This window comes from Podarcis erhardii, assembly GCF_964252035.2.
Source record: "Podarcis erhardii genome assembly, chromosome: 9".
Lineage (NCBI taxonomy): Eukaryota > Metazoa > Chordata > Lepidosauria > Squamata > Lacertidae > Podarcis > Podarcis erhardii.
The window spans coordinates 25,931,491-26,075,669 of record NC_138512.1 but is presented as its reverse complement, the minus strand read 5'-3'; the positions used below and the strand labels follow the sequence as shown (position 1 = coordinate 26,075,669).

The window sequence follows — 144,179 nt, the reverse complement described above, 5'->3', positions numbered from 1 at the left end:
AGAAAATTAATATTGCAGCTGTTCTTCTGATTAATGAGAGATAATTGCTCTTGAAAAGTCACCCCTGTGGCATTTTGTTGTCTCCTGGATCTTTGTTCTTTTCCCCACTATTATTGAGGACTTTCTTGAAGACTAAGCGGTTCTTTTCAATTTTTGGTATTCAGAAAGTGTTGCTTGGTTACGGAGAATGGAGAGATCTGGGGCTATATTGGGTAAGATGTGCCACAGGCAGGAATATCACAATGCCACGCTCGGGAGAAAAAGGATGGATACAAGTTAACGATGCGCTTTCAATAAAACATTCATAGGCTTGTTCACGCTTTTAGAATGGCCTCATTAAGGGGAGCTGGGGCAAGCCCCGGCTTCTGTTTGCCTTTGCTTACACACACACACACACACACACACACACACACACACACACACACACACACACCCCAGCGCTTGCTTTGGGAACTTTTCGAGGAAAGCGAAAGATAACGTGAAAAGGAAAGCTTAGATTCTTTTGGCGCTCACGCGATGGTCCTCTTTGCCGTTCCAAACCAGCGAGCCACGGTGGGTAGGGCGCATCAGGTTTTGCCTAGAGAGCAGCTTGGGTTTCCGGGACTGAGATGAGCGCACACTTTGCATTTGGAAACTGGAGAGTTTCGCGAAGTCACTGACTGAAATCCTCGCCAACTCTAAAAGGGAGACACCCACCCAGAGAGTCTTAAGTGCACATAGTGGGAAGTTAAGTCCTATTCTGCATTCTGTGGTTTTCTCAAATGCAGAGTTAGATGCGCCTCTAAGGCGATGGAGAGCCTAACAGGTTGGGTTCAACGGGACCACAAGGGAACTTCTATAGCGAGGATCGATCCCACAAGTAGGACTTGGAAACTAAACAGAGGAAGAAGGGTATTTTGAGTGTCAATGATTTGAAAAGATTGGCAGCGGGGTGGGGTATCCAAACCTTACAAACAGCCCTCTTACTCGGAAGTAAATTGCAACTGCGATCAAGGGGGGAGCTATTAATCTATGCTCGCTCGAAACCCCATTGAATATTTTCGCACAATACTGCCATCCTCTACAAATTCACCAGGGAAAGGCCTGTTGGATCTCAGAGTATTTTACTTCTGAACAGGCATGATTCGGACCTCCAGCGTGGGGAAGGGAGACACGGTCGCTCCAGCTTAATCCCATGGGTTTCGGGAATTCTTCTGGAAGACTAAACCCAGGATCATGTTGCTTGCCACTTAGACTCGTCAGCCCATGGACAGGAATCTCCTACGTATGTTTATTCATTCAGAAGTAAGCACCATTGAGTTCAATGGTCCTTAATCCTGTCCACTACGTGCGTTTAGGACTGTATACTTGCTTCGAGAAAAGCCTTGTTTCATTCAAGTGAGCTACTAGCCCAGAGTTATGTTGTTGCTCCGATCGCTTTGAGAAGCGCCGTGATAAGCAAACACACTTGTAAACTGGGTTTCAGATTTCTTTATTTATGTATTAGAGGCGGTGTATTTTGGATACTTAAAAATAAAATAAAACGCAAACCCAAACCCAAACCAAGCTTCCATTGTTTGATAGCAAAACACGACTAGGAATACACACATTTCCAATCCTAAAAGTTGCAGGGAAGAAAGGCAGAGGGATGGGTGTGTGTGTGTGTGTGTGTGTGTGTGTGTGTGTGTGTGTGTGTGTTGTCGTCTCTGATGTTCTTTTTGAACAGCACTGGCTTAAAAAAAAGTTTTTTAAAAGGGGGGCAATTTTGTTACATTCCCATTTGTTACACTGTCTTGAACTAAAAGCAGACAAAGCTATACTCTGTCACCCCGAGCAGAATGAAGGGAATCAAAGGATTTTCCCTTAAAAGGACTAATTTTCTCCTTGAATTATGAAAGTAATGGCAAGGTAACAGCCCGCGCTCTGTACCCAACCGCTTAATACCTTCTAAATCCTTCCACGTGGCTCGACTAGTCGTGGCAATTAGAGCTCATTATAGGCTCATAAGAGCTCTCATTTCGGGGATTACTTAATGGACAATGAAATTTTATCGGACAGAATTATTGAAAAATAAAATTGTAACGAGGTCGATGTGATGCGGGCGCACGCCTTGCATTCATTCCGCCTGGGTTGGGATATCTTTGCTTTTGAAATCGCTGTGTTTTTATTTGCTCTCTCGTCTCCCCTTCTCGCTGCACTCGGTTTGTTAGAACAATTACAGGTTCAAATGCTGATCGGGATTCTTGCTGCCTCCAAGCTGGAGGGCATTTCCAGGCTGCCCAAGGCCAGCAGCTTGATCACACACCCTCGAATTCGCTTCTTACACGGACGTAGTTCCCATATGCAAGTTCCTCTCTAAAGGCTGCCCCCAAGGCGTCTGTTTCGAAGTGAGGTCCAGGGTAGAAGTAGGGTTGTCAGCTCCTTAGCTGGAGCTGCTCTTGTGCAGAAACGGAACAGTCCAACCCGTCTCTCTACGTCGAGTTTTTGAGACTGAGGGCGTCGAAAGCGCAGGAGCTCAGCTAGGAGAGGGGCAAAGTTGGCTGCTGTATCTGGAATCCATGGGACCTGCTTTCATCTAAAACCAGAGCTGCAGGAAACCTGGTCCCCACGTGCATACTTTCAAATAATGTTCTCAATAATACTAAGTTTCTAGTCAACTCTTAGTCGTGGCTAATGGAGTCACTGAATCGGGTCGTACGCTGAAACGCGCAAGCAGTATTTCCACCCAGGAGTTCACAAGCTCCAGTTTTCTGGCCAATGAAGGAGGTTGTGCAAAAATGGCTTGCAGTCGTTCATTCACGCAGGCATGCCCTAATTGGATACAGTTTTGAGAAGGTTACCTGAAAGAACTGGAGTTTCCTAAAAAAACCTTCTAAATGCAGGTGTGTGTGCCTACTAAAAACAAGTTTACCTGTCTTGTACTATCCAGCCCCCTTATAGCTACTCTTAACCCCCACTGGTTTCAAGGGAACTTGAGTGCGCCTGTGCTAGTTTCACGGTCCAACAATAAATTCTTTCACACAAGCCCCATTGAAACACCGCTGCCTTCTTTACCACATTGGAAGACAGTGAAGTGGCAAATCACATCCTCCGCTTCCCCTGTTAATGAGCAAAACATTGGAGAGACTTCACCTCTTCTCGGCTTATATATCAGACCGCCCAAGTTCCCTAAATATAATTAGTCGAGACTAATCCACAACATACTTTTAAAGCACTCTCATGCCATGGTCATGGAGAATTCTGGGAATTGTAGTTTGTTCAGGGTGCTGACCTCACAGAGCTGCAATTCCCAGCACCCTCAGCTACAGTTCCCCGGGATTCTCCACAACTGTCTGAGAGGTATAATGGTGCTTTACATGTACCGTATGGATGTGACATAAGACTGGGGGCACAGCACATTTAAAGTACATCATTACTCACAAAGAATTCTGAGATGAAGGGTGCTGGAAAATGTAGTTCTGTGTGGGGGTTGTGAACTACAGTTCCCAGGATTTTGGGGGGGGGGGTGAAGTCATGTGTATTAAATGTAAGACGTGTCTGTAGCCTAACACCCATTCAACTGGTTGGATTTCAGCTTCTGGTTGGAACGCCCTCCCATCAGATGTCAAGGAGATAAAGAACTACGCAACTTTTAAAAGACATCTGAAGGCAGCCCTGTATTCGGAAGTTTTAAATGTTTTAAGTTTTATTATGTTTTTGTATTTTGATGGAGGTCCTCAGAGTGGCTGGGGAGGCCCAGCCAGATGGGTGGGGTAACAACAACAACAATAACCAACCAACCAAGGCTATCCTTGTCCTGTTTTCTGAAAGGTAAACCCCACTCCCCTCAAATGAGTTGATTCCACGGAATGCACTTCGCAGTCCAGACCTACATTTCTGAAAGGACACCATTCTTTGCATGTTTACTCTGACGTTTACTGTGTTCAGTGGGGCTTGCTCACTACTAGGAAGGATACTTAGGATTGCATTGCAGCCTTCCTCCCTACAGAAAATGTGTCTGAGATTAGACGTAATTTTAGCGATTTCCAAGCACAAATGTGCTTATGCAGAGGTCTGGACAGAGGGTGGTGAGCAACCTCGAGTTGTCGAGGTTAGTTAGCGTGTTGGACTAGGACCCTGTGGACCCGAGTTCGAATCCCAACTTGACCTCGAAGCTCACCGGGTGACCTTGGGCCAGCCACCAACTCTCCCCCTCCCAGGGTTGTTGTGGGGGCATTCTTGAGAAGGGGGAGTCGCCTGCAGGCACATCCTTGGTAGAAAGGCTGGCTAGAAATGCAAACACGCATAAATGACTCCAAAGAGTCCAGCAGCATCCGGACAGCCGCAAGCATCCCTCCCGGAACAATCCACTGCAAAGGGTCCTTTAAAGGAGGACCAGGAACCTTGACCAAGGACTAAAATCAGGTGGCAATCCGCTGTGCGCTGCTGGGAACAGAGTCCCCTTTTACCCAATGGACTTTCCTCCCAAGGATCGGACGACAGCTCGAAAGAAACTTTGTCTGAGGCTTATCTCTCTTGCCCTCTTTGGAAATGCCACGTTCTTGTCCAGTAAACTCGTTTTCTTTTGCTCTTTCCACCACCACCGCCACCGCCAGCAGCAGCAGCAGCAGCAGCAGCAGGAAGGCCTCGGCAGCGCTGACCTGCCTCTCCCTTGGTTGCCTAATTGTTGTCACAAGACCTTGGATTAGCACATTTCTGGAATAGCTGCCTGTTTACCCTCCAGAGACCCCACCGTCCAGTAAACACTTTCTAATTGAATCCTAATCGCATTCGAATAGCGGCATCGCGGGTCTCAGCTGCAATTCATAAAACTTTAATTGCCACCCATAAATCCTCCTCAGACGAGGAAGTAGACTCCCGACGACCCGGCGATCCTTCCCTTGAGACGACGCGACGGCAAGCAAGCAAGGCACGCCGACGGCCGCAGAGGTGGCCATCGTACCTTCCAGACAGGGACGAGCCTAATCCATAGAGCTGCCGCCCCCAACGTGGCGCCCTCGGGATCTTTCGGGATACAACTCCCATAATCCCTGATCCATCGGCCAGGCTGGCTGGGGCTGGGGCTCCAAAAAGATCTGGCGGGCGCCACGTTGGGGAAGGGGGTAACCGGAGGGCCTTTCGTTAGCCCTTGAGGTTGGGATGGTGTTAAAATCCAGATAGCCCATATATCATTTGATCCCATTCACAGTAGCCAGACAGTAACGTGGTTTTAACAAAAATGGCGCACCTGAAAGATGAACCACAGCGTTATGGTGGCATAAACTTTCGTAAACTGCAGATGTATGGACTGTTATTCTGAGCTACAGCTCTCTCTCTCTCTCTCTCTCTCTCTCTCTCTCTCTCTCTCTCTCTGTGTGTGTGTGTGTGTGTGTGTACTCACACACATAATGGGACTGGAGGGACAGAATAACATTTGCATGCTACTGATAAAAGTGGACTACTGTATAGTCTATAATCCACGAAATCCTACACCATAATACATTGGTTCGTTCCTAAACTGCCACAAGATTCTTCGCTGATTTTGCTGCAAATTTAAGAGATGGGTATAAAGAGAAATTTGAGAAGAGCTGAAGAAATCGACCTGCAGAAATGCCAGCTTTTTCCTCACCCAGTAAGCGCATCGTGTCTTCTCTTTAAGTCTTTCTGTCAAAGCAACTGGTCCCTTCATTGTACACGTCAATGTCATCGACGGACCTCATAGGTTTACCTCTTACCTTTCTGTCCACTACTATACCTTCCAAGAGAGGCTACAATTCCATGTACCTGAAGATGCGGACTCTAGTTCACGAAAACTCAATATGAATATGTGAGTGCCACAAGAATCTTTGCTGAGGGTTTTCGCTGCTTGGGTTGCTATCCCACGCCTTGGATGCAAACCCTGTTGCATAGGATTGCACTGCCCATTGCATGTTGTACCGGTGGCTGCGAGTCGACGTTCTCTTCTCTTTCTTAGGCTTGAATACAACCGAAGAATCCGTTATTGTCTGGAGTGGGAGGAAAGGTTGAGCATGGAAGATCCGTGGACCCACCTCGCAAGGGAGGAGGAATCGGCTGGTATGGATGCTGAGCTGCCATCGAACTTAATGGATCCACCACCAGTCCAGAACAACGACCCGGGTGGAAAAAAGACGGACCCTAAGTTAGGTTAATTACGTTTTTGTCAACCCCTCTGAAAAGCTCTTTGAGTCCCTGACAGTGGCGTAGCGTGGGGGGGTGCAGGGGGGGGGGCGGCCGCACCAGGCGAAACATCTGGGGGTTAGGGTTAGGGGGCGCAAATCCACGGGTTAGGGGCCGCAAATTACTTGCCTTGCCCCGGGTGCTGACAACCCACGCTATGCCACTGGTCCCTGAGGCTGTAGTCCTTATAATACTTACTTGGGAGGTAAGTCCCATTGTATATAGGTATGTACTGTATAGGATTGCGCTACTGAGTGAAATCCATACCAATTTTTAAGCGGTGGGGTGGGAGAAAGGAATCACGTCTCCTTAAATTAGGAGACAGGTTGAGATTATACCTGTCTTTTCAACCCGTGTTAGTTTAAGCGTCTTGTGATTCACATTTTAAAGATTCCGGTTGTCTCCAAAACACACACAGCTGATTTCGTCTTTCTCTCTCGTAATATCCTTTCCTCTATGTACTCGGATAAATGGCCACCGAATTCAGTGGAAGTGACTCCTGAGTAAGTGTGCACAGGATTGCAGCCCGATAGTTTCTCCTCCACTCCACTTCGGGTTGTGGGGGGGTTACATATTCATGGTTTTATTAGTGCTTTCAATGGCAATTTGTCGACTTCTGCCGGCCCCAAGTTGAGTGGAAATGGATGGGCAGCTCTCGCCTCAAGAAGGCTGCAGCAATCTCCCCTCCATTAACTCTATAAGCCGCTTCTTAAACTCCCATAAAACAGGTCATTGGGAAATCGCGTAATATGCTGCGAAGTGTCTCTGGCTGTCCTCTAATGAAATCTGAAAAGCTCAGGAATCAGCGAGCGCGCCTTTTCGCCATTTAGCCAATTTCCCTCGGCCTGATCGCCTCGGCGAACTTGGAGGAGATCAAAGCATCCTTCCGGCCGGCGTTTTCTCTTTGCATTAGGGCTTCGGAGTGAAGCCCCGCAACCATCGCCAAAGTTTGACTTGAAAGTCTTCCGTTTTGGCCCAGAAGCATCCAGAGGAGTTTTAAGCCTTTGTGCCTTGAACTAATTGCCAATTTGACAAAATCCACTGCTTGCTTGCTTTTAAAAGAAAAGCTCCTAGAACCAACTTTGCGGTTTACTTTGAAGGAAGGCTGAAATCCTAAATGACTGGGGGAATAAGGCGTCCCACTGAATTCACTGAGGATCCTTAGGCTACAGTCTTAGGCACACCTCCCTGGGAATTACTACCAAAGGAAACTCGCATAGGATTGGACAGTTAGGATTGCGCTGCAGGAAGCTTCAGTTTCAATAGGACTCTCCTCCAGACAAGTAGGCTTGGTTTGCAATCATAGGCGCATTTGACCGGAACTGAATTTCACAGGATCGTGCCGCAAGTCTGCCTCACTCTTCCAACCAAAATCACTTCTGCACAATGTTGACCAATTCCTACTGAGTTCAATGACACTTGTGCGCACTGAGTTAAGTGTGCGTTGGATTGCATCCTGACTTGGCTCTCGGGTTCCCAGTATCGCTTTACAGAGGATTTAAAGCAAAGCAATGTGGGGGTAGTCTTCATGTGGAATGTCACCAAATGAATAGAATCAGCTCCCCCCTCCCTTTTTTAAATGCACCTAAAATAGGAAACAGACGGAAGTGGCTGGGGTGTAAGTCGTAAGAAGAGCAGGTGGGGTCTGCAGCAAGAGTTGCGCCCCTTTTTAAAAGAAAGCTCTCTATTCCCCTGTAATCTTCCTCCTCCCATTCACGCTACAAACTCGCTTCTCAAACTACTATTAATACATTATACGACCATGCTATGCAAGCTTATTCGGAGTCGTAGGGTTGCTCAGTGAGACTTATTCCGCAGTAAAAGTGTTTATGGTTGCAGAGAAGGATATTGCTATACACGTTTACTCGAAAGTAAATCGCACGGAATTTTATGGGACAATGTGTATAGGACTGCAGTCAGAGGTACTCAGGCATCAATAGCACAGAATGGCAGGTGGAGTACTGGCATTTTGGACCACCGAGAAGTAAATTCAATTCAGACTCATAGTAGGAGGGGATAAATATACAAACAAGCACACACAGAGAGCGAGCGCAAGTGCGAAAGTGACCTCGTTTAAAAATTAGAAAGCAAGGGTTTAAAATACTAAAACCAGCTTCATATTATGCAGGGAAGAGCTGCTGCAAGGCGGCATTTTGAAGTTACATAGTTGGGGTTATGGCAACAAAAAGTTATCGCTACATTTACACAGTATTCTGTGATCAGTGGAAACGCGAGAGCCGCTAACTGAGCAAGCAAACCCGATCCTATGCGGTTTAATAGCGAAGCAAATCCCTCGGAGCTCAGACGAGCTTTCTTCCATGTTAAGTATGGATCGTAAGACCAGAGCTTTCTACGTATGTATGGATCGTTAAGGCACGGTTCTCAAAACTATGAAGCGAAGAACATGAAGCAACAGTTAGAAGCGCCTTCCATTAGGGTCCATGGGAGCCAATGCTCAGAGCAGAGCGCAGGAGAGGAGAGCTGCGCAGGAGCTGGGCTCTATGTTGAAACCCTAGAAAAGGGGAGCTCGTTGCTTCCAGTAGCCCAGCCGGGGCAGAAGCCCAGAGCCCCACTCAGCAGAAGGAGCAGAACGGGCCCCAAACCAAGCAGGGCTCCTGGCTAACATCTTTTGAACTAATAAAACATAAATCTCAAGGCAGGGTGGTCATGGTGGTAGGCTGTACCACTAAGCCTGGCGTCTAACATTTCCTAACTGCTCCCCTGGAAACAGAGACTCTTCTGGAAAAACAGTCCCGTTGCACCTGACAGTCGCAGCGGCAGGACCTCTTGCCTTGGACACCTGCGAGGGCTTACAGGGGCTCAAAGAGAACAAAACGCGAATGGAAGATGAAGGACGAGTGAAAATGGGAACCAAATAGATATAACGCTGGGTCCTATAAGGGAGATAACGGTTGTTGTGTTGAAACAAAGTTGGCCCACCAAGACGCAGAGGTAATCGGACTTTTTTTTTTTAGGGCTGCGAACTGGAAACTTGTAACTTGCGCCCAAGCACTTGCTGTTTTTGCCTGCCGACTGAATCTGGTGATGGAGGAGGACGAAGAAGAAGAATAGCCGACAGCCCTGGAGTCCCTATGAAATGAAGGAAACGCACACGCGCTTCTTGCCAAGCAAGCTCCCCTCCTTTCTCTGCCTTCTTTTTTCCCCCAGGCGGTGGGGGGGGGGGAAGAGCTTCTCCCCTGAAAGGGCTCCCAAATAGGAAGCCCAAGGAGCCTCAGATGCGCATCGATTTCCAGGCATCACGTGTTAAATAGTTGCTATAAATCCCCACACCCGCAGTAGAGGGGGCGGGGGAGAGATCCAGGGGAGGTCTAGAGAGAAGGAAAGGGGGGTTGGTTGATGGTGTTTTTTTTTTTAAGACCAGCCCTCTCCAGAGCCCCCCTTTGTTCAGCTCTCAGACTTAAGCACCTTCCGGGCTCGCCCAGGGGCTTTTGCAGAGGCGACTCGGCCCCAGGAGGACCGGCTCCGCAGAGCGCACGGTGAGAGCGCACAGAGCCAGAGAGCGCCACCGAGAGTCACTGCCAGCCAGCCAGCCAGCCCGCTCGCCTCCGATCCTCAACCATGTCTCGCTCGTTCTATGTGGATTCGCTCATCATCAAGGACCCGGCTCGGCCGGCTCCCTCGTTGCCGGATCACCACCACCCGCCCCCCGGGCAGGACTTCCTCATCCCGCTGGGCGTGCCGTCGCCGCTGGTCATGTCGGTGGCAGGCGGGCCGGCGTGCCCGTCGCGCAAGAGCGGCGCTTTCTGCGTGTGCCCGCTGTGTGTCAGCTCGCACCTGCACGCCTCTTCCCGGGCGGGCGCGGCAGGAGGAGCCGGAGGAGGAGGAGGAGGAGGAGGAGGAGCGGGCGCCGCTGCCGCCATCCCGCTCCTCAAGGGCCACTTCCCTCCCGCTGCGGCCGGCGAGGGCCAGTATTGCCCCCGCCTGAGCCATGCCCAGCAGCAGCCAGCCCCGCAGCAGCAGCAGCAAGCCGGCTCGGTGGCCTCCGCGGCGGCGGCGGCAGTGGCGGCAGCGCACGCCCTGGGCCACCCACCTGTCTGCGCAGCGGCCGCCTACAGCATGAGCGACCCCCGGCGATTCCACTGCCTCGGCATGGGTAGGAGCTTCCTCCGCCTCGTCCCGCCTTTGGGGGACAGGGAGGTGGGGTTGGGGATCCAGGGGGCAGCGGGGTGGTTGAAAGGAAAGCTGGGACAGGTCCACTAACAGGTCGGCTCTCCAGGTAAGGCGGAGTCCAAAGGCGATCCTTCTGCAGCCCTTCGTTTCCGGAGTGGCTCCGGATCGTGTTCGCACCGGTTGGTGCCGAAAGAGTTAAGCGGGGAGAAGAGACCTCCTCTGTGGGTTGCACCTGTGTGAGCCCCCAACCTGAAGGAGCTGTAATCAGTTCAGCCGGCAGAGCATGAGATCTTTGCTCTCAAGGTCGTAGGTTCGAGCCCCACGTTGGGCAAAAGATTTCTGCATTGCAGGGGGTTCGGCTAGATGACCCTCGGGGTCTCTTCCAACTCTACAATTCTATGATCCTCTGGAGTCTTTCCGTTTGCTCCGACGGGGTTGTGCCATAAGCCAGCTCCACCACCGTCCGTCGTCCTGTCACTTGCCTACTCCGACAAGGGACATTTGATTCCGCTCCCCGCCGGTGTTGGCAGCTCACGCGTTTCCAAGAGTGAGCCCCACTGACTTCCCAAAGCATCCTCAAATCCTTCCAAGGCAACCCTCGCCCCCTCCGACTCCCAAGGAGAGCAAGGACCTCCTTAAACGCCCCTCTGACTTCGTGAGGATCAGCCCATCATCAAGAGCCCTAGGCTCTTAAACTCACTCAACCTCTTCTACTCCGGGGGGCCTTCAGTGGGGAAATTCAGAAGCTAAGAAGTGCGAGGACTGGCGCGTTAGTTTAGCGGGCTTCTTTTTTCATCTTCCCTAGACACGAAGGTGAGAAGTTGTTAAAGTGAGATCTGGATACTGTAGGTAATGTTGTGAGGCGGCGGTGCGGGTGGGCACTAAAGTATTTCCGCACCCTATAGACTGCAGTCCTCCCTTTCCTCCTGGCCAGATTTGACGTGAGTGTGATTATCTCGCAGAAAGCAATTTGAGGATTGGTATTCCACTTAATTGAGGATAAGTGGTCAGAAAGATGCGAGGATGGAGCTGCATGGCTCCCAGAGAACAGGTGCAGAGGCCGGGCTGGCTCCGACTCAGAGCAACCCGAAGAGAGCCAGATGCGTGTCTTTGATTCTGAATGGAGCAGAGCGCGTGTATGTCACAGGCTGAACCAGAATCAAGCTACGGGGTGCGCCTCTTCTTATGAGAATAGCGGCAAACCCCAAGCCATTCTCTCGCGAGTAGTCCCATTGGCTTGAGAATCCCAGTCTGAGCCTACACCTTCAGACCGGATCAACGATAAGTTCTGTGAAATGTGCTTTTTTCGGAGCAATAGGCTTGACGGATACGAGTTGCACATTCAGTCTTAGAATGGACCGTTTTCTCAGAGACACGGATGTGAAGGATGGATCTGACCCACGTTGCGATCCTTAGCAACCTCAGCCAATCAAGGCTTGCAGCCAGTCAATGAAAAGAGGCAATAGCTCGAGGAAGATCCTATTCTGATCTTAGCTGCGCACCAGAGTCCAACAAGACGGCTCTGAGATTCTTAGTCTACACTTGCAATCCAGGATCAGGACAAAGGGTTACTTTGAGTAGATTTTAGGTGCATGCAGCTCATTGGGACTGGCTTCTGCAATCCGCATAGATGATCCGGATCAATGCAGGCATAAACTGGAACCTCTGAACGGTTCCTTCTAACTGGAGTTAATAATACCGAAGTTAGAATGAAGAGTTTGAAAGGTATCCTTCTGCGCGCGCCTTTCCTTCGAGCAGACACTTTGACTTTGCTTCTCGTGTGCTTGTCAAAGGTGTAAAAAATAATAATACTGTAAAGGTCTGCTGCCAAGAAGGGCATAAAAGAGTTCTTCCCTCTCGGATAAAACGAAGCAAAGATTGACGAGGTGTAGAACTGTAACCTCTCATTTCCAACTAGAGAGACTTGAAAAGAAGTAGGCTCTTCTCTCTGAAAGCTTCGAGCGAGCCAGAGGAAGTCTAACAGTTGAAAGTAGGGCTCAGCTATGGCCAATGCAGCAATTTGATTTTCATTTAAGAACAGTTGGAGCAGATGGTTACCACTTACCATTGAGTAACTACTACTTTCAGAAGAAGAAATTAGGATAGGAGGACTTCCAGTCCAGAGGCGTGGCTTGCAGGCAGTCTTCCTGACACTTCCTTAGAGTAAAATAATAACGTGATATCAGTCAACCGCGGAGTGTGCAAGCTTCTGGAGTTTCGGTTTCACCTGGCAAAGGTGAAGAGGAAAGGCTACATTGGCTTCCACCTGGTTTAGCTGCTTGGGCAGAAATAAATTGCCACACATAGTGCTAGAATTCTGAGCCTTCCAGCAGAGTGGATGGACTGTCGTTCCATCACAGGGTCATTCTGCACAGGTGCCTGATAAATTTGTGGAATTTGCTGCCACGTGGTGATGACCTTTGGTTAAGATGGCTTGAAAAGGGGGATGAGACTGAGTCACGGAAGACAGCTCTGTCGGTGGCTACTGGGCATCATGGCTGCCTATCCCACTTCAAGGAACAGAGGCTCCATGTCTGTGAACAGCAGTCGCTATGGAACAAAAAAGGGGGTGGGGTATTTTCCTCATGCACTGCCGCAGTTTGCAGGCTTCCCATAGTCAACTGTGCTGGTCTTGATGGTCTTTTGGTATGATCCAGAGGGGCTCTAACAGTATTATGTTCTGATGTCTCCTGTTTTTTTGGGATCAAACTAGTCAATGTTCGGTGCTCCAGCGCTTCTAGTTAAAGACCTCGTGTTTCATTTTCCTAAAACGAGTGACTCCAAATTCTCAGCGGATTGCTGGGGGAGCCACCCTACTTGTAGCTATTCCAGGCCAAGCGAAAGGCTCCCTCTGTGTTGCACTTGGTTCTTTATTCCAGGACTCAGCCCGGGTTTTGGAAACATATTCCAGGGCTCAGGCCCAGCATTTTAGCATTTCCTTTCTGTCGGTTGCTAACTGGGTCTTTTTGTGTGTGTGTGTGTGTTCTCCACCTCCCCCCCCCCCCGCAGGAGGCTCGGATGCCAGCCAGTTGCAAAACGGCAAGCGGATGCGCACGGCCTTCACCAGCACGCAGCTGTTGGAGCTGGAGAGGGAGTTTTCGTCCAACATGTACCTGTCCCGGCTGCGTAGGATCGAGATCGCCACGTACCTCAACCTGTCCGAGAAGCAGGTGAAGATCTGGTTCCAGAACCGGAGGGTGAAGCACAAGAAGGAAGGCAAAGGCACCCAGAGGAATCCGCACGGCGGCTGCAGCTGCACCGGCAACCCGGGACGTTACTCCAGGTCCGAGGACGAAGAGTCGCTCTCGCCGGCCTCGGCTAACGAAGACAAGGTCTCCCCTTTATGAAAAGGCTCCCCTTGGACTTCTTGACGGGCGATCGCAGGCAGAGGCAGCTAAGTTGAGCCGGCGGAGCCTTCTGCAAAGAAGAACAGACTCCTAAGGGCTCTGTCCACGGGCCTAGTGCTAGATTTTGTTGAATGTAAATGAACGTTCAGTTGAAACGGTATTTATAATGTAACACAAACAGCTGCAAGGCTGTTCCCCGCCCTCCACTCCCAGTTAACACACAGTTCTGCCTTCCCCTCTGAAGGGGGTGGGAGAGGAGAAACTCTTTTTCTCTTTCTTCCTCCCCCAAAATATCAGTTCCTTCTTCCTTCCAGGGTTTGTGGGGAAAAGTTTAGAAACTGGAATTGGGGAAAAAATACTGTCTGAGACTCTCTTTCTTTTTTTGGTACAGATCTTTATATGAAATGGAAAATAATAATAATAATAATAATCCGAATTAGAGTTGTTCGGTGCTCTCCTTTGTATGTGAATAGTTTTATATTAAATTTATATTTATATTTATTTAAATAAAGGAGTTCAGACAAGAAGTGTGGTGGCTTTCACTTTTTAAAGGATTTATTCCCCTCCCCACCCTCTTGCCAGCATTGAACCTGAAGCTCTTTGTTTCTATAGAAAGGTAAAGGGACCCCTGACTGTTAGGTCCAGTCACGGACGACTCTGGGGTTGCAGCGCTCATCTCGCTCTACAGGCCGAGGGGGAATTGTTTCTGGAGAGTGAAAAAGGGACCATTCAAGCCACCTTAGTCTGTCGCAGCAAAAGCAAGGAAGAGTCGTGTGCCACCTTAAAGAGTATCCATTGCATAATGGCATACGCTCCTGTGGGTTACTTCATCAGATGTGCAAAGCTTTGGCCCAAGTGAGGAAACTACATGCAAAATGTTGTGTATGTTTGTGAGGGTTGTGAACAGTGTCAGAGGGAGATGCAAAATGCCAGGAAAATGCCATATAGTATTTCTAAACTCATGGTACATGCCTTTCTAATCAGAGTCCCTATCCAGGATTGGGGATGGACAGTGCATGTGTTTCTGAAGAGGAAAATGTATCCTTCTCACTTTACTCTCACTCAATTCCTTTCTGTATAATGTGGGAAGGATTTTTTTATTTAAAAAAAATTCAAAAAAGTGCAATTTTACTCCTCTAGTTTTGAGATGGTTACTACATTCTCACACACTTGATTTTATGTGCTGTGTGGAAGCTCGGAATACACAGATCTGTGGGGGGTTGGGGCACCAATTACCACTGCAGGGTTGTGTTGTTGCTTTAAAGAACTGCTGTTTCCCGTTGCTCTTGATGGAGAATGAAGCAAGCAGCCTCACCAAAGTTTTTCTTCAGTTTGCATGAAGCAGCTTGAGGAATGACAGCCAACCAAACAAGCTGTCTCCTCTTGCCTTTCTCCCTGTGTCCATTAAGGTGAGCAGTCAGAACCATATGGGAGCTGCTTTTCTATAGCCTGATCACACATGGCTAAGGGTATGCATCGGAAAGAGACAACCTACATAAGAATTTCCCTATTTCTCTATACCTGAAGTCTATAGTTGTGCAGCAGACACAGGCAGTACCATCTAGGGAAACTATTATTGCCCCCATTATACATTTTGCAGTATTCTACTTAGAATTCAAGCTTTCTACTCATCCTAGTTATCTTGGTATTTGAAGAGAGTTGAACTTCATCCCTTTTCTACTTCCCCCACCTTCCCCCCTACTTCTAGGCTACTTCCAGGATAAGCAGGTCAATTCCCTCTCCTGAACTCTGTTTCCCTTTTCTCATCATTGCATTGCTCACTTACTCTTCCCCATTTTGAAGGTCCTGGAAGCTCACAGTTCCTAGCTAGAACATTGTGTACGTGTGTTTGAATTTCCTTTCCTTTTCGAATTACAAACTACTGGGTGGTATTCAACCAAGTGTTACTCAGAGTAGACTCATTGAAATTAACAACTGTACATTAGTCATCCGGGTTTACTCCGAGTAGGGACTAGCACTGAATACTATCTAACATCTTCTGGCCACTTACAGAATCCACCAGCTATAGAGAAAACCCTGGCTTTATTTAGGGTTTTGCTCCCAGATTGATAGGGATGGAACCACTCAGGTTTGGTATCGGGGTGGGGACCTGCAACAATACATTGCCTTTATTGTCCTTAACAATAATGTTCCTGTTCAGGACTCCAACCAACCTGGAACAAAAGCTTTGAAGCCAATGGTGTTTGGAACTCATGGAGAAGAAGGAAAGCCTCATAAGTAAGGGAGAGAAGAAAGGTCATTCCTTTCCTTTCCACCACCCTTGTGAGACTTTGTCATATAGCAACAGGACACAGGTTGCATTCCCTGCCCCAACCCTAATCTCCACCTTCATTCTAGGCTGTTGGGAGCTTAAGCAGACCAATTCTGCCTCACCCCACCACCTTTCCAGCTGACTCTCTAAGCATTGTGTGGAATTATAAGCATTTTCAAATGCGTTGTAAATGAGAGGTGTCATGGTAGCTCTGCAGTGCCCAGTGTGTATATTGCGTATTGTGGCCTAAGGCTGGTTTGGGTTTCCATCCGGAAATCACCTGTGCAAGGTGCTCCTGGGGTTTCCACAAAAATCAAGTTGCTTAAATTCCTCCTCAGGATGGCAACCCAACCCCCAATCAAAATCAATTGCTTGGTTCCAGTAGAACATACCTTGTCAATAGCATGAGGTCATGTTGCATTATTAAAGCTATACAATCTATCTAATTTCCTTTTTCTTTTGTACTCTTTTACAAATTCTGACCAAATTGAATGGGTTGAGAAGGAGGAGAACTAAAGTGCTTCATATACAATGACACTACAGGGTTTCATCAATGCCCATGGGTTTGGGTTGAAAACTGTCTCTGCCCGAAACTGTACTGGCTCGCACTGCTGAGACATTAGGTTCCTTGCTTTTAGTCTTTATATTGCATGTGATTGCCACACATTTGCTTCCAACCAGGCTCACAGCTGGCCCAAGTCAAGGAAATAGGCCTCACCTTCTCCCAACATCTCATTCCCTACATTATATCTATCACCAGGGACACTAATTGAGAAGACTTCACTGTCTCACCAGACCTGCTTCTGGAGCTTTAGTCAAAGACTGGGATAGGATACTAGCCAACTAGTTTTTGTAAATTGCCAGTTTGAGTAGCACAGACTCTTCTCCCCGCTCTGCCTATATTTTGTCTTTGGGCTGCCAATTCAAAAGCCACTTGGAATTCCACAGAAAGCCAGGCTTTTGTTAGGGGGGTCAGAACCTCAGATTTGTATTGATTTGTATTCATTTTTACTTATGGGGGGAGCTGTCCCCCTGCCCCTCAGCTACATCCATGGTGGGGCCACAGGAAGGGAACAAGGTTGAAAGAGGGCTATGGTCAGAAAAAGGTGTGGGAATGTTCAGGGAGGCAGGAGATGATATATTGTTTAATTATATCCTTCCCAACTTGTGTTAACAAGTTCTACAATTTAGCAGAGTAACATTCCCCTTTTTTAAATTTTCACAGTGGATAACATCTTTGCCAGGCTTTCATAAGCCTGTAAAATAAGTTTCCTGGTAAATCTCCTTTAGCCCCTCTTAAAAATAATAGACACAACACAGTCTTATTTAAAGTATAAAATAGTATACTTACACACATTCTGTTCACAGATGGATCCCAGAATGCAGACAAAATATATACACCTGGAATCTATCCCATAAGGAGATAGCTCTTTTGTCCTCTCTTGGTTGGGCATATCAGGCTAAGGAGATGTTGCTTCTTCGAGGAATGGAGTCAGAGAGCGAGATGGCTGCCTCCCCTGTGCTGTTTTGTTACCTGCGCAGGTGAGGTTGCGCCCACCTCTGGTCACATGTAGAGGAAGTTTGTCCCAGCCCAGGAGGAAACAGGAAGTTCCGACTGGCTGGTCCAGACATTCCCTTTTTATGTCCACTCTAGGAATGTTGTATTTGACTGCTCTGTGTTTTACACCCCACAAAAGGTTGGAAAACACTGATTTAACTTGTGCTGACCTTCCCTCAAGTGTTAGACTGCTACTCCTAGGGTTGTTCCTCCTTCTTTCATCTGTACCATGGGAGAAAACACATATTTGTGTGCTTCTCCTGCTGAGAACAAAGAGCAAGTATGGCTCTTTGTGTCTCCACCTTAGGTAGATAGGTCTTTCCTATCAAGTATTAAATAAACTTAGCTTTCTTATTTTCCAAATAAGTCTTGGTGTGATTATACCCAGGGTAAAGTGTGCTTCTCCAGCAGGGATACAGTATTCAGTTCAACTTGTGTGTGTGTGCGTATTGACACCAAAGACCATCATGTATAAGGACAAACTTTATGAAGTTTCCTCCTGGAAACAAAAATACAACTAAAGAGCTCATTCTTTGAGGTTACCTTTGATGCAAACACCTCTCTTGTGAAGATAATTTATTCTGGTACAAAATCTTTGTACCTCACCCCTTCTGCACTTGAATACCCTCAAGTTTAAAGACAATAGAATTTGCTTGGAAGTAAATGAGATTAAGGGACGCGGGTGGCGCTGTGATCCAAACCAGAGCCTAGGGCTTGCCGATCAGAAGATCAGCAGTTCGAATCCCCGCAACGGGGTGAGCTCCCATTGCTCGGTCCCTGCTCCTGCCAACCTAGCAGTTTGAAAACACGTCAAAGTGCAAGTAGATAAGTAGGTACTGCTCCGGTGGGAAGGTAAACAACATTTCCGTGCGCTGCTCTGGTTTTGCCAGAAGCGGCTTAGTCATGCTGGCCACATGACCCGGAAGCTGTATACTGGCTCCCTCGGCCAGTAAAGCGAGATGAGCACCGCAACCTCAGAGTCATCCACAACTGGGCTTAATGGTCAGGGGTCCCTTTACCTTTTTAAATGAGATTAAAATTCTGGTCCCCCCCTCCAAAAAGCTATTGGATTTGATGACCCATAGTTTTATATTCAAATAACAATTGGCACCAGGCAGCCACAACCAAACACTTTTTAGCCCCCACATTTTTATAATGGAAGACATTTAAGAACGTAATTAACTCCCACTTTGGCATCAGTAGGACTTGGAAGTATCCCTTTGGCTTGCTCATGAGCATCTTGCTCATAGGTTTTCCACAGGCAGTTTATATTATGAACTGCACATGAAAACAAGCTGGTAATAGAAGACAGTTTTGAAGTTCAAGCTGAATGTAATCATGAGTTGCAAAATGCCTGGTTAAAAGATAGGAATGAAGATCTGCAAATGGTAAACTTTGCTGCAAGCATTTCTACGCAGGCTTAGGAGGAAGTAGGTCTCATTCAACTCATTGGGCTTGAATCCAGAGTAAATATGGTTAGGAAGACTGGGCTGGAAAAGCCCAATCCACTAAAACTCCAAAGATGGTGCCTCAATACCTTCATTCCACCGATTTTAGCCAATTTTCTGACTTCACTGGGAATAAATGGGTTTAAATCCAAGTATGTTAACTGGTTTGGGATTGACCTGAAATGAAACATTTTTACATTGGCTAGAGTTTGCCCATAGATTTTGGATTATTATTGTTGTTTTAAAGAGGAGCTTGCTCGACTAAAAAAATATAGGCTATTTTATTTGTAGATCTTCAAAAATTGCCGGAACAGAACCAAACATGATTTCAATGGGTAATATTTACTGCCAGGTTTTATGTACATTTCTCAGAAACAAGCCTCTTTGAGTTAAAGTTGTGTTACCTTGAAGTAAAGATACACACAGGATCGCATCCTTAAACCCTACAATCACCACTGAAATAACTGAGGGTGCAGGGATGTCCTAAGCACTGTTACTTGGAAATGACTCCCTAAGCCATGTGTTTAGGAATTTGCCATTTGCCATGGCGATTTTATGAGTTTGTCCTCATACTAAAAACAACCTCCTTGGGCATCCAGCTGCCAAAAGACTGGATATACATAATATGAAAGAGGTTCCAGGAGGCATTAAGGCATCCCTTAAGGTTATCTCTGTGTTACTTAACCTGATTGCAAGAATATATCCAAAGAGGAGCAGCAAATAAATATCTAAACAGGCACCCCATCCCCCACCACACACTTCCCCATGTGGAACATAACTAGTTCCAGATTAATTAAGGAGTGACAATTTCAATCTGCTGTGAGGCCGCAGTTGGCACTGCCCAAGGCTGAGAGTGGGGAGCTTGCCAGGCTTTGCTTTTTATTGTCCGCCTTCTTCTCTGAAGAACAGACAAAGATGGATAGAGGGACCCTGAAAAACAGGAGGCGTATTTCAAGCAGCCCAATAAAGGAGGCCTGTCACTTCAAGACAAGAACCAGAGGGCTTTGATGACTTTGTACTGAGCATCACCGTTTCCAATAAGTAACTCCCGACTCCCTTGAGACTGGAGGCTGAAAGGAAATTTAAGGGGATGACACTTCAAGTGAAGCTACTTTAGCCAGGGCACTCCAAGGCGAAAATCCGCTTAAGGGAAAAGAAAGATACTGGATGGACGACTTGACCCGGGGTGTGTGTGTGCTGTTTTGTTTTGCTTGCCAAAGTCAAACAAAATGTAGGGATTCAGAGTTGCAGAAAAGTGGGATGCAGATTCTTAAGCTGCAAATAACTGTAGGGACTGCTCTGGAGAAAAGGGAGCAAAGCTGTCTGGGATCAGTTAGAGGAAGGAATCCTTAATTCCTCATTTGAGGAGAATCATTTGGCTGAGTGGAGCACATGTTTTAAAGGAGTCTTAATGAAGGTTTGGGACTACTATTGGTGCTTGGATTCTCCTGAATTCTCTTTTGTTTCTGACTCTTCGTACCTCTTAGAGAAAGACCAAGCTAGACTCAACCCCTCAGAAACATTGGCAGCATTATAACCCCATATGCATATATGGGTCAGCGTTTTAAGTCAAAACACTTGAAAAATCTTGACAAAGTTAAACTGCTCGCGTATTCTCACACACAAAAGCCCTGTTGCCTTTCCTTTCTACACTAGGCCATGTTCACAAAACACATTCTACTCTGTACAAACTGCTTTGGACCCACTTCTTTACACGGCTTTCCCCATTCCCACATGCCTGGGCCGACTTTGGAGTCCCACCCTGTGAAGGGAAGTGGCCTTTTCCTGGCCACCTCGCCACCGACGCGTGGTCAGTCCTGAGGGCCAAACGGAGCCGAGGGACGAGAGGGAGGGTTTGGGATGGCGGCCGAGGAGAGCCGGCGAGGAGATTAACCCTCGCTTAATTTAACGCGGGGTTATTGTTGTTGTTTTCTTCTGCTCGCATTTTCGCCACCTTCCGAGGCAGGTGAAAGCGGAGCCCTCATGCGGGCCCATTCACGGCCGGGAATCAATGGCTCTTTTTTCAACTCCCACGTCCACTCACACAATATGTCCCCGGGGGGAAAAGGCAGGCCATGAATATGTTGGTTTGAATCTCTCTCTCTCTCTCTCTCTCTCTCTCTCTCTCTCTCTCTCTCTCTCTCTCTCTCTGAATAAATCAGATGAACGTGTCAGGAGGATGGATTCAAAGCACCAAAAAAATGAGGAACAGGGAGATTATTAGATCCCCGACAGAAGCTCCAGAAAGCAGAGGGGCTCGCTAATTAATAATTAGATAAACATGATAATTAACAGCAATTATCAAGCAAAACCGGAGGAATTACTCCCGAGTAAACGTGTCTACTATGACTGGGCTGCGAGGCAAGGAGCATCTCGCTTGGAGCCAGTCGTTGCCCTAATAGAGGGTTTCGATTTTATTAAAGTACTGAAGGAGTGGCTTCCTTGAATCATCATCATCATCATCATCATCATTCATGCATTGCAGGGGGTTGGACTAGATCACTCCTGGGGGTCCCTTCCATAGAACCTACAGTTCTGTGATTCTGTGATCATCATCATTTTTGAAAACCTTCCTGGCCGCAAGGGATCCAAGGCACAAAAGGCATAGAATTGTAAGAGTTGGAAGGGTTCCCAAGGGTCATCTAGTAGTCCAACCCCCTGCAATGCAGGAATCTTTCACCCAAGGTGGGACTCGAACCCATGACGTTGAGATCATGAGTCTCATGATGGACCGACTGATTCATTCATTCATTCATTCATTCATTGCATTTATATGCCATCTTTTCTCCAGAGAGCTCAAGGTGGCATATACATCCTCGTTTAACCTGCGGGGTAGGTTAGGGCTGAGAGATTTGTGACTGGCCCAAGGTCACCCAGTGAGCTTCGTAACTGAGTCTCCCAGCTCCTAAGCCAACACTCAAAAGCAAGTTGTTGGGTTTTGTGTGTGTGGTTTTTTTAAACAACAACAACAACGAGGGATCCTTAATAAAATGGGATTTAATATAATGGAAGCGGAATGGAGTCGTTGATGGTATTTTCTTTTTATAAAAAAAATAAGTACTGTAAGGAAGCAGAAAGCGTGTGACATCGTGTGACATCTCGGGGTGGGGGTGGGGCGCTACCTGGGTCTGGCAGGCGAAGAGGTGACCCATGCAAATGAGCTCGTGCTAGCCGAGAAAGAAATACACTCCAAATCTTCCAAAAGCTGTTTCTCTTTTCTCCCCCTTCCCCTTCGCAGCGTTCCCCCACCCTATAGAAAAGGGAGGTATTCTGCATGACAAAACACAATTAAGCTTGCTATTCAGGAGTTTTGCAGCTGGTAGCCCATTGGGAAAGTGGGAGGAAACGCGAATATATTAATTGTTGTGTGCAAAAAGTTTCTCTTTTTTGTTTTTGCAGGAGGAGGAGGAGGGGGGGAGAAAACGCTCCGACACTTTGGAGCCCTGCCCCCTGAACAATGTCGCCTCTTCCCACGTTAAAAGGCACGCTTGTCACGGATCAAGGACCTTTCGGAGTGAACCCTGCGACCTTCTTCTGCTACAAAGGCTAAACGCAGGAGGGAGATCCCTCCGGGGGGTGGGGCAGAAAAGGGCACACGTGTAGCATCAGTTGCAGATTCAGAGGTTGGGTGCGTAAAAAGATCCATGTAGGTGAGAGCGCGTGCGCGCACGCACACAATTATGCCCCAAGAAGCAACAGATCACTCGACGCCTGCTTGTAAAAAATATTCAGCTTCAGGGATGTGAGCCATTAAACAGAAGGCGAAGAAGCGCAGCTTTGCACACGGGGTCGGTGCTGCAAAGAGCCCTGGAAACACGGGGCAAGGGGAGGGCTGCAGCTGGGCAGCTGATTTATGGTCTGCAGATTGCTGTACCCTTGAAAAAAACAACGACCAAAGTCTACGACTGCTTTGGAATGAATCTTGTTCTGATCAGGGAGAGGGAGGTTTCCTGTGTTGTCACCTAGCTACTTTCAGGCCTTGGAATAATCAAAATAGCCAAAGGCGCTTTTCACAGTTTCCCTTTCTTCTCGCTTCTTTTTCAAACGGTTGAAAAACAACAACAATCAACTTTCCTAGATACCATGATGAACAGCATCACGGTTCTAGACCTCATGATAAATGTTCGGTAATCCGTCTGGTACCATAAAGGCTGTGGAAGGGACTTCACAGCAATCCAAGGTATTGGTGGAAATGGTTTGAAAGCTGAGAAGAGCCTTATACTTACTTAAAAACACAAAAAGTAGATAATTATGCAGTGAAGGCCTCTGTGCCTGTTTGCTGCTGAATCTAACCCTGTGCTATTAGCACTACTGAAGAAGTGGGTGAATCACTAGTTAACAGCCCTTCTAACTAAGCAACATAATAAAATTAAGAAATTTTACAATATAAAACTGTAAAACAGTTGGTTTACTATAAAGAGCAAATAGTTCAATAGCAAGTAACTTCGTATTTACTCTTTTCTGTAGAAATATAATTGGAGATCCCTTTCTGGTCGTTTATTGTGGACATCAATAACTAGAAATGGTGGTGCTAATCTCACAAGTACCTACCTACATGCTAGCCCCAAATTTTCATAATTTCTATCTGTCATCATTCTGATTATTATTTTTCTAAACTGAAACACACATTTTTGCAGAGGGAGCTATCATTGTGTTATATTTTTGTATAATAAAGTCATTCCACACAGTGAAATAGTATTCTGGTTTCACTTTCCCTGTCATCACACTACGATCTGCTAACTTCCAAAAAATTACGCAAATCTAATGTGCTTTCGAATCTACTGAGCACCTCAATTTTCAAAACCTTGAAACCAAAAAAGTATTTTCTGCTGCCATCAAATCTAATGCACACCCTAATTTTCATGATGTAATTTGGCCAAAAAGGGTGTGTGTTATAATTGAGTAAATATGGTAAATACAGCTGTGCATAACCTTTCCAGTTTTGTGTAATAGCAAGTCTGGTCATAACCAATATAAAATGTACAAACACTTTTGGTTTCAAATGTGTGCTGACTTCTTCAAAAGCAGAAAGCAATATTAGTTTTGGAGTTTTCACTGTCATGAGCCCTGCAGTGCTATCAGTATCTGGATTGGGTTTGAAGTTGCTGATGCATGAGGAAGAAATTGGGGGGTGGTCCTGAATGATGGGAACCTAGGTTAGAGGAAGGGGGCTCTCCCATTTCTGCCCTGATTTGGAAGGGGGAGCAGGGATGTTGGTTCTCCCCCTTGAGTTTCCTGTGGAGTGCAGAATCTTAGCTGAGGTTGGGGAGGCCTTGGAACAGCCTTGGGGGGGGGGAGGCAGAACTGGAGGCTGCAATGACTGAACAGGAGTAAGAACAGAAGGGTGCAGTTTGGCACCTAAAACCAGACACTGCTTTTGCAGATGGGAGCAGACTTACCCACCCCAAGGAAATACAAGTTTGCAATCCCAACATTCCTTGTGTCTGCTGCTGAGCTTGTACAGTTATATGGCTGAATAAATATCTCTTTCTTACTTACAAGTAAGAGACTCTTCTTGTGTGTTTTGTGGCAAGAACTAGGACATTCACAATCATTTGTCCTATAATTCTAGACAGCACTCTATTCCAGATAATATCTACCTGTAGACATTGCCATCAAAGATGTGTATAAGTTCCCTTTCCCCCACATCCTTTCCAACAGTTTGGGAGGAACTTTCACTGCCTTTGTCTGAACCACACAGTTTTAAACAGTTTTTAACTGTCTTTAATTGCCTTCAGACTGTTGTTTAGAAGGCAATTAATAAATCAATGATAATAATATTTATTTATTTATTATTTATACCCAACCCATCTGGCTGGGTTTCCCCAGCCACTCTGGGTTGCTCCCAACAGATTAAAAACAGAATACAACATCAAGCATTAAAAACTTCCCTAAACAGGGCTGCCTTCAGATGTTGTCTAAAAGTCAGATAGTTGTTTATTTCCTTGATATCTGATGGAAGAGAGTTCCACAGGGGTGTGTGCCACCACCGAGAAGGCCTTCTGCCTGGTTCCCTGTAACCTCACATCTTGCAGTGAGGGAACCACCAGAGGGCCCTCAGAGCTGGTCCTCAGTGTCTGGGCTGACTGATGGGGGTGGAGACACTCCTTCATGAATACAAGAATAAGATCAGTGGTGACACATTTTCATTCTGAGGAAAAAACCCTCATTAAAATAAACTAGATTTACTTTGAAGTAAGATGGTTAGCAGTGGAATAAGGCCTTATAGCTTGATGCTGTTGAATGTAAGGTCTATGTGTGGACGTATATCCCACTGATTTGAGTGGGACTAGCTCTTAAGCTAAGTGTGCATATATGATTTCAGCTTTAGAAAGATACTAGCCTTATAGTAAAAGGCAACTCATCCCAATAAGATAATGTCTAACAACTTTATTCCCTCCTTTGTGGATTCAGCAAGAAATGTGTTAATCTATGTGACATTGATATGCTTTAAACATTAATAATAATTAAGGAGGCACATTTTAGCAGATTGATAAGTTAGATCAATCAGTTAAAAACCTTTTAATGAACTAAAAATGTGTTTGACTAAGTTGGCAACATATTTTTGAAAAATAAAAATTATTAATGCTAATACTTTCTTAAAAAGAGCCATTTCCCATTTCACCATCTCACACAGGATCTTGTTAGATGATGCCTGCTGTTACACACAGTTTAAATCAATGGATGCAAATGTATATACAAATGTAATTGCATAATTAACTACAATGGCAAACTCTGGGATATCTCGTTTTTAAAAAGATCAAGGAGTGGGTGATATGACAGACTAGACTAGTAGACAGAGCTACTGCCTGTTATAGTTGCCAGTTCTAGACTAGATGAACAAATCCTGTGACCCTCCGCATTGTGTCAGATCAGATTCTTGTGAATTGATGGAGGTTCTGGGCAGTGACAGCCTGGTCATGGTTTTCTAGGCTCTCATTAAGATTAGACTGCTGCATACCTGGGACTGCCTTTGTTGCCTTCAAAGAAACTACATTTATATGGAATGTAAGTTAATAACTGGGATCAGTGATAGGGTACACTTCTCACCAGTTCTTAGACTACTATACTGACTACCAGTCCGTTTCTGGTAGCACCAATTTAAAGTGCCGTGCAAACATTTAGAGATCTAAACTGCTTGGTAGCAGCTTATGGACCTGTCCAAATAATAAGTTAATCATTGGTGTGTGTTTTGAAGGCTGTGTTTTAAACTGTCGGCTGTGTTTGCTTGTGTTTTTCTTGCTGCTGCATTTTTCTGTTGTTCCTTTATCTTACTATTTATTGTAAAGCGTCTTAACCAATGCATGTGTATTGGAAGGAAGGGCTATAAATCTTTATAACCAGTGGATTACTCAATCTTCTTTCGCCGAACTGAGTCAAGTGGTAACTGGAATGTGGCTCTTTTTTTACCAACCCACATGTAGAATGCCCTCCCTAGGGAGGCTTCGTTTTCTGGCAGCAGTTTGATGTCCTTCAGGAGCTGGGAGAAGATCTTTTTGTTTACCTGGCCTTTCCAGAATACTAGCTGGTTTTTATCACTCGACTCTGTTTTTGCTTGTTCTGCCATAGTTGTTGTTGTTTTCATATCACTTATGACTGTTGCGAGCAACAGGCTGAAAGGTGGTAGAGAAACAATTATAAAAATAGTGACAGTGCTACTAGCAATAGATCAATCTTTTTTGGTGGGGGGAGAGCCTATATGTTGCAGGGACCCTGAGGGGGTACAAGGGATGCTCTTTGTGGAGCTGTATTGCAGCCATGGGGTCTGTTGCATGGAAGCTGGGCCACCCAGTGGCAGGGGTCATGGTTTGTCCCAGTAGCAACCCCAAGTAACTTACATTGGCTTTCCCCATAAGATGGAATAATACCATATTTTTCCATCTATAAGATGCCCCCTATTTGGGGGGACTCAGATTTAAGAAAATGGAGGGAGATAGCCCCATGTATGACGCCCCCTAATTTTTGACATTATTTTTTAGGGGGGAAAACCTAGTCTTACACACAGAAAAATATGGTAACTGTTCTTTTATGCAGACAAAGTAACACCATTAGAGTGGAGGTTTCACACATGTGGGGGTCAAAGCCTGTCTCTGATTATCTCAGTTTCTTAGAGGGAACAAGATTTGTTCCCTTCCCATCTGCCTTGCTGGCCACAGTCATCCTGGTGAACTCAGTAGGACCCACTGGGAACCAAACTTGAACCTGTCTATGAAGTGCACAGATGTTGTGTTTGATTATATTGAAGTTCATCCCCTCCAGCATTGTACTTCCAAACATGTCCACTCAGGGCATGAAGATGATGGTCATTCATTTTTGCTTTCCCCTAACAGTTGGCAATCAGAAATAGGCTGCCTCTGAACATGAAGGGTCCATTAGCTGTTACGGCTAAGAATAATGAATTCATTTACCGTATTTACTCGAGTCTAATGTGCCATTGAATCTAATGCACACCTCAGTTTTCAGAACCTTGAAACAAAAAAAAAAAGTATGTGCGAATGTAAATGTGCCATCAAATCTAATGCACACCTTAATTTTCTCAATGTAATTTGGCCAAAAAAGGTGAGCATTAGATTCAAGTAAATATGGTGATCCTTTTATAAAGTCATCTAAGCTTGTGGCCATCTTTCTGTCACATCTTTCAGTCCTTAGCTTAGTAAGTTAATAATGCATTGTGGGGGAAAGTGCTTTCATTTGCTTTTATCAACCGAGCCTGCTGCAATCAATTCCATTACTTTGCACCAAATTAGATCGAATCAAAGAGCTGTGTTTATATTATATAAAAATCAGGGTACAATTTTACATATTTATGGAAGTTCAAGAAGTGAAGCAACACCCTCAACGACCCTTCTCTTTTTTAAAATTTAAATTGGTTGGCTTTTGACTGAACTATAAGAAAGGGAAAGAGGGATTCAGATATTGATTTTCACCTTGGTATTCAGCAGACTGTCTGAATAAAAATCTGAATCCCTGAACACATTATTATCCTAGTCATGTATTTACAAAAGTGGCTCAGACTGTGAAGAAAAAGTAAGCAAGCAAACAAAACAAGCAAACTTGCACTGGAAGGGATGATAGATCATGTTGGATTAATATATTTGGCATATCAGCTTTGTTTAATGCAACAAAGATCACTGAGACAGTGCATGGCATCTTGTTCATGAAGGCACAAAGACTCTCTAAGTCTGTGGGGAAGGGTCATGGCTTAATAACTGGGCATATGTTCTGCAGCCAGAAACTTCTGGGTTCAATCCCTGGCATACCTATGCAAGGCTGAGAAAGACTTATCTGAAATCTGGGAAAACACTGACACTCAGTGTAGTGCTCTTCAGACATTGTTGGACTCCAACACCCTTCAGCCCCAGCTAACATAAATTATAGGGGCTGTAGTAAACAACATCTGGAGGGCTCCATAATGTCCACCTCAATATAGATGAAACTGAGTCTGATTCAGTGTACAGAGGTCTCATGCACAAAGCAAGAAGAAAGCAAAAGAAATAACACATTAAGAATAGCACAAACCTGCCAGGCTATAGTTGCTAAGATGCAATCAGTAGCATTCAGGAAAAAAACATCTGGGCCCATGAATGATGTGGGGTCTCACTCAATGATAGTGATTTACACAAAGACCTTCGAGAACTGTGCAGTGACTGCCATGTTCTGGGACCTTTGACCGAACAACCCTGTTGCAGTCTGGTTGAGCTTTACCTGGATGAAGCTAATAAAATACCAGCAAAGATACATTTAGGGCTTCACCAAATATTCACCCATTTCCAGGTTTTTTTCAGGTTAAAAGGTTTTTTATTTTTTGAAACATTTCCCCTTAAATATAATCTTTTTGGAGCCTGCTAGCTACCAGCTTTAACACCCATTTTTTATTTCCCAAGTTACTGCAACCTCTTCTAGATGTTATCACATGGGAGATCCCAGATATTTGGGAACCACAAAGGGAACAAGGGGGTGTCATTGAATACTTAGCCAATCAGAGCAGGAGACACACTGACGTCACTGAGCTTGAGGAAGCTTTCCCTCACTCTTAATGGATGAACACTTTCAACCTATCTCAAACCAGTTCCTTAAAACCTGTTGAAATGTGTGTGCGCATGGTGGGGAGATTTTTTTTTTAAAGCTATCCAAAAGCTTCATGGGAACATTTCTCTTTGGGTTCATATCTACCAGAAACAAAGCAGGGTACTGTGGCTGGATGGGCATGAGGAACAAGCTGCTAACTTCCTTTCTGGATCTGGAGCCATCTAGTGGCCTGAAAAAAATGATTATACAGTAGATACCATGCAATGTGTAAACAGATTTTTTTGGGTTTTTTTTTTTTTTTTTTTTTTTTGAAACTGTAAGAAGTACTAAAGTTAATACAATTGGGGGGTTGTTGTTTTTTGTTCGCTTATTTCTCAGAGTCATTAGAGATACTGTGAATGGGAAAGGTAAAAAAGGAAAAAAGTAGGAGAAGGGAAAGAACAGAAATCAAAGGACAAAACTTTCCTTTCCAAAAGTGCATTTTGACCCTCTGACAATTTCACTATTTCAGGTTGCCAGGGCTTCATGAAAGGGAGTACAGGAGGAGTGATCAACCAATCAAAGATTGTATGTGGATTTAAATGCTTCATTCTTAGTGCAACTAGAGCAGAAAATGGCACAACGTGAATCCATTCTAGTGGCACTGATTGTAATGAGAATGGGAATGGCACAAAGGTAACCCATTACAGTCTCAATAAAGTAATCTTGTGTGGTCTTCCTTGCATGGCCTAACACCCTTGTGCTCTTTATTTTGTGCAACCTTCAAGTTTCTTTTGCAGAATAACTGCATGCTACATAGCCATGGAACTGCACTTTCGCGAAGCCTTATTCATCCTTAAAGGCTATCAGCTCCCACTTTAATCAAATGGATGTTGACCAGTAAACTTCTTGCAGCTGTATTATTACAGCATCATGAAAGTGATATCAGAGTTACTAAGGAGGCACTCATCATTGCAGACCTATTTCTAGGTACTTAGGACTCTGCAAAATGTAGACTATTTGTCCGGACAGAGAAAATGCCTCATTGCTCTGTGTCTGGTTTGGCCATGTGCAAGCTCCATTGATTACAGAAGCAAACCCTAATGCAACAGTGAAGAGACATAATGCTTTAGTGGGACTTGTGTCTGCGCACTAACGTTTGCTTATTTGCAAATCTACGAATACAGCTCATGGCATGCAATTAATTCAAATGAAAAGAAGGCTTTGCATTTTGGGGGGAAATAAACCACAATGGGCTGCAGGTTTAGAAAATGGATTTTTAAATAGTGGATATAGCTTAAAATGGAAAGATATTTAATGAGTAAGGATGCAATAAAAAAGCATAATTTTTTAGGCGAAAGCCCAACTTGGGCTGAGAAAGAAGAAAGAGATAAACACACAATTATTACAATATTCTGTACAGGCAAGACTCAAAGTTTCAACAGATCTCAGAAAACGAAGATGTTAGAACATACAAAAGCACATGTCTTTCGGCACTGTTAAAAATATAACTTTGAGGATTTCACCCCTAAAAGTAGTTTTCTTTGGGCGGCATTCAACTAAGTTTTACCCAGAGTAGACTCATTACAATTGATGAACATGACTAATTTAGCTCCACTAATTTCAACAGGTTTACTCTGAGTAAAATTTAATTGAATACGCATCTTCAATTATCAGTTCACTGTTACTGAACAAATGTTTTAAATCATATACTTGCAAGCTTGGTGCTGTAGGAAATACCGGTACTTATTTGCAAACCCAGGGACTACTTTTAATTCCAGTCTGCAACTATATATGAGTGTGTGTGTGTGTGTGTGTGTGTACCATTTGTATTCCATCCTCTCCCCTTCCTTCTATCTTCATCTTCTCTTCCACTCTTTTTGCACTCCCTCTCTCCAAAACCTAATAGTGGTTTCACTGGTATTAATAATATTAGGCAGGTTGTTACCCAACTGTAGATTCAGAGTGAACAGCCAAATACCAGCAGTTAAGGAAGTATCTGCTGCAGTGCCAAATAATCATTAGTTTGGTTTATGCAATTGCTAGTCATAAGCAGTTTTGTTCTAAGTGGTTCTTATCAGCATCACATCTTCATTCTTATGGAAGAGAGAGGTGGTAATGATAGTAAGGTATTGGTCTCATAATTGCCACCAACTCAATTGGTAGCTTGAAGTAGCCCCAAATCTGCAACCTTACACTGTTGTTGTAATTAGTGAGATAAAAGACGTGAAGTGTTTTGAACATTCTAAAGTGTGGCAAAAATGCCAAGTAGTATTTAGTGCTCAGGCTTATTACAAAAACAGATATACTCCAGATTTCAAATAGCTGCTAGTCAAAAGCTCTTGACTGCATTGTTATGTGTTACTTGGGTTTTCAGCTTTAGGATGTGATAACAGACAATTAAATTTACTTGGCACGATAAAAAATGCATGGTTTCTTTCCAAATGTAAGTATGCATTTCAAAAGGATTGCTGACTCTCCTTTAAACGTCTGGTGGAGGAATACAGTTTTTTCAATGTTCTGTGCCATATTGTGCAACTCATCCTCTGGTTCCCCCCATCATTTCTTCACTGTAGTTTTGTTAAAAAATGAGCCAGTCATTCATTACAGAACAGAGAACCATTACACAGCACTCTTTCTTTCATGGAGATAACTTTACAAGATGTATTGCACAAAGGAAGTGTTATCATTAATAGTTGGCTGGCTAGTATCCCCCCCCCCCCCAGTGTAAGATAGGCAGTTTCAAAAAGCTTCTGGATCTGTTTTCTAAAATAGCGTAAATACCGAGCTGAGCTTAATGCAAAACCAAAAACCTTTGAGTGCAATCCAGAATTAAGTCTTCTTCATCTTCAATGGAACAGAGATAAGCAACTGATGGGCTTTAACTTTGACTAGATTTCGACATTTTATTATGGCAATTCTAAATGGAATTAGCATGGGCTAGGTCACTGGTATTAGGTAAATGTGGTAAATGTTTATACTTTGGGGTGGGGGGAGTGGTAAATCACATGGAAGAACTTCAGATAAATTCCAATAAGTGGGTGGAGCTATATTGGGCATGCTTTGGACTACAAGCTAAGCTCAAGCATTGCATGCAACTGTGGCAGATGATTGCTCCAGTTGTAAGAAAGAGAATGATAGACTGATTTTGGCTGTGCCCTGTTGCCTTAAGAACACAATAGCATAAGAATAGCCTTGTTGGATTTTAAAAAAATATCCTTCCAGTAGCACCTTAAGGTAAAGGTAAAGGGACCCCTGACCATTCGGTCCAGTCGTGGCCGACTCTGGGGTTGCGGCGCTCATCTCGCTTTATTGCCTGAGGGAGCTGGCGTACAGCTTCCGGGTCATGTGGCTAGCATGACTAAGCCACTTCTGGTGAACCAGAGCAGCGCATGGAAACGCCGTTTACCTTCCTGCTGGAGGGGTACCTATTTATCTACTTGCACTTTGATGTGCTTTCGAACTGCTAGGTTGGCAGGAGCAGGGACCGAGCAATGGGCGCTCACCCCGTTGCGGGGATTCGAACTGCCGACCTTCTGATCGGCAAGTCCTAGGCTCTGTGGTTTAACCACAGCGCCATCCGTGTCCCTTAGTAGCACCTTAGAGACCAACTAAGTTCGTATCTTCATATCTGAAGAAGTGTGCATGCACATGAAAGCTCATGCCAATAACTAACTTAGTTGGTCTCTAAGGTGCTACTGGAAGGAATTTTTTTATTTTGTTTTGACTACGGCAGACCAACACGGCTACCTACCTGTAACTTGTTGGATCAGTCAGCCTAGCCCAGCATCTGGTTCTCACAGAAGCCAGCCAGATGCCTACAGGAAGGTTGAAGCACAAGAGCACTCTACCATCCTGTGGTTTCCAGTAACTGGTATTCAGATGTATACTGCCTCTGACTGCAGAGGCAGAGGATAGCCATCATGGCTAGTAGCCACAAAGGAGTCAGCCTCACTGGAAGTCTTATCTTCCATGAATTTGTCTAATGCTCTTTTAAAGCCATCCAAGTTGGTGGCCATCACTGCCTGTTGTGGGAGCAAATCCCAAAGTTTAAATATGCATTGTTTGAAGAAGTACTTTCTTCTGTCTGTCCTGGGATCTCCCAACATTCAGCTTCATTGAATGTCCTCAGGTCTTAGTGTTATGAGCAAAGGAAAAAACCTTCTCCACACCATGCAAATGTATATGAGCTTCTATCATGTCAATGCCCCAAATGCTGTAACCTTTCTTCTTAGTGGAGTTTCTCCATACCCTTTATCATTTTGGTTGCCCTTTTCGAAACCTTTCCCAACTCTACAATATCCTTTTTGAGGCGAGGTGACCAGAATTGTACAGAGGATTTCAAATGTGGTCACAAGGTAGTTTTGTATGATGGCATTATGGTGCTGGCAGTTTTGTTTTCAACTCCTTTCCTAATAATCCCTAGCATGCAATTTGCTTTTTTCACAGCGGTCACATACTTGGTCAACACCTATGCTGAGCTATCTGCCATGACTCCAAGGTCTTTCTCCTGGTCAGTTGCCACCAGTTCAGACCCCATGAGCTTATGTGTGAAATTAAGATTTGTTGCCACTATATGCATTGTTTTGCACTGATTCCAGGGGTTCCAGGCACTTACCAATAGTTTAGTTTCCTTGGAACGAGGGACAGTAGACACTGTAGTGTCTTTATGATATATGGTTTATGTGCACACATATACAGCCCAAGCCTAAGATGGAGTGGCTCACAGCGTTAACAGCTCAGCAGATGCTGATTCTCCTATAGTCATAGCTTGGATTCAGCCCCAAAGCAAGCATGCCTCTGTCCCTCAGCTTCTCAGTCTGCAGTCTGCCTCCAGCTGAGCTCTCACACACTACACTCTTATTGTTCTCTATCTACCATCCTGATGAGGAGGGGAGAAGGCCCACCCATTTGTCCAGAGGGCACCATCACTGTTGCCACCCAACTCATTCTTTTGGGATGCTGATGAGAACACCTAAGTGGCCAGCTAGGTCCTTATCTTGCAAAGAATCTTGACTGACTAGACAGACAATAGAATCCTCCCACAGATTTTTACCCTCACTGGGTATAAGACCCCAAGAATTGGAAGAGATTCAGAGCAGACTGACCCTCCAAACCTGCAATGTCCAGACATTGAAAATGTATAAGCATACCAATGAACCTTGACTCACATTTAGCCCTGATCACATAATTCTTCTTCATGGTTGAAACTGCCATTTGGTTTAACTATATGGTGCAAGTTCCACCCCCCCCCAACCCAAACCCAGAATACTGGATATACATTGCTTGACTATGCAGTCAGTTGTCTTTGAGATCACAACAGAAGAGACACAATCTTGTGAAAACAAAAAATTATCATCAGAGCCTGACAGGAATGATATGTTTCACTTCCTGGAATTTGGGACTGTGTAGTTTTATATTTTGCACATTCTTGTTGTGGAAGGCACTTGAAACAGGGCAAGATTAAATCATTTGCTCATAGCTTTCCCAGACAAAGCCATCTGTTTTTCAGTAATATTAACACATGAGCCTGATAGTTCCATGACTCACAATTCTGTAAACATGACTTTTGGAAACACTATCAACTCTGAAACCACTAACTTAGTCTGAAACCGCTCCAAGGATATTGTGAATGTCTGTTTGTTATGCTAAAAATGTCTTCGGAATTTTCACTCACAATTTTGAATAACTGGATTTAAAACTGATCAATCTGAGGTAACTGGATAGCAAAAACAAGGATTCACATACTGGATCCCTATTCTCCTCTATTCTACAGTAGTAGCTTGTGGTAGTGTTGTAACTGCTGACACTTCCAACATGGTTGTTCCCTTGTTTCATCAGTACAGAAAAGGAAGGCCTACAACCAACTACCGCATTTTTCGCTCCATAAGATGCACCTGACCATAAGACGCACCTAGTTTTTAGAGGGCGAATGCAAGAGGGGAAAAAATTATTTAAAGGGAGCGCTGAGCAGAGCCTGTATGCATGCCAGGCTCTGCTCAATACTCCCTTTCATGAGCCGTGAGAAGCGTGTGTGTGGCGCTTGCAGGCTTTTCCCCAAGGAGGGAGAAGGGCAGACCTCACTGATGGGCTGCCCTTCTCCCTCCTTGGGGGAAAGCCCCCAAGAGCCCACACACGCTCCATGCGGGTCTTGCTGGCTTTTGCAGGAGGTGGGGGAAGGGACAGAGGGCAGCCCTGTGCCCTGAAGGCTCCCCGTGCCCTGAAGAGGCTTCGCGCGGCTAGGACAGAAAGAGGGAGCGCTGTGCAGCGATCCCTCTCGCTGTTCTGGCTTAGATGCTCAGCCTGCATTCGCTCTATAAGACGCACACACATTTTCCCTTACTTTTTAGGAGGGAAAAAGTGTGTCTTATAGAGTTAAAAATACGGTATATGGCATATACACGTACCCACTTCAACCATTTGATATTTTGTACTGAATACATACCACAACACCTTAAAAAATTTCTGGCTACAGTTCTCCCTGAACTGTCTTCTCCTTGAAATGTGTATGTGTGCCTAGAGTGAGCAAACTAGCTATTCTCAGAAGTCTTAAGTGACAGGCTTCATCAAAACAGCTTAGAAAATCTATTCTACAAAACTACAGTGCTACAGCAGTCTAGTGAACCCAGAAACCTAAAAAATGGCAAAAAAGGCAGGACACAGAAACTCTCCCCTTCCCAAAACAGGGGACACTACAAATGTTTAAACACCCACCCAGCTATAAAACATAAAAGCTCATAACTTCTTCAAGTTAAAATTATTATTTGTAAAAGGCCACCACATTTCTTAATAAAGAAAAGAGCAGCATACAGATGGACATATAACATCTATGTCATTCCAAAATGCAACAAAACAAACCCATTCTGCATAACCACTCTGTATACAAATTGAATAATAATTCCAAATGATTATTTTGGACATTTGTCTTAGCTCCCTTGATTTATTTTTGCATTTGTTAAATTTCATTTATGTTGATTACCTTCTAATCCTCTGGCAAGGAGGCTGATTTTAGGGATATGTCACATATTTTAATATGTAACCATTTCAGCTATGTATTGTTTCTGAACTTTCGAGGGTATGCTATATGGCACAAAGGGGCCTGAGACATTTTGGCACCTGAGGCAAATGACAAAATGCCCCCCACCAGGGAAGAGGGGATGAGTAAAGATCTAGGTCAGGAACAAGGGGAGGGGGATAAAGATCCTACACCGGAATCTGTTGCCCCTGTGGATCCTGCTGCCTGCTTCACCTTGCCACATGGGTGGGCTGGTCTTGTCTGGCACCAACAACATGCTACTTTCAACATTTTGAAATATTTATTCTACCAACTAAAACTTCATCCTGGGACACCTCTGTCTGATACAGTTCTTAACAAGCATTGCCCTAAAACAATGGTTTGACAAGGGCAGCAAAGACAGAAATCATTTAAGCATCTCTGCAATTTCCTTACTTTTTTACACCCGACCCCCCCCCCCCGACTAGGGGAGGCTGAACTTCATAAATGAGAGGCATTTTCTCCCTGTATCAGACCTTGCCACAGCTGATATCGTCAGCCAGCTAGAAACAGGATGCTTACAGTGTTCTTTTCTTGATTGCGTTAATCAAGACCATTCAGGTCGTACAAGGAGTACAAATGATGCTGAACTGAATCATCTATTTTACTGAAAAGGTCAGTGTGACTAACAGTAATCCTGAGCTCCCTACGAGGAAGTACATTCACCCCCAAATCAATAGGACTTGCCTCTAAGCAAATATGTTTAGAATCAGGGTGTAAGGAGACAGCAAAGTTTTGGGCTTTCCCATAATTACTTTCTGAATGTAATGGCAATGTGCAACCTCCAGTAACCAGAGGTTTGGGAATCGCAAGAGAGAAGGGTGCTATTGCACTCACGTCTTGCTTATGGGCTTCCTATAGGCATATCATTAGCTACCGCGAGAATAAGATGCTGAACTAGGTGGGTCTCTTCTGATATTTTACTTTATTAATGCAAAAATAAAAATAAAAGCAGAAAGTTTTAACACATTTGTTTGCATAACTTAAAATGCGCCTTACTTATGTTTGATTGTTGTCACACAGCTCTTTTCTAATTGACACAGTTTGGTCCTTTCATGGGTGTGTCTGTTGACAATTCCAGATTTAGTATATTTGGGGATTAAAAGTCTTTTCTGAGCGATTCCAGCTGCGAAACTCACACGCACTCATGTTCTTACAGAACCATCATTTTCATTTCAAAAGGAATTATTCCTTTCTATGTGCTAGCTGTTTCCCAGTGCCCCTTGAATGCCAACACATCTCAGGATCTATTAACTACAGCCTTTTTTTTCAGAAAGTGAAATACAGTGGTACCTCAGGTTACATACGCTTCAGGTTACAGACTCCGCTAACCCAGAAATAGTGCTTCAGGTTAAGAACTTTGCTTCAGGATGAGAACAGAAATCATGCTCCAGCAGCGCAGCAGTAGCGGGAGGCCCCTTTAGTTAAAGTGGTGCTTCAGGTTAAGAACAGTTTCAGGTTAAGTACAGACCTCCGGAATGAATTAAGCATTTAACCTGAGGTACCACTGTAGTGTAGGAGGGAGCCCAACCAGCCGATGCAAGCCTTGCATCATCCCAGCCTTGCAAAGTGGTTCGGGGCTGACAGGGTGGCATGAGGAGGACACAACAGACATGCGCCTTTTGGTCCCAGCCCTGCAAAGCAAAGGTGAGACTGGGATCGAAGGGAGCATGACTGTTGTGTCCTTCTCATGCTGTCCTGCCAGCCCTGAGCCTCTTTGTGACGCTGGGACTTCTTTGCCTGCAAATTCCATCCACTTCTGTGGAAAGAAAATACATGTAGCCATTTTTAGATTCCCCATGGTTTCAGTTTTAACAGAATCGATCTGTACCCAAATAATAGGTTCCTTCCCAACACAACCGACACATATACAAGGCAAAACTTGCGACTGGTGCAGATCCTTAACATTTCCTGCCCTAAAGCATTTATTTCTGTTGGAGCAATCAAAAATTGCTTAAACTGATGTTACTATTCTCAAAGCTAGGCCAGGCAGTGGGTCTGCCAGAGTACAGGACATAACAGAGCAAGTTATTTTAAACTTTCTTCTTTCTATGTCAATATTGGGGTAGACTGAAATGAAAACAAGAAAAGAAAAGGAAAAAAGAGTAACGCATGGAAAAGAACTTAGGAGGCATTTTAGAAGCAGTGACCACACAGGGCAAAGAGCAATTAAAAGACACCAACAGGTGTAACTGGACTGTAGGACCTCATATTTACAATAGCTTGTATCTATTGGATTTGTCCACTTATACTTTTATATTTTACACAAGCACAATTCTATTCCTGTGACACGTCTGGTGTTATATGACAGTTACATTCATAACAACAGCGTCATTTCTGCCATTCTACATGGAAATGGTTTAAAATAAGGTCACTGTTGCATTTATTGTATTAATTAGAGTTTATGAACCAGATATTTCCTTTAGTTAGTTTTAATCCAGCAACAATACGATGCAACTTCCCATAGTCTTACTGTAGGTAGGACACTGAACAACCTGTGATGTATCAAGGCAGATAGAGTGCGTCAACAATGTATTTTGGTTGCTTGATTATCCTTTTTGTCTCCTTGCCCTCTCCAGTGTTTGCAGCCCATAGCATTAAAACAATGAAGTTTACACTGACACATCATATGCTACACAGGCTTGTTCTTTAGTTATATATGTGCAAGCAGCTCCTTGTTATTTGACTTTACAGGGCATTTTTAAAAAATAAAAAAGCACAATAAGCTCTATAAGCTCTATAATGGTCTGCTAGGTCAGGCTGGGAAAGACAAGGCCACATTTGGAAGTAATTGTTTCTAGTTCTCCCTAGAGACATTGTCCTATTCACAATACTTACATAACAGAGGTTAGCTAAAACCAACAGTGTTCTTTGGGACAGTAAATAGAACATGTTCATAAGATGGAATTGGCTGGAGATGAGAGAAGTTTTCCATTGTAGGGATGTTTGAGTGATTTTTTATTTTTAAAGAAAGAGTCAAATCTTGTTCATTGTATAAAGTTAACAGAAGTGGCGCACACACAAATACTCCATTTACCCCGAGTGGGGCGTGTAGTTTCGTCCAGAGGTGAAATCTGAATACCTCATCCACAATTCAACTGATTTTCCTTGGACTCCTGCCAAGCTGTCTTGAACTAATTTTGTTGTGCTCTCCTGGACTCGAGTGCCCCCTAGTGGCTCTGCTAAACGCCACTGGGGAACTGTACTGCTCTGCGACTTACACTCTGCATCATTTTTCTTCTTATTAACTCTTGCACGCTACTAAGGCAATGGGATGCTGCTGTGGTGGGGATGGAAGTACTGCTGCATGTGTGCGTGTGTGTGTGTGTTTAATGAAATTGCAGACAAGCCTTTTTGACGTTGCTGGAACCAGCGCCATAGCAAACCAAACTATTTCAACAACAGCTAAACCCAGCCCACATTGTGCAATATTATATAGCCAGCAGCGCAGTCTGCAGAGGAAGTCTCTCCTCCCTCCCCCTGCCCTCCATCGTCTAACAGATGTTTGCACAGTGACATTTGGAAATCCTTGCAGCACAAAGGATATTAATAATCCTGTAGTTGACTAACAATCCATCTCAGGTCATTAGGATTTAATGCCCCATGCACAAAACCACCTGGAGGGCTTTCGTATCCAATACCTCTCTGTTTACCTTGGGGGACATTATTTGGCTGTTATTGCTAGACATGTGCTGTGTGCTGGCCCACATCTTTCCATCTGATGCATTTGCAGAACATTTAACTCTCTGGCCTAAACTTCACCTCTGCCACAGATTTCCTGCCGGGCCCTGACTTAAGCATAATTAACAAGTTAACACTGAAAGCATGGCCCTTTCTAGGCTAGAGATGGTGATTCCACAAAACAACAGGATCTGGAATTAATTAGTATTTGGGGAGAAAGTTGCCATTCTCACATTCCCTTGCTCAGCTCCACAAATTTGACAGGAGGAGTTCAAGAATTAGTTACACTTGGGGAATGTGACGTAGGGCATTCTAAAACTGGGCAAACATAGAAATAAACCTAGCAAACACGTATTATTGCTTTTGCTTACTTTTGTAGCAGTCTATAGGGACTATTGGGGGACGCGGGTGGCGCTGTGGGTTAAACCACAGAGCCTAGGACTTGCTGATCAGAAGGTCAGCGGTTTGAATCCTTGTGACGGAGTGAGCTCCCGTTGCTCTGTCCCAGCTCCTGCCAACCTAGCAGTTCGAAAGCACATCAAAGTGCAAGTAGATAAGTAGGTACCGCTCTGGCGGGAAGGTAAACGGCATTTCTGAGCACTGCTCTGGTTCGCTAGAAGCGGCTTAGTCATGCTGGCCACATGACCCCGAAGGTGTACGTCGGCTCCCTCGGCCAGTAAAGCTAGATGAGCGCTGCAACCCCAGAGTTGGCTATGACTGTACCTAATGGTCAGGGGTCCCTTTACCTTTACTTTATAGGGACTATCAGAAACTAGTCCAAATGTTCTCTCCCCAACAGGCCACTCAGCAGCACATCGTTCAGTAGTAATGAACAGGCACACAGATGCACATAATTTCTCTCTCTCCTCCCCAACACATGAACGATCAGCTGAGCCCTGCTGCTTGTCAGGGTAATTCAGTTTCCCCTTTATAGAAGCCAGGAGTGCCAACTTGGCCTGGCGGCCATGGGTGCCCTGGATTGTGGATGCTATGCAGCATGCATGGTCCTGGTACTGAAATTTGTGGGTGCCTGGCCCCTTCATGGGGAATTTTGTGGGTGCTCAGGGCCCCAGGGAATTGGCACCTATGGTAGAAGCCTTTCTGTCAGTTGTGTTCTTGGTGTCATTCAAGAGATATGTCTATTCAACTTGTAAGCCCTACTCAAATAGTACAAACTGCTGAACTCTGCCTGCCAAGGCCGGTTTAGAAATTTTCTCTATGTCAGAAATCAGGGAAATGTGGTGGTTCCTTTTTGCTGCCAGAAGAAAAGCAGCCTAGAACTTCCCTCTTAGTGGCCATAGGTTGGGCTGATATGCACAACCAAATTGTCAGAGTGGATTGAGCATGCAAATGGTGGAAGAGCTTTCTGGGCGCTCTGCACAGCCTCCCAAATAAAGCTGGACTCAGAGCTTCTGAAATCTACTACAATGAGGCCTGGAAAATTGACTCCTCATTCATTGTGATACAATGCTCAAACAAGGTCTGTATAAGTCAAGCCAAGGGTGTTTGACTAGGACTGGGGAAACCTAGATTCAAATCCCTCCTGAGGTTATGAAGATCACTGGGTGGCCAGGTTTTTGTGAGTACAAATCTTTATTATTGCCAGCTTTCAGACTGCAAGAAACAAAAGTTATGAGTACCAGGTAGACCACTGAACATGGCTGGTAACTTCCATTCAACTCTGCGGATGAAAAACTGTGCTTCATGGCTTCCTTGCTATGATTATGACTTAAGGTGCAATCCTATGGTGTGTGGGAGGGCATTCCAGGACCATAGGACTATATTTGCCCCAATGACACTGGATAGAGAGAGCCAATGTCAGAGCCTCCCTTTCCATTGCCAAGGACTCCTCCCGTGCTTTAAGCAGTGGGCATGCTGGGGACATGCCAGGGTTGAGCCAGGAAGCAGCTTAGATCCAAAGCCATTTTGGTTCCCCAATGTGCCCCAAACTGTGGGAAAGGTAGACACACTTTTATTATTGTCCGATGAGATAGTAAAATACTAAATGGGAAATGGATGAAGGAACACAAGAGCGTTCATCCACTTGCACTTCTCCCTTACCAGTTTCAGCCTTTCAGAACTTTGAATCAAGTGGTAGAACTAACTTCATATTTCTCTGCCTCCAACAATTATACTATAAGATGATAGTCCTATGCTCAATCACTTAGGAGCAAGCCCCATGAAGCTCTGTGGGACTTAGAGAAAACATGGATTGCACTTTAAATCCTCTCCCAACTTAAAACATGCCCATACTGAGGTCAAGTAATTATTTTATTCTTTTTATTTCTATTCCTTTTATTATTATTATTGATGTGCATGTGACTATGATGATGTATGGAGAACTGGCTTTAGATCTGGTCTTCAAAACTTGAAGTTCTCAAAAGCTGAATATTTCAATCATAGTTAAGTACTATTTTTTATTTGTTTGGCCATAAGGCAAAACAAAACTTTGAATTTTTTACAGATTAATTTTTATTTGCGAATTTAACAGAAAGCAAAAGAAAAAAGAAAAAGATGAAATGAAATTAATGAAGAAAAAGAGAGAAGGGAAAAAAAAAGATAATGATAAATAATACTATTGATGGTAGGTCACCATCAGTTCACATTGCAGATATAGTGATCATCAACACATGAATCTTACATTAAACTTGTAAGTTCATATAAGCCCTCCAGATGTCCCAAATGAAGATGTTTATACAAAATTAAACACAAGAACGGTATTTAGATTCAGAGAAGCAGCACAAGCTCTGCCCTGGTCATCCTTCTCAACTCATATTTTAATGTATATTTTCGGGACCTGCATACACAATGAAATTATTGACAGTGCCGAGTGCCAAACACTGACAATATCTTATTTGTCATGGACTTCTTGCTTTTTGTGATTCCTTCCTTGGGGTATTTTAAGTGAAGTTAGCAGTGGCCTCCACTAGATCTCCCCCTTTTCTCCTTTGATCTTCATGGCCCTGGGCTGGGGACATTATCAATCAAGTGGTCCATCTTCATTCTGTGACATGTTCAGAGGCCCAAATTGTGTTTTTCTTACAGTGAAACAATAGTAAGAATCCCTGCTCCAAACACATTACTTGTACCCAAGGGCCTTGTCTATCTTTCTTCCTGCCTCTTAATTAACTGGTTAAATAACCTTCTTTTACAATTATACAGAACAGGTGACTCAAAGTGTCAGGGTGCTCAATAAAGCTCTAAGTGTTAGTAAGTGTTAAGACACACAGAAGTAAACACTCAGATTTGTGAGAAAGTTGAACAACCTGGTGCTGTTCTTGCATGCCAAGTGGATGTTAAACATATCTTTAATGGTCCATTAGGCCAATTTTGATCGAAGATGACTGGATGTTATCTTAGAACCCATTGTAGAAGGCACCTGAAGCCACAGATGACTCTACTCCAGTATTTAGTGTGGCCAGAGTAGGAAGGAAAAGGCACAAGCTTAGACCAGGCTGGCTTTTTAGGATCGTAGGAACTGATTGTGCTTTGGAATCTGCACTTCTGCCTGTATGCCTGCTTGCTTCCCATCTGCTCAACCTGCATATTGCTAAATAAACAAACACTTACAAAAACACAACAAGCCTCCAGTAAATTTAACTCTCTTGCTGCTTTAAAGGTAATTGACTCTTCACAGGTTCTTGGAGCTTCCTATCACGTAGGGAACAGGGAGTGCCAGACAATATAATAAAAGTACAATGTATTATTGTGTTTTACCAATCTATTTTTACAGCTTGCCAGTTACATGAGGCAAAATGGTTACGGGAAGTAAACGAGGGCCCCCTTTTTAAGCACGATCCCCAAACTTCCACTTGCACAAACTCCACACATGCACACATGTGTGCACACTGAAAGCCACAGCAATAACATAAAGCTTTTGGCTCCATGACCTCATTCCAAAGTAGAGATGCTAAGTCTGCCTAAGGGCCAGAGGCAGCCTCACTGCCAGAAGAGTCAAACCCCAGGACTATAGAAGAAAATGAAACTTGTTTCCAGGAAAAATATGTATGCCATATTTAACTTCTTTGGAGGATTGCTGGGGGAAAGGGGGGAAGAAACCAACATTTTACATTAAAAGCCAAAGAAAGCAACGATGACAATAACAACAGCAAAGAAAATATACTGAGACTGCAACAGCAACCACAGTGAAACAAGCAAAGAACACAATCAATTATCTTAAGTTAAACAGCCATGTTTGAGTAAAACAAAGGTAGGGGGAGTGAAGGGGTGGGAACAACTAGTCTTTAACTTCTTTTGTCTCTAGCTTAGTTCTCTCTTCCTTCCCGCCCCTCACTGGAGCCGTGCTATTCAGAGCCAAATTCTGTTGAGCAAACAGAATGAGTAGGCTGGTGCTGTAGAAGAAAAACAAGAAGCCAAAGAAACCATCCATGTCAGCATGTCAGCAAAAGAGCTGCCTAACCTTGTCAGGCTTAGTGCAGATGATGGTTGAGATCTGGTCTCTTTCCTCTCTGTTCTTTTGTCCCCTCAGTGGAGGGAGTCTTTAGGGTCTCTGGGAAGAGAAAGATTTGGAGCTTCACTTACATGCTCTTCCCATTGTTTATCTCGGCAGAAAAAAAACATTCCCTGTATCTGCCCTGTCAAAATATGGTGCCAAAAGAAAAATGGAGATCACGATCTCTCTTATTCTCCTCAGACTGAGCCTGAGACTCCCAGACACTCTTTGGAATGATCGTTGTGTCATCAAAATAACTATGGCACCAACTGCATTTGACTGAACAAAATTGTCCTTGCTCTGCTCAAGGCTGGCCCTGCCATTAGTGTGCCTTAGGGGCAGAAGCTGAGGGTTGGTGCGCAGTGGCAAAGTACTATAGGACAGAGCTGAGTACACCATGGGGTGCCCTGTCTTGCACTGCCCAGCATCAGGTACACTGGAAGATGCCTGTTGCCACTTGTTAATCATTTTAATTTCTATGTTCTATCATTGTTTGGTTCAGACAGTGGGATGAACATCAGTGGACTCCAGGAACACAGGAGGGTGAGATTCATTTTGAGGAATGTTAAGGCCACATCTGGGAAATAATTTTTAGACAGTATTGAAGTGTGTGATTTAGCTGTCTTGGCCTGGCTCTTCTGCAGTAGTTGTTTCTAATCTCACTCCTCCGGTAACTTCAGTGGGAACTGTTATGGGCCTGTCTCACACCCATGCTGTCTCATAACTGTTCAGAGAGTAGCAATGATACAATGTTCCTTGGCCCACTTACTGAGGTGCAGTATAGACCGTTGCAGCCATACCATGTTAGTCCCATGGACAAATGCACAAAGTGACATCAGGTTCTACCTTTTATTAGACCAAGTGGTGGCGCTAACCCAGGATACCTAATGTGGCGATCACACAGGGTCCCCAGACATTTTACCATTTATTGATCCCTGTGCCACCACTTTATTTCTCGCTGCCACCACCCAGGCCCTACCTGGTACAATTCTGAGTCCAGTCAGGGTTAAATTGGAACATAAACTTCTGTTTATTTATTGCAGTTTAACAAGCGTGTGGTTTCATAAATGGAATTGGTCAATTACAATCATGGGGTACCTATCCAGACCTATAACTTCTGCCACCTGCTCTCACTCACTAAACCACCTCTCAGATATTTACTTGTCTTCCTAGCCCCTAACTGTTCCTGACTCAGCTTATTTCGCTACACTAACTCAACCTACCCACACTCTATCCCAATTCACTCCCACTCCAACCAACCACCCAACTCCCAATGAACTCTCCTTTCACCCCTCCCAGAGCTGGTTTTATAGTCCCTCTGACTCCACCCCCGGGTTCTGATTGGGTAACTTGTTTAACTATTTCACCTCCAGCACTCTCATATGTTAACGTCACACCTGATTCCAGCATTTTTTTCCACCCCAATACCCCAGATTTTGGGAGTAGTGGTGAAAAGCAAAAAAATAAATTGGACATGGTGCTGATGTGAGTGGAAAGGTTTACACCTCTTTGACCAGCCCACCAGCCCAAATGGTATGCAAATCAACCCCACACTGGTCATCAGATCAATCATTTGAAGAGCAGGGCCCAATTGATAAACCTCCCTCCTTAGCTGACCTGCAAGGATCAGCTGAGAAGCAGGGTTGTGTGGGTGCGAGCATGGGTAGCCACACCCTGTGGCATCATGTTGCCCCTGCAGGGTTGGCCAAGGGTGAACATGGCCCTTGGGACCAAAAAGGTTAGCCTTCCATACTACATATACAAAAAAACCAAAAAACCCACTATTGCATCATGTCTGATCTCTCAGATGAGTGAGTGTTGCAGAACAGATTTGAGCAGGCTAAGTAGGAACAACCTGGCATAAGACACCCCCCCTCTCCCCTCTCTCAGCTGCTAACACTGTTTGGAGTGCCTGCCTGGTTTCTTCCAAATGCAGGGTATAAAACAATGGAAACATTTGCATAAGTGAACGACTAGTTTTGCTGATGCCATTGACTAGGTTTTCCCCCACTTGTGCACACAGGAGTGTTTTGCAGTTGCAAAAGAAAGAAGGAACACATGGATGAGGGAGGGGGTGCTTGTGGACCTAATTCTACCTATGTAGTCCCTGGGAGTCAAGGGACTGGAAGGGAAAGTGAAGCTTGCATGCCCTGTGTCACTGAATAGTTGCCACTTCCCATCCACCTACTTGAGCAATGACAGCCTCCTGTATGTGTGGCTCCTCAGGTAAGGCTCCAGAAGCCTCTGTTTCTAAAAATGTGTCTCTGCGCCAATCTTCAGCTGCTAGCTGGAAACCACAGGGAAAAAACCAGAATGAGATCGGTGCTGTGTGTGTGTTTTTCTCTCCACCCAGCCCCCTTTCTCTTCGCAGCGTTTGCCTCTGGTCTGGATCAAAGAAGAAATCTCCAAGCCATTTCCTGCTGCTCGGAAAAGGATGGACGTGCTGCTTCGTCGGTTCTCTGAGATCGCCAGAAGAAATCGCCGGGGAAAAACTTTGATGTTTGCAGAGAGAGAGAGAGAGTGGAAAGACTTTCACACCTTCCCGAAAGACCACTTTGCTCCAGAGAACGGATGGTGCCTTTTTGTAAACGTCAAGGGGGGGGGGGGTGTTTCGAAAGCGCGCGCCCACTTTTCTTTTCTAGCCAGTTTTGAATAAGGGCTGGGGGGGGGGGTTGGGGGAAGCCAAAGAAGAGGCTCTAAAATGGTTTGTAGGGCTGAGCAGAAAGAGAGGAGCTCGAGGTCGCTGCCCCAGACTTTTAAAAAGCCCGCCCGTTTGGAGGGAGACATTCCGTAAGGCGGGACGCAGAGGGGCAGCCGAGAAGGGTTCCAGATGAAGCCAGCGAGTCTATTTGCTGCGAAAAGGCATAAACACGGGCCACCATAATTGAAGCCAGACCTTCCATCGAGCAAGACAAAAGACTCCAGCTCGCCTAAGGGACTCGTCTGCAGAGTTTTCCCCTCCCCACAGCCGGCTCCCTCCTCCTCCTGCTGCACACCCACCCACCCACCATTTACGAAGTTAATAAAATAATAATAAAAAAAAGATAATCGACCATGTCAGGGAAGAGGGCCAGGGAAGGACTCTGAACCAAAGGCCAGCCCAAGAGCAACACCTCCCCTTGGCTGCAGTCAAAACAAAAGAGGGCGAAATGAAGGAAGAGGCCGCCTCGGCTGGGTTTGCTTCCCCCCTTTGGGATGAGGCGGGAGAAAAGGGCGCGAGGGGAGAGGAAACGCGTCTGCGTCCATGAAGGGCGAATGGCGCGCAGCTTGAAGGAGGCGGGGGGGGGTGTTGGAAAAGCCTGCCTTCCCAGACCCTCGACTCAATAAATGGCAGAAAACTTAACGAGCAGCTCTGGAAAGGAAGCCCCTGCCGCTCGCCCCCCTCTCCCCTCCTCTCTCAGAGTGAGTCCCTCGGACTCGACCGCTTCGCCACTTTTAGTCAACGTGGACCCGCGCGGTCTCCATTGTGGTACATGGACGCTGTGTGGGGCGAGGGAGGAGTGTTTAATGTATCTGGGCGTCTGTTGTGGGACAGAAGAAACGACATTCGCCTCAGCGACTGCTCCGAAAAGCGGGCTTGGGCGGCAGATCCCCCCGCCACCCGCTCCCTCAGTTGGTTTGCGAGGGGAAATCCTTCCGCCAGTGACAGAGCCCGGCGCTCGCCTGAGGGAGCTCGGCTTCCCAATGGCTTGCGAGCGCTTCTTCCCTCACGCGTCGCCACAGCACCACACGAGGCAATAAAGGCGGGAAGTGGAAAAGCTGAGGGTAGAGACGCGGGCAGTGGTCGAATTACCCTCTTGAGGGCGCGCTTATATATATATATATATATATATATATATATATATATATATATATAATGCTCATTCCCTTAGTTGTAGGGGACAGAGCTAGATTTGGGTAAAACTCGGGAAAGGGAGAGGGGCGGACTCTGGAGCCACGGGGCAGCCTTATAACTGCCCTCAAGAAGCTTATTTGAAGCTGCAAATCGCGTGTTATTGGATCCATTGCCGCTGTGGGTTTTGTTTTGACTGATGCTTGTGGGGCTCTGCTTCAAGTGCCAGAAGAAACGGGCTGGAGTTGGCTGGCTTCCTGTCTTGACCTCAGAGGGGGGGACGGGAGCCATTTGCAGCACGAACGCCTCGAGTCCTCCTCCCCGCTTTCCTTTCCCGCCCTTCATAACACGAGCTCTGGACGTCCCTCACTTCCAACGAGGAATATTTATTTAGCCCTTATTCACGGGAGGCAGCGGGGAGGAGAGATATGAAATGGCGGGGAATGAGCTTTTTTGAGAGGTCTGAAGAGATACCAGGCTGGAGGCTGGGATGGATGAGCTAAGAAAGCCATCCCGCCATCCCTTCATGCTGTGGCGAGAACCAAGCCGCCTCCATATTCTCTCTCTCTCTCTCTCTCTCTCTCTCTCTCTCTCTCACACACACACACACACACACACACACACAGACACAGACACAGACACAGACACAGACACAGACACAGACAGACAGACACGCACTTTTACAACGTGCCAGACGCAGAAACTGAGCCATAGACGGGATCGCTGTCACATTCGCTGCAGAATTGAGACGCAAGGACGTTTGAAATAGGCGGTTCTCAAGCTGTGGGTCCCCAGATGTTGTTGGACTACAACTCCCACCATCCCTGAGCTCTGGCTTTGCTAGCTAGGGGTGATGGGAGTTGTAGTCCAACAACATCTGGGGACCCACAGCTTGAGAAAGGCTGTAAGAGCTGATCTACTTCGTTTTTTGCCCCAAAACCTTAAAGAGCCACAGCTTTAAGGGACACCAGACTAACACCTCGAAGAAATGAGACACGATATATTATTATTACTATTTATGAGACACCCCTCTCTATAAGTGACCAGCCAATCAGATTTGAGAGCGTGTGTGGCAATCGCATGGCTGCCCAATGCAGCGAGCGCGCAAACCAAACCTACTTTATCTTTTATCTTCTTCAAAAGAACTATTCCTGCTCCGCCTGTCCTATCTCCATTAGATCCATTAGCTTTTGTTGTGAGCGCTGCGGATGCCTCAGATCTGTTCCCATCGGTCCCAGTGGGATGTTCAGTCTTTGGCTGCGTACTTTTGGAACCCTGATCTCTGGACTAGATGGATCTTCGATTTGATACAGCAAGGCAATTTTTTTAGCGTTTCTCTTTCAAAAGAAAAACTGCTGCCAAAAAATCTATATAACTGAGAAATCAGATTTGAAACGCGTCCTAAAAAAAACAAAAACATTACAAAAATATGGATCTACTAAAACCTAGTGGATGTTTTAGCCCTCACTCAACGCTTTCTTTAAAAAAAAAGATATAAAAATAACTGGCACACGGAAAGAACAGGAAGCTTGCCATAAAACAGGCACTTATGGGAAATAATATGAATTTGTCAAGCTATTAAGGCCACAACCTGGGAGAGTCTCGTTGAAGGCCATGTAGATTCCTCCCGAGTAGACATAATACTTTGCAATGAACAGTGTTTTATGCTGCCAGCCCAAGTATATTTGCCTGGCTGTAAGCGTATGTGCCAGGCAAGTTCTGTTTCAAAATGCCCAAGTTCCTCCTCTTTGTATTTGGGAGGAGGTGTTAATCCATTCATTGCTTTGCTTTTACTCGATTGATGTATTGATTAAGCGATTGGAATCCAGAGGGGTTAAAAAAAGGCAAAAAAAAGGCACTTCCTTTATCTGCGTTAAATACGACGCTTATGGGAAAGTATTTTTTATGGGAACATAAAAACATATGCATATCAGAAATATCTATATATCTATATCTATCTATCATCTATCTATCTATCTATCTATCTATCTATCTATCTATCTATAAAGATAGAGAGAGAGAGGCTGTTTAGACAATACTAGCATAAGTACACTACCTTCCATCAAGGAACAGGACTGATTGAGAAATATTCAACATTAGATTCTTTAATTAATTCATCAATCAATCAATCATCACGAAGAATGTATCAATCCTAGCTTAATGGCAGTCAGACAGAGAGGGATTAAAGAAGGGCAGTTTCAAATATAACGAAATACATCCCCTCAGGTAAAGGTGCAGGGATTTAATGCAGGATGTGCACATATGTTTTACACACTGATACCCCATCACTTTGATGACTGCATCAATGCTTGCACGTGTGAATCAGCCATCCTGTGAATGAGCCATTTGCAGACCCAACACACCACAGCAATGATTTTCTTCCAGACATCAGCCCGCCCCCATACACCAATAGTCTCCCTTGAAGTGAGGCCACCAATGTGACAAGCATGCACGTGTGAAACAGCCCTCAGGTGTAACGATCCTGTAATCCACTGTCTATACACTCTTCGGGAAGCTGTGGACTGGACTCTTCCGCTGGTTTTCACAAAGTATGGCAATTAATCCCGACAACAACAGTGGTTCCCAATCAGTGATCCATAGACCCCAGGGGGTCTGCATAACCCACAAAACGGGTCCGTGCACCATTCACACAACAAAAACTACCATAAAGATAATTCAAATTTCATGGCTTGGCTTTTGAACAACGGTTCTTGGCTAATTGGGAACCACTGGACCATAACATTAATGAAAACTACACTGGTGCTGCATTCATAGACACATTTATCTGGGAGTAAGTCCCATTGATAATCACTTTTGCGCAGCTCCCTATGGAATGCGCTGTAAGGCTAACTTTCTGGTAAGAGTCTAGTTCCCTGTTAGGATCTGATAGCTTCCCAAAAAAGGATAACTGAAGCAGGACAGACACTCTTCTTCACAGACTGATGCCTAGCAGAGGAATACACATTCGCCCCTCCTCTGACACGCCGGCTCCAGTTTGTTCTGCATATATATGAAGAATGTGGTGCTTAAAGGAGACGTTGCAAATCGCACGAAGCTTAAAATGGACTAGCTCAGTGAAAAACAAATGTCTTTCAGACTACTTTGGGGGAAAGAGGGAGATGACGGTTCTGAAAACCCCCAACACACACACGCACACACATGCGCACGAACAGCTTCTGATCCGATGCACGCGAAGCTTGATTCCGCGTCCCCCCCTGCCCCCCTCAAGGCAATTCTCCCATCCCTCTTCCCTGAAGCATCCTGGCTTCCCAGTGGCCACACAGTACCACACAGTCGACACGCAGGATGGAAAGGGCGCCGGTGGCACTTTCCCTTTTGGGCCAAGATAGCCACAGTTCACCGATCACAGCACACCCTTGCCATTAACGAGAGCTGGCTGGCTCCTGAGCACAATAGGATAGAGAAGGAGGCGAAGGATGAGAGAGAGAAGGGGGGCGCGCAGTTGACTTCAGCCCAGCGGGGCTCCCTTCCCAGCAAATGGCGAGGAGACAGCTGAGGGCTGGTGGGAGGGGGCCAGGGCAACAGTCTGCTTACCCAAGGGCACATATGGTGTGAATATTCTCTGCTTTCTATCAACCCCCAGCTACTTAGATAAGGGGAAAAAAAATAAACACCCAGGCTTTAGAGGAAGGGGGTTGGAGGCGGGGAAAGCGAGGATTTCTCGCCCTGTTCCCAAGCGCAGGAGGACCACACAGGGATGGCACCTCTGCTCCTCTCCGTCCAACTATCTTGTAGGATCTTAGAATAACATCGCGGGATCAAAGGCCTCTCTTGGCCTCTCTTTAGCGCTCGCTCCCTGCAAAGTCGAAGAAAGGGTGCTGCTGCTGCTGTGTGTATCTGTGTGTGTGTGTGTGTGTGTGTGTGTGTGTGTGTGTGTGTAATACACCCCCTCTCCTACTATTGATAGATGAGCTGCCTTCATATTAAGCTGGCCAATGTCAGTCTGTCATCCATCCATAGATCTGTCCATCTATGAACTGTAGCATCAGAAGAAGGGACGTGTGATGATGCCCTCTGTCCCGATCTCACTTGCAAACCCTCCGTTTCTCCGGGCTTACAATCCTAACAAAGGCATTATTCAAATCAGGCACCTAATTACAAACAGAATACGCTTTCCTCTTCCCTTCTCCCCCACTCGCTCTTCCCGCCCCTTCCCCCTTATCTTTCTTCCTTTCTTTTCTGTTTTCCAGAGCAGTAGCTCCGTCTTCACATCTGGCCCGGACTATACGTCCTGCAACAAAAGTACCCATTATCAGTTCTCCAGGCTTTTTATCTGCACAGAGAAACCCCAACCCCCGCTTTCCCGCCCTCTCCTCTCCTTCCCTGCGCGCTGACGACGCACGGGCAGATCCAGCGGACTAGGTTAGACTGTAGCAACTTGGATAGAAGCAGACGCAAGCCCACCGACGACAATGAGACTTGATCGGCTTAAATCCAAAGGATTTTACACATCTGGTCGTGTGACCTCCCGACCCCCCACCCCATGCAGGAGGGATATTGCCATAGCTGCCAACTTTTCCCTTTTCTTGCGAGGAATCCTATTCGGAATAAGGGAATTTCCATTTTTTAAAAAAGGGAAACGTTGACAGCTATGGATATTGCCAGTGGAGCATCTTTGCCACTGATCATTGTTATTTACTGTGTGCTGCTTCGCTTCACACTCCTTTTCTATTATTAAACTGCTGATTATTATTTCCCTCCCTTCTCTCCATAGAGCTTAGCTAGGCTTGCAGTCCACAAACCAGGTACACCAAAGCGCTCTTTTTGGAGTCCAAACTCAACCCCCACCCCCGGGGGCCTCTGAAGCAATTGGCTGGTGAGTTCTTGCAACCGGTCAGTTTCGGGAGATTTCTCCCCCCCCCCCCATCTCCCCAATCCATAACATAAACCTGTATTTCCTGTATTAGCTTTTCAGCCATAATCAACTCCGAGAAGTAAATTACACACATAGGATTTTTCTTCCCTGGCGCTGAGCTGCAGATTGCAGAGTGCCGTTCCTCTCCAGGCAATACGGTATCCTGTTAGCATTCCGAACAAGGGGCTGTTCATAGGTTTGCCTCCAATGATTTCCTGAAGGAACATGTGGAAGCAATAGGCCAGGGCTGCGCATTCACCCCAGTTGACGATGCAGTCGTGGAAAGAGAGTCGTGCTAAGGGGGCTGCAGGCAATATGAGCCCAGAGAAACGCAAGCTGGAAACACAACCAGAGAAACAACCAGAGAGGATCCTTGACAGGAGCAGGGAAAGTCTGCCCTGAGAGCAACGCAGCCAGTTCCTCTGCCCCCATCAGGTCCCTTAGAATTGCCCGATCCCTTCAGCCAGCTGCTCCTGATTTCAGCCCCAGAAACAAACACACGGTGGATGGACACGTGTCATGGATGGAGAGCCCGGAGGGGAAATAGCCCTTCCCAACCAATTTATAGCCCGAGCGATCATTTCTCTGGACTATAGTTCTTCTTCCAAGCAGCATCTGGGACCCACCACGGCTCTCCACAGAGAGGATAAGGGGTGGCAGCAACCCGCTCACTATAGAGATAGAGGCAGTGCGTTTTCAAGGATGGCCAGAGAGCAACAGGCAATATCTGGCAACCGAGTGATGAACTGAACTGAGCTGAAAAACCCCTGCAGGAATTTTCCATTGGAAGGAAGGGAGAAAGAGAGCAAAAGCAGTTTGCGGGGGAAAGGAAAAGAGTTTACGCCAGAGGACCCTCGGTTTTTTGGTTGCTGCTGCTGCTGCTGCTGCTTTTTTTCTTTCCAAATTTATTATTCTAACGCGCGCCTTGAAATGGAGATGATCAGCGCTTCCCCGCAGCCTCCACCTCCCCGCGCTCTTTCCTGGAGCTGCACTGCCCCCTTGGCCACCAAAGCGGAACAGCTCCGAAGTTGCAAAAAGCGGCGCGTTCTGATGCTTCATTTCCTACGAGCTAGACGGAAAATAAATATAGCAGCCTGTTCTAACTCCCACGATGATAGCGCCCAGATCTCCTTGTCCCACCAAAATTTCTCTCTCTCTCTCTCTCTCTCTCTCTCTCACACACACACACACACACACACACAACACGCCAAAGTAAGCTCACAGCATCTCTTCCTTATCCAGTCACCAAACTCCAATCTGACCGGGCTATTCTGGCACTCCAGTTCAAAACAGTCTTTCGAGTTACACTTGATGCGCTTCGGATCGTCGTAAAATCACAGAATCGTAGGGTCATCTATAGCCCAACTTCCTGTAATCTTTTGCCCAGGTGAGCCTCGAACCAACGGCCCTTAGCTTAAGAGTCTCATAGCTCTACCAACTGAGCTATTCACAGATCATTGTAGCCCTCCTGCAGTTTCACGCGGAATGTCTTCCCGGATAGAAACTTAACTCCCTGGTTATCTGCCTTGGGAAGAAGAAGACCTTTACATGGTTCTTGTGACTGTGCGCTCAGCAAAATATCACGAAGCAGTAGAATGCCACCATTGTGGAAAAGGGATGGATGGGCATATTCCCTCCCCCCTTCCTCGCCAAACCTCCCATTCTCCTTTTCCCGTTCATTCACAAATACTCCGTAGCAACATGGGCTGCGCTAGCGCTCGCTCCCGGAGCCGCGGTCTGATCAGTCCGCAACAACCCATCTCAGCTTTCCCTCCACACAGGCTGGCTGCAGGGCTGGGGCCAGTCTGTGAAACGACAGTATCATAAATAAACCAGCAAGTCAGGACGACCGCGATTGCGCCTCCATCAACTTACATGGCGAGCGTGAACCCAAGTCTAGGCAGCTGACCGACCCACCGTCCCTGGGACTGTGTGAGGAGCGGAAACTTCTGTTCGTTCATGAAATTGGGACCATTTGGGAAGAAGGGGAAATAAAGTCACCCCCCGTGTCGTGCAAATGTCCCCCTCCCACCCCCAACCTCTACCATATGGTCAAGCTCTCCCCGTCGCCAATACACACACACACAGAGAGAGAGAGAGAGAGAGAGGCACGCACGCACTTCTCCGCCCCCGTCCCAAATGAAGCCCGTAAGCCAGGGCTGACCCCCCTTTCCCGCCCCCCTCCAGCGTAAGAGGCGGGCAGAGGAGCTCAGGCGCCCAACAAACCAGGGAGGCTCTTATTATGAAGGAGCGCGGGGGGGGGGGCCTTCATTTCCTGACAGCTATTTACTTGAAGCAAATGATTAGTTTGGGCAGGATGGTCTCTAGCATTGAATCAATTACAGGACTCTGTTTCTGAGGCCATCAGAGAAAGGGAAATAGCAGGAGGGAGACTGGGACCTTACTTGGGGGAAAAAACAAAAACAAAGTTTTCGTTCTCCTCGTACTATTTTTTATGGATTATTAACACAAGAAGGTAAGGGAAGGGATTTCTTCCTTCTCTCTCTCTCTCTTTCTCTCTTTTTCCTTCGGGACGTTTTCGAGGTCGGATTCTAGCAAACGGAGAGCTCGGTGTGTCTGGGTGGGATAAGAAAGCGCCTTGGGGACACAGGCGCGGTAGGAGGGAGACTTTGCCAAGCGATTTTATGTGCGCAGAAGTAAAGTAACCGAGCCCCCTCCCCGTCGATCAAGTAGGGAACTGAATCCCAAAAGCGCAGCCTTCTCCTGAAACAACGGTGAGCAGCAGGAAAGTTTTGGGATTTGATGGCAGCTTGTCGCAAAGAGAGGGGGGCGGTGGTGGAAACGGAGCTTTCGCCTCCTGCCAAGGTGAGACGCTCTCTTTCTTCCTGGCGCGGAGCGAGAAAGAGGCAGAGCTCTGGAGCAGAGGGGAAGATGGAGAGGTGGGGAATCTCCGAGGACCGGGTCTGGGGATGAGCTGGATGGGACGCTGGGGGAAGATACAGGAGAGGACAGAGAAACGCCTCGGTTCGGAGAAGCAAACACCTCAATTCGGAGTCAAGCTCCAATTCGGATTCCTGCCCGTAAGGCAAGTGTCCCCAGCCAGTAGCCAAGGGATCTCTTCTCCGCGATCGGGTGTTGCTCTCCGAGGAGCTGTGAACTCGGGTCTGAAGGGAGGCTGCGGCGCTGGCGGAAAGAAAAAAACCTCTGCCTGCTTCTTGGCAGCGTTAATGACAACCAGATTCGGCGGAGCGCGCAGGGGCCACCGCGCCGCATTCCTGCAGCTGGGCTGGGAGGAGGGACTGGGGAAGGGGGGCAGCAGCAGAAGGGGGGGCTCCTGGAAGGGAGGGGAAAGAGGGGCGCGAGTGTGTGTGTGTGTGCGCGCGCGCGCCTGCCCCAAACTGGAGTGAAGCCCCTTTTGAGTGTATGCGCGTTTAAACAGCGGGGATAATCTGCAGATGAATCACGGAGCAGGAAGAGGACTGGGGAGCTAGCCATGCAGCTTCGGCTTCTCCCTCCTGCCTGTGTTCAGCAGATGAAGGGAGGTCGGGGGACAGCTTAGAGCCTGTTGCGGAAGGTAAGAGGCAAGAAACCGTGGCAGTCCTAAAATCCAGGTCTCTCTCACTCTCTCTTCTCTCTTTCCAATAACTACTAGAACTCTTCGTTCCTTGCGCTTTCCTTTCCCTCTAAACCGAAGCCCCTCCGAATCTGGTGATCCCAGTCTACCAGACCCAGGGGGAGATTCCGCCCCCCGTCCCTGTTTATCTGCCCTCTTAATTCGAAGAGCGCCCAGTGGCACTCTAAACGTGGCCAGAATATCCTTTCCAAAGCAGATACTTTCGCCCTTTGGGGTGACTGGCTGCCGCTACACCCCCTCCCTGCCCTCTCCTCCGCGTCCCTAAAGACGCGCATTTACTTCGACCCATCCTAGCCTTGCGCGCAAGCTGGACCCGAGGAACCAGGCGCGAGGAAGAGGAAACTTTTGGTTCGGGGACTGCAGACGCTGCTTATGGAAAACCCGACGGGGCTGTTTGTCTGGCGCTGCCAACGCTGCAAGGCGAGCCGAGTCGCCTTGGAAAAAAGTTCTTGGGCGGGCGCACCAGGAAATGGCTCTCTCCTCGCTCGCTTGCTCAACGTTTTCTTTGGACCGGGATCGTCCATCCAGCAGCTCGTGGGCGATCCAAAGAACACGGCCGGCCGGGACAACCCACTGGAGAGGACAGAAACGGATCTGGGACTGGGCGGGGGTGGCGGAGGGGGAGCACGCAACCCCCAAAGCGGGAGTTTACTCTGGATTAGCCTCCACAAACACACTCCTGCGGAGAGGTTTTTTCTTCCTTGCTTGCTTTGAGAGAAAAAAAAAGTCCCTGAAGTCCTTTGCAACTCCGCTTCAGATCGCTTTGGCTCCCAAAGGGCCACAGAACTGGGATGTATCTCTCTTCGGAGCCTAAGAATTTGTCTTCTTCATTTGTCTCCATTTGTCTTCTCCGTTTCTATGGACATTTCATCCCCCTCCCCTAAAATGGTGAAGCGACTTGGAGGACCTTAACGAAGCGGACTACCCTGACTCTCTCTTTTTGCCTCGTTTCTTGAGGGGCGGACCTGGAGTTCCACTTGCAGCACCTTTTCCGCGGCACTTTGTTCCGAGGTGAGACACCATTTGTGAAATCTGGAGTTTCCCGGAGAAGGCAACCAAAGCTCAGCACCCGCGCGCCCTTCTGCCAGCTCCCCCTATTTTCCCCATCACAGCCCCGTCTAACTGGAATCGCCTCCATAGGCCACCGTTGATTCGAGAGGCTTTTATTCTGAGATTTGTTTATTTTTGCTTCCTGATGCTTTGACCGAGGGGACTTTTGGCAGACGCGGGTCTATTCTTGCCTACCTATACTAAAGGGCTGCATCACAAGGATTTAACTAATTTTCATCTACAGAAAGGGTGCCATCCCAAAACCCACACAAATCAACTCTGAAACACCGCTTGAATCTACTCCACACAAAGAATCCGGAGCAGGAGCCGGGAGTCCCTTTCATCTTCGACAGTCACTACGGCCCGGATCTCCCTGAAACCTGGAGGGATCCTTTTCACTAGGTGATCTGATAGCAAATCCTCCAAGAAGACCATAACCCCTCACGGGAGGGGGGGCACAGAATAATAGGCTCCCCTTTCGCTTCACCCCGCCCCCCAATTTTTGTTTCTTGAATTTGGTCCAGACAATCCTATTGTTTTCTCGCAGGGAAGGAGTAAAAGCGTAAGGGTGATCTTCTCTTCTTAGTCTAAGCTTTTCTTTCTGTGCTCTCTTTCCTCATTCACTCTTCTTTTTTAAACGAGAGCCCCGATGGGAAGTCCTTGGTCTCTGCGAGGAAACAGATCCTCGAGCCATTTAAGCCGCAGCGCTGCTTTCTTCTAAGGCTTCCTTCAATGGACTTTCGAGGCCAGCGACTCCGGCTTAACAAGGTGTGTGGACAGAGACCCACCAAGTCCTGGCGGGCATTAAACGGGCAGGCTGTGAAAAGCGTGTGGACGTAAGCAGTCTCCAAGCTAAACAATGAGACAAGGTCTTTTTACAATGCGCATTTATCTTGGATTGGAAGCTAGCTCGCGCCGCTTATTCTGGAAAGGATCCCTTAAGTGGAGTCAGGCTGGCTGATGCCTGACTTTTCCCCTTTGCTCCATGGGTTTATCGAATATGGGTGAAGTCCGAGAGCACATTCACACGTGCATGGTCATCTTCTGATCGCACGCGTTGGTGACTCGCAGTTGAACGTGTGAACAGACCGGGGCTGCAAAGCATGGCTTTTGAAGCGGCATATCTTTATGGTCTGTGTTGTCTCATTCACACATGCAGTTCTGTCTTTTGTAAGCGAGGAAACGGACGCAAACCAGCGTCCAGATGTTGTTGTTCTTCAGCGACCATCTCAAAATCTAGGCCTCATGCTAAGACATGTCAGAGTGCATAGCAAGGAGATGGGGGAGCAGGCAACTGGATTTTTTTGACGTGGTTAGAATGTCCCTTCATAAGTTACGTTTTGCCCTGGTAATCTTATTGCTAACACGTGAAAGGCGCTCCTGGTAGCAAATCGAAGTTCTTGCGCGCTGCCAGATATTCGGGATTCGAACCCGCGCCTGAGTTTCCTTCCTTGCCCAGAAGGCCACAATGGCTCTGGAGTCTATGTCTCAATATTGCCGCTTTTAAAAACACGGAGAAAAGAAAGAGGCGTCTGTTATGTGCTGGCTTTAGGAAGGGGGGTGGTGGTGGCTTTTAAAATACATGGGACTCCTCAGGAGAAGAGGGGAGAGAGGGCGGGGCGGAGGAGCCTAGGAAGACTCCAGCTTGCAAACTTCGCTTTGTTTTGCTTTCCCAGGCAAGGCCTTGGTGATTCCTATACGGATGGAAAACAGCGGTCTCCAAATCGCTGACTGGGGCTGGGGCTGGCGAGAAGTCATGAATGCGGTTTGCTGCTCGGCTACAGAATCACATTCTCCCTCCCTCTAAAACTGTCGAGTCCGCAGGTCGCCCCCCCCCCCCGCAAAGACTTCGCGCGATAAAGTTGAGCAAGGGTGGGAGGGAAGACAACTAGCGAGGAGTCACGTACCCCTGATCTTGACGCGCGACGTGCACTGCAAGGGGTTGGGCTAGATGACCCTGGCTCCCTTCCACCGTTACAATTCTATAATTCCGTGATCTGCCAAGAAGAGTACGGGGTGGTGAATTCATTAATTACAGGGAAATGGCAAAGTCCATGATCAGCACCACACCAGGAGTTTGGGGGTGGGGGGAGGCGGGGGATATGAAAGAGAGAAGAAGAAAATTTAGAATTTAAGACCAGGCACTAAAAACGCTGGACACGTGTGTGTGTGTGTTTGTGTGTGTGTGGAGAGAGAGAGAGAAGTAGTGGAGCAATCGCTCAGATTTCTTGAATGCTGCTGTGTTGACTGTGTGATGTGGCGGGGTGGGTCGGCTTGGACCGTGCCAGATCTTCTGATTTCCCAAGGGAAGAGGCAGCAGTAAATTATAGCCGCGAGGTCAGATTGGTCCTCTGCGCCGTTTTGCAACAACGCACAGCAGCAGCGAGGCGTTGAGGTTGGCGGTGCTCTGCTGCCCCCCAGCGATTGTTTTGGCGAATTGCGAGCGCCTTGTGCCAGAGAGTGAGGGGGATGTGGACAAGGAGACCCCATTCATCGCTAGTAGTGAATCTGCTTTTGAGCACTCTCCCTTCCTCACATTATAAGGAACTTCCTGCGGGGACGCACGACGGACTGAATGGAAAGCCCTCTTGCTTACAAGATATGTGGGGACCCTCAGCTGCTGCTATTCTAACTCCCGGGCTTTTCTGGCCACGCTGCAAGTAGTACCCTACAATGAGCGAAGCCTTAAGATCCATTCATTCACCTAATAGTTGAGCATGATTTAAATTTGGAGGGTCCTGCGTTGGTTGCTGCCCTTGGTTTCAGAGAAACTTGATCTTGTAGCCAGGAGTTTGGAACAGATGGCTCTTCCAGTGCCCTAATTCAACATGTATACATTATTATAATTTGTTATCCCTCTCTCTAATTTTGAACTCATTGTCCCTGAAATGAAGCTGAAATGGAGTATCTGAGAAACAAATGGGAGTTGTTTGTATGCTTGGGGGAGCTTGGAATGTTTGCAGAAGTACAAAAACCCCAACCTTAACAAACAAACAAACAAACAAACACAATACCACAAAGTGGACAAAGAATACCTCTGAACATGTGCAGAGTATATTTCTTTTGACATTGGAGTGGTCACAGGTCCACAAACAGTCCCAGGTTTTCAGAGCAGGGAATGTGGCGTCTCAACCCAGACATCTTTTGCTTTAAATATTAAGAACTAGGAGAATACCCTGCCCCTAAAAAGAAATCCAATTTACTACTTCTTATAGATTCCGCTTACTCTGGTTGAATCAAATTTTGACCCTAGAGAAGTCAATGTGGGCACTGTTGTTTTTGCGTAAAGTGAGAATAACAAGAGCAATAAATCCTACTTCAAGCGGTTTCTAGCGCAGTGGTGAATTCATATGATGTACCGTATTTCTTTCAACAGAGTTGATAGTTATCTCCCACTTGGACTACTGCAATGTGCTCTACGTGGGGCTACCTTTGAAGGTGACTCGGAAACTACAACTAATCCAGAATGCGGCAGCTAGACTGGTGACTGGGGGCGGCCGCCGAGACCACATAACACCAGTCTTGAAAGACCTACATTGGCTCCCAGTATGTTTCCGAGCACAATTCAAAGTGCTGGTGTTGACCTTTAAAGCCCTAAACGGCCTCGGCCCAGTATACCTGAAGGAGCATCTGCACCCCCATCGTTCTGCCCGGACGCTGAGGTCCAGCGCCGAGGGCCTTCTGGCGGTTCCCTCATTGTGAGAAGCAAAGCTACAGGGAACCAGGCAGAGGGCCTTCTCGGTAGTGGCGCCCGCCCTGTGGAACGCCCTCCCATCAGATGTCAAAGCGATAAATAACTACCTGACATTCAGAAGACATCTTAAGGCAGCCCTGTTCAGGGAAGTTTTTAATCTGTGATATTTTAGTGTATTTTTGGTTTCTATGGAAGCCGCCCAGAGTGGCTGGGGAAACCCAGCCAGATGGGCGGGGTACAAATAAATTATTATTATTATTATTATTATTATTATTATTATTATTATTATATCTGCAGTCAATTTTGAGAGTGTGTGGATATGTGATTCTGGTTTTGTGAGTGGACCATTCTAAAGACATGGTGGGTCAGACTATAAGAAGTTCTGAAAGATCTCAAATGTGGTTCTCCAATGAGCTGGACAGAATGGTTGGGGGGAAGAGAGTCTAAGTCTAAACATATTCTCATGACCATTTCTTCCATGTTGAGTATAAGCAGATGTTTTTGAATTGTTCTGCATGTTCTAATCATCCTGCCTGTGTCTGCTCCAAGTCATTTCCAGGGGAACAGCCCAAATCTTTCTGGTTAAACTTTTTTTGGGGGTGAGGATATTTTCCAGGTTGTGTTGTGTGGCCAGATTCCGAAGTCAAGTTGTGTGGATTTAGCTAGTCAAAGCAATTGCTGTGACAACCTGCCTGACATTCATTGAGCAAATTAGCCTGAATGAGGAAAACCTTTTAAAATGTGGTTGTGCAAATTTATCATTAGACCCTGAACCCTGTGATTTTCAGTTTGCAGAATCTGACGGAAATCAATATATTGCCACTTAAAAAATACAATTCCACCACAAGTGACTGACACACACACGAAAATGGACTGAAGATAATGCAGGAAAAGTTTGAACCCAGTTTAGATAGCCTGGAGTTCACTTTTCAAGTATTCTGAACAGAACTTCATTTATAGATAATAAAAATCACTCAGTTGAGAAGTAATGTTGAAGTCCCACCTCTCCTGCTAGATCTGTTGTGGCTCCTTGAGTACAGACCTCATGGCTTGACCTTGTGACTTTCCGTTGACCCTAATAAAGGCATCATGTTACTGCTACTACCTCTGAGATCAGTAAGGTGTGATGAATATTAAGCTGGTGTCTAGAAATAATGATTTTTAAAGGCATTGAGACTCCAAGTGACTAGCTCAGTTGGTTAGAGCGTGCTGCTGATAATTCTAAGGCTCATGCAAGACACCTGCATATTCCTGTGTTGCAGGAGACTAGATGATCCTCAGGATCCCTTCCGACTCTGTAATTCTATGATCTCCTTTTCTTATGGGGTTGCTGTTACATGGCTACTAAGAAATGAGGTGGCTTGCCACAAAGCACCAAGCAAAAATCCATTTGTGTGTGTGTGTTTGTGTGACATTGTGGGTTTTACTCAACTTTAAGGATTCCATGTGTTGAACTGAGAGAGACTGGCTCTCCCCAGTTCAGAGTGGATTGTGACTCCAGAATTCTTTTGCTTCACCATATAGCTAGCAAAACAGCAACAGTTTGCTTGCTTAAGCCACCTGGAACTGCTCACCAAACTTATTCTGTTTCTGGCATGTTGTACCTGTGCTTCTGGCGCTCTTTGACTGGAAGGTGTGTATGAAATGTGCAATGGATAAGGGGAACTGATGCTCTTGCCTCAACACTGGGTTAGCTTACAATACAGTGGTACCTTGGGCTACAGACGCTTCAGGTTACAGACTCCGCTAACCCAGAAATAGTACCTCAGGTTAAGAACTTTGCTTCAGGATGAGAACAGAAATTGTGCTCCGGCAGCGTGGCGGCAGCAGGAGGCCCCATTAGCTAAAGTGGTGCCTCAGGTTAAGAACAGTTTCAGAACGAATTAAGTTCTTAACCCGGGGTACCAGTGTACTGGAAAAGCTTTATACTGCACAATGAGCATAGAATTCATTTTATATTTTTGTAACCCACTCCTAGGCATGTTTACTACTCCTGAATTCAGCGGGGTACATATTATTGTATTTTATTTTATTTTATTTACATTGATACCTCACCTTTCCTTCAAGGAGCTCAAGGTGGTGTTTGTGGTTCTCTCCCGACCCATTTTATCCTCTCAACAACCCTGTGAGGTAGGCTGGACTGAGAGACAGCGACTGGCCCAAGGCCACCCAGTGAAGTTCATGGCTAAGTGGCAACTTCGAACCCCTGTCTCGCAGGTCCCAGTCCATCTCTCTAACTTCTGTAGCAAAAGGGTGGATGGCAGCCTTAAGTATCCTTCAGCTGCTTTAAGGGTCAAAAGGATTCCTTAATGGTTGGTTTACATATGCTTCACATTCTCTTTCCTTACTGTGTAAGTAGCAAGAAATCCTGGATGCCCTGACATTAGCGACCTACAGCTTGGAGTTTATGTTCAGAGAATCTGAAACCGTTTTGAGTTAACACTCCTGTGTTACACCAGTGAGGCACACATACCATCCTAGAATCTCACTCAAGCAAAAGGCAACAGATGTTATCATGCTAGGATCCAGCAATCCTTTACTGACATAACATATTAATGTCAAAAGGAAGTCTAGATGCCAAGATAGGAGAGTCGTAAGTGCACATATTTGGGCTTCTTTAGCAGAAAGGGTGGGATAGAATTAGAGTTAGTTTATAGTAGTAGTAGTAGTAGTAGTAATTTATTTATATGCTGGCCATCTGATTGGGTTGCCCCAGCCACTCTGGGCAGCTTCCAGCAAATTAAAAACATTAAGTACAGTAAAACACCAAACATTAAAAACTTCCCTATACAGGGCTGCCTTCAGATGTCTTCTAAAAGTTGTATCATCACTTATTTCTTTGACATCTGATGGGAGGGTGTTCCACAGGGCGGGTGCCACTACCAAGAAGGCCCTCTTCCTGGTTCCCTGTAACTTCACTTCTCAGTGAGGGAACCACCAGAACGCCCTCGCAGCTGGACCTCAGTGACCGGGCTGAACGATGGGGGTGGAGACGCTCCTTCAGGTATACTGGGCTGAGGCCATTTAGGGCTTTAAAGGTTAGCACCAACACTTTGAATTGTGCTCGGAAACGTACATGGTAGTAGTATTTTTACATTGGTAGGGAAACAAAGGAGCAGTTCACACATGCATATTCATCACTCATGGACTTCTGCTCAAGCACGGGCATAACTCCCCCCCCATCAAGTAAATACCGTATTTTTTGCTCTATAAGACTCACTTTTTCCCTCCTAAAAAGTAAGGGGAAATGTGTGTGCGTCTTATGGAATGAATGCAGGCTGCGCAGCTATCCCAGAAGCCAGAACAGCAAGAGGGACTGCTGCTTTCACTGCGCAGCGATCCCTCTTGCTGTTCTGGCTTCTGAGATTCAGAATATCTTTTTTTCTTGTTTTCCTCCTACAAAAACTAGGTGCGTCTTGTGGTCTGGTGCATTTTATAGAGCGAAAAATATGTTAAATAAAAATAACTGAGCAACTGCATTGAAGATAACTCGGTTCTGCCTCACCCCAGCATAAAGCCTGTCCCCCTAAAATAAATCATGGCTATGCCCATCACTTCACGTAACAATTTGCATGTGCCAATGACCCATCACAGATTAGGTACAGCAGACAGCATCTTTTTATCACAGGTTAGCTGAAACTTAAAACTTGTTCACCCTTTAGTAGGTGAACAAGACTTCTCACAACCACAGGTTGATATTTCACTCCAGCCAGTGACACTTATCCAAAAATAAGAGACCACACTTAGAACGAGTAGATTACATGGTAGCTTGTCACTCCAGAATGCCAACCCTTTTGGGGTGCTGATCCAGAAGGCTCCCCATATTCTCACTTAATCAATAGTTTGCTGCTTTTCTGTGTTACAATGATAACAGCAACACAGGACTGCGAATGCATATATGTTTAGTTAGAGATTTTTTTAAAAGGTGGCGGAACCCTCCACCACATGAAGTTTCAACTTGGGCCAATACAAAGCTCACTGGCATTTTCAAACTACACCAAGCATAGGTAAAGGGACCCCTGACCATTAGGTCCAGTCGTGACCAACTCTGGGGTTGCGGCGCTCATCTCGCTTTACTGGCCGAGGGAGCCGGCGTACAGCTTCCGGGTCATGTGGCCAGCATGACTAAGCTGCTTCTGGTGAACCAGAGCAGCGCACGGAAATGTCGTTTACCTTCCTGCCGGAGTGGTACCTATTTATCTACTTGCACTTTGACGTGCTTTCAAACTGCTAGGTTGGCAGGAGCAGGGACCGAGCAACGGGAGCTCACCCTGTCGCGGGGATTCGAACCGCCGACCTTCTGATCGGCAAGCCCTAGGTTCAGTGGTTTAACCCACAGCGCCACCCTATGTCAAGCATACTTTACCACAAATGGGAGGCTGGCGCTCAATAGTAGACCTGTAACTTAAATGGCCCCGGGTCACATGTGCCTCACTCAATGTATTTGATGCAAGGTTGCAGCAAGGTGGTGTTCCTTCCATGGGAGCAGCAAACTAGGGAGGCATTAGGAAAAGACCCTTCTCGTCTTTCTTCTCCTCTGCTCTTTCAGCATTTCCTTGGCTGGGAAACAGTCCAGGAAATGAAATACTTGCAGTGGGTAATGGGCCAAAAGGGGGAGGCGATATCCATCAAACCAAGGAGGAATCGACATTTTTGGAAAGCAATCTTGGATACGGGCCTTGGATGGAGAATTTGATCCTGTAACTCATTCAGGTTTTACGCCTGTGAATTCATCATCTTTAAAATGGATCTAGGAAGCCAATTTTTTTATTGCCTGCTCCTCTCTCCCCTGGAGTCACTGAAAGCTGCAGAATCTCCTGCTATTCCTTGCACTGGGAATTTCTGCTTTCGGTAGAACTTTGCTAGGAAAAAAGCCAGCAATCGTGAAAACTTGCAGGTGGCCCCATGAACATGTTTCAGTGAAGCTTGCAAAATATAAAGCTTTCTTCAAAATGTGTTTCTTTTTATTGGGCTTCCTTGAGGCTTTCTTGGAAAAGTGCAACATTTCTTTGGGGAGACTATAGGCTGATTAGCATCTGATGACCCTCAAGGAGGTTTTCAATCCTTGCAAATGTTGGACAACCTTGCGATTATGTAACTGGTTCCTTACCTGGTTCTAATAATGCTTGGGCAGTTTCTAGGACTATGGGGTCATGGCATTTAGCAAAAGCAGAGCAGAAATACATATTTTTTTTTCCCATTTGAAAATCAAGGTTTTCCAGCAGATGTTATTTAGGTAATCTGGATTCACTCCAAAATTGATCTGTCGCCTCTGAGGCTAAAGTTCGCATCAGTCAAAAGTAATAGAACGTTGCTGTATCAGCGTGAATCAACAGTGCCGCCAACTGGCCTGTTGGAGTAATGCAGCCAATTTACACCACAGGAGCGTCATAGCAGAGATCAACGGTGTTTTAGGAGGAGGAAAGATGGGTGTTCCATTCGCTCTTCTAAAGCTGGTCCCCTGACTACTGTTTATCCATCACTCACACTTTAACATGCCATTGCTTGAGAGCGGCGGACAAAATTTTTTAAACTGGCTATTTTATGGCAATACAGTGAAAGACTGTACTTTAGAAGCAAACACCTAAGAACTTGTGCAGCCCACTCGTATGCATGGTTACTTACAGGTAAGCCCCATTCTGTTCAATGTGGCTTCCTCCCAAGCATGTTTGCGTAAGATTTTGCAGCGATAGGCAGCAATTTTATGCACATTTTTGCTCGGAAATACCATGACGCAAGCAGTTTACTTGTATTTTGTATTTTTTAATAAACATGAATACAATTGAGCTGTTACTTTGCTTCCCTTCTGAGGAACTGCAGAATGGATGGCTTGGTGTTGTTTATTTTAATGCCCACTTACCAGTGTTTTAGAGGGACTTGGGTGGTGCTGTGGGTTAAACCACAGAGCCTAGGACTTGCTGATCAGAAGGTCAGCGGTTCGAATCCCCACGATGGGGTGAGCTCCCATTGCTCGGTCCCTGCTCCTGCCAACCTAGCAGTTTGAAAGCACGTCCAAGTGCAAGTAGATAAATAGGTACCGCTCCGGCGGGAAGGTAAACAGTGTTTCTGGTTCGCCAGAAGCGGCTTAGTCATGCTGGCCACATGACCCGGAAGCTGTATGCCGACTCCCTCGGCCAATAAAGCGAGATGAGCGCTGTAACCCCAGAGTCGGCCATGACTGGACCTAATGGTCAGGGGTTCCTTTACCTTTACTAGTGTTTTTGGTCTTAACTTTTCTAACAAAGAAGGGAGTAGCTCAAATTTCCATTTGCTCTACAAACCAACATGCCAACATCTTTTCTCTCTCTGCCCGCCCCCCCCCCCCGTATTTTCCAATTTGATCATCATTGTGGAGCAGCTCTCTACCCGGCCCCAAGCTGAATCAGAGCAAACAACAACCTGGGGAACCCAGAATTTGCTCCAATTGAGTGCTAGAGAGTGCATTTACACTGAGAAACCTCCAGGTCAAAAACAAAGCAAAAATTCTTGGACACAGAGCTTTAAATGTGAACCTATGTCAGGAAAGAACAGGGCAAAAGTGTGGATAAGCCCTGAATCCTGATGTGGTTTATTTTAAACATGAAAACTTTATCGTAGAATGTTTCTAAGCACACTGATCTGGAATATTTTTCACTGAACTCACTGCATTTTCTTTCTCTGTAAATAGATGGGAGTTGGTTGCAAGAAATAGACAGCAGAGGCAGCTTGAAGCACGAGAGGTTAGCTAATCAGAGAAGATTATGGGATATTTTTTTTCAAAAAAGATGTATGTACTGTGGATTCTTTATCTAGGAAAAATACAGGCTAGAACTGTGATTTAAAAAAAAAAGATGAGGGGAGAAGAAGGCTGGAAGGGAAGACGACTTTGATGTCCAAGAGCCTCTTATCAGAGGGAGGCACTTTACATAAACACATGGCCATTATTGCTAATTGAAAAACCAAGGCAGATGACTTGTTTCTGCAGGAATGCCATCTGCTGAATTTCTGGAGTTGTTGTGCATGTTCTGGTCATCTGTCAGTCCTGGTGGGGGAATGCAGGCCGCTGCTCATCCCTCTACTTACAGAAGGGCAGCCAGATTGAGATTTCAGTGGTCAGTAAATCACTCCTTTGGTTTTTCCTTGGTATTGGTTTAATGCTCCTCCCTGATATGCTGTTGCAGTCCCTATGCATGTCACAAGTACAGTCTGTACACTGGTACCTCGGGTTACATACGCTTCAGGTTACATACGCTTCAGGTTACAGACTCCGCTAACCCTGAAATAGTACCTCGGGTTAAAAACTTTGCTTCAGGATGAGAACAGAAATCGTGCTCTGGCGGCACAGCGGCAGCAGGAAGCCCCATTAGCTAAAGTGGTCTTCAGGTTAAGAACAGTTTCAGGTTAAGAACGGACCTCCGGAACGAATTAAGTTCTTAACCAGAGGTACCACTGTATTTAGGAACATAGGGAGCTACCTTATACAGAGCCAGACAACTGGCCCATCTAGCACAATATTGTCAACTCTGACTGACAGAGGTTTTCCAAGGTTTCAGACAGGAGCTTTTCCTACCCCTATCTGGAAATGTCAGGATTAAGCATGCAAGGCCAATTCTGTACCATGGAGCTCTGGTTCTGCCCCAAGGAAGGACCTTATTCATAGAATCATAGAATCTTAAAGGTGGAAGGTTTCCTGAGTATCATCTAGTCCAACCCTCTGCAATGCAGGAATATGCACCTGTCCCATGTGGGGATCAAGCCTGCAACTTTGGTGTTATCAGCACCATGCTCTAACCAGCTGTGCTATCCAGGCTCTAAGCCGATGGCACCCAGTATTCTCAAGTGGTCTCCCATCCAAGTACTAACCAGGCCTGACCCTGCTTAGCTTCCAAGATCTGATGGGATGAGGCGTGTTCAGGATTGTATAGCTGTAAGCTATTTATTTTCTATCATATATGGAAAAGGAGTTTTGGTTGAAGCTGCTTAAAGCTAATTCCCTTTTTCTACAGATGGCGACAAATAATAGTTTAGCAGGGATGGATAAGAATGCGACTGGCAGTCCTATGGATGATGTTTCGGGAGCACCTATGCTTGTATCGTACCTTTGTCCAGTAGAAGAGGTGGATGCTATAAACGGCAGAATCCTAAATATCTTTATTAAGTCTTTTGAGTAAAGATGCTTAGGGTCATGCTGTAAATTTGTGTTGATAGAACCCACTTCTTCAGCTGGGCAAAGGTAAGACATAAGATAACATCTGGTATGAAAGCAGCACGTGCTGCCACTTGTATTGAACTGTGCATGTTGTGTAAGGAAACAGGTACCGAGTTGTCATTTATAAGACAATATTTCTTGGCCTGTTGAGGTCTTGCTGCTATATTGTTTCAGGATCATCTGTTATGTGAGTTGATCTAGCACAGTGCATCACAGACTGTGGCCAGGATCCCAAAAGCTACTTTTGTACACTCAGGACCATGTGCAGTGGAGTGTTTTGCCATATGGGTGTGTGTGTTTTGTGTGTGTGTGTGTGTGTGTGTGTGTGTGTGTGTGTGTGTGAAATTGCCGTTTAACCCTACCCTTAAACTGCTATTCAGAATAGCTGTGTGGGTTTCATGGTGACTGCATTTGCAAGTTTATATCAACACTGATGCAGAATAACCAGTGTGCTACAGAGTACTTTTTTTAAAAAAAAAAAAGAGGGGGGGGGGGGGAGAAACTGCATTTTAGGGCCTGGTCCACCAGCAACACCACTTACAACACACTACAGCAGGGGTCAGCAAACTTTTTCAGCAGGGGGCCGGTCCACTGTCCCTCAGACCTTCTGGAGGGCCGGACTATATTTTGGAAAAAATTGAACGAATTCCTATGCCCCACAAATAACCCAGAGATGCATTTTAAATAAAAGGACACATTCTACTCATGTAAAATCACGCTGATTCCCAGACCATCTGCGGGCTGGATTTAGAAGGTGATTGGGCCGGATCTGGCCCCTGGGCCTTAGTTTGCCAACCCATGCACTACAGATACCGCCACTGCAACCATGACAGCATTTATGCCTGTGCGTTTGTTAAAAACTACCTCAATTTAAAACAAAAAAACAAAAAACATGTAATAGCCAGCCCTGTGTGTGTTTGTATGCAATTTGGAGCAGCGCATGGGGAGGAAAGGTTTAACCCCCTTATTCCCGCTGAAATTCTGACAAAAATCAAAATGGGATTATGTGAAGTGTTTTGAGCACTCTAAATACAAAGAACCTCAGCATTGGCAATGCAAATATTTTTAGACTTGGGAACATTTTTCAGTGACGCTGATTAAGGCTGGTGTCAAATATGAAATCTCCCATGCTGTCAACTGTCAAACATGACATGCCATTTCATGTCATCTATTCAATGCTGTCGGTAAATATACTAAAATGAAATATCTTTGGATACCAAATAAAGTGCATCAAATAGTCAGGAAGTAACTGGTGCATGCCTGACATTAGAATTTGTAAAGGACTGTTTGGGGGAACAGATATACCGGGTCTACCTAGTCCATTATTGACTACTCTAATCTGCAGTAACTCTCCAAGGTCTTGGGCAGAGGTCTTTGATGTCACCTGCTGCCTCACCCTTTTAGCCAGAGATCCCAGGGACTGAACACGGGACCTCCTGAATGCAAAACTACAAGAAATTATAATTTCCTCATAAAATGCAAAAATGTTTCTGATCACGTTTGTTTCAGCCACAGACAATTGCACGCTGACATGTATTTTGTGTATGCAACTTAGCACAGATTGAGACCAGCTTGCTAAGGCAGACAGTACCTGCTGAATGTTCCTAATGACCTCACCCATGTTTTCTTTGTAGAGCCTTCACCAAATCACACCGTCAGCCAGACCCACCTAATCCCAGAGTCAGTTCCAAGACTTCCATTGGGTTCAAAGGCAATTTCACTTGAAAAGAGAGTTTGGTGTTTGCCTTTTAGATAGGAGCAGGTGGGCAGCTTGATTACCCAAGACTGTAAATTACACATGGCACATAGAGAAAAAGCTTGTTAGTTGTTGTGCTTGAGAGATTAGCCATTGATTTACAGCCATTCGCTCTGCCAAACTTAAAAGAGAATGCAATGATAGTAATAATGGATTGCTTGTCTTGCTCTTCAAGAAACAAAATACAATATGAACACGGACCCAGTCTTATATCCCTTTTAGTGTATAGCAAGAGAGTTTCGTCATACATTTAGAATCTAGGTTTTAGATGATCAAGGATATTTATTTTACAAGAAAAATACATGCCATATATTTATATAAAATGGAAATCCTGACATACTAAAAGCCCAGCAAAGTATGATAACCATTTCCCCCCTCACTCTCAGTGGAGTGATGTGTATCCTGATCTTCTGCATATTTACCTTTGGAGTATGTTCATTGTACTAACTCCCCAGATATGTGTACAGAGGATTGCAGCCTTGCTTGTTGCGAATGGTGAAGATCTTTGAAATCTGTGTATTCAGCACTGAACAGAGATGGGTCAAAGCGGAGCCTGTGTTTCTCTGGGGCTGTTTTCATAAGAAATTCCTGCAGCTTGAGGATAATGTTTTCAATGAGCCAAAGGAATTTGGAGAAGAGCATAACTAAATGGATGCGGTCTTTGGAATAGGCTAATCAAGATCAGGCTTTCCATTCCTGCTCTCTTCCTCCCAATACTGGTGCTTTTGAGAATTGCATGTGGCATTTACTACTCTATCCTCAAGATCTTGCTTCAAACATTGAATGTAAGAGACCGAAAATTTGCAAGTTCCACTTGGCATATTTTTGAAGATATCGTGTCTGGTTTCAGTAGTTGGAGAAAGAGATGGGGGGCAAAATTTGCAGCAAGGTTCGAAAGCATGCTCTTAAATACATCCAAGATTTAAGACTGCAGCCTAATGCACACTGGCAAGTCCCACCGATGTCTGCAGAATTTCTGAGAAAATTTGAAAGGGATTGTGCCGTGTGCATTTGTTGTGGGTATCTTTTTTCAGTTCGCAATAAACAGAAATGCATGTGCTAATCTGCCAAATGGTACCCCTGGTGAATTTAACATGGATTTGAATGTAGCAGACCAAAATTGGTACTTCCAGGACTATTTGTCATTTTTGACAGTACAGAATGATTAATGCCATCACTGCACATTTCCAAGGTGCTAATGTGCATTGCAGATGTAGCGTTGTCATTTCCTATACCCTCACTAACTAATCATGCCTTGCCTTTGTTTCCTGTTCTTGTTTCAGTTGATGATCGCCATGGGTCCTTCCCGAAGAACAATTCTGATTGTGGGCTACTTCTTGACAGGTAACTACAGTTGAAATTATTTGTCAAGCTCAATATTCTTCAGCAGAGAGCTGATAGTTAAATCAAAATAATCTAAGCCTAGACCCAAAGACAAAAATAAACAGCTGAACTACTTGGAATCTCTTTTTTTCCCCACTGGCCTGGGCTGAAGAGGTATCATCAGAAAGCTTGGAGAAAGGAGATGCTAATAGCATGAGTTTGGTCTATATAGAAGACCAACAAAATTGCCTGATTTGTGCAAGGACTTCCACTTGCACAATGAAACAACTTCTCCTTCTCCTTCTCCTTCTCCTTCTCCTTCTCCTTCTCCTTCTCCTTCTCCTTCTCCTTCTCCTTCTCCTTCTCCTTCTCCTCCTCCTCCTCCTCCTCCTCCTTCCTCAGTGCACCCACAAATCTGTTCTGGGGGTTCCTCCAATTCTCTTTAGCAGAGTGGTCAGGGAGAGGAAAGGAAGGGGAAGTTCTGCTGTACAAGCAGAAGTCCTTGCATGAAAGGGATGGCTTCATTGGATATGTGTGTGGCTTCATAAAAAAGGATCGTACAGAAACAATCACCTTAAAACGAGTCAACCGTGCTTGAAATACGGTCTCTTCCTGGCCCCCAGCTGGGTTCCCCATCTCTGGTGTTCTGGTATTCTGAACTAAAGATGTAGCCTGCTGTACTAAAGTGAGTGCTCCATGTCCCGCAGAACTATGGTCCTCCCCCCAATAGAAAGGGCCATTGTTCAGAAATTTCAATGTGAAAATGTTATACTTTTATTTTCACAGGGCCATGGCTAGCCTCTTGCCAGTCTTTGCTTCCAACTATTCTGCCAAACAATGATGAAATGGTTGTGCAGCTGAATTCCCCCTTCACCCTGAAATGTTCTGGAGACAGTGAAGTCAGCTGGGAACATCCAATACCTGATGGCAACCATACCATTGACCTCAAAAGCGAGGAGAACAACAGCGGCCTGTTTGTGACCGTCCTTGATGTGGCAAATGCTTCTGCTTCTCACACTGGATTGTACACTTGCTACTACAATCATTCTCAAGAGGAAGATGGTGAGGTGGAGGGGAAGGACATCTATGTCTTTGTGCCAGGTGAGTTGATACCTTTCACTGTATCTATGATAAAGCCTCCATGATAGTGAAACCTCTTTGACAGAGAAGGTTGTGGAGCAACTGAACATTACGATGCTGGTCCTTTCTGTTGATCAAAACACACAGTTTTAGAAGCTGTATATAAATCCAGTTCAGAGCCTTTCCTCTGTTTAGATTTTCAAACCTCACCTGGCCACAGGTCACAGTCAAAGAGCATGCCACTAACCAAATGGAGATGAATTTTGTGGAATTAGCCCAAATTTGACTCGTTGCAATGGAAAGTAACTTCACACTGTTCTAACATTAGGGAACGCTTTCCATATCAACTTTTCTGCTGGCCATTCCTGCATGCAAATTCCTGTGTGTACAGTGGTACCTCGGGTTACAGGCGCTTCAGGTTACAGACGCTTCAGGTTACAGACTCTGCTAACCCAGAAATAGTACCTCGGGTTAAGAACTTTGCTTCAGGATGAGAACAGAAATCACGTGGCGGCAGTGTGGCGGCAGCCGGAGGCTAAAGTGGTACCTCAGGTTAAGAACAGTTTCAGGTTAAGAACGGACCTGTGGAACAAATTCAGTTCTTAACCACTGTCCTGCAAAAGGAACTGAACAATGCTCAGTTTGCAGGTCCCAGAATCTGCTATGCTTCATTTGTACCCAACAGAATACCCAACATTCCTCTGTGGCTGTGCATGACATGTGAAGGTGAATAATGGACAAATGATCTTCCAAGAAAGCTTGATGATATTAGAGTACTACTAACATTCTCATCCATTGAGGAGCCTTTGACAAAGCTTCCTAGGAACCCCAGGATTTTCTGGACCACAGTGCAAAAAAACATTCCCTTAGATAGCTTTAGAATCAGAGAATGCATCTTGAATCTTTTCAAAACTATTTGGGGTATGTGCTTGAAAATGTTTAATTTAGTTTCACTTTCTGAAGGCCACTGTTTAGTTTCACTTTCATTTCGTTTACACTCGTCTCATTGCATGTTGGTTATTCTCAGTTTTCATTTCATCTTCATTTTTACATTGGTTTCAACCAAGATGCATCCTCTATTCTGCTGCCTATGACATTGGTGAATCTGATCCAAATGGCAGAACATTCGCAGGCATTCTGCTATGCCTCTGCCTACAGCATCATACCTGCTGGATTTGGTACAGATTGGCCAAAGGGGATCCCATTTTATAGGCAATAGAGAGATCCAACTGCTTTTCTCTTGTTTTCCCCCCATGCAAATATCATGACAGTTGTGGGTATTCTGTCCCCCAAGCCATCAGACAGAGGACAGTTTGGAAAGGGGTTCTGTTTGATCATTGGAGACTTCTTGTTCTAAGCTTCAGATTGGAGAGTTGGCATGTCTTTTCAGTTCCACAGTTTTCTCCCTCCTCTTGTTCCTTGTACCATTTCAGGAATATTTTCATTTTCAATGCAATGCAATGCCTTCTAGGTAAAACTAACATATGAAACTTTTTTTTTTTTTTAAAAAAAGTGTACTCTTGTTAGTTTCTCACATTTAAATTTTTGCATTGAAAAGTAATGTGGGGTAATTAGTCTCACATTACTTTCTGAAACTAAGGCACACCCCAACCATCCATATAAACAGGGGACTTAGTAGTAGTTTGAGAACCACAAAGCATATGCATTGCATTCCAAAGTTTGTCTTCCATGAGTAGAACAACCAATGAATGAATCACGATTGATTGGCCTGACAGACAGAGATACCCAGGGCTTCATCCTGCCGAGTTTAGGGCAGCCTTCTTGCCCATACAAAATCAACCAGCAAATATATGCTGCAGTTTTGCCATTGTTTAATGGGGTAGTTACAGCGGGAATGATTGTGGCATTTCTCCTTGCCCAAGTGATTCCTGCTTGACTGAGATTTCCCCCATAGACTAAAAAACGAGCTGCCAGTGTTGCAGATCTAAAACTTCTTCTTTCTCTATTCTTCAAATTAAAATGTCTCTTTCCATCATGAACAGTATATTTTCTAAGAAGCCCATATATTCCCTCCCCCCCCACATAAGAATTTTGAAAGCACAGGTGGAAGCCATTTTCTTTATTAGAAGCAGAAAGCATTTAAAGTCTGTGCACTGGATCAATCCCAAGGCAACAAGGGGGGGGGGAGCTGTGAGAATCCCATTTGTGGGGGGAAAGCAAATGCATTGCTTTTGTGGAATGCAAGTTTATGTGCTGCTAGGTTTGAATGATTACTAGAAGGTCTCACAGCGCACATTACAAATTCCTTTGTCGGCTGCGTTTGGATTTTCTATATAGTCAACTGCCTGCCCCCCAAAAAAACTTGATATAAGACATCCCAGGCTTGTAGTACCATTTTCTTTATTTTTACAAGATAGATTTCAATAAGAACTGGATTTCTAAGCATAATACCGTTTTATGGTAAAATGTGAAACAATGGGAGATGTGGTTTCTTTCTCTTTAGACCAAAGGGTGGTTTAAAAGTTAATAGCCTATAAACTGGGCTACACATACCCTGCACTAAGGGCCAGTTCTGTCACCCCCATTTCTGTGGCAAGAAAAAACTGGATTCTGATTTGTGTAATTTCTCAGACATTGCATTCTTCATTCTGAATTTTTTTACCATGTGTTGTTTCTGAGAATAGTATGCAGCTATCCAGAGAGATGTTGAGCTGAAAGTTCTTCTGTGGGAACTTTCAGCTTGTATTTCAGGACTTTGGTGTGTGTGTGTGTGTGTGTGTGTGTGAGAGAGAGAGAGAGAGAGAGAGAGAGAGAGGGCAGCCGAACCCCCTCTTTCCAATTTGAGAGAAGGGAAAATTCAGAGGTGAAACTCATCACTGCCACCCAGAGTTCCTCCTTGCTCCTACCATTTTCTTTCCCCCAAAGTCCCCAAGAGTGACACTACAAAGGCCAAGTTTGCACATCACACTAAACAATGGTTGGTGCAGCTTTCGTTTTGCACTCCAGACATTTCAGACTACATTTCCCATCATCCAGTGCCTTGATTATGGTTGTAATGTGATTGGTTTTTTAAAAAATGTTGTTAGCTACCTTCAACTCCTTTGGGGGAAAGGTTGGGATTGGAATTTAAATCCTCACCTTGAACAATGGCAATGGCAGCTGAGGCTGAAGGAAGTTGTGGTCCAAAACATCTGGAAAGCACCAGTTTGGAGAAGACTGGTTTAGTTTTATGAGGACAAGCCTCAATGTGCCTGAGCAAAGCATCAGACTCTCACACTCCCCTTTCCATCTAAGATTACCTTCACTTCCAAAGAAAATTGGCTTCGTGTTACATACGGACTAGGGAACTAGCTTTGAAACAAACTCTGGGTAGTTTAACAAGCCAGCTTCATGACTCATGGTTTGAGTTCCTTGTGGCCACTATTTTGTTCAGCCTTAATACAGGGCACTACAGCTCCACCCTCTGGCCACTGCAGATCTTATTCAGCAATTCTCTGGCTTTTGAAGTATTTTCCAACTACTTTCAACCATGCCTCAAAAATAAAAAGAAACCTATTAAAAGCAATTGGCTGGCTGTTCTGGAAAACAGGATGCTGCCCTAGAAAGACTTTGATCTGATCTAGAAAAACAGTTCCTAATGGCTTCAAGTTCCTTCCTTACAGCTGCTTGCCTCTGTCCGTGACTGACAGAAATTGTATTATTCAAATAGGAAAATGTTTTGCAAAATAAACACTTTGCGAAAGAAAGAAAGAAAGAAAGAAAGAAAGAAAGAAAGAGGAAGGAAGGAAGGAAGGAAGGAAGGAAGGAAGGAAGGAAGGAAGGAAGGAAGGAAACTTTGCACATCAGCAATCAAAAGGGCTAGAAACCTGCTTGCGGAAAAGAAAAGAAATAAAGCTGTGATTCTTTGGGATCTAAATTCAGTAACCTCTACCACATCTGCAGTGTTTCTCTGGAATTGCAGCATGCGTGCACACACACACACACACACACACACACACACAATTTACAGTCTGGAACTGAAAACTTTGGCTGCTACTGAATTTGGACATGTTTAGCAAATGAATACATCCTTTCCCCAATCCTTTCCCGACCAGAAGGAAGGGTTGCACTGCCATGTTATAACGTGAATGCTTTTGCCCTCTGAACAACTGTTCTGTATGGTAGCAGAGGTCCCATTCCCGCTCAGCCATTGGTGATGTGCATCTCTGAGACTGCATCAGTTTGCATGAACATGATAACGACGATTTACGAGACCACCTAAGATTGTTGCTGGTGTTGTTGTGTAAGCTGGCATATTTATAGCAGCTATCACTGGAATTTTAAAGCGACACTTCTCCCTGTTATGCGTGCAGTTTCAACCACATTCTGAGGATGACTGAATGACCATAGCTCAGTAGCACAACATCTCCTTTGCATATAGGAGGGAGGGCTAGGAGGGCTGCCTCTCTGAAATCCTGGAGAGCCACTGCCAGCCTGTGTAGACAGTATGGAGCTAGATGGCCTGATTCCAGCAGAGCAGGAGACTCTTAATCTCAGGGTTGTGGGTTCAAGCCCCATGTTGGGCAAAAGATTCCTGCATTGTAGTTGGTTGGAATAGCTAACCCTTGTGGTCTCTGCCAGCTCTACAATTCTATGGTTCTAGCTTCCTATGTCCCTGTGTCAGCAGCTTGCCAGTGTAGGGGAGGGTTTTAACGGAGACCTGTGGGAGCTGCTGAGCTCCACACACACAGGATACAGGATTGAGTTACCAGATATTAAAGTCACTTACTCCTCTAGCCTGGTTGATGGTTCAATATATCTCCCTCTTCACAGATCCAGCTGTTCCCTTTGTTCCGACATTCCCAGAAGATGAGTTCATTGTCATCACCGAAGAAGAAGAGTCCTCCACCATCCCTTGCCGGACAAGTGACCCCAACACCCAAGTAACTTTGATGACCAGCGAAGGGAAAATCGTGTATGCCTTTTATGACAACAGGCAGGGCTTCATCGGAAACTTCTCCGCAGGCTCCTATCTGTGCAAGACCACCGTTAAGGGAGAGGAGTTCCTGTCCAGTCAATTTGTCATCTATATTTACAAAGGTATTTCTTTTCACCTTTTCTCTATGTAAGGGACAAATGAGTTTTTCACTCACGCCCTTGAAGCATGAGTGAAAAACTCATTTGTTCTTTCCATAGATCGCTGCAGTGCATTATATGTGGGGCTGCCTCTAAAGATGTGGGATGTAATCCACTGAGAGCAGTCAAACACAACATTCCTTGTTTTCCTAGAGAAGACATGCAGGGGAATGTTTGGTCCAGCCAGTCAAAAACTTCCTGTTTCCTTTTGGCTGGAACATCCTTCCTTTGCATGTGACTAGAGGTGGGCATGACCTTACCTGTCCAGGTAACAAAAGGACAAGGCATGCTGCCACACACTCTCTTTTTCACTTCCTCCTTCGTTGAACCAGCTTCTTAGCTAGAAATGGGGTATTGGGACCAAGTCTCCCATATGGAGTAGATCCCCATGTATCTATTTGTAACTAAGTCTGCCTTCAGGGATCCAACTGTGAACTGATGTGAGTAAACAACTTTTATCAACTTTAAATAAGATTGTCATGTGTTTATTCTTTTATAAAAGGGGACTTACCAGGAACATACAATTCAATACGGAATTGTATAGTAGTGAGAGGCTTACAGAAGCCTGCAGCCAGCTATCTGCTGTGCGTTTAAAAGGGGAATGTAAAACTCTGCCAAGTTATAGAACCTGCTAACACTAGCTAGGAAGGATATTAATAAACAATATATCCTCTCCTGCCTCCTTAAACATCCCCACAAAAGATAGTTCAGAAACTTCAGCTTTTGCAGAATTCAGCGGCCAGGTTGCTCACTGGGACAAGACTGTTTGGGCACACAAGGCCAATCCTACTGGAGTTGCCAATTAGTTTCTGGGCCCAATGCAAAGTGCTGTTTTTGACCTATAAATCCTTAAACAGCTCAGAACCACAATACCTCAAGGACCGCCTCTCCCCATACGAACTGACCTGGACCCCACCACACCCCCTGGTCTCTGAGCTGCTCCCCACCCCCTGCCCCAAGAGAGGTGTCTCCTCATCCTGCCCCACAGGGGCCTGGAAAGATGATGCCCCCAGACTTAGCGGTCTGACAGAGACCGACCAAAGGTGAATGTGAGGCCAGCAAATTACCTCACCTCGGGAGGCAGCAGTGACAGCAGCGGACGTTGCTGGGCCAGCTTGGTGGAAAGGCTCTCCTTCAGTGCTGGACACTCAGCTCCCAGGCAGGTACTTAGCTCCCAGCAAGCACAAGAAAGGCCAGCACAACGCCTGCCTGCCTGCCTGCTCAGCCTCCTGGTTTTCTGTCCATTCCCAACAGCAAAGGCTGGTGCACTGGCTGGCTGGCTGGCTGGGCTCCCTCACCCACTTGCCTGTTTACTCCGAGGCCACCTCAGTTCCTGGCAACCAGAACCCCCTGGCCAACCCAGGAGGCACTATTCGCCTGGGGAGCTTGTAGCCAGGGCTGCTGCAGCAAGCAGCCACACAAATCTTTGGAAGGCAGAGATGTGAGAAGGTATCACAGGAGGAAGGGAAGGAAAAAGGAACAGAGGGCAGTGTTGCTCACAGCACCCCTGAGTATCATTCAAGCCACCCGAGGGTGCCACGGCACACTGGTTGAAAGCCACTGCCTTACATTATGGAACACCTGACAATAATCATGTCATTTGTTGAATGCTGGTTTCTGAAAGCACCGTGGTTTATTTTAACAGACTTAGTGCAAAGGTCCCCCTCAACAGTTACTCAGAGCAAATTGTTCAAAAGAACCTCTGTGATGTGCAAAATATTTCTTAAATGTGCTAATTCTCTTTTTCCTCTTCCAGCTACATCACATCTTCATGTTGAGATTGAATCCCCCAAGACCGTGTATAAGACAGGAGAAACCATTGTTGTAACGTGTGTGGTCTTGGATAACGAAGTCGTGAACTTACAGTGGAATTATCCAGGGAAAGTGGTAAATATCTCTCCCCCCCTGCCCAAATACTTGTTGTTGAATAAGTGACCAAAGAAGACTGTGGGTGGAGTTTTAGGGGGATTTTTTTTGGTAAAAAATAAAAATAACAAATAGAATAAAGACAGATGAGAGAGCATTTTCTTGTTGCGTTAGCTGGGTATCATGAACCAAGACTTTATTGTTAGTAGACCTGCAGAACTTTACAAGATGTTAAGAGGAGATGAGTAACATATGAGGTTGACAGGAAGTGGGACAGTGGTTATAAAGTAATAACACTCCCCTCAAACCTGGAAAACATAATAGAACAAAAAATGGAGTGTTTCTGGAGCTGCCCACATGTTACACTTCTGTACATGTGAGAATATGACTCTCTACAAATGACTTCAAGTCATAATCAGATGGGCTGATTCTTCTCTGAAGCACAGCACATCAGAGTTAACTGGGAGCTAGTGCAGCAGAGGATCTTAAAGTGCTGGATTGGGACTAATTCTGCTTCAGAAAGTTATTGCAGAGATAAAAAGAAAGAGTGGAAGAGTAGAGAATAAATCACAACGGGCTGGAGCCCAATGGCGGTAGTCACACTAAGGTCCCATTGATATTCATGACTACCTGAAGTCCCATTGATTTTGATGGGAAGCAAGTGGATCCAACTTAGTGTTTATCACAGCTACCTCAGCAGAAAGACAAGAGAAGAATAAATCTCATAAATTGTCATATTGGGCCAAAGTGAACTGAGAATAGATCCCACGCATAAATTTATGATAGTGTATTCCTAGTCCCATTCATTCTGATTCTGCTGCTAAGATTTTCCTTTTCTCCATGTCCGTAATGTGCCATGTGATTAAGCAGATAAATGAGCAATACCATAAATAGGATTTGGGTTTTTTAAAAAATGTTTTGCTCTCATTCTTGGCATCTATCAAACCCGCCAACTGGCCTGTTTTAACCTGGACATCACGGATTACAGAAGCCAATCCTGGCATCTGTTTTGATTCCTGGATGTCTCTTTTTCGGTCTGGCTCTCTCGCGCTTTCAGAAAATAAAAAGTTGGACAGTGTGCTTCTACTTAACATCAATTTTAGTTCTCAGAAAAAGTCTTTATTTCTGTGTAGGCCCCCATTTTGTTAGTTTCCATATTCATCAAGAGCTCTAGCTATTCCCACTGCTTTAGATTTTTTTCACCACCTTTGAGGAAGGCTGTGCTGTGGTTTGATCTATTAGATCAAAGAATCCTTCCTTTGACAATTGCCTAAATCACAGAAACTGAGGTGCTTGGGATGGGTTTTTTGGAGGGTTTTTTGTGGTGCGGGAGGTATTATGAATTAATTTTGCTTTCTGAAAACCTGAATAAGTAATCGGAACAAAAATCAGTAGCATTGCCACTCAAATGGAAATAAATTACTGTGATCCCAGTTTGCTGACTTCCTTTTCAACCTCATTAGCATTCAGCACTGTGGACATGTTGTGGATTTTCAAATGTACTAATTCTAGGTTTGGGCCCAATTTTTTAATATTCACAGTATAAAAAATGATTTGTAAGTGAATTCCTTTGGAATTTGCTGCCAAGGTGTGTGGTGGAGTCTCCTTCTTTGGAGGTCTTTAAGCAGAGGCTTGACAACCATATGTCAGGAGTGCTCTGATGGTGTTTCCTGCTTGGCAGGGGGTTGGACTCGATGGCCCTTGTGGTTTCTTCCAACTCTATGATTCTATGATTCTATGATCCTTTGGCTGATATAGAGAGAGTGTATGACTGCAGTCTTTAGCATTCTCAATAGGTTATGCTCAGGGTCACTTGATTGAATATTCACACAACCACTGTGTTCCAGACAGGGCCCATATGTGCATATAAGCTGTCATTAGTATATCCTTAGCTAGATGATGAATTTCACAGGCAAGCAAGGTATTGTGTGCACGGTTATTCCCAATCTGCAAAGAAGAGGTGTATATGCCTCCTGTGATACAGATATGGAGCCACCACCAAAAGTGCGCTGTCTACTAGTGAAAAAGTCTTTGACTCTGTCCATTTGACCTTGAGATGAAGATGGGATCCACTATAGGGCTTTCTCTGAGGGTCTTTGTGAAACCTGGAAACTGATAATGGATCTTAAGGGTGAAAAGTTGTTTTCTGTAGCCATGTTGTTTGACCAAGTTTTCTGATCCTTTAACTATGCAGAAGAACAAAGGTACAATTTCACTTGAGGACATCAAAATTCCAACCCAGAAGCTGGTTTACAACCTGACCATTCCAGATGCTTCAGTGAAGGACAGTGGAGATTATGAATGTGCTGCTCTTCATGTGACCAAAGATTTTAAGAAAACGAAAAGAGTCGTGATCACAGTTCATGGTACAGTCTGTTTCTAGTTTCCTTTGTTGTTCTCAATTGAGCATGCTGACTATCATTGAGAGATACTCATGGAAACCTTTGTCCTCCTACAGATAAAGGGTTCATTCATCTGGAACCCCATTTTAACCCCATGGAAGCTGTCAATCTTCATGAAGTTAAAAAATTTGTAGTTGATGTGCATGCATACCCAGAGCCAAAAATGTTTTGGCTGAAGGACAATGTGACTCTGATGGAAAATCTCACGGAGATTGTCACTAAGTCCAAGCAGATCCAGGAGACGAGGTAAAGAAAATGCTTGCCAAGGAATTTGTAGGTTTTAGTTGTCCAGTTCTCCATTTGCAAACCAGAGTATCTCCTTGGAAACAGATTGATCTCTCCTCTAGAGAATCTGCAGCCTGTTCTGTATCTATATGAAAATTCCACTTGGCAGATTCTTGGTTCTCCAGTTCCTCTACTATTCCTATCTTTGCACATTTTTCAAACCTTTATTTGGCTTCATACAGGTTTTAAGAATTATTACTTGCTTCTCCTTCTGATTTATTATAAGATGTGCAGGATGATTCTATGCATGTTTACTCAGACATCTCTTCAGGTGACTTCAATAGGGTTTACTCCTAGGGTTGCCTGCTTACAGTTTGTTGTGTCCTTGTCTACTCAAAAGCCAAGTCTCCTTGGGTTGCATCCAAGAGTGTCACTCAGCTGACAGTAGGGGTGAGTGTATCTGCTCTGGAGACTCTCCCACCCCTCCAAGGGATTGCATAGGGAGGGGGAAATTGCTTACCTCCCTATTCCATTGTCAGAATCCTTACTGTCAGCTTTTGCAACTCTGTTGGATACAACCCACTAAGTGCACTGGGCTTACTCTCAGGTAGGTATAATAAAATAAGGCTACAATTCCATGCATAGAACCAGGCTATTAGAGAAATAGGGAGTGATTCAGAGAAATTTGAAGATTACCATGTAAAGTGTAGCATACATTTCCCCCCGTCCCATAGTACATTTGCTTTATCTACTTAAGTTTTACTGAATTAAAGTATATTCTTTAACACAGTAGATTGCCTTACATTAAACATTGGTTTAAAGCATTTATCTCATTCTGAAAGAGATAATATTTCATACATTTTTTCAGTTCTCCCTCCAAAAAGCCCGCAGAAGAAAATGGAATTTCCCCCCCTCCTGTTAAATTTTGCTATACCCCTCGCAAGGCCTTCACTAATCAGATCACCTCATAAATGTAAAATGTTCTGGTTTTTGTTTTGTTTATTTGTTGCTTCAGAGTATTACACACACACACACACACACACACACACACACACACACACCCCATAGCTGTCAGCGTTTCCCTTTTTAAAAGGGAAATTCCCTTATTCCGAATAGAATTCCTCGCAAGAAAAGGGAAAAGTTGACAGCTATGACACACACACACACATCTTCTCAGGCAAGCAAAAAGGGGACAGAACTATCCTTGCATTGATAATGTGTGAAATTAACACAGGCCAAATTTAGTCTGATCCATTTGTCCTTACCATATACTGAGCCTGTCTTTCACACACAGAGAGATTGATTTCCAACAAAGCTATCAGTTTGTTTTGCTTATATTTGTACTGTTCCTCTTGTTGGAAATGATCACAATGTTCTCTTTCAATAGGTACCAGAGCATATTAAAATTAATCCGTGCCAAGGAAGAAGACAGTGGATATTATACTTTTGTAGCACAGAATGAGGATGAAACTCAAAGATATATTTTCTCCCTGCTCATTCAAGGTAAACCTGTAAAATGGGTAAGATCAGTATAAAACTAGAGGAGTTAGGTAGATGTGGAAGTGACACTACAGACACTGATCCATAGGCCAACAAACAAGTATGAACTACTCTGGGTTTAGCAGAAAGTTTAGAAAGCTAGAAAAACTAAACTTGGAAATGGGGGTGAGGGGAATCCAGAAATCAGCTGTGAAGCTTGCTGGGTAACTGTGGGCTAGTCATTTCTCAGCCTAATCTTCCTCATGATGTTGTTGTGATGATAAAATGGCAGGAGGAACATGTGTGCTCTGCAGATGCGGAGGAATTTGAACTGTGCTCTCCCAGTTGTTTAACCGCATTGACTTTCAGGGAGAGTTAGGTAGCCTAAGGCCTGGTGTACACAGACAAAAACAGATGAGAGGATAAGATTGTTCCTAGCTTGAACCATTCAGACTGCAGGTGGTAGTGCAAGCTGAGACACACACACATCTGGAAAGTAATCACCGCACACAGAAATCAAGCATGGTGGGGGAAAGGCAAAACTGCAGTTATTCCCCCCTGGGGCGTGGGATTCAGTCATGTGATTCCCACCCATCTATCTGAATTGATGCAGCCCAAGAACAGTTTGGCCACCTCATTTGCTGTTTGTGTAGGCCACATTTGGGAACCTGTAGCTATCTACTATGGTCAGTGGTCAGGGGTGGTGGGTGCTGTAGCAACTGGAGAGTAAGAGTTTCCTAAGCCCTGGTGTAGACCAAGCCTAAATGTGCAAGCTACAGCCTAGATGACTAAATCCAGGTTACTTCTTTCATGTGACCCCGGCCATATTATTTGTACATTGAGTTCTTGCTCCTAGAAGGAAAGTTCTCTTGCCATTCGTGTATCCAGCATTTGCAAGAAACAGCATATGGTACGAATAATTCTTCTGAAAATAGGAGTCAATAATAAGGCAAATTATCTAGGAACAAACTCGCTTGCTTGCCGCTGTCCATGGAAGATACTTTGGAGATTAGTTCAGCCCCAGATGCCGACAAACTTAAACATCTGCTGTGCCTGGCTGAGAGTCAGAAATGGTCCCTTCCACATGGATTTGATTTGGAGAGAGGAAGGGGTACATAAAAGGGATGAGGAATCGCAGCACAAAATGTGCATTTAGTGTAGAACTTATCATGGCGACCATTGCTCAGAGATATTTTGAAAGAAGAATTTTGGATGTCTACTCCACCCACCCCCATCTATCAATCACTTATCCTAATTTATGTACTGTACTTGTGTGTAACTTTTCTCCTGAGCTGTTTACATATGGTTCCCAAGCAGCCTCTTATCCAGACCTGCTTAGCTGCAGCAGCAGAATGGCTGTCATGTCATCTGCCTTTAAAGCATTCTCTCATAGCTGGGAGAGTAGCTCTGTGTTAGAGAACATGGTTTGCTTGCAAAAGGTCTCAAGGACAATCCCTGACACCTACATATAAAAGGATCAGGTAGCAGGTGATGTCTAAGACCTCTGCCTGGAACCTTGGAGAGCCACTAAAAGTCAGAGTGGACAATACTGAGCTAGATGGATAATCAGTCTGACCCAACTCATAGGAAGGCCATGTCTCCTACTTTACAGAGGACAGTCCTCTATTGGAAGGGCTTCCAAGAACCGGAAGAAGGGAGAGTAGGGACCTTGGTGATGCCTGTCAGTAGCATGTGGACAGTAGACTGAGCAGACACACCAGTTCACCACTATGGTGAAGACACAGTGTATTTCTGTTTTAGTTAATTACTTCTAAATTTGCATGCATCGATACATATAAATCTGCATATCCACATTGTATTCAAAACACGTGGTAGACACCAGGTTGGCAAAAGATGAATGATCCAAGTAACAGTCAAAGCATGGCTTAAATTAGTCAATCAATCAACTCAAGCTTCAATTGATTAATCTGTGAGAGTCAGCTTACTAAGTGCAGGCCATTTTGGTCTGTGGGATGATGAACTAAGGGCTGGGCTTTTAAAGGCTGTTTGGGTTGTGATATGCTGCTGTAACAGAATGAAAAATTATCTTGGAAATAATCTAAAAATGCTTCAGCCTATTGACAGCCTTAACTCAAAGAGGAGTTCTGAAATGAGCAAAAGAAGAGTTCATTCTTCTCTTGATCGTGCACCCCCAGCTTGCTGTGTAGCTGCCTTGTTGTGACTGGATTCCTTTATTCCACGTCCCAAAAGTACTGCCATATTATGTTCTCTTGAAGCCAGGACCCTGCTAAGGCCCTACAGGATATGAGTCCCGATTAAAGCCAGTGAACTAGTAATTCCCACTGAAAACTAACCTTCCGTCTGATCCTATGCATGTTTATTCACTTGAGTTAATTGGGACTTTCCTCAAGAAAGTGTGCAAGGTTTTGCAGTAGAACAATTCCATACTATCCATCTTTACTCAGAAATAAGTCATACTGAATTCAGTGGAACTTACTCCAAGGAAAGTGTTCTTAGGATTGCAGCTAACAGCCTAATCTTACCTATGTTTAGTAAAAAGTAAGTCCCACAGAGTTGGATGGTGCTTGCTTCCAGTAAGTAAGTACAGGTAGTCTAGATACAGGAGAGGATCATGTGTTGGTGAAAACAAGCAAAGAACTCCAGAAAGTCTGAATCCCGATTTCCCAAAGGAATGACTGAGTTTGCCAGGCAGATGGGAGTTCAAAACTATGCTTCTGTTGCTTCTTTTCAATAAACAGAATTTCTTCAGCGCTGTAAGGATCTGACATGCTCTTCCCAAATTACCCTTTTCAGTTCCAGCTTTAATTCGAGATCTGGTGGACAGTCATCACGACTCTGCGGGGCAAACAGTAACATGCTTGGCAGAAGGGACACCACTCCCTGATGTGGAATGGCTGGTTTGCAAGGACATTAAAAAGTAAGGAAAGTTGATTCTGACCGTCTTAGAATATCATCTGTGTAATTATAAATGGATAACATGATTATAGATCGATAAGCTTATAAATTCTTTATAATACTTGCATTTTTTGAGATGGAGGGGATATTATTTCAGGTAATAATAAACCTCTGCAAGTTACTGTATATTGCTGTTGTAACATGGTCTTCTGAGTGGGTAGGTGTGATGTTAAATGACTTCAATGTGTCTTTTTATTATTATTTGGGGGAGAAACCACAACAATCATGTGACTACCCAACGATGACTGGATCTCAACATATGGGCAGGGAGGGGGTCCCAGCAAAATTACCCCCAGCTGCTGTTTCCTTTGGGAGGGAAGCTGCCAGCTTCTACTACAGTATGATTTATAACTAGCACCCAGGTGTAAAGATTACTAATTATCTGGTCATTATCAGTTGTATGTAGTCAATATTTTCTAAGCTGCTTTGTAGTCACTGGTTATCATCACTGGGCATGACCTTTTCTTGAGCCTTCATCCTCATTTGTTTGCCGGGAGCATCCTGTTTGTTTAATGAGCATTCGTTCTCATGCGTTTGTGGGGAGTTTAAATGATGTTGCAGAGTTCATCTTCTAGTGCATTTTTGCATGTTGGGGTCATGGGAAGTGGGTTTGTTGTACAAGACCTTCCATCCAACTGAATTTGATGGTTTATGTTTGAAGTCTATCTGAACATGGCAACAGCCTGGAATTGCCCAGTGAAGTTTCCAAGGTGGTACCTGTAATCAGCATGAAAAGCTTGCGAATTCTTCAAGGACAGTTTTTTGTTTTTTTTTAAATAGTTTTTATTAAATATTTTCTTGTGCTACAAAACACACAAATAAACGGGAAAGTACATCTGTCACCTCCGCTTTCAACTCATAGAGTCTTTTTCACAGTTCGTTTACACATAGTGAGAGACACTTTTGTCATAGACATCTTGCAGTGGAAGGAAAAGAGGGGAGAGAGGGAGAGAGACGGGGTGTCGTTCTTCCATTCTGTTTCAAAGTGTTAGCGTAGGAGTTTGTGTCGGCATCACATGGCCATGTTGTGTGTGTGTGTGTGTGTGTGTGTGTGTGTGTATGTGTGTGTGTGGAGAGAGAGAGAGAGAGAGAGATTGCAGGAGGTAGGAGATTGAGAGCTTGGTTGATTGTGTCCAGTTGACATTTCTAAGGCAATGTGTCTTCATACAAGGGGTTGCCAATGTTCTGGACTTCATTTCACCACATCCCTGATAATTAGTCATGCTGGCTAGGGCTGATGTGAGCTTGAGTCCAAGACAACACACTGGCCACCCACTGATGTATGTATATAAAGTTGTTTGCTCACTGAGCAATTCTCAATAAAAGGGAAGTGTCTGGCAACCCTCATTTATATCTATACTTCTCTTCAGGTGTAGTAATGACACCTCGTGGACCTTCCTGACGAACAATATCTCTGATATTACCATGGAGACTCACCTTGATCAGAAAAACATGGTAGAAAGCCAGGTGACCTTTCAGAAGGTGGAAGAAACACTGGCTGTTCGCTGTATGGCGAGGAATGACCTTGGCACTGTGACACGGGAACTGAAGCTTGTGGCTCCCAGTGAGTAAACATTGTATATGGTGGGCACAGCTGCTATTGGCTCCATCTCCTTAAAAGGGACCCAAGGAGTCATGAAACAATTTATGCTGTGTGGATGTGATCTCAGACCTTTTAACATGGCGGTGCCCTCAGGGCAGCCGTTTAGCTCAGAAGTCCAGGGCTCCACTGCTATGAGAAAGAAGCTCCTCAAATGCAGTGAGGCAGGCTTCACACTTTTTAAAGTAAGTGAATGGATACACATTGCCATCTAAAAGACCACATGATAGGACGATTAAGTCCAGAGTGTAAAATTACCTAGCTGCACCACTGTTTTAACAACCAGATAATATTGAAAACCACAGTCTTGCATGATTTAGTGCATCTTTTGGATTTACCATCCTGGTGCCTCCAATCTATATTCTGATGGCTTGGGCAAGATATGCAATATTGTTTGTCTAGTGTGAAGCTGTTTAGAAATATTTTCATGTTGCCGTATCCGAGATCACAGAAGCCACTCCAAATAATTCCCCTTAGTTATTTGCATTTTTGCACTCAAGGGCCTCCAAGCGACTGGCACGGTGAAAATAAAATAAAAGGGCATTAAAATCAGATAAAAGCAGCAATGAACAAAAAACTAAAATACTCATATGACAATATATTTAAAAGTCCTACCCATTTAAAGAACATGCCTATTCAGTATATGTAAGTATAATGGTATGTATATTAATATCCTGAGTGGGACGAACCTGTAATTGCTTAAATAATACTTAGAATATTGAAAACAGGAGTTGATGGAGAGTTGTGTGAAATATGGAGCCTTCTCTTCACACTTATGCCCCCCTCCAACTTAACTATAGCTGAACCCACAAAGAAAGGGTGTGCGAGAGGAATTTACAGAGGAAATAGTGGTATCATATGGATCTTTAATCTCAAGGAAGACAGGAAACAGCAACTGGTAATTAAAAGATGGATGCATACAAATCAAAAGAAGGGCATAATTCAGCTAGAGTTAAGGAGTTTTAATTTCCTTTTATTTCAGTGGGAAAGACTTAAGGCATGCACATAACTGATTTATCAGAAGTCCATTGAGTTGAAAGGGATTTACTTTGAGATAACTGTGTATAAGGAAATCCCATTGAACACAGCTGGACTTACTTTTGAGTAAGCATGTGTAGGGTTGCAGTTCACTGCTCGTGCTTAATTCTATGGAATTTTCTGCCTGTTATGCCAAAATAACTTGGCCAGACTTGGATACTACACACCTTGAATGAGGAAGAAGCACAATTTACTGTACTGTCCCTGGCCAGCCTGGGATCATGGCCACCGTGACTGCTTTTGAAAGTGAGCTCCTACCAGTGAGAGAAAAAAACTCTGAACTATACATTTCCTTTCTCCTACAGCTTTACGATCAGAATTGACGGTGGCTGCTGCAGTCCTAGTGTTGCTCGTAATTGTAATAATTTCGCTGATTGTCCTGGTAATCATATGGAAGCAGGTAATGTAGAAACACACTTCTTTAAAACTGTCTCCATTCACGTGTTCAGTAGGGATGAGTTTAACATGCTCCGTTCCATTCCTTGTGTGCTGCAGAAACCAAGATATGAAATAAGATGGAGAGTCATCGAGTCCATCAGCCCGGATGGACATGAATACATTTATGTGGACCCTATGCAGCTGCCATATGACTCAAGATGGGAATTTCCACGAGATGGATTAGTACTAGGTAAGGCCTTCTTGCTGCTACAGAGATAGCAGCATTCATTTAATGTAGAATATTAGTATCATTGTTAGCAATGTTTGCATAGCCATTGAGAAAGGATATGCTTTGACTGTGCGGCTAATAGCAAGCTCCTTCTCTGCATGCAAATCCTTAATGTAGCCAAAATGGCACCATCCATGTGCAAGAGGGAGCTATCAGCAGGCTTGGGAGAGCCCCAAGTTTGGCAGAAGTGTGGGAAGAAAACCCAGATTTGTGGGGGAACCAAAAAAAATGGCCCAGTGCAAAACTAAGGATGTTCAGTGGCCACAGAATACAGCTGACAGCTGAAGTGAGAACGGAATGGCCTATTCTGCATAAGGGCACAGCTGGCTGGAACCCTGAACAGGAGCAGTCCACACTGCAGTGGACATTTTGGGTGCTGTGATCTTGCATGCTGTCGGGCTGTGTCTAGTCACCAAAAGGTGCTTTGGGGGGGCTAGAGTGTGACACAGGCAATGCAACTTGTCTAGAAATGTGTCCCCGAAGACATGGGTCCCAGTTTCGGATCCGCAAAAGTTGGACAGTATGACATGGTCAGTTACTGAAAAGTCACAACCAATTGATTTCTTTCAACCCTTTAACTTTGTTTCAACCTCTAATTTGCTTACAATGTGTTATATATGCAGGCATTGTGGGCCAAAGCCAGGCTGTATGCATGCAGTGCAGGCCTAGGCGTTCAGGTCTCCTGGAGCTCAGGAGCTTCATCTGCATAACAAAAGACAGAGAGGGTTCTAAAACCCATCAATGACATTGTTAGTAGCTGGCAGGCAGCCAACCCCTGTTGAGATAGGGCCAGTGTTGTGATTAGCTAATTGCAGCATTAAGGCAATCTATCACAGGTGGTGTGTGTGTTTTGCCTTGGTCAGCTTAAGGTATATATACTGGGCCAAGTGCTCCTGTTTGTCATTCTTGCTCCTGATGTTCCAATAAATCCTTTCTGAGGATCATGGGTCATGCTCAAACTATTGAGGGTAGAGGAACACTCGTGGTTAATTATGAGTTATGCATATGAAGAAGGTTGGTTTCATCCTAGCCAGGCATCACCAGAGGCCAGCCCTGGAACTGGCTTTCAGTGCTCGGAGTTCAGCCATGGGACATGCAAAACAGTGCCTGTCACTGTGTGCAGAGGGCTTTCCCCTCAAAAAGATAAACTGTGGTCTGCAGAGACAAGCTGTGGATGGAATCATCTGATTCCAGACATTCATGTTGTAAACACCTGGTAAACAAGTCTTTTATCCAAATGAATGCGCATGAGTGCAAACAGGAGACCTACTAATAAACCCCTGACATCCAGGAAGTTCTCCCACCTACCCTACACATACGGAGCAGAGGTGTGGGCAGAGCAGGAAGTTTTTCTCATGTTGAATATATATACAGCCATGACACTGAGTAGAGTGGGCACTGGATGATGACTAGATTGAGCCACACCAGCAAATGTTTATGAGAGGCTGCATCCTGCCATGTGGTCCACAGACCTCAAGTCACAAAAGGCCTTTGGGGGTTTGGTAGAAGCTCAACATGTTGGCGTGGGTTTGACATGTCATAGGAAGCTTTCTTCATCCTGGCTATATCACAAGAAGCCAGATCAAAGTTTTGTTGAACTGCAAGAATTTCCTTGTGGGATTTTCAGAAATGGACCTGACCATGCTTGCACTTTAATAGGGGAAATATTAGGTGAAGCTTCTCTCCGAATCATCTCTGAATTTTCACACAGGTTCCAACAGTTGCATTAAAATCCCTGAATTGTGACACAGGCTTGAAGAGCCTTGAGTATACATGCACATTAGACAGTTTTAATAATTACCATAGTCTCTTTTGGCCAGACAAGTGGGGGACTAGTGTGGAGACTGATTAAAGTCTTCATGGAACACAGAAAGCCAGAAGGGAAAATGGGTTGCAGGTGGTATAATAATTGAGAAGGACCACAACTTTTGCTAAGTGAGAGAGCCCCAATCTGTCAGTCTGAAAAAGCTGTCCACCTATTTTCAGAGGTTTCTCTATAACCATGAGGTGCAGAAACTTGCCCTTTTAAGTGAAAGTGGTGGCATTGAGGACCCTGCTAGGACAGATCTTTCGTGCAAATACAAAGTCTTACAAAATCAGTTTAAACTTCTATGTTTTCAGTTAGACTGAATTGTCAGCTAACTCTGGATGTTGTAGCTGTTCAGGGTGCTACCATGTCTTTGTTATAGACTGTTAGACTAATCTCCTCATTGAGGGATCCCTGATCTGCTTCATTTCTTGGGTCATATTTTGAAAACCACTGCTCTGAAGACTCAACTGTATAAGCAAAGCATTTAATGCAATATTGCTAGGATAAACCAAACTGCATTTGACTGACCAAAGCTGTTTGCTTACGAATGATTTACTCTAGAACAATGCTATTAATGTCTTGGAATCATGATGTTGTAAGGCTGTAGAAGAAATGGGTTCAGTCTAAGAAATGGGTGTCAGAACTCTGATACATGCTCAGATTTCTCATGTGAGTAGGTATCTCCCATTCATTCAGTTGGAGGAACTGGCTCATCATGTGTTAAAGGAACACATGCCTTCCACTCTCAAATGCATGCCAGCAGCAGGATTTCAAGAATGCAAGAAGCTGTGAAGTAAGATATGATAGGTTGCCTCTCAGTAATTAGCAACACTCCGTTGTTTACAGGACGAATCCTTGGCTCTGGAGCTTTTGGGAAAGTAGTTGAAGGAACTGCTTATGGATTAAGCCGGTCACAGCCTGTGATGAAGGTGGCTGTGAAAATGTTGAAGCGTAAGTGTTTCTTCAGGTTGTAAGTACTCCAATCCATCTCTCTGGCTCATGCCAAATCGTGAGAATGGCTGAATTAGAACTTAAAAGCAAAATTAATGGGCATGATATTTACCATGACAGTTTTCCTTCTGGATGCTTTTGATTCCATCAAGTTGTGTCTGCTTTTATGTCTTTATTGCCACTGTGCCCATTCCGCTGCTTCAATCTGTGGAGATGGCACTGTGAAATGTACCACATTCCGTAGCTGTGAGAAATTGATATTTTAGTGTGGTGGCACTTTGGTGCTCCCTTCCTAATGACATTTCATTAGCCCAAGAAGGACCCACTTTTTGGCACCTGCTTAAAACATTTTTGTTTAGGGAAGCCTACCCAAAAATGTTCATGTTGACGTGCTTTAATATTTTAAACACTTGTAATGGTTTTTTAAACTGCTTTATTGATAATTTTAATATTTCTTGTAAATGACTTGGACGTTTAACTACAATCAAGTGTTGTGTAAACCTGGTTTAGGCCTGGTTCTGGCACAGAAATTGTTTTGGTCAGCCTGAAAGCATCATATGAGACCTTCCTTTGAGTGGTCCTCTCCATGAGATGTCTGGAGGACGTGGGAACAGGCCTTTTCTGCAATGGTTCCCCAGTTGCAGAATGCTCTCCTTAGAGAGGCTCACCTGGTGCCTTCATTACATATCTTTAGGCACCAGGTGATAACATTTCTCAGTAACCAGGCCTTGGGCTGATTAAACATTCCATGACCAAAGAACCAGTTGCCCTCCATCTGTTGTTGGATTCCAACTCCCATCAGGAACTATGGGATGTGCAGCAGAATCTGAAGGACTGCTGGTTCTCTTGCCCTTGACATATTCTGCAATACTTAGCATGATAATGTTATTCATTGCTTCAAAGCAATGCTTCAGTTCTGAGCTTATTTGTTTGGAATGGAAGTAGATTCAATTGATTTCAACAGAACTAACCCCAAAGTGAATGAGTGGAATTCAAAGCACCCCTGAGGCATTTGTAAGAAAGTCATGCATGCTACTGGAGTGGGTGTCACTGTCTTGAAACTCCCGTAACAAGTGATCAGAAGCTTCCCTTCACTGTGGGAGGCAAACTCAGTTAAGACTACAAAGCATACTTCTGTCTTCATGCACGACTTACTCATACACACATCCACAGTTCCTTTGGAACTTGTCCACGATGCTTAGAATCATCAGAAGCTGTGATCCTCAGAGACCATAATGCTAGAAGTTGCCGGTGATAAAGCCAATGGGTCTGCTTCAAAGGTATGCCCTTATAGGACCAGAATACAAGCTACTACTCATGGTGGCTGTATGCCACCTTGACGATCCCAGCAGTAAGTCTCCAGATATCAGATTCTGGAGCTCAAGGGCAGGAGAGTGCAGAGGTTTCACAAAGGCATGTGGTTGACCAGGGGTGAAACTAAGCTTTATTTCACCTGGGTCAAAGACCCAGTTTGGCATCACCCTCACACACTTTTGCATACACACACACTGGATGGGAACCTCAATGGTATCCCTCTGGAGGCTTCACCCAGGGGGAAAACCCCTCCCCCCGTAGCTACAGTACTGTGAGAAACAGGATCATGGTCTAGATAGGCCTTTAGTTTGATCCATCAGGGCTCTTCTCATGTTCTTAAGCCTTTTGCTTATTTACTATTAACTTAAAGAAATGTCAACTAACATGTTTCACTATCTGTGCCCACTTCTTGTGCAAGTGAATCCTATAAATAAATGGAAGGGTTTGTTGTGGGCTGCTGCTGTGCACTCTGGCTAAGGAAGACACAGGAGCTTTGATAGAAACAAAATTAAATAAAATTAGCGTTCAGTGCAATTTTGAGTTTCTGTGCTGTTCCTCCCAACCCCATAACATTTTAACGAAACCCCGATGTTGCAATGTTTGACACGGGTAGTAGCAGAACAGAGAACAATCTGTAACTTAAAAAATGTGATGCTGGCATAAAATGGTGCCAATTAAACCAAACCAGACTGAACCCAAGCAAGTTCAAATTGGTTTATCTTGAAATTAGGCTCGTGTTAACATAAGCTGATTCAGAAATTGACCCAGTTTGATGAATTAAAAATGAATCCTCATCATACAAGTGCACCATTGTTTGTTTGTTATACAATACATGCCTTCTAGTTGAGAAACCAGTCATTTTAGGCTGCAACGCTATACTCATTTACCTGAGAGTAAGTCTCATTGAACTGAGTACAAGATCCGTAGGTTCTACTGTCTATGTATAATTATTTTATTTCCTGGCAGCTTTTACCCCTGACAATACTTTTTCCTCACAAAAACCCGATCATAAGACCATAATTAGCAGCATGTTACTGTAATTATGTATTATCTTATCACTTTATTATCATTTGTATCTTATCTGTTCAATGCAAATTCTAATTAGCTGCTCTATTCATTTTTCCAACAGCCACTGCGAGATCCAGCGAAAAGCAGGCTCTTATGTCTGAATTAAAGATAATGACCCATCTTGGACCCCACTTGAACATAGTGAACTTGTTAGGAGCTTGTACGAAGTCAGGTAGGTTTGGTTAAGAGTCTTCTCACACCACTGAAATAAGGAACTGAGCAGCTCCTTGATGTTCTGTTTGCTTGATCTCACTGACCTAGTATTCCGACAGGGAGGCAGACTCCATAATTTGCCAGGTCAGAAGGTAGCTACTAGACTAGATGGCTGCTGAGAGTCATTCCACCATAATTGATCTATACTTATTTTCCCACATCGTATAAACATCTGCCTGCTGTAGCCATCATAGCATCTAGGTTATCAGGCCTACACAATCTGTGACCCACCAAACCAAACACATAATGTTTAGCCCTTGATGGAAGCCCACCTGGACCTTAAAAACAGCAGGGTTCTTGTGCATCTGGAGTGTCACAATTTACAGCTGATGGGCCATGAATTGCAAAGGCCTTATTCAGATTGTCAACACTTCAGGACAGGGTTTTATAGGTGTCAATGCAGGAAAGCTTAGATCATAGCTGGGAATTAATTAAAATGCATTTCCTGGCTCCAGGATTTGGAGGGCCTTCAGGCAAGGACCCTCCACAGCCTGCTTTAATCTCAAAAGATGGGGCATGCATCCCAGGAATTCTCTCAGGCCATCTCTGAGACAGTGGGGGAGTGAGCTTCTTGCTGATTTTAGACCCGACCTCACCATTCTGTGGAGATGACCCTGGCAAGAGGCTAAGCGTTTTGATTCAATTTTTTTTTGCCCTTTTTATCCCGCCTCCATCAGGTCCAATTTATATCATAACGGAATATTGCTTTTATGGAGACTTGGTGAACTACCTGCATAAAAACAGGGACAACTATCTGAATCGACATCCCGAAAAGCCCAAGAAGGACCTGGACATCTTTGGGATGAACTCAGCTGATGAAAGTACTAGGAGGTAGGGTTTATTTTTCAGGTCTGGAAATGGTTCTTTCTTTGGGTAAGTTGCATAGAATTGGGAAGTGGGGCGCAGTAGGTCATGTACCTTTTGTGATGGCAAGAAAGTTGAATCTGATGTGAAATTGGGGGGGGGGGCATTTTGCCAAATATTAATGGGGGGGGCAGTGAAATTGTCCAGCAGTTTTTCTCAGAATTCCCTCCCCCTGGAAAATGTTGGTTTGTTTAATGTTGAATGAAACACTATTGTGGGTTCATGTTGGAGGATGAAATGGGCTGAGGAGAACTGGAAGGTATAGACATCGAACCCACTTAGTATTCAACTAAATTTTACTCATAATAGACCTATTGAAATTAACTAATATGGCGAAATGAGGTCAATTAATTTCAGTAGGTCTGCTCTGAGTAAATACCAATTTCCTGACAAGAGTATTAAAGTAGATCCACCTTTGCACTCAGAATTCATGGGTGGCAAAATTTGCCTTTTCCACCAAAAGAAAGAAAGACTGAAATTCTCCAACAATTCAGGGGAAGCTCAAAAAAACAAAGAGTGCTATTCAACTAAGAAGAGAACTGTTGAAATTAAGGGACCTAACTTACTCGTGAATTTCAGTGGGTCCACTCTGATCAAAACTTCGTCGAATACTACTGGGAAAGTTTTTAAATTTGACAGAAATTTCTTTTCTGAGAAATTTCAAGTCATTCTTAATTTTGAGGGAAAGGATCATATTATAACTACAGTCGTACCTTGGAAGTTGAATGGAATCTGTTCTGGAAGTCCATTCGACTTCCAAAACCAAAGTGCGGTTTCTGATTGGCCACAGGAAGCTCCTGCGGCCAATTGGAAGCCCCACAAGCCCCGTCGGACATTCGGCTTCCAAAAGAACGTTCGAAAACCGAAACACTCACTTCCGGATTTCGATCGTTCAGGGGCCAATTTGTTCGGGAGCCAAGGCATTTGAGATCCAAGGTACAACTGTATATCTACTCTGTTTTGTGAGTAGAGATGAATGTGGCACAAATCCCCACCGTAAACTTATTTCTCTATATTGCTGTTCCGCTTTCATTCCAGCTATGTAATCCTATCCTTTGAAAACAATGGTGAATATATGGATATGAAACAAGCAGAGACCATGCAGTATGTGCCAATGCTAGAAAGGAAAGACAGATCGAAATATTCTGACATCCAAAGGTCATTGTATGATAGGCCTGCTTCATATAAGAAAAAATATGTGTCAGGTAAGTTAAGGTGCATTTCTAATATAAACCTAACATTCTGCCTTAATCCCAAGTAGTCATGGAAGGCTTCCCACGTGATACACCACTTATTTTTATCTGCTTTTTCAGTGAGATGCTGAGCTGAGTTTGATTATTTAATGGTTTCCTGCTGCTAGTTTTTACATTGTTTCCCTCTTCACTGATTTTTGTTATGGGAGTGTGGAGCTAGTCCATGCCATATTTTAGGCTGCTGATTTAGTTCTATTGTAATGAGGTGTTTCTGTTTTTATGCTTTTACTGTGTATGTGAGCTCCCATGGGGAAGCTTTGCCCTGAAAGACAGGACAGAGGGGCAGGGGGAGGAAATAAATAAATAAAAATAAATACATCCTCTTGAAGTAGAATGCCCTTGTAATGTTTCTGTGACAACTGCATTTAGCCGGTACTGCTATTTTATTGATTCCTCTTGCATAAAATTGTAGCTCACGTTTATCTTGTTGCGAAAAGCGTCTTTATTCAGACTTCACTTTGGTTCCTCGAAACTGAAAACTTTGACACAGAAAATAAATCATTAGATTATTATTTCCATTATTCTAAATAAGCAGAGTCCAAAAGTAAACTGAGTTGTTGTGGGTAGTGATGGAGGAGATATTTGATTTGGTTCACGTTGAAAGGTGGATTTTTGTACCCAGTATAAAATTACAAGTTCACAAGGTAAGATAAAACATGGGGGGAGATTGTTAAGATACACCCGTGTAAAAAATAAAAAAATTAAAAACCTTATAAACATTACATGATTGTTATTGTATTTTGACAATATTTATTTATAAACACTGCATTAGGTTAAGTTTAGGATAAGTACAATAACAAACACAGCCAACCTTCCAAATTCACACTGAATTTTGCAGTGCACTTCTCCCACCAACTAATGCACACTATAATGCATGTACTGGGGTAAAATGTGCATATAAATGCATATATTACTGAAAATAACATAAACAATGCATTATGTTAGGGAGAACAGCTGTGCCAAAAATATGTATATTGGGCAAGATTTCATTAAAAAATGTGAATATTGGGAGAAATTTGCACTTAAATGTTGATGGATTTTCATGAGGCCCTTTGCAAAAAAGAATCACAAACTGATGTGGAATTGAAAAAATGAGAAATCAAAATTGATATATTTGCCTGGCCCTAGTTGTGGGCCCCTTGGGACTCACACCCAGCAATGCAACTCACCTTGCCAAATATACTTGAAAACCTGAAAGAAGATAGGTTTTGCAAGGAGAAGAAAACTTGAACTATGGGTTTCTGCAAGCGGAATCAATGAATGGGCCTATATCTAAGTTGTGGGAGTGGATGACAGGGCAGCGCAGCAGGGCCTACTCGACCTCCAGTTGGTTAAGTTGCTATTGCTTCCTTAAGAGGTAGAGGGAGGCAGTAGATTTGCTGCACCTGTATGCAAAAACATTGGTGAAGATCCCTAAATAAAAACGCTGCAGGGATTCAGAGATCCTCTGAAAGTAGACTGCTCCTTTCACCTTGCCACCACCACGCAGCACCATAATGACCATTCTTGCAGATATGAAGGAAGTTGGTCGGTGGAATGGTACCAAATTATTATTATTATAGCTAGTAAACAGCCAGTGTCATACATGGCACTTGTAGTAGCTTTGATACTTTTCTGGATTCAGCAGAATTTTGAGCCATTTGGCTGGGCTATTTGTTAGGGATTCATTTCCAGCAGCCTCACTGCCCTCATATAGAACACTCCCAAATGATTTGTAGAGTATTAAATTGAGGGTTAGGAAAGGCCCATATGGCTAACTCATCCCTTTTACTGTCCTTTGACTAAGAAATCTGATCTGCGGCATTCAAAACAGGTTGGGTCACTCCTGGCTTGTGGTCTCAGAACCTGAATCTTTTCCAGACCCAGGCTTAAGAGGCTAGTCAGCTCTTGTATTTCACTGAGCCAAGAGGGTAATTGAATAGCTAGGTTTTAGACAGTTTGATGCCATCATTTTCCAGGACAAAAATAAGGATAACTGCCCATAGAATCACTGGTCTTTGGATGGCATTGAATGGTCCCCATCAAATAGTTAACCAAGGAACTTGATAATTCTGCAGGGCTAGAAGAGACAAAAATGGATTATATATATAAAAAAGTTGACAAGACTATGCCATCTCTAAATCATTGCTTTGGGTATAAACCACAACTGGAATAAAGTACAAAACAAGCTGTATAATATGTAGGTGGCACTTTTTTAATCCTACAATTTCTTGGAAAAAGTCTATAATCAGTGGAGAAAGGACAGCTATATTTGGTATTTGTATCATTTTTTTTATGGCAGTGTCTATCGCTGATTGATGCAAATGTACAAGTGAGCCACTTGTTTTGAAGAAATGTTTTGGAAGGAGATGTTGGAGTGCTGGTACCAGGGAAAGCGGAGAAGAATGCCATTGGCTATGTGTAGGAAGACAGCTAGAAAATACACTATCTGTTTATTCTCTGATGTCAGGGGTGGACAGTATGATGCCCTCCAAATATTGTTGGACTTCAGCACCTATCATCCATGACCACTGGCTGTTGGAAACTGTAGTTCAGCAATATCTGGATGGCACCACAATGGCTGCCCTTGCTCTGCATAGTTTAAAAACAAACTTTTCCTCAGTTCAAGTGAGTTCCTTGCAAACAGATATGTTCTGGAAAGATGATGGACTGAAACAGATTGCCTGTTCGATGTATGCTTTCAATGCACCTTCATGTTTCAGATGGTTTTTTCTTTTCATCTTCCCTACTCAGAACTAGATGTGAAGAACCTCCTCTCCGATGACAATTCAGAAGGCCTCACTTTGTTGGACCTGCTCAGCTTCACTTACCAAGTTGCACGGGGAATGGAATTCTTAGCTTCTAAAAATGTGAGTGTCTAAAAGGAAACGGTGAAGGGATTGCCTAGCTTTAAACGATGTTTGTTTTGTTTGGGGAACTTTTAAAATGTGTTTGATAAAAGAGCAGCCTACAAAGTTTTAGGGTTTAGAGTTTTAGGGTTGCAATACTGAATGAATCTATCCCAGGGTATTCCAATTAATCTTTTTTTCTTACACATGCTTTCTGAAGTTCCTTCCAACATGAAATATTACGTATTCATATTCTATGCCTACATTCTACTCATGTAATTTATGCATCCCACAGTGTGTTCACCGTGATTTGGCAGCACGGAATGTCCTTCTGGCTCAAGGAAAAATTGTGAAGATCTGTGACTTTGGTCTGGCTAGAGACATCATGCATGATTCAAACTATGTGTCTAAAGGCAGTGTATGTACCTTTACATTTATTACCTTAGACTATATCATTAGAATATAAACTAATGCAAGCAGTGCTTTGGGATCTTGTGTGTGTGTGTGTGTGTGTGTGTGTAAAATGAAATTAACTGACATTCAGATAACAAACACCCATCCAGTGTCTCCAATCAACCTATTCATGCCAAACACAACCAGCATCAAAGCACTCTTTACACATTACGGAAAAGTTGGGTTTTAATGTTGTCACCCATCCCAAGCTTTTGAGATATGCTAAAAATCAAATTAAAATATATGTACTGGTGAACATCTCCTTTTATTATTGTTTTGTAACTACTCTTATTGATTTTTTGTATTCTTGCAGACCTTCCTTCCAGTGAAATGGATGGCACCTGAAAGCATTTTTGACAACCTGTATACAACATTAAGTGACGTCTGGTCTTATGGCATTCTGCTGTGGGAAATATTTTCTCTTGGTAGGCATCCTCATTACTTTGGAACATAAAAAGAATGGAACTTCAATGAATAACTGGAGATTTGCCAATTGTGCTGTGTAGGCATGTGGCTAGAGGCTGGTCGAACCCCTTTAAAATGTTTAAATCCAACGAGAAGACTGACTACAAAGATAAATATAAAAAAGCAGAAGGTCATATCCCTAATGAGGCAGAAAGGAACACCATGCTCCTGACTAGATGATACCTTGCATATCCTGATTCTTATCCAAGCTACAAATGATATAATCCCCCCACTAGACAATGTTTCTTCTAAGAGATGTTTAAGGGCAGGTCTTGGATTAAACCAAATTTCACCACAGGAAAAGAATAGATTTGGTGCCCCCCATTTGTTCAATATTGTTTTTTTTTAATTACATTTGTAGCCCCATTTTATAACTTGGATGCATGGTTTGCAAACATGATTTATCCCTGTTGTTTGAGGTGATCCTGAAAAGTAACCCCCACGTAGGTTGCAGGCTTACTGTACTTAATTCTTACATCTCACTCACTAACTGACTGGCTGGCTGCCTCACCCTTATGTACATCTGAAAGCTTGACTGAGAATATTCTAGAAGGTTTGAGGAACATGCAGTTCTCAGAAAATCTTGAAAGGGTCTATATGGTCCTAAACATTCAAAAAACGAATCCATGCATAGAATTTATTTTACTTCAACAAACATTATAATGACATCTATTTCCCCTTGACTTTCAGGTGGGACTCCATATCCTGGCATGATGGTTGATTCTATGTTCTATAATAAAATTAAAAGTGGCTACCGAATGGCAAAACCGGACCATGCTACCAGTGAGGTGTACGTATTCTTTTCGTCTCATTCTCCTACAGCACCTCAGGGAAATTATGTACAGAGCACTTGGACTGATCTAGAAGCGCCCTCATAGCATTCAACCCAAACATACCTAAACCTCTCCATCTTAAACTTGGGAAGCAGGCAGGCACAGCTCTGCAACTTTGCAGCAGAACCTGGCTGTGTATGATGCTGATTAACTTTCCTCTTACAATGCGTTCTTCTCCCAGGTGATGGGTCTCAGCCAGATGGGGATCTAGCCTGAGCAGGGTGGTCAGATGCTAGGCTTCTATAAAAGGGAAGCAAGGCAAACTCAAGCACATCCGAATTCAGGTTCTGGTAAGGCAACAACTAGGAGGACAAGTTTTAGGCAATGTCAAACAGAGGTCAGGTTCCATTAAGGCAGGAGTGGGGCTCTGCAGAGGCTGCCCTCACCATTGGCTATACTGGCTGGGTCTGACGGTGTCTAACTACATCTGGTGGGTCCCATAGATTTGGTTCTGGTGAAGCAATATCCAAACACTTCTGGTGAGGAAGACCAGGGACATAGCAGGAGGCTCAAACATGGCTTCAATGGCAAGCAAATACAGACCGAGATTTAAATATTTGAGTAACTAGCTCCATTGGGTTTGAAGGGCTTAGCCAGCTTCAGAAGCTGTCAATTCTGGTGAAACCGGGGAGGCAATGGGTTCTGCTAAGGCTTCTGGGCTGGAGTAATCAGAGCTCACAGATGGCAACACAGTCTCCTCAGGCTGGAGAGATGTTGAAGGCATGGGCTCCAGCTCAGATATTCCTTGGCAATGGGGACATGAGGCAAGTCTATTTACCACTCCAAAACTTCTTCCTAATCTCCAGCATTGGACCCCAATATCATGCCACAACATCGCTCAAAAAAACAACACACTTTAAAAGAAGTTTCCTTTCTAAAACAAGGTGACAAACATGCAGATAAATGCATGGTTGGTCATGTGGCACTTTTAAGAGTAAAAAGGGATAGACAGTCCACCCAAAGCATGGGGAACGGAGCAAGACTGATGGCTAAGCCAATCCTCAGTTCATCAGTTTGCACATTTGTCACGGCACCTGCAAACTAGGCTTCCTCTATGGCTCTCTTTCCCCGCATTATGTCTGTCTTTATACTGTCATCAATTTGCTTCAACATCACAAATCATTAAGATATTCCCTCCCGCCTCAATACTGTTCACAGGTATGACATCATGGTGAAATGCTGGAACAGTGAACCCGAGAAAAGACCTTCTTTTTACCACCTGAGCGAAATAGTTGAGAACCTGTTGCCTGGAGAATACAAGAAGGTTTGTCCTTTTGGAAACTGGGTTGCTTCTAGGATTTCAGAAGAAGACATTGCTTGGTTGTGCCATTGACTCTTGGCTCTTAAGTGGGGGTAAATAAAATGTTGTTTCATGATGACACTGCAGAAAATTGTGAAAATGTGGAGACAGAAAACCCCACCATAATATCCTATTTGATGCTTGACCTATCTCAAGCAGCAGATTTTGAAGGTAGCCTAAGAGGGTGACAAATTGTCAGTCCTATTCCCTCTCTTTTCAGTTTGGCCCTGTAGCTTCCTCGGTCCTGCGCCTGATGTCATGTGATGTCAGGACAGGTGGGTGTGGTTTGGGCCTAACCATGCCAGAGGGCAAATGGAGAGGCCTAGTGGTTTTAATTAGGCTCCTGAAGGCCAGAAGTCCCACCCCACTGCCTTAAATGATGCTTCTGACCCCATGTGACCCAAACCACTACTCATGTGCAAAAAATTAATTGAAAGGAAATCTTACCAGGTTTTATAGAGATTTAGAAATATCCTATTTTGGGGGAGTATGGGATGGAGAGCCTTAAACAATTCCAACCAATTTTGTTATATATATATTTCAGAGCTATGAGAGAATTCACTTGGACTTCTTGAAGAGTGACCATCCCGCTGTCACACGCATGAGAGCGGACTGTGACAACACCTACATTGGAGTCACTTACAAGAATGAAGACAAACTGAAGGACAGGGAGAGTGGATTTGATGAACAAAGACTCAGCGCCGACAGTGGCTACATAATCCCCCTGCCGGATATTGACCCTGTTTCAGAAGACGAACTTAGCAAAAGGAACAGGCACAGGTACACCTGATTAAAGTTCACTGTGACCTAAATCCCGACATCATTAGCCACTAGGGCTGGATGGATCAGTCTATTTCTGTGCCATTATTAATTTTATGTCTGTCACTGTTTTCGCATTGATCTGCAACTTAAAAGAATATCTACAACAATGTACATATTTAAATAACCATTTCCCACAAAGCATGACAGAGCAGTGTAGTCAGCATCACGTTTGTAACCCCAAATGCCAGTTGGGGCAGAAGATGGAGGGGAGCTATGCAATGCCAGTGACTGCAGTGGGGCTGGATTGTGATCTGTCCCTCTCTGCTCCCTGAGTGCCCAATTTGGGTCTTCCAATGGTGGAAATCCTTCTGACTGTGTTTCCACTGGTTCACAAGTTTGGCACAAGTGGAACAGGGAGCTCTGTGCCAGAGGATTCTTGCTGGCACCATTCTGCTGAAAATCCCTACCCCACCTACGTAATCCCACCCACCCACTCACAGCAGACTAGGAGTCTGGATTGAAGCCTAGATGTATTTTTTCTTCAAAGTATGCATTTCTAAATGTACTTTTTTATAATAAAATGCCAACATTTTGGTTGACCATTTTGGTACCTTGGTTGAGCCAAGAACTCTGCAAAATTCAGTGTGAGCTCTGAAGGATAACCACATTGACATTAGCCTGGGAACTGCAGATCAGGTCACTATTGCAAAGAAGAAGCCCCTCAAATATCCCTGTTACCCACTCGAGGCAGCGTATCCTTGATTTAAAACGTGTTAAGTAATTTGTCCTTGATTAGTGATTTCAGTGCTGAATATAGGCAGCTTTTTACCGTTATAATTTATCATTATGTGCACAGAACTAGTGGCTGATCTGATCTTCTGTACTGTCCAGCAAGTGGTGGAGTCCAGATAGTATTTTACTATTCTCACGCTTCCTCAGATTTATGATTTGGGGAGCTATGTGCTCTATTCATCCCTTGTTTCCTGAGATTTGTCATCAGGTGTAGACCTGTGCTAGAACTCCCTTTAGTCCCACACATGGTAATGGTGAACCTCAGCAAGGCTGACCTGCATGAATTTAATGTGCTACCTGGGATATGCTCCCAGAATCCTTTGCAATGAGCAGTGGTTCTGTGACAAATGCACAGGGATTCCTCAGCAAGCAAGCTGATGTGGAGAAGTTTCCCCAAAGGTAGAGAGCTTGAAACACTGCAGCATTAAAACATTTCATGTAAGAGTGAGTCTCTTTGGGGAACTTTTCTTTTGGACTCCAAAATTATGTGGCATGTGCCTTCTGATGAATTCCTAAGGAGGATTTCTGTCGCCCCAAGACAATTGAAGAATGTGTTCTTCACAGTGTGTTTTTAAGTTCCTAAATGTTTTCCCCTGTGGTCTTCTTACACAGTTCCCAGACTTCTGAAGAAAGTGCCATCGAAACTGGTTCCAGCAGCTCCACATTCATAAAGCGAGAGGACGAGACCATTGAGGATATTGACATCATCGATGACATTGGAATGGATTCCTCAGAACTGGTTGAGGACAGTTTCCTGTAATTCCCGAAGGAAGTAGTGGACATCTTTTGAGGGGTGCGAGACAAGAAAGAAAGAAAGAAAGAAAGAAAGAAAGAAAGAAAGAAAGAAAGAAAGAGAATCTCAACACATAACTCATGGATTTTTGACTCCCTAAGGAAAACCACTTTAACATAGATGGTCGAGACTTGCAATCCTAAGTGTCCCCACAAGGGACGCAAAGATCTCACCCGGATTTGTGAAACAAGAAGACATTTAGAAACCAGCTTTTAAGCACTTCCATAGCATCTCAGTAACACCTGCTGTTCTGATAGGTGAGTGGATAAAGGAAAAGGCCATGGACAGTCCAATTTGTGTTTCAAGGGCATTCACAACTCAGATGAATAACATTTCCACTATGGTGAAACATCACCCATGTAATTATGTAAATACCTTACCAAGATGTTTTGTGGCATATGTGGAATAGGCATTTTTTTAGAAGACCACTCAAGACTTCTGTGTATTTTCTTCCTTCAGTCTCATCATAAGCTGCTGTTGAACTATCACATGAGATGAAGTACATGCAAAAAAAGAAAGAAAACCACTTTTGAAACTCAAACTAATTGGTACTAGGAAACCTTTTTACCTTTTTTGCAGCTAATACAAATAAAACGGAATTACAGTAATTTCTAACCTTATACAATAGCTTAGTAAATCAAGTGAGACTCTTCATAACCATAGAAGAATAATTGTTTACCTACTGCTGTTTTCAGTATCACTAAGTATAGTTTATAACTACTCCTTGCCCTTTCTTAAAAACACAGTACTGAAAAAACTAATGAACTAAAGCATTTTAGCATTTATACATTTACAAGAAACAACTGTTCTATTTGATAGTTACTGTAATGGCTTTGGTAAATTAAAACTAGTTTAGGAAGTAGGGAAAGCTAATGTATTCTATGGCATCCACCCTTAGCAGAGTAGCTATCCTAATGCAATGAATTTATGTGCTGGTGAATCCTCCTTTGATTCAGTGGAACTCTTCAGAAATTGAAGTTTATTTTTAAACCTTCGTTTGCAACCAGGTTCCTCAAGTTATTGCACAAAATATGTGTGGCTAATCAATCAATGGATAGGCTGCTTGGAGCGGTTGAGAAAAAGAGCACATCGGGAAGTTTGTTTGGGGTTTGCATGTGACAAATGGATTGGATGCACCAAATGCTCTTTCTGAAAACGCTTCTTTCCGAGCCTGAGATTTCCAATTAAGTATGTAGCTACTTTGAAAAGAAAGAAAGAAAGAAAAAGTTCTACTTTTGGTATAACAGAAATGGAACCGGATCCTCTTGCCCTTGTTTTAGCTATAACGTTGGACGTTAACAAGTACAGCGGACGCTCAGGTTGCGAACGTGATATGTGCGGGAGGCACGTTCGCAACCCGCAGCGCTGTGTCTGTGCACACGTGGGTTGCGATTTGGCGCTTCTGCGCATGCGCAAAGCACAATTTAGTGTTTCCGCACATGCGCAAGCGCCAAAACCCAGAAGTAACCTGTTCCGGTACTTCCAGGTTCAGCGCGGTGCGCAACCCGAAAACACGTAACCTGAAGCGACTGTAACCCGAGGTATGACTAAAGAGTTTTTTCCATCCACACCAATGGGCACTGAATTGGGAGTGAAGCAATTGTTTCTAAACAATGTTGCATTTTTGAAGGAAATACATTTAAAATATAGGATTGGCTGTGACCTCTGTGGTGTGTGTATTCAAGTGGCATATCTGTCTCTGTAATGTGTAAAATGGCCCCAAGCAGTTGCTGATCCTTCTTTTAGTCATTCTCACACAATAGTTTGAGATCAGTCCTTCCTTAATCTGAATATAATGTGTCTGGCAGTGTTTCTGTGATGATTTACAATGCATTCCTGGATGAGCCTCATTCAGTTCTGGGGGACTTATTCCCAGCTAGGTGGGCACAGTTGCAGCCCTAGGCTGTGATTTTCTCACAGTCTATGGAAATCATGAACTGGAATCAGTCAGTGACATACAGGGTGCATGAATGTATGGTGCACAAAAAGAAATTCCATGTTTTTCATAAACCCAGAGCTTGAGCTTCATTAAAGAGAAATGTCACAGGGTAAACGTGCAAAAGAGCTGTGCCATTAGCTCGAAAATTCCTGTTCCTTAATCCTAGACATGTATGTGGCAGGCAACAGTGGCTCACTTGTGGGGAAAAAGGAACTTGACATATTCTTGGCATATTCTGTGTAGTTATAATAAAACATACCAAGACTCAGACCTGGGTGGAATCTACACAAATATAAAAAAACGTTCCAAAAATGCTTTTTTTAAAGCGTTTTTAAAAAATACATTGAATTTTCCATAATGCTCACCATCCCCATCTAGTGTCACATTGTATATTACACTTAAAACATGCTTAAAACATTTTATTTGCAGCTGTATAGCTGAGTCCCTGGTATTGAAACCAGATGGTAGAGCATTAATTGATGCAAATGTGGCCCAATGTGGATGCTTGCTGGATTTCCTATTATATCACTAAGAGCAGCACAGGGTAGCAATTGGCCAGTGGTGAACAACCATTTTGAGCAATACAACTTTCTCTGTGCCAAACTCGCAGGCTTACCTACCATTACAGCTATGGCTCCCTACTTTGCTGATGTGATAGTTAAAGGACAAACAGATGAAGGCAGCTTGTGCTGGAGACAGTGCTGTGTTGGAACTAAGCTCCACAGCAGTTGATAAGCACCTAGCAGGATTAAAAATGCAGTGTAAATCAATGCTTTGCAACGGACTCAGAAGTACACAGCCATCTCTTTTGATGCTAAATAACTAACTAAACATGAAGCAACAAGTGATGCTTCAGTGCATTGAGTGAAAAAGAGCTCAGTTTGATCTCCCAAAATAAGTGCGGAACCATATCCCATTAAAATTAATAGGACTTAAATGTGCACATAGGGATATCTGTGGTAAATAATTATTTGAGGTGCTGAATGCCAAAACGCAATGGGCCCAGTATAAATCTGTGCAAATACTTGGACCAGATGAGTAAGTCCAAGCCTTCGAGATATTCTTCTCTGCTAGATCCAATTTATTACAAATGTGCCAGTGCAATGGATGGAAATTGCAAACACCTTACTTGCACGCGCGTGTGTGTTTTGCATTACTTCACACGGATCAGGTCTTCTCATGTTTCGCAGGCTTTCCTGTTTCACTGGCTACTAAAGAATAAGCTACAATAATTCGTACCTTGGTTTTTCTTTTTCTTATTGTACTTTTTGTTATGTATCTCACAAAACAAACTCATGCTAATCCCATATCTTGCTTCAGGTGAACACAGATCCCATTGCAATGCACATCTGCCCATACTGCATGCCATAGATGGGGCTCCATTTTAATTTCCTGTCTACGTTGCAACGTGGATGAGCGCATTTATCGCCACCTACCGTACTCTCTCATGTTAGTTATGCCCAACATGTTTTGGGCAAGGTAACTATAGCTGGATTGGGACCAAGTTCTAGTTGTGGACCAAAATATGCAGTATATTTTTTTAGATTTATAATCCTATGAAAAGTTCCTGACACTGCAATGGACTGCACATCAGAAAACTTTACAAAGGCAACACATTAATGCAGAAGGTACCTGTTAGACTAAGGCTTGCAATCTTGTATTCACTTACCCTATTGAATTCAATGGGACTTACTTCTGAGTAGACCTATATAAGATTGCAATGTTAGTCTTTCAGTATTAGCCTGGGGAAAAACCCCTGGATTTTGTTACTGTCTTGATTATTTGTTTTAGGACAGACTTCTTCAAACTCAGCCCTCCAGATGTTCCCATCATCCCTGACCACTGGTCCTGCTAGCTAGGGATCATGGGAGTTGTAGGCCAAAAACATCTGGAGGGCCAAGGTTGAGGAAGCTTGTTTTGGATCTTAGTGACTATTTCTCTGTGACTCAGATTTGAGAAGCTTTCAGAAAAGATATACCCAGCTTTTGTCTGTTCTGTATTTGTATCATGACAATCGAACCTTGCCTGTGAAACACAACTTTCTCATTTTGAATGGCCCTGTTCCTTACAATGTGGTCTGCAAATGTACAAACAGTCCTATGGTATAATGAGGGACATAAGATAAGGTGATGTTATACATCAATATGTATATATGTATTTTTGTATCAACTTTGAGAGTACTGCCAAAACATTTATGACAAGCTGTATCACTGCCTTTGTTTATAATTTTTGTTTTGTTTTTTGTTTTTACTGTGATATACTCCACAGGCACGCTAACTGTTGCACTTTTAAATGTCCAAAATTTATATTTTAGAATGATAAAGAAAAGCGAGAAAGAGTTTCCATAAAGGTGGTATTGTGAAGTGTTTGAGAAGAACCAGTTGGAATGAGTGACCATAGGTACAAAATGTAATACAAGTGCCCCTGTTCTTATTTTTGTCTTTTTTAAAAAACCATGTAAATTAAGATCTTTATATTTCAATAAATGATATATAATTTAAAGATACCTAAGAGAGTTTTTTTTACTCTTGGCTCAGAGCAGGGCCTTTCCTGTCAAGCAGGCCTCTCCCATGCATGTCTCAGTTCAGTTCGTCTCTTCTTCTTTTTTTTAACATAATTTTTATTGGATTTTTCCATATTTCATTTTAATTCAACACACATATTCACAACATCTTATTTGCTCAAAGTGAGCTTTGACTTCCTTCTACCTCTCTTTCTGACATCCCTATAGCCTATAACATATCTTTCGCATTCCCATAATCACTTCTTTGTCTATAATCACCTTAAGAAATCACATTCTTATTTATAAATCAGTATCATAATTTCACATTACAAAACATTTCACGTTAATGCTACAAACGTTTTTAAATGAGTACAGTTTTCTTTCAAGTAATAAATAAATTTGCTCCAGTCCTTTTGATATTTTTCTTCGGGCCGATTCCTAATTCTCCCCGTCAGTTTGTCTCTTCTTAAACAAATGGTAACTGGCAGCATCACTGTGTGATCCTATACATGTCTACTCGGGAGTAACTCCTATATTTGAGTTCAGTGAGATTTACTCCTAGTTAAGTGTGTCCAAGATTGCAGTTTCAGAGTACAATCCTAAACCCTTGTGCCTATTTCTGAGGGGGGAGTTGGGGATACTGCAGATTTCTGTCTTGCTGATGTCTGCTGGTGGAAACAGGGGTCCAATGTGACAGAGGCCCTGAAATGAGGTAGGAGGTAAGTGCTGGGATATTTCTCACACCGGACACTGGACAGGGAAAGCCTCAGAATGAGGAGTTGCAGGATACTAGATACTTTGGATACACTGAATCTAAGGTCCTTTGGATCTGCTGAGGGGCAGAATCCTCGGGATATGGCAAAAGAGCTACAGTGAGGGGGAAAAGTATTTGACAGGTGTCTTTTGTACAGGTACTGTTAACGATTACAGGTAAGACCTCAACCCTTACAGCAGGTGCTTCTAACCTCAGCTCGTTACATACAGTGAAGATACCGGGTAGCCTGACATCTGGCTGGTTGATAGGGGATCAAATACTTATTTCACTCATTATAATGCAAATCCATTTCTGACTTTTGTCTTCTGGGTTTCTGGGGGGTTTTCCTGTTCTTATTCTGTCTCTCACAAGCTACAATAAACCTACCATTAAAATTATGGGCTGGTCATTTCTTCGTCAGAGGGCAAATGGGCAAATTTAGCAGGGGATCAAATACTCCCCCCCCCCTCACTGTAAAAGCAATAGAATTTTACACACACACACACACACACACAAACAAACAAACAACTTTAAAAACTGCAGAAGAGTAAGAACCCAAAATCCTAGCTTCAGCAGAAGCAAATTGGTTTGGGAGAGAAAATAAAAATATCTTAGACAGGCAAAAAAAAAAACAAAAAAAAACATAAGAGGAGAAGCTAAGCAAACCTTCATGGGGACAATGTTCCAAAGCCAAAACTAAAAAGGGACCCCTCCTCCCTAGCAGCCATCAACTTGACATCGAAGGACAGGGATGTCCCATTGTGCAGACAGGTATGTGTAGAAAGAGCCAATCCTTTTGTTGCAAAGCATGCTAGAGCTTTGAAGGTAAGTAGTAGCAGTTTGAATTGTACTTGAAAATGAACCAGGAGCCAGTGATAGGGCGGCCATGTCTCCTCTTTTACAGAGGACAGTCTTCTGTTTGATGGTATCCTCTATTGAAAGGGCTGGTCTAAGTTCCATTTTGAAGAAGGAAAGGTGGTGGTGGGGAAACCTTGCCACTGTGCTAGCAGAAGCCCCTTTGCGAATTAGTTTAACTCTGTCTTCAATCCAGATTGTAGTTTAGAAAATCCCTCCGTTTTTCTTAAACACAGTTCCCCCCACTTCCATCACTTTTCCATATCCAGAGGGATTTATTATGCACATTCCTTGAGTTGGGTTTCCAATTTGAGCAAGGGGGCAGAAAGAAATTTTATTTTCTTCCGCCTCCAAGGCTGCTCCCACCCACTTCCCCTGAAATGACCCACCTCGTCTCCACTTCATTTGAAGTGAGATTCAACTACCAGTCGAGTCGTCGTCTTTACAAAGAAGGGAGGGGAACATCTTGCCTTCTGCCTCAGGAAGCAAAATAGCTTTGGCTTGCCCAGTCCATGTCCTTAAAAAATCTTGAACAGAAGCAAACATTGGTTAGTCTGATAATAATGCTATCTCTGTTGCTTGTAGTATGTGCCTCAGAATGCCTATTGATGGAATCACAGATGGAGAGAATGATGCTGAGCTTAGGTCCTGCTTGCAAGCTTCCCATGAGCCTCTGCTTGGCCATTTTGAGAAGAGGGTGCTGAACTAGACAACCCATTGGCCTGATCCGCAAGGCTCTTTTTATGATCTTAGCTTTTCTCAGAGTCGGCCACAAGGTGGAAGTATTGTTCAAGAATCAATTAAGCTTAAGGCACTAATTCAGTTTTTCACCGGCATCTTCTTCCCCACGGCAAAGAATTCTCTGGAAAACAACTGGTGGTCTCAGGACTGCAATTTATTTCCTATTACGAAGTATTTCCTGGCTTGCTCAGCGTTCTGAAACCATTTTTCATCCGGACTCACCATTTTGATGCAGTAAAAAAGTGTGTGTGTGTGTGTGTGTGTGTGTGTGTGTGTGGTTGTTTTTGTTGTTTTGCTAAGAGGAATTCAAGGTATCAGAAATGGGGAAAGAGCAGAAATGGGGAAAAAGAGAATTAATTCAAAAGTTGCACATTTTCATGTGAAAAGATATGTTTAGCTTCTGAATGTGTACTTAAGGTCAAACCCAACTGATTTGGACAGAATAAAATGCCTCTCAAAAACTCAGGCTTATGGGCTGGGGGTTCTCCTGGGGCCAGCTTTGAGCATGAATTTTCGGGTGACAGCAGTGGTACAATTACAAGCCCGCACCCCAGTAAACCAGTGGACCCGTAAACCCAGTAAACCAGTAAACCACCACATGGCATGAACACGCATGCTTTTCCTACACAACTATGGTTCTACCTCACTGTTTGTACTCCTGACCTGAGGCATTGGCCTCAGAAGAGTCATGTTGTGTTGGACAGTCAGCTCCAGCAGCTGTTTCATTTTTCTCCTCACTGTTCCCTTGTTTTTCTCCTGCCACCTTTCTGTCATCTCCTCAGCAGTCTTGAATCTTCTCTCACAACACCTTCCAGCAACAGCCTTCAACTTTGTAATGGAGAAAGACACTTCTCTTTCAAAGTAATGGCTCTTGGCCTTTTGCCTTTTTTTTAGGTCTCCACCGCATCTACCATCATCTTCTTTCAATGAGTCACGCCCGTTTTGAGTAATTCTCCCAACATGCAGAATCAGTTGGCTCTTCTCTCACCACTGAGCCTTCTTCAGAAAGAGCATGCTCATCTCACCTCTCATGCAATCACCCACCTTCGGACCTTTCAGATTCTCAGTTTAAATTGTAATACAATTGCCAACCCGGTTCATTTGTTGGAGGGAAATCATGGCGCAGTTATACTACAACTCATTCTCTTGTCAGGGAACCCCGGGGATGGCAATTTCCTGAAGTGTTGGGAAAGGGATTGCAAGAGAAAATTGTAACTGCTAGGATTCTTTCAGAGAAGCCATGGCAGTTAAACTGGCGTGAAACTGATAGGAGCTTGTAAGAGAAGTATGTTGTCCTCAGATCCCATTCCCTCCCAAAGCAAAAGCAACAATAGAGTGTGGCGCCTTTAAATTCTAAGGCATTTATCATACTATGAGCTTCCACAGGCAACAACCTATTTCATCAGATGCATTTGATTAATGAGTGTAGTTTTCCCCCATGCTGCTCTCCTGCAGCTCCAATTTGCTTGTGTTAGATATATAGGTTCTGAAGCAAGACTGTTGATTGGTTTCATTTGGGCTTATCCTCAGAGCTGTCTGTAGTTTACCAAAATACTACTGCTAATACTACTACTACCACCAACAATAATTCTTCTCTGAAATTCTACAAGTTTTGCAACTCAAACAAATTGACACAATCTCTACTGTTTCTGCAATTAATGAAGAAGAACAATGAAGCAATGACACAAAAGCACCTCGCCCTTCCTACTAAATCCTGCACAAGCCGCCCACCTGACTTCTGAGATTTAGCTGGACAGTTGACCAAAGTTACCACAAGGGCTAGAAACTGGATTTAAAAATGAAAACCTGAGATTCTCATAATGCTGAATTCTAGATCCCACACTTATGGAATGCGCACATCCCTGATATGGCTGGGATTTCTACTCCCTTCCTCCAAAGCAAGTTACATTTCAGAACTGGGAAGGGACTGCGTGATGGAGCTTTAAAGACTGAGATGGGCATCTCTTAATACCATATCCCTTAAAAAAAACCAATCCCACCCTATTGCATTTCAGTTCCATGGACATTAATCTCATATAGCATTCATTCATAAGTGTCCTTACTGGAAATGAACAGTTTGAAGAGCACAGACAATCTTCTTATGTGTAACCTGACACAACTGCCAATAATTAATGGCCCTAATAGCAACATATTGTCCCTTGAGTGACAGAAAGAAGTGTGGTCACTGTGCTTGTGTCTTTCAATCAGAAAGAAAATTAATAATTAGAGATGCTGCAAAGCTGCTCTAGTGTCACAGGCCCTTTGCCGGCTCTCAATGCGTATTTTAATATCCGTGTTCCTAAGCATTTGAGAAAAAGAAAAACATTATAGTCCCAATCATTTTCCTGGCATGAAATGTCCGAGGCAGAAGTGATCATACCTTAACAGGCCAGTTCTAGGCATGTCTACTCAGAAGCAAGTCCTACTGAGTTCATTGGTGCTTACTCCAAGGTAAGTGAGTAATGAATGTCAGCCTAAGTAGCCTTGGACTAGAACGGAAGTTGTCTCCTTGTATCAGTTCAGCCAAGTCATACCTTGGTATTCAGATGTTTTGGCTCCCGAATGCCGCAAACCCGGAAGTGAGTGTTCCGGTTTGCAAACGTTCTTTGAAACCTGAACGTCTGACAGGGTTTCCATAGCTTCTGATTGGCTGCAGGAGCTTCTTGCTGCTAATCAGAATCCACGCTTTGGTTTCTGAACATTTTGGAAGTCGAACAGACTTCCGGAACGGATTCCATTCTACTTTCAAGGTGCGAATATATCAGTACAAGGAATGGGTAAGGCTACAATCTGTATTCATACTTGGAAGGAAGTCCTATTGAGCTCACTGGGACACACTTCTGAGTAGACATGTTTAGGATTGCCACCATAAGGTTGCGTTCCTAAGCATGCTTCTTAGGGAGTAAGTCCTAATGAACGCAGTAAAGTCAAGATTTATGATGTGCTGTTCTTCAGCTAGGCAATTTGCGTGAGGAATAGGGCCTAATCTCCAACAGATTGCCAGGAAGACACTTTCTAACACAAAAAAATGTTGAGCAAGATGTGCTCTGTTTGCAAAGCTCCCTCTTATCCCCTCGACTACTTCCCAGCATCTCAAAAGTCTCCCGGAAAGGCACTCTGTGGAAAGCCCCCTCCTGATCCTTTTTTGTCAGTCATCCTGTTCTCCCACTTATGTTCTTATATTTAATAACATAAGGGGCCTTTCCTTTTTGGAAGGATTTGAAACTGGGATGATGTGGCATTACTTTAAAAGATGCTCCATTTAATATTAATTCAGAGGGAGTTTTATAGCATTTTTCCTGATGATTTATTGGTTTTATAACCCCACTGGGGATATGCGTTTACAGAAAAATGAGGAAGAAATATACCAAATTTCTGCCTCCATCTCCCTCTTTCTCCTGAAAGATTCCTTGTACTCACGGAGGTAAGGAGAGAAAGTTTTATTATTCTTAGCCCCTTTTACCTGCATAAGCAGTGGGAGAGCAGGATAAGAACTGTGGCATAGCATAGTGGGTCTTAATCCTTTGTCCATACCATCTTCTGAATAAGAATCACTCCATGCCTTCTATTTTCTGTGAGAGCTTTCCTCCCATTGACAGCAGTTGGCATTGGACAGCTCTGATTCCAGTCAGAACCACATTTGCAGTAGAAGGAAAGCCTCTCCGGTGTTGAAATGAGGACAGTATATTTCCCTGATATTGTCCAAGTGGCCAACAATTTGGGACGAGGGGCCCCAGAAAAAAGAAGAACAAAACACCCTAGCAAATTCTCGTATGAGAAACTTCAGTTCACTAAATACTGAATAAAACTATGTTGTTAATTAAAGCTCAGGGATGAAGGAAGCTAAGAAATAGCTAAAAGAGGAAGATATGATTCCATTGATTGATTCCATCAACAATTGTATTAAAATGTGTTGTGCCAGATCCCCATTGTGAGGCAGCCTCCTCAGGTGGCATCTACTGTGGGGCAGGGAGTAGACAGAGCTGTGTGTGTCATACGTCACCTGCCCTGCGTCCCCTAACATACTGCTGCCCTCAGGAGTAGTGGAGGGCGCCGCCCCATTGCCTATGTTGAAATAACTTGCTTTGGTACGTGGAATTTTGTACATCTTGCCTGTCGCCTCAGGCAGCAAAATGTCTTGAGCCAGCTCTGCTGTGATTCTCTCTGTCTCTCTGGGTTTCGGAAGGACGTTGCTTCTGAACTTGGCTGTTAATTACATGTATTGATCATGGATAATAGTCACTGGCAGATCACGATTCTCCCTGTCTAATCCCCTTTTTAAAAGACATCGAAACCCATAACCATCTTGTGGCAGCGAATCTCATAATTAATTGCATGCTATCGGAAGTATTTTCTTTTGTCTGTCCTGAATATGCTGCCAATCAGTTCCATTGAGTGCTGCCAGATTATTAATCAGAATACTCATACCAGAATCTTTTTTTTTTTTTAACCACTCATACGTGTTTGGGGTTTTTTTGCGAAAAATCCGAACTGTTTTTTCCTGCACCATCTCCTCGTCCTCCTTCATAGATAGCAGCTCTAGATGACCATTCAGCTTTTGTAGAGGTATTTTGTAGAGGTATTTGTAGAGGTATTTTGGATGAAAACAGTTGCCACTCGCTACAGAATGTCTCACCACAGGCCAAAGTGACCTCCTCAGGGACATCTTCTGTCCCTCAGACCAAACCTGATTCAACAGAGAGCAGCTTCTCCTCTTCCCTTGATGTTTGGCAGAGCCCTCAGCCTCTTCAAGACCACTTTGAAGCTCCGCTGCAAGAGGACAGTGGCTCACTGCTTACCTAGACAGAAAGAGGCAGGTGCCCTCTCTCCTAGAGATGGCGGATCCATCAGGACAAGTGGGGCACTGCCTCACCAAGCTCAGTCTATCTTCAGCTGGTCCCCACCTGCATCTTCTCTCATTACCTCCTTCCTTACAGCTATGGACCAGGAGAAACTTGATTCAGTTCACATTTAAAAGTGAACGCTACCTAAATGGCATTTTCCAAAACAGTACAAAAACCAAAATACAGCCACTCTTCACAATTTGCACTTATCCAACTTTTACAACGCAGTTCGCCAGCCAAGGGATGTGTACCAAAAATGCATTTACTAGGGCAAAGGGGGCATTAAGAACACATATGTTGGTGAAAATGCCGTACAAAAATGCATTGTATTAGGGGAAATCGCTTTGTTTTGAATATCAGCCAACAAACAAGCCTGGACACAAGGATCCAGTGACAAGCATCAGAAAAGGGGTTGTGTGTGTTTTAAGGATAAAACCATTATTATCTAGAGGGGATGATAAAATTGTGTATCTCCTTCCCTCAACTCCGGAAGCAACCAAACTAAGCTGCTCTTAGCAGACTCCCGGTGTTAAGTTGTGGGTGAACATATCAGAAGACACAGCGATTCTTCAAACAGCTCTTGTTTATTCACAGGCCAGAACAGAACTGAACTGAAGGGTTCAGCCAGCCTGCTTATATAGAGCTCCACTAGAACACAACAGTAACCATTTTCTATAACTATCCAATCACTGAACGTCACTTTCAATCCCTTATTTGCATATGTGGACCTGAGTGAAAACTATCTACAGCATCCCCTTGCTGGCCCAGGGTGAGAACTTCAGTACATAACACCGAGCAGATATTTCCAGCTGATGCTCCCCCTCACAAATCAAATCCCATGAAGAACTTCTTGGTTTGGTTCCTGCCCCACCCCACCCGTTTTAGATAGCAACAACTTGTCCTGATCAGATTGCTCAAATTGGGGCAAAGGGTCCATGTGGCTGATCCTCATTCTTCTTCTCTCCTAGCTATTGCTGGTGATCTTTCGAAGCTTTGTTTACAGTCATCACATTATTTGTCTTGCATTCCAGGCGAACTGGAAGATAAGCTGGATAAAACTAGTCGGACATGTTGTCAAAATCAAAGCCAAGGCAGCAGTTGGGCTTCATTCTGGCTATGCATCTGCAGCACAGATATGTAGGGATGGGGAAGGCTCCCTCACCTGCAGATCTACCTGCGCCACAGCTATTCTGCGCAGACCTACCTGTTCTGCAGTTCAGTGGCAGAGCTCTGCATGTGGAAAGACCCAGGTTCGATCCCCGCTATCTCCTTTGTCTGCCCCGCCCCCAATTTTTAATTGATTTTTATACAATTTAATAAATTCAATTCAGTTTCAATACAGTATTCCCTTAACATTCTAATTTACCATCCTTACCTCCATGATGTTCCTGTTCAAACCCTTTATCCACTGCCTTAAATGTAATACCTATTGCTATAACAGTACATTCCTTTATCATTCTCATTCCTTTGCTTATATTTCCAGTCCTGCCTGCGATTTCATTTGTCTATACTATTATCTCAGATTGTCTGAAAAGGATCTCCACTCTTCCACAAATATTTCGGCTTTTTGTCTCTTATTATTTTGCCATCATTTTCACCATCTCCATATACAGTGGTACCTCGGGTTACATACGCTTCAGGTTACATACGCTTTAGGTTACAGACTCCGCTAACCCAGAAATAGTACCTCGGGTTAAGAACTTTGCTTCAGGATGAGAACAGAAATCATGCTCCGGCGGCGCGGCGGCAGCAGGAGGCCCCATTAGCTAAAGTGGTGCTTCAGGTTAAGAACAGACCTCCAGAATGAATTAAGTACTTAACCCGAGGTACCACTGTATAGTCCAATAGTTTTAAAGCCCACTCCTCGTAGGAACTTTTCCTTTCCATTTCTGCACATGCAAAATTCTGCCTGTGGTGGTAGCAGACAATTTATCCAACTTTTTCAGGACCTCTGTACCTATTCCCCAAAGAAATGCTTCCAGCTTTTGGGGGATGACTATTTTAAACAGGCTCTCTCTCTCTCTCTCTCTCTCTCTCTCTCTCTCACACACACACACACACACACACACACACATTACCTTTGCTTTCCCCCAGAATGACCCTCACAAAGCTACTTAAAAGAATTGGCTGCACCATTGCATCGCTGGGCTGTAAAGAGGGGTAATTTTATTTAAATGGGTGAGGAGAGAGGCTTGATAAGAGGGTGCTGCCTGGCAGTTCAGCTGCTCGGAACGAAACTGGGTTGCCAACACAAATAACAGTAGTGAAATGGACATCCTTTACCATCTGTCAGCTGTTCAACCTATGGGGAGTGAATCATTGTCTACGTCCGATATTTTTGGAGCAGCCATCACTGTTGTTAGTGTGCAGATGTCTCTGTCTCAAAGTTGTTTTCACTTCCAGGTAGGTAGCACATCCCCATGTTCACCATCTCGGTGTTTACAGTGATGGGATGAGTCTTTGTTTAGTGTCAAAGCATTATGTTAATCCCAGTGCAGAAGCACAGCAGAAGTACCCCTCAGAGGAGCTTGTCCATTGCAACTCTGCATGAATATGTGCTAGTAAAGGTAAAGGGACCCCTGACCATTAGGTCCAGTCGTGGCCGACTCTGGGGTTGCGGCGCTCATCTCGCTTTATTGGCCAAGGGAGCCGGCATACAGCTTCCGGGTCATGTGGCCAGCATGACTAAGCCGCTTCTGGCGAACCAGAGCAGCGCACGGAAATGCCGTTTACCTTCCCGCCAGAGTGGTACCTATTTATCTACTTGTACTTTGACGTGCTTTCGAACTGCTAGGTTGGCAGGAGCAGGGACCGAACAATGGGAGCTCACCCCGTTGCAGGGATTCGAACTGCTGACCTTCTGATTGGCAAATCCTAGGCTCTGCGGTTTAACCCACAGCGCCACCTGCGTCCCTTCCGAATATGTGCTACCCTGCTTCTAATCAGGCTGTGTGTCAAGTATGGTGATTCGCACAGAACCATAGGCAAAGGCAGTGGTGATATCAGGGCCACACTTCGGAACTGAACTCCAGGACTCTGCTTAGCAGAATGAGAAGGAGGTGGGGCCCAACAGAACAAGGTTGGCTGATAACACTTTGAAGTGTAAGACTATTAAATCCAGAGTCTAAAATTACATAACTGCATCAGTGGGTGAATAAACAAACATAACTGTGAAGGCTGTGAACAGGAACAAGCAGATTTCCCCCTCCCAGCTGAGTATTGGGTTCTGTTGCTCTTCCACCACCTCTGATCCTATACAGTGGTACCTTGGTTTACGAACTTAATCCATTCCGGAAGTCCACTCTTAAACCAAGGCATTCTTATACCAAGGTGTGCTTTCCCATAGCAGCGGGGGACTCAATTTACAAATGGAACACACTCAACAGGAAGCGGAACATGTTCTTATTACAAGGCAAAGTTCACAAACCAAAACACCTACTTCCAGGTTTGCATCATTCTTAATCTAAGTTGTTCATAAACAAAGCTGTTCATAAACCAAGGTACCGCTGTACATGGAAATGCTGTGGATCAAATCCTGATTGTCTCATATATATATATATATATATATATATATATATATATATATATATACACACACACAGTCATGCTTCTGTCCATAGCTGTCAACTTACAGATTTGAAAAGAAGGGACGCTGTGATAAGGGAGTTTCCCGCCAAATAAGGGACGGTTGACAGCTATGCTCCTGTCTGCTTTGTTTGTTTGCTTGTTCTTTGAGTGCCTTGCATGTTTATGTGGTCAAATGTTTGCTCAGTGCTCAATTTCATTCTTTACGGATTTAAAAACTGTTCAAAGGAAAGAAGGTTTGGCATTGTGGTTGACACAGGCCAATCCAAACTGTGCACAGCCCAGCTCTAGGGCATCAATATGTCCTGCTTTACAGAGAGCAGTTCTCTGATTGAAGAGATGTCCAGTCTACATGCATTTCAAAGATTAAAATAAACTCCTAAGGAGGGTGAACAGGGACCTTGAAGTTCGCATGTGGGCAGCAGACTGAGGAGGCACGTAAATCACCCGATCACAGTCTTCCCAGCGAGATGTTCTGCATTTTGATTTAGATTATAATAATTATTTCTATATTTGCATCCGTACGTACGAATTGGCATATTCAAATAACATGCAAATTGGTCCTCTTTCATCTTCTTTTTCATGGATGCCCTTCATCTTTTTTGGCGATGCAGAAGTGGCCACCCTCGTGAAACAAAAGACTTCACGAGAAACGGCCCTGCCTCTTCTGTGCTTTCTTTTTCGTGAGCTCGGCTGCACATCCATGTGGCATTCAGACTGGCTCTGGTTCAGCCCAACAGAGGGTGAGCATCATAAAGGCTTGCCTGGGGGCCAATATCATGCCATGTGTGTTCAGTAAACAATCAGCAGAAATGTGAGCGAGTGCTGGGTGGGTGGCGAGGCTGGCTTTGGAACTGTGCAAAAAAAAAATTAAATTAAAAATGTCGCCACCTGCCCGCCATCTTGCCACTTGTTTAGTAAATAGGCAGGGCTTGACAACTTGCCCCAGGAAATTGCACCCATACAGAAATGCAGAGTAAAAAGTCACTTTAAAAGAGTTTTTAAAATTAAAATTAAATTGAATGTAGGCCTCTAATGGAGTTGTTATGAAGACAAACTACAGTGGTACTTCTGGTTACGTACTTAATTCGTTCCGGAGGTCCGTTCTTAACCTGAAACTGTTCTTAACCTGAAACACCACTTTAGCTAATGGGGCCTGCTGCCACGCCACTGGAGCACAATTTCTATTCTCATCCTGAAGCAAAGTTCTTAACACGAGGTACTATTTCTGGGTTAGCGGAGTCTGTAACCTGAAGTGCATGTAACCTGAAGTGTATGTAACCCGAGGTTTCATTCTGTCATTAGAGTTTGTGTGGGACTTCCACTGATCTCTTAAGCATTAAAAAGTGGTGCAGTAGGAAAACCTTTCTGTGTGAAGGTTTGTCTGGCGCCTCCATTATACACCTTTAGGCGCCAGGCAAAAATGTTCCTCTTTAACCAGGCCTTTGGCTGACTGACATCCAATTCCCTTTTAAAATGTGTTGGGGTGGGGTTATTGGGTTGTTTTGTTTTTATCATGTATTTTGTATTTTTTATTGTGTTTTTATCCTGTGAACCACCCTGAGACGTGCGGGTATAAGGCAGTATACAAATTTCAATAATAATAATAATAATAATAACAATAATAACAAAAGTTTTTGATGATCATTAAGTTATTTACAAGTAGTAACCGATCATCATCATAATACTGATAATGAAGAATATTACCTATATAGCACAGCAGACTGTTCAGCACCTTATACAGCATTATCTCAGTGATCCTTGGAGCAGCTTTGCAGGATCCGACCCCCTGTTCTAGCACCCTCTCTCACACAGTGCCTCACTTGTACTGAAACACGTGTTAGCAATTATTCCCATATTACAGAAAAGGGGCTGAGTAACAACATAATGCCACAGGCAACAGGTATGTTTATGGCAGAAACAAAATTTGAACTATGGGCTTTTCTGCTAGCACAGTCTCTTGGCAGCCACTCCAGTTCTTTAAACACCTTAAAACAAATTGATATGCTTGATCTCTTCTGGGGTCGGCAAAATCGCATGCCAGTGGCTGGCAGCTGCACCTGAGGAGCTGAGGAAGTCCTGCTAAGGAGTTCTTAAGTGTAAAATACCAACCAGCAAAATGCTTGTGGCTTCAGGTTATTTAAAATAGCAGAAACATGAAACAGAAATATGGAGTCGCAGTCATTTTTATTAGCTAACTTTTTGATGTTTAACCTTTCAACCAGAGGCCCACGCGGTGGGCCAAATCAGTTTGAACCACTTCTGTGTCCCAGGCTGCAGGTGCAATGATTCACTTGTCCTCAGAGCTGTTATTGCTCTCGAGGGCATAGCTGGAGTGGGTTCCTCCTGCGCTATTTTCATGTTAAAGCTGGTCTGCCTTTGAAGACATGCTTTCTGTTATGTACTGAAGTTCTCACCCTGGGCCAGCAGGGGGATACTGTAGATAGTTCAGGTCCACATATGCAAATAAGGGATCGAAAGTGATGTTCAGTGATTGGATAGTTACAGACAGTGGCGTAGCATGGGTTGTCAGCACCCGGGGCAAGGCAAGTAATTTGCGCCCCGTAACCCATGGATTTGCGCCCCCTAACCCATGGATTTGTGCCCCCTAACCCATGGATTTGCGCCCCCTAACCCGTGGATTTGCGCCCCCTAACCCTAACCCCCAGATGTTGCGCCCGGTGCGGCAGGCCCCCCCTGCACCCCCCACGCTACGCCACTGGTTACAGAAAGTTGTTACTGTTGCTTTGTAGTTGATCTCTATATAAGCAGGCTGGCTGAATCCTTCGGTTCAGTTCTGTTCTGGCCTGTGAATAAACAAGAGCTGTTTGAAGAATCGCTGTGTCGTCTGATATGTTCACCCACAACTTAGCACTTTCCTCATTCCTCTTGATTTCACTCTGAAACCATGTGACCAGAGCTGTCTTTCCTATTGGGCTTACTGGCGCGTTGCGCCAGGGCGCTGGCCTCTCCGAGGCGCCCCAGCGAGTGGGGGAGCTGCGAGGCTTTGCCAGTGGTTTCCCCTTTCCCTGCATGCCCACTAGCTGTGCCCCGTCAACCATATGGCTGGCAGAAGTGCAGCTTGCCTCCCAAGTACAGGTTGGTTTCTAAAATGGAAAAAAAGAAGAGTAGAACCTTCCAAACTTTTACAGTTCTCTTAGATGCTCTCCAATATAGATTAGAACTGTCCACTGATGAAAGATTTTTGTGCTTGATTAACCTTCCCTTTAACCAGTTAATTAGACAATGGGCCTTAAATAAATGTGGATCTTACAAAAGTCTCAATCCTCTGTGAGATATCAACAGATGTGCGAGAGAATGTCCAAGTTAATGGGGAGAAACTGCCACTCCTCGTTAGGAAGGAAAGCCAGCTTCAAAATATATATTTTAACAAGCATTACTTTAGGGTACAATAAACCAAACAACTTACAAATGTTGTCTGGATGTAGACCCCTAGGTAACCATCTTGGAGCTTATAGATGTTGGGGTGTGAGGCTGGGGTCATAGAGGTGCGACCCTGATCCATTTCACATGTTTTTACACATAATTAATATTTTGCAAATGCAAATGCCCTGTTCTCTTGTTCTTGAAATCAGCGGAACAAATTAGTTTTGATTAACCTAAGTCCAATTGATTTCAACACAGCCATGATTAACTATCTCTGGATTAGAGCCAAACCATATATTTCTTAAGATTTACCTTCAGCTAGCATTTATAGGACAATAATGTGTGCCTTCCTCTATTAAAAATAGCACACCTTAGTTTTGCCAATTGGAGTTCTGCCACGTTTTAACCATATCCCATCCACATGATTTATAGGTTGAGGTGTTTCTCACACGTGCATATAAAATAAAATAACAACTTCCCGATGGTCTTAAGTGAGTTACAAACAACCTGAGGAAGTTTAGAATGTATTTTAAACACTATTCGTCAAGTTTCCTTCTCACCCATTGCTGTAGCCTGAGCATGGATTTATTGTATACTGTCTTTCCATCCATCCCCAAAGCATTTTTTTGGCAGAAATTTTCTGGTTATTCAGGATTAGATGCCTTGCTGGCATTTTTATTTTAAATGAAAGGTTCAGCTCTCTCTCAAAAAAAGAGCACCCCAGTACTCTATTTTGGAAGTGAAACACGTATGCCCCAGTTCAGAGATATAGGCAGTAGTTGGCAGTTGAAAAAAAGACAAAAACTAAATACAGTCACAAATCTAGAGATTGAAGGGAGAATGGTTCAGAAGCCTGAAGAAATTAGGAAATGTTTCCAGAGATATTTCAAAGATCTTTATGCACAAGGGCCGCAGAAAGAATCTGAGATGGATCAATTTATTAAAACTAACGGATTACAAAAAATTTCCCAGGAAATGAGAACAATCCTGAATATTAAAGTTTCACAGCAGGAAATCGAGAGTGCCATACAGAACCTCCAACTAGGCAAATCTCCAGGCCCTGATGGACTTACCTCCAAATATTATAAGGTTTTGAAGGACTATTTGATACAACCCTTGATGGAGGTATGTAACCAGATCATGGAGGGTAAGAAGGCACCAGAAACGTGGAAAGAAGCTTTCATCACATTGATTCCTAAAACAGAAACTGAAAAGACTCAACTTAAGAACTACCGTCCCATCTCACTCCTAAATGTGGATTACAAAATTTTTGCAGATATTTTGGCTAATAGATTTAAAAAAGTGTTGAACGAAGTGATTCATAAAGATCAAGCAGGCTTTCTCCCGGGTAGGCATTTGTTTGACAATACGAGAAACATTATTGACATTTTGGAACTCTTACAAACAAATATTAACACTAGAGCGGTGTTAATTTTTATTGATGCGGAGAAAGCCTTTGACAACATTTCTTGGATGTTCATGAAGAAAAATTTGGAAGGGATGGGAGTGGGACGGGGGTTTGAAAATGGTATAGAAGCAATATATTCAGATCAAAAAGCTAAATTGATAGTAAACAATGTGGTGACGGAGGAATTCAATATTGAAAAAGGGACACGACAAGGGTGCCCTCTATCCCCATTATTGTTTATCTCGGTCCTGGAGGTGCTTTTGAACATGATTAGAAGGGACCGGTCAGTTCGGGGCATTGAGGTTGGAGTGAAACAATACAAATTGAAAGCATTTGCAGATGACTTGGTATTAACACTACAGGAGCCAGTTCCTAGCACAAAAAGAGTTTTGGATTTAATTTCTGATTATGGTCGGGTGGCGGGATTTAAGTTGAACAAGCAAAAGACTAAGGTCTTAGCAAAAAACCTAACGTCTACAGAAGCAGATGAGTTTTTGAAAGAGACAGGATTAAATGTGGTTAAAAAGGTAAAATACCTAGGGGTGTACCTGACTTCTAAAAACTTGAATTTGTTTAAGGACAACTATGAGAAATGTTGGTCAGAAATTAAAAGGGATTTGGAAATTTGGACAAGACTAAAACTTTCCTTGTTAGGCCGAATAGCAGCTATAAAGATGAATGTTTTGCCGAAAATGTTATTCTTGTTTCAGACCCTGCAGATTGTGGACAAAGTGGTATGTTTTGGAAAGTGGCAGAAGGATATCTCTAAGTTCGTTTGGCAGGGCAAAAAGCCCCGAATTAAGTTTAAAATACTAACAGATGCGAAAGAAAGGGGGGGATTTGCCCTGCCAGACTTGAGGTTATATTATGAATCTACAGCCTTCTGCTGGATGAAAGATTGGTTTTTGTTAGAGAACACCGATGTCCTAGATCTGGAAGGGTTTGATAACGCTTTTGGGTGGCATGCGTATTTGTGGTATGACAAGGTTAAAATTCATAAAATGTTCAAAAACCATATTGTTAGAAGAGAAATTATTATGGTCTGGACAAAATATAAAGACTTATTGGAGAGCAAAACACCAAGGTGGCTTTCACCGGCGGGGCACGTAAGAGACTTAACATGGAGGCCTACTGGCCAAAATATTGGGAACTAATTGAAAAAGATGGTGACAATTGGAAGCTGCAGAGTTTTGAAAGTGTAAAAAGCAAGGTGCGAGACTGGTTGCATTATGCTCAAATTCGGGAAATTTTCAAAACAGATAAAAAGGTTGGGTTTCAGGTGGAAAAATCGAAATTAGAGACAGAATTGTTAGAACCTAAAGACAAATTACTTTCAAGAATGTATAACTTGCTGCTTAAATGGAATACACAGGATGAGACAGTCAAATCCGCCATGATAAAGTGGGCACAGGATATTGGACATAACATTATGTTTGAGGACTGGGAAAGGCTATGGACCACCGGATTGAAATTCACGGCATGTAGTGCCCTGAAAGAAAATATTATGAAAATGATATACCGGTGGTACATGACCCCAGTCAAGCTTGCTAAGATATATCACCTGTCTGATAATAAATGCTGGAAGTGTAAAGAGGCGGAAGGGACGTTCTTTCATCTCTGGTGGACATGTCCGAAAGTGAAGGCCTTTTGGGAAATGATCTATAATGAGTTAAAAAAGGTATTTAGATATACCTTGCCTAAGAAACCGGAGGCCTTCCTTCTGGGCATTGTAGACCAGAATGTGTTAAAGAAGGATAGAACTTTTTTTATGTATGCTACAACAGCAGCAAGAATTCTCATCGCAAAGTGTTGGAAGACACAAGATTTACCCACACTGGAGGAATGGCAGACGCAGTTGATGGACTATATGGAACTGGCTGAAATGACTGGCAGAATCCGAGACTTGGGAGAAGAAACAATGGAAGAGGACTGGAAAAAATTTAAGGACTATTTGCAAAAATATTATAAGTTGTATGAATGTTAAGAAAATGCACTTTTTAGGAAATATTAGCCCCAGCAATGGTAATCAGGTGAAATGAAAACTAAGGCACAAGATGATAGAGGTGAAATTAAGAAAAATTTTTATTGCATTATGTTTTAATCACAATACATAAGATCATGGTTATAATAATTTTGACTTTGGTAACATGATGAATTGAATGATACAATAAGTAATGAAATAAGATAATAAATAGCTGAGGACTTTGTATTATGAACATTGGGTTACAAATATACTGAAATGGGTAATATGACAAAATGAAAGATACAATAAGTGATGAAATAAGATAACAAAATGCTGAAGTTGGTATTATAAATAATGCAGATTCGGGAAGATGTGGGGAAGTCCAAAAGATTCTGTAAAAGAAATATGATTTATGAAACTCTTGTATTTTATTTTTTGTTCTTTTTCTTATTCTGTAAAATTAATAAAAACATTAAAAAAAAAAAAAACAGAGATATAGGCAGTAGTTGCAACAAGGGCCAGTAAGGTGGTACCTTGGGTTAAGAACTTAATTTGTTCTGGAGGTCCGTTCTTAACCTGAAACTGTTCTTAAACTGAGGTACCACTTTAGCTAATGGGGCCTCCTGCTGCCACCGCGCGATTTCTGTTCTCATCCTGAAGCAAAGTTCTTAACCCGAGGTACTATTTCTGGGTTAGCGGAGTCTGTAACCTGAAGCGTCTGTAACCCAAGGTACCGCTGTATATAGTACAACAAATGAGTAAGATCAGAAGTCCCTAATTCAAATGTCACGTCAGCTATGCACATCACTGAGGCAAACCACTCTCTTCACTCCAAATAGATATGGGTGGGAAATGCTGTGCTTCCACATTGTGAGACAGATGGGGGGTGAATTCAGAAGTACTTCTTCATCCTGTCTGTGGTCAGGTGTAAAAGGTCATGCTTCCTGGGAGCTTGCTGCTGCTGCTGCTACTGCTGCTGCTGCTGCTGCTGCTACACAGGGTAGAGAAGCCGCTTCCCAGAGAATGTACATCAGATGGCATAGGGCTTGTGCTTTGCAGCCATTTCTGGCATTTTCGATCACTGTGGCTTTGCATCTGCAAAATTAAGATGATGGGTCTCAGTCTCACTAACACCACACATTTCACTATGTCTTCTATAAGTAGGGGAGGAAACTTTTATCTGACTGAATACAGTTGTACCTTGGTTATCGAACAGCTTAGTTGCCGAACAAACCGGCTCTTAAACGCCGCAAACCCGGAAGTAAGTGTTCCGGTTTGCAAACTTTTTTTGGAAGCCGAACTTACCGACACGGCTTCTGCTTGAGTTCAGGAAGCTCCTGCAGCCAATCAGAAGCCGCGCCTTGGTTTTCAAACGGTTTTGGGAGTTGAACGGACTCCCAGAATGGATTAGGTTCTATAATCAAGGTACGACTGTACCTGGCTTTAATAATTATTTTCACTGTGTAATCAATTTTATTCTGTTTTGTGTATTTAGTTTTTTTTGTAATGGCTTCGGCTACACAAATAAATAATATCCATGTTCATATAAGTGTTTTAAAAAAACAAAACCCAATAATTTAAATTTAAAAGGCAGAAGATCCGGGACCTTCCACAAAAGACCCCAAGGACTTATACCCCTGCATAAGATTGTATTGTCTTTAATTTTTATTTTGTAGAGGGATACTGTCAGAATGCAGGTGAGATTGGGGTGCAAGCTGTGAACAACATCTGTTCCCACTAAAATAAATATATATCAAAACTCCTATCTACATTGTAACGCAAAGTTCACTGGGCTTTCTCCAAATATCCATGTTGGACTAATTCTACCTAGGTTTAGGAAAAAGATGGCGGAAACATTATGAATATTCAAAAGAGCAGAGTGGTTGCAAGTTTTATGTTTTACTTTCAATGCAGACCCATGCTATTGACAAGGGAAATCAGGGCTCTTGGAATGAATGTTAAAAGAGCCCTTATTACAGGCAAAGCAAAGAAGCTCGAGAGAATGGCAAAGGGTTATTTCTACTGCATTTGTATCATGTCTCCTGCTTTGCCTGAGCATCTGCCTCTTGTGTCCTTTAAGAGAAGAATTGCTCTCAGGAGAAATACCGGTCTTTTGATTTTTGTCACAAGCTCCAACGGAAACCATCCTCTATCTCTTTAGGAGTCCCTTCCCCTGGGCATTCATATCAGTTGAGGTAATCATTTCCAAATACAGCAAAGAGCATAAATCAAACCATAGATTAAAGGGGGGCGGGAGAGAGAGTTGTGGATTCAGTATCTCCAATGCAGAAAATTCAGTTCAGACTTCCTGTGAGATTATGAACTATCTCAAAGGATCAAATGTTATAGTAATCAATACAGGCCGAGTCTCTTTCCAGGCTTCCTGTGCTGCTTATCTGCTTTTCAAGTAGCAGTAACAAGTATAACTCAGTAGCTCAAGATCACAGGGCTATGAGCCACAAAAACAAAACAGGACTGTGGAGCAAGTGGCAGAAGATATTATTAGGAAGGGAAAGGCTAGACACTACTAACGGTCAAGTCCTAGCCCTAGACCCTTGCTAAATGCAAGACACGGATGGGAAACCTAGATATTGTTGGACTACAACTCCCATCATCCCTGAGGCTGGGGCTGATGGAGGTTGGAGACCAGCAACATCTGGAAGGCCACAGGTGGGAATGGATGAATCTGTCCATTTTGGTTTCTCTGTGTTTCTCATTTTTCCAGTTGTAAATTCCATTCTCTACATTTTCACATCAATTTGTGATTCTGTTTGTTTACTTGAAAATCCACATGAAATATCACCAGGATTTTAGGGCAAAGTTCTAATATACACATTTATGTGTACAATTTCCCCTAATATACACATTTTCCCCCCAAATCAGTTTTCTATAATTATTTCGGTATGTTATTTTGACTAAAGTGGGCATTCACCTGCACACTTTGCTGTAGTCTATGCATTTTTGTACATGTCATTTGCCGGCGGTGGAGTGGGGAACTAAGCTAAACAAGCAAAAACAAAACAAACTGGCAGGAGCACTCGACTGCCTCCGCTGGTGCATTTGAACCGCACCAACCAGTAGCAGATCATATGCTACCACTTTCTGGGGAGGGTCACGGAGGAAGCCCGCTGCAGTCGCACCATCTCAGCCCTCACCTGGAACCTAGCGGAGGAAAGGGGATGCAATGCTGCCGTTGACTCTCCTCCTTTCCGCCCCTTGGTCAGGCCTGACCCAGGAGTGGAGCTGTGCCTAGTTGGTGGAGTTGTGCCGCAACAAAGGAAGCTGCCTCCATAGCTCCCTTCTGGGCCAGAGTCAGGCCCTGAAGGCACAGCCTTCCTTCCAGCGTGGTGTAGTGGTTAAGAGCAGTGGACTCGTAATCTGGTGAACCGGGTTCACTTCCCCGCTCTTCCACATGCAGCTGCTGGGTGACCTTGGACTAGTCACACTTCTCTGAAATCTCTCAGCCTCACTCACCTCACAGAGTGTTTATTGTGGGGAAGGAAGGGAAAGGAGATTGTTAGCCGCTTTGAGACTCCTTAAAGGGAGTGAAAGGCGGGATATCAAGTCCAAACTCTCTCTCTCTCTTTTTCCTGTGGCTCCAGCCTTGATGAGGAAGCCTGTTGTGGGGGCGCCTGGTTGCTTCCCCTCAAAAAATGTGCCCAGGGCCATGGCCCCACAGTCCTCCCATGCTATGCCCCATTCCTTCCCAGTAAGCAGCAGCTGCAACTCAACTGTCAGGAGATCAGGTGAGCGGGGCCACACCATCATGCCATCCGCTACTGCACATAACCCCCTGTTTATCTTAGAGATTGCCTTGTATGTCTCTGGAATTCCCAATGTTGCCAGGGCAAAGTAAAGGCCCAATCCATTAATTTATCTGCCACTGTTGGGCACCCTCCATCCATCCTGCACAGGAATGGAGATCACATGACAGCTGGGTGTTATGGCCAACCTGAGCATTCTTATTGGGGATTATCTGTACAGTGCAAGGACCCATTCAGCCTGCGGAGATGGTGGAGTCTGAATGGGGGCCATTTCACTCCATTTCACAATGGTGGTTAAGTTTCAATCACTTGTTTGACTAAGAGCGTCGCAGAATTAGCATCTAAAAATACATTAGATATAAAGCAGACTCCGTTATCTTAAATATACATCCTTTCCTGTTCTTTCTGTAAACTCAGGTCACACAATCTAGACACAAAACGGACTTCTTTCATTGCGGCTCTTCTGCTTAGCTTAAAGAAAAATACCCTTGATATTATATAGCTCCTCAAAGTATCACCAAATAAACTGAACAAATCCATAGATTCCTACGTACACCCTGAGTCTAGTAACGTGTTTGATACAGTGCAGTTGTCATTTTCATATAAATATTTAAAGCTGGAAACTTTTCGCGTTGCTTCATTTTACATTAAAACATTGTTTCGGTGGATTGTTCCCAGGACAAAACCAACCCTTTTTTCACCCGTAGAAAAGAAATATCAAAACATCCTACATAAAGTCTTACATAATCAACTGTATAATCGCCGCAGCTATTTCGTTTTTTCTCAAATAGCTAACAATTCCATAACGAAGCTTAATTTGGTTCAATGCCCACTGCTATATAGGACTTTGCCACTGTTATTACGTTGACAGTTTATTGCTTGCTGGTGTCTGTATCACTAACAGCATAGCTACACCACAAAGTTGTTTAATGGACATTGTATGAGAAAGGGCAGTAGGTCAGTGGTAGAGCATCTGCACCAGTGTGGTGCAGTGATTCTGCACCTGCACCAGTGGTTCTGCATCTGCACCAGTGTGGTGTAGTGGTTAAGAGCGGTAGACTCGTAATCTGGTGAACTGGGTTCGATTCCCCGCTCCTCAACTTGCAGCTACTGGGTGACCTTGGGCTAGTCGCACTTCTCTGAAGTCTCTCAGCCCCACTCACCTCACAGAGTGTTTCTTGTGGGGGAGGAAGAGAAAGGAGAATGTTAGCCGCTTTGAGACTCCTTAGGGTAGTGATAAAGCGGGATATCAAATCCAAACTCCTCCTCCTCCTCCTCTTCTTCTTCTTCTTCTTCTTCTTCTTCTTCTCTGCATGGAGAGTCCCAGATTCAATCCCCAAAATCTCCAGGTTGGACTAGGAGAGACTGCTATCTGAAACCCTGGAGAGCCACTGTCGTAAACAGTATTGATTGGAAAACAAACGAGGTCCCAACTAAAGAAGAATGCCAACTTAAACTGATGGAATATGCACAGCTTACAGACTTAACATATAGAATAAAAGAACAAGAAGAATATTAGTTTAAAGAAGATTGGAAAATGTTTGTTGAATATATGGGGGGACACATCGTGTACGCTTGAAAACGTTGGCAGCATTAAGACAAATTCAACAGTGTAAACAAGTTTTGTTCGATGTAATAATGGAATACTGAATGGTTTAGTTTATGTAAAATATGCAGGGATTTATGATATGCAAAATGAACCATGGAAAGAGAAGAAGGGAAGTCATTGATATTTTAAGGTAGTTTAAATGAATATTCTAAAATGTAAAACAGAAAATTTAATAAAAATTATATAGCGGGGAATAAACAGTATTGATCTATGAGAGAGGCTGGATAGTTCCAATGGAAAATTGTGAGGACCTTCCCTAAACTGTAGTTTGTACAGATCATTGGAAAAAGCTATGACAGTTAGGTAATATAAAGCCAATATTTTTTTAAACATAGATACACCTTGAGGGGAATCCACAAAATCCCAGTGACTTAGGTCGTTCCAAGTGCTGCAAGGCAGGAGAGAACCACCTTCGTTTTTCTTCAGACAGCCAAGTTGGTGAGTTCTCTCCCATTAAGATACCGGTAGTTAATAAGGGTGGTATTCAACTAAGCTGTACTCTGAGTAAACCCACTGAAATTACTAGAACAAGTTATCCGTCTTGTAGCTGAATACCACCCCCATTTTACTGAATTTATTGATCGCCTCTCACAACAGGCCGTTCCGAAGCAATTTACAGTCATACCTTGGTTTTTGAACGCCTTGTGACGTGAACGTTTTTGGCTCCTGAACGCCCCAAACCCGGAAGTAAGTGTTCTGGTTTGCAAACATTTTTTGGAAACCGAACGTCTGATGCAGCTTCTGCAGCTTCCGATTGAGTGCAAGAAACTCCTGCAGCCATGCCTTGGAAGTTGAATGTTTTAGAAGTCGAAAGGACTTCTGGAACAGATTACATTCAAGAACCAAGGTACGACTGTGCAAGAATAAAATATGGTGATACTTGTGGACTTTCCATTTGAATCTGGTTGCCTACTTTGGGAATATAATATTTGATGTTTTACTGTGGTTTTAAAATGTATTGGAAGCTGCCCGGAGTGGCTGGGGCAACCCAGTTGGATTGGCGGCAAACAAACAAACAAACATTTATTTACTTACTTACTTTGCTAGATGAGCCTCCAGTCTGATCCATTAGGTTAATTATAGTCTTATGATGTGAGCTGGGATCCTGGTGGGAGACCCAAAGATTAAAAACCCCAAACCTCTCTGCTAGAGTTTATTTATTTTTATTTTTATTTTTATTTTATTTTTAAATTGATTTTTGCAATCGCTATATGATGCAGCAACTTTGCAAGAGCTAAACAAGGCCTGGATTTGTGGCTACCTGAAAACTCTACATGTGCCACTTTGCATACCATGGAAGAAAGGCAAGATTCATTGTAATAATAAGTCCTATATTTCTTTATTTCTTCACTATATTAGATTCAGGTGCAAACATCAAACATGCAATAAAACACAAAGGAAAGATAAAGAAAAATAAAGCTTCATTCACTGAAGCTGTAACGATGGCTATAAATATTTGTAGGTAATGTAAAAAGGAAGCGATTCCTGCTGATTAAAAACCATGGACATTGGTACAAACTCTTAAATGCATCTGAGGAACAGAGGGAGATATTTTTGAATGGAGTCCAAAATTTATAAACTGCACAAGCCTCTTAATTCTTGACACTTGGAATTAAAAATTAAATAGCAAAAGTTTAAGCAAGCAAGCTCTTCTTGTTTAACTAAGGCTTTGCATCTTTTTAAATTGGCTTTTCTCTCTAGCATAGTTGGAGACTCCATGTGTATTAGCTTATTTGCTTTACAGCTTGTGGCTTTAGTAGTTTAGGCCTGTATTTTAAGATCATTGCCCTTTACAGGAAAGGGAAAGGTATGGAATGAAAAAGATTTAATAGAAATAAATACCACCTAACAAAAGCCCAAATGATTTAGTGTTTGCATGCAAGAAAGACAAGGGCCTCACAATTTCAAAATACACACCAAACAATCTCAATAGCATTTTTTTTTCTTTCCCGGAGAAGGATAGATACATGGTATCAATATTGATTTGTTGTGCTTATCTATGCTGCGCCTTTATGTAGCTGTCAGCAAACACTGAACTGCAGAAATTATACTTTTAATGTGAAGTTTCTGGTTTTAACTCGTCGCCAGCCCACAAACCACCCAATAAATTGACACAAGTCTATCCGGCAAACCAATCACAGCTGCAAGGAAGAACAGGGCAGAATTAGCAACACTTGTCAAATAAAATAAATATTTATGGTCTCCCTGCTTCAAGTCTCTTACCCACATGTTACTTGGCCCCGTGCGATGGAAATGTTTTTCTTGGAATGGATAATTTGCTAGAGGAACTGAGTGGGGTGACATATATACACACAACACATCCTTTCAACACAGTTCCCACAGTCTATACTCACAGAGGGGCCCTGTTGTGGCAGTGGCTATTCATGTAGCAGGTCCAACTCTGGCCATACACGGAGGTTTCCTTGCACATGGCTGGGCAAGGCTTTTTTTTCAGCTGGAACTCAGTTCTGGCACCTTTCGGGTGGGCACCACTGCCATTGTTGTTATTGTTGTTTAGTCGTTAACTCGTGTCTGACTCTTCGTGACCCCATGGACCAGAGCACGCCAGGCACTCCTGACTTCCACTGCCGCCCACAGTTTGGTCAAACTCATGTTAGTAGATTCAAGAACACTGTCCAACCATCTCGTCCTCTGTCGTCCCTTTCTCCTCGTGCCCTCCTTCTTTCCCAACATCAGGGTCTTTTCCAGGGAGTCTTCTCTTCACATGAGGTGGCCAAAGTATTGCAGCCTCAGCTTCGCGATCTGTCCTTCCAGTGAGCATTCAGGGCTGATTTCCTTCAGAATGGATAGGTTTGATCTTCTTGCAGTCCATGGGACTCTCAAGAGTCTCCTCCAGCACCGTAATTCAAAAGCATCCATTCTTCAGCGATCAACTTTCTTTATGGTCCAGCTCTCACTTCCATACATCACTACTGGGAAAACCATAGCTTTAACTATACAGACCTTTGTTGGGAAGGTGATGTCTCTCCTTTTTAAGATGTTGTCATTACTGTCACTGCCAATACTGTATACAAAAACAAGGGAGATGTTTATGGTGAGTTCCAGCACCTCTTTGTTTAGAATAGCACTGGGATGGGGAACCTGACGCCTTTCCAATGTTGTTGGACTCCAACACCCATCATCATCATCATCAACATCATTATTTATTGAATTTACATACCGCCCTATACCCGGGGGTCTCAGGGCAGTTCACAGAATAAAATCAAGATATAAAACCACAAAATACATAATAAAAATGAAAACAACAACCCAATAGCCCCCCCAAAAACACACACACATTTTAAAAGGGCATAGGATGTAAATCGGATCAAGCAAAGGCCTGGCTAAAAAGGAACGTTTTTACCAGGCACCTAAGGTGTATAATGAAGGTGCCAGGTGAACTTCCCAGGGGAGAGAATTCCGCAGATGGGGAGCCACTGCAAAAAAGGTCCGTCCTCGTGTTGCCACCCTTCAAGGAGGAAGCACATGAAGATCAGAAGATGATCTCAGAGTCTGGGTAGGTTCATATGGAAAGAGGCGGTCCTGGAGGTATCGTGGTCCTCCACCCATTGGCCCTCCTGGCTTGGGCTGATGGGAAGTGGAGTCCATCATTATCACGGAGCAACAGTGTCAGGTCTGTAGGGGGTTGCTTGCAAGTAAACAACCAGGACTCCGACCTGTCTTTTCCAGGTTTTATTTATTGCAACTATGTACAGTTCAGAGTTCCAAAGTTCATGACTGTGTCAGTCACTCGCAGATTCCAAGAGTGGGTTCTTCCTGCCATCCATCCAGCATAAGAACTTCGACAACCCCAGTCTCCTCCTCCTTTCCTTACATTTGACTCCTTTACGAAAACTAGGTGACGGAAGCTGCATGTCTGTTTCCCTATCAGCCTGCCTGGGAGCGGTGCTCAGGCTCGCAGTAACCTCTGTGAGCCTTTGCCTCCCTTTCCCCCTCTGTTTCACCAGAGGCTTCGCTCTCACCAGTCCCTGATGAGGTGTTACTGCTCAGCAAAGTCGGAGGCTCCCTGCACGCTTCTGCCTCCCTCCCACCTTTTGAGGGCAGTACCCTGACAAACAGATTCCCCACTCCAGCTTTAGGGATTGTTTATTTATTTATTTTGTTATGTATTTATTTATTAAATTTGTGTAGCCCTGGTGGGAGCATATTGCAGATATTAATATATAGTCCGTGGTAAATCTGGCAATGGAAAATTTATGTGGTGCCCCCTATTCCCTTGATGCCCTAAGCATGTGCTCATTTTGCTCAGCAGTTAATCTAGCCCTGCCTATCAGCATGGTGATAGTTTCATCCCATTCGGTCACCCCAGTCTATGAAACTGGTTTGGCTCTGTTACAGGCACCAAAGAATACTTGTTCCCACTTGTAATATATCAGAATTTTTGCATGCGGCACCTAAATGGAACTCCCTGCCTATGGGTGTCAGGCAGGGGCTTTGCTGTCCTTTTTTGGTGCCCCCATTAAACACCACTGTACATTTTAACAATCTCTTGAATGCTTTTATATACTTGTTTTTGACTGTTTCTCGCCTGAGAATTTTAATGTTTTATTTTATATTTTTTGGAAACCGCTTATGGGTGAAGTTTTTTTATATATATACCCTCAATCAGTGTATGCATTATGTGAAACAAAAAATATAAATAAAATCCTATGGTGAGTAGCAGGCTAGACGAGATGTCCTCTAAGGCCCTTTGCAATCTTATGATCCTATGTCCTTGCGCTGCTCCATTCAAGAAGGCTTGCTCAGAAAAAAATGTCACCAGAGGATTGTGCCTGATATAAATCAAGGTTTCCCTTAAGAACAACATGCCAGCGCAATCCTACGAAAATCTGTAGCCAATGATACTGCTAATTCCAAGAATAAGATTAAATGAACATTAGTTGGGCCATTTCCGGCAGAAATAACCTCACTTGACCTTGGCATTCACCTTGTGAATGATCATCCCATGTGATTATGCCCACCTGCAGAGCAATCCACATTTTCATATAAGTTCCTCTGGGATGCCAGTTTGAATAATTAGACTTGACATTTCACTGACCAGCAAAAGAGAGGTCTTTTATTTCCTAAAGGAAACCACAAGGATAGCAATATCTTTATACCAATCTGTGCGCTGCCGTCAAAATCATCTAATTTGTTTTTTTCATGCATTTGCAATGTCGTTTGGCCATCAGGCATATCCTTTTTCACTAAAAGTGAAGTACAAGCGAACCCTCAGAATTGGCGTTTGCCTTTTAATACTTCTTTTTTAAAAATGTAAATAATAACATGCTGATTACGTATATTTCTTTTTTTTAAAGATATTTATTAAAATTTTCCAATTTAATACAAAAAGAAAAACAACAGACAAAAAAGCAAAAATACACAGTTAAAACAAACAAAACAAAACAAATATAGTTCCCATTTCTTATTTCCATTACCTTGTATCTCGGACCTCCTCTCACCTCCCCCTTTTGTATTCCAATTCAGATTCTTAATTCAGCAAATCCTTATTATAACTTAATATAACTTATTTTAGCTTGTTGTTCAACCTTTACATTACAGCTGGTAACCATTTAATTTCTGTCCAACATCATTCTAACATTCATGATTACGTAGATTTCTCCCCCCTGTTTTTGGCCAGTATTTTATCACTTGAAACATCTATGTCTTAGATTCTCATTTTCCTTTCTTTGTTCATGGCTCAAATGTAACTGTGGAGTTGGGGCACCCGTTTTGAAACTGAAGAAAGATAATTGCTGCTGTTCTGAAAGTTCATTTACAACGTCCTGCAACCAGACATCGAGCTTTTAACAGTAAGAGTTGATGAGAACTGATAAATGTGCAGAATATGTGAGTGGAAAAAATAAGAGTTATGATAGCCCAATGTTATTAGGATTTAGCCCATCATGAATGTGCACACATTGTAAAAATGAAGGCGGTGTATTTTTCGTGAATAAATCAAAAACCCTAAGTAGAAGCAGCCTGCTCTGGAGATATTTGGATCCCTTTGGATCCAACCAAGGCAATGTGTGATGTCTGTTCAGACTTCCAAATAAAGTCAAATCCACTATCCAAGCCAATGAGCTGGGTTCTGAAACATTTTATAGCACTCTAGGTATATATGCACTGAACAGTTCTAGAGGATGATGAATTGTGCCTTCTGATTCATCACTCCACATAGACATTTAATTCTGAAAGAGGCTACACATGTCCAAACCAGGGGCAGCCTGTGCAATAGGCGAATGAAGCCATTTGCTTCAGGCTATAGATCCAACTGCCACCATTGGGCTGCTGTCAGACCCATCAAGGCTTTGCCTGGACCACAAATACAGCCCCGCCATCCCTCACTGATGTGTTAGGCAGCAGTGCAGACATGACAGAGGGGGCAAGGTGGGGCCCCAGATCTGTAGATGGGTTGTGGGGGCAAAGGCAGCATTGGGGTGTTCTGCCTATAGTGGCAAAACTTCTTGGGCCAGCCCTGTTCCAAATTATATGCATGTAAATAAGAAGAAGAAGAAGAAGAAGAAGAAGAAGAAGAAGAAGAAGAAGAGGAGTTTGGATTTGATATCCCGCTTTATCACTACCCGAAGGAGTCTCAAAGCGGCTAACATTCTCCTTTCCCTTCCTCCCCCACAACAAACACTCTGTGAGGAGAATGGGACTGAGAGACTTCAAAGAAGTGTCACCCAGCAGCTGCATGTGGAGAAGTGGAGATGCGAACCCAGTTCACCAGATTACGAATCTACCGCTCTTAACCATCACACCACACTGGCTCTATAACAACAGCAACAACAACAACAATTTATTACTTATACCCCGCCCATCTAGCCAGGCCTCCCCAGCCACTCTGGGCGGCTCCCAACAGAATATTAAAAACACAATAAAACATCAAACATTAAAAAACTTTCCTAAACAGGGCTGCCTTCAGATTTCTTCTAAAAGTCAGATAGTTGTTGATTTCCTTGGCATTTGATGGGAGGGTGTTCCACAGGGCGTGTGCCACTACCGAAGAGGCCCTCTGCCTGGTTCCCTGTAGCTTCACTTCTCACAGTGAGGGAACCGCCAGAAGGCCCTCGGAGCTGGACCTCAGTGTCTGGGCTGAACGATGTGGGTTGAGACCCTCCTTCAGGTATACTGGGCCAAGGCTGTTTAGGGCTTTAAAGGTCAGCACCAACACTTTGAATTGTGCTTGGAAACGAACTGGTAAAGAGATGATAAGGCCAATGAACATGAGCCAGCTTCCTTGCTATCTGGGTTCAGTGAACACAGTTAAAATGCATATAGTTGTCTTCTCTGCTATGGATTAGGATGAGACATTAGGGTTCCTGGAACTTTCCTTCAACGCAGAGCACTGATCAAATAAGAAATGCTTTCTTTGAGCGATAATATTGAACAGCGTAAGATCATTTTGCAACTGATGAAAAAGATGTAGTATAAGTTCTCACACGGAGGCATCTTCATTAGTGTCTTATATTCTGAAGTAATGTTTTGAAGTGCTGGAGTATTGAGCCCTGTTAATGCATCATTACTCGTGTGTAGGGTTCAATACTCCTGCTGAAGGTGGAGTGGGGTTGTGCTTTCAGCTGCAACTCCTTCCTGCAACAACCACATGTTGCTTTTGTGTTCAAGATAACTGAGAGTTTGATTCCGTGGCTATTGCAAGAATTTGGAAAGGAACAGAGGAGGTAGCCTGTCTCCACCTCCAAGAGTGTTAGGTTGACCTTTATATAGCAAAAATCAATCACACTGACCAGGAAATTGGGAGAGAAGGACTGACACAGCATGCTCAAATGAATGAGTAGTGGAGCATTGCTAAACCTGTTTGACCTTTGCCCTCATAGAACCCCTGCAATCCAGGAATATGCAGCTGTCTCTGATGAGCACTAGAGTCTTTTGATTATTTACCTACTTGGAAATGTGTAAAAATATCCAAGCAGTGGATAAAATATTTAATTACATAACATGTACATTTAAAATATCATTAAAAATACTAAACAATATGTATAATTCCTTCATATAACTGTACTAGCTGCAAACAAAACTATTAATAGCTCAGTTGACATCTCCTTTGTTTCAACATGCAACATGTATTGGGCTGGTTCTAAGTAAATGGGTATTTTTAAAACATCTGCAGCTGCATGTACACCATACTACATTTAAAGCACATCATCTCAGTTCCAAAGAATCCTGAGAACTGTGGCTTGTTAAGGGCGCTGGGAATTGTAGCTCTGTGAGCGGCAAACTACAGTTCCCAGGATTCTTTGGGTGGAGTGTTCTTAAAATGTATGGTGTGCACACACATCCCAAAAAAGTGGGAAAGATGACAGTTGGAGCAGTACCATCTTAAGGCACCAAAACACAGCTGTTAGTAGACTCAGAAAGAACACTTCTATTTGTTCTCCAAAAGACAGCCAGCCATTATCAACAGAATTTGTAACAGTTGTAACATGTTGGTAATACCTAAAAAGGACATGAAAAACTAGTGCACCCAACCATCTGCTGTGGTCATCATGACCAAAACCCTTTTATACAAACGGAGAAGATTTGGACGTTCAACTGTCTATTCTACTTGCTGACACAGATAAGTAATCTTGGATAACTGTAATATTTTATACATGGGTTTAATCTGCCCCTCTAGAATAATTCCCACAATATACTGAAACAAACAAGCCAACCAGCCAATAAAGGCCAGCATCAATGCACTTGAATTCCTACAGCTTTCAGTTGTGTGATTCTAAGTTCCCACCGTGAAACCTGTGCATAAAAGCTTTGTCCCTCAACGGCAACCATATTTGCTTCCTGAACTCATTGTTCTTCACATTTCTTTATTCTTGAGGCTGCTTATTTCCCCTGATCTTAGGGTATGGATGTGTGATTTACAGTGTCTTGAAACCGGATTCCACTAAAGACCCTTCTGCTGTGCAAGATGGCAGCTGTTTTCTTTTTTTCAGAAAGAAAATCTTTGAATGAGCGTCTCAGTCTCTTCCTGCACGCAGCTATCCAACGGAAAGTTCTTAGCCTGTCTATATGAAAGGGTGCTTGTATATTGAGTGTTGTTGCCTGCAGTTATGTCCTTCACAGATGGGCCACTGGGAAATTGGTGAAACCAAGAAAATAGGGGCATTTAGCCAGGAATTTTTGTTTTCTCTCAATACACACAGCTGTAACATCGCTAGGTTGTTATTTCCTTCGGAACCCATACATGTCTGTGTTGGCTTCTTAGATGCAAGGCCTCATTCAAAGTACAATCCACCCTTTCTTTCTGCAAAAGCAAACAAGAAAACTGCCATCAGTTTTTCATGGAAACTACGCGAAGATGCTTTCAGAGAAGCTTTTTAATTAAAAATATGAATTAAGCAGACATATGTTATTGTCTAATCTGACTGAATGCAAGGGCTCTTAACAATGTGTTGTTGTTTTTCAAGTTTGGATACCTGAGCTCTTTTGAATTGGAAAAGCAAGAGGCTGAAGGTGCTGTAAACTTCTTGGGAACTTTTGAGGGGTGTGGTAGAAGCTTCTACAGAATGACAAATCCTATTTGTTGTAATGTGACAATCATTACAAGCCTACCTCTCAGAAGGGCATGGACACACACACACACCGAGAATCTTCCACTCCTCACTAAAATGTCAAATGATGACTTCCCAAAGATGACACTCAGAGGTGTCAACATGCCATTTCTTGTGGCTGTTATTCCACTGAAGCCAATGCGAATATCAGGAGGAGGAAGTTTGCAAACTCCTAACCAAGCTTGCCTTGCAGCTGGTTCTGAATGCGGAAAACAGTATATGCAGATCAGCTTTCCTCCAACTGGTACCTTCCAGATGTTTTGGATCACAACTCCGATCAGCTTCAGCCAGGTTGGCCCAAGGTCAGGATGATGGGAATTGTAGTCCAAAATATCCAGAAGGCAGCATGTCGGGGAAGACTGATATAAATCGTATTTTCTTCAAATGTAAATTGGTGCATCGCTGGCCTGAATTTTCCTATACCAGTGCTTCCCAAACATTTGAGACAGAAGGGTGGTTTCTTTGGGGGGTATTTGCTGCTTCACGTGACAGTATAATGTAGCCAGCCTGGATATTATTTACCTTATTCTACTCAGGGACATGTGGAAGGAACCTCAGTTGTGGTTCCTTCTCAGGCACCAGAATGTTTTCATCATCCAAGACATTGCTTTCCTTAAGTTGCTTTCAAGAGTTCTCCAAAGGTCAACACTCATGAAGACAATAAAACTGTCAATTAATTTGCAGCAAGCAGACTGAATTATTTAAGGCAAGAGATTTTGTGCTGTTTGTTGAAGATAGCCACATGCTCAGACAGAACGATGTTGTAT

General features: G+C 43.9%; 2 protein-coding genes across 5 annotated transcripts; both read left to right on the top strand.

Annotated features, from left to right (window-relative positions):
• Positions 1 to 9,247: 9,247 nt before the first annotated feature.
• On the top strand, positions 9,248 to 13,634 carry GSX2 (GS homeobox 2; the record flags this gene model as incomplete). Its single annotated transcript, XM_081876061.1, has 2 exons — positions 9,248 to 10,270; positions 13,297 to 13,634. Exons 1-2 carry the CDS (start codon positions 9,736 to 9,738, stop codon positions 13,632 to 13,634), a joined length of 873 nt encoding a protein of 290 aa, XP_081732187.1. The 5' UTR covers positions 9,248 to 9,735.
• Positions 13,635 to 55,106: 41,472 nt separating this feature from the next.
• PDGFRA (platelet derived growth factor receptor alpha) lies at positions 55,107 to 107,715 on the top strand. 4 transcript variants are annotated; one of them, XM_081875679.1, is made up of 23 exons: positions 55,107 to 55,292; positions 72,383 to 72,443; positions 73,209 to 73,523; positions 78,276 to 78,542; positions 80,335 to 80,465; positions 82,639 to 82,810; positions 82,903 to 83,092; positions 84,459 to 84,574; positions 87,326 to 87,449; positions 88,858 to 89,051; positions 90,431 to 90,525; positions 90,621 to 90,753; positions 93,449 to 93,553; positions 95,997 to 96,107; positions 96,826 to 96,979; positions 98,051 to 98,217; positions 100,999 to 101,114; positions 101,389 to 101,511; positions 101,860 to 101,971; positions 102,702 to 102,801; positions 104,003 to 104,108; positions 104,689 to 104,924; positions 106,311 to 107,715. In XM_081875679.1, exons 2-23 carry the CDS (start codon positions 72,386 to 72,388, stop codon positions 106,456 to 106,458), a joined length of 3,273 nt encoding a protein of 1,090 aa, XP_081731805.1. In that variant the 5' UTR covers positions 55,107 to 55,292; positions 72,383 to 72,385; the 3' UTR covers positions 106,459 to 107,715. The 4 variants fall into 4 exon arrangements, with proteins under 4 accessions (XP_081731805.1, XP_081731806.1, XP_081731804.1 ...); XM_081875680.1 differs by lacking the exon at positions 55,107 to 55,292 and adding an exon at positions 56,174 to 56,351; XM_081875678.1 differs by lacking the exon at positions 55,107 to 55,292 and adding an exon at positions 58,179 to 58,229.
• The last annotated feature ends 36,464 nt before the right edge of the window (positions 107,716 to 144,179 follow it).

Bases quoted from the DNA above. Each gene is read 5' to 3' on its own strand.
- PDGFRA (XM_081875678.1), top strand. From the start codon at position 58,194: ATGGACTTTCGAGGCCAGCGACTCCGGCTTAACAAG. The intron at 83,093-84,458 runs GTAAAGAAAATG...CTCTTTCAATAG, and splicing joins AAGCAGATCCAGGAGACGAG to GTACCAGAGCATATTAAAAT. The intron at 101,512-101,859 runs GTATGTACCTTT...GTATTCTTGCAG, and splicing joins ACTATGTGTCTAAAGGCAGT to ACCTTCCTTCCAGTGAAATG.